At 46.5% G+C, this 144,179-nt stretch overlaps 1 protein-coding gene and 1 long non-coding RNA gene across 2 annotated transcripts; both read left to right on the top strand.

Moving 5' to 3' along the window:
• Positions 1–14,566: 14,566 nt before the first annotated feature.
• CDH20 (cadherin 20) lies at positions 14,567–70,625 on the top strand. Its single transcript, XM_061400352.1, has 11 exons — positions 14,567–14,812; positions 25,189–25,483; positions 26,228–26,347; positions 29,151–29,318; positions 32,643–32,830; positions 43,155–43,408; positions 51,303–51,439; positions 53,679–53,800; positions 58,793–58,910; positions 63,775–64,026; positions 69,035–70,625. Exons 1-11 carry the CDS (start codon positions 14,567–14,569, stop codon positions 69,538–69,540), a joined length of 2,406 nt encoding a protein of 801 aa, XP_061256336.1. The 3' UTR covers positions 69,541–70,625.
• A 1,360-nt stretch (positions 70,626–71,985) lies between these two features.
• Positions 71,986–73,716, top strand: LOC133237818 (uncharacterized). Its single transcript, XR_009733371.1, has 2 exons — positions 71,986–73,218; positions 73,299–73,716. It is a non-coding gene; the product is annotated as an uncharacterized LOC133237818 (long non-coding RNA).
• The last annotated feature ends 70,463 nt before the right edge of the window (positions 73,717–144,179 follow it).

Below are 144,179 nucleotides of genomic sequence, written 5' to 3' on the forward strand. Positions count from 1 at the left end.
CTGAAATCACAGCCACTCAGCTCACGCTTACGTGTGGGAGTAGGCTGGGATGGGGTGTGTGTGGAGCACAAGCGTCCACATGGATTAAGATTGATTGCAGGAGCTAAAGACTTTTCTCTTTGAGTCTTCTGAATCCAAAGTAGCTTTCACTCAAATAATATCAAAGGCATCTGATTAAACACATCTCCCAGCAGGATTTTATCGCGGGGCATGCTTTACTATGTACAGTATAATCAGACTCATATAATATGGCATCAGCCAGTGAATGTCTTGTTTTGAAACAACTTGTGGAAATAGATTTTATCCCTTTCTTTAATCCTAATTTGATGCTATTAACCAATTCCATTATTTAAATTGACTATTAAGATTGGAATCAGCTTGATTTATCAGAATGCGTTTCCATTAATAAGGCTTTCATGTTAGTCTCTTTCTGTAGCCTTCATTTACTTTTAGTACTTTGAAGAAAAACATTTGCAAAATCTTTTCCCTTAACATGGATGAAAGCGTGTGGATTGTTTCCTGTTAAACTATTCTTATCCTCACAGTGTAGGAACAAAAGCTTGTTGGGTTTATATGGGTTTCTTTTAAAGACTCTTTACTGTATAGAAAAGACGAAAGGGGTTACAGGAGAAAGAAAAAATAAATTAAATTTTGCAAAAGGATACATAAGAGCATTTTCCATTCCAAAGAAATCCAATCCCTTTACCAACATAGAAAAAGAATATACAGGGATTTTAACTGCTAATGCAGTTTCCACTAGAACATCTTTGTGACACCCCTCTATGGTATTTAAATATCCGAAAGAGGGAAAGTGTCAGCATAAAAGCACAGGAGGCATATGGTTTTTCCAGACAGAAGAGCTAACAATCCTATCTCACCACAAATGTTACCTGAGATCAATCGGCAGGTCATTTTTAAAAATTCCTTCCTTTGCTGATATTTTACAGCAAGTCAAAATAGAAATAGCTAGAATCGAGCATCATCCTCAATTGACTGCTCTCTAGAGAAGGACCACTGATTCTTTTCCTGTATGTGTGTGTGTGTGGTCAGTCACAGTCGTGTCTGACTCTCTGCGACCCCATGGACTGCAGCCGGCCAGACTATTCTCCAGGCAAGAATACTGGAGTGGGTGGCCATTTCCTCCTCCAGGGGATCTTCCCAACCTAGGGTTAGATCTCAAGTCTCCTACACTGGCACATGGGTTCTTGACCACTGTGCCACCAGGGTGCTTTTAAGTTCAACATTTCTCTTAGGCAAAAATGAGTTAAATGCTCTTAATATGATGTAAAGTCAGCATTTGAAAATACCACCAACGTAAATGATTTGTAAAGGACTTCCTGGCCCTTGGATTCCACCCCAGCTTCTGGCAGACCCAAAGTTCAGTCCGTGGGAAACTTCTTGCCTGCAGTCTTGTGCCCCATCTTCTCCCCACTGCCCCCAAAAAGGCAGGTTCCATAATCTCCAGAAATGCTGCCCCAGTTTATAAACTTCACTGCCAGGAGACCCATTTTTGTTTAAATCTCTTTGGCTACTAAGGCCATGTTCCCTGTTCCAGATTCCTAGGACATGTCCATCTTCAGTAATGAATTTTTAAAATGTGGATGTCACTATTGAGCTGAACCGTGGCTTTCCTCCTCCAGCCTTAGAGATTTCTTTCCTCGGACACTGCAGGTTTTATCTTTAAGGCCTTGATGACTCCTCTGTATCTGCTCCAAGCTCCCACCTCACTCCTCAGTCCTCTCAGAAACTGGCAAAGCTCTGGTGAGGATCGCAGTCCCACCTGGAGGCTCCTTGGAATCCTACCCTTAATCCTACCTGGAACATCGCCCTCCAGGTGCCAAGATGCTTTCTGAATGAGAATGTTACATTGCTGAATTGTTGTTCACATTTTATTAAATTGAGTTCTATTTCACGTATTATTTTATTCCTGTTTGATGCCAACACTGTGCTAATCCTGAAGATACAGAGGTGACAGTCACTAACTTCGAGAATTCGCAGGGCTGGGGGGCAGGCTGGTGGAATGGACAGAGTGGCATGAGGGCAGAGAAGGCAGGCCTAATGCTTAGTCAGTGCTCCCCAGGAGGGAGGCTGCCAAGCAAAGAAGGCACGCACGTCTGAGCAAAAGCATGAGGGTGTTGAAATGCAGAGTCTAGTTTATTTTGATGGACAAGAAGGCGAGGGGAGCAGGGGCAGGAGATGAATCTAGGATGGTAGGTAAGTGCCAGTCATGCAGGTCCTTTAAGTGCCTTGTCAAGGAGTTCAGATTGTATCAGCTAAGAAATGAGACGCTATTAGAGGCCTTTTAGCAGGTGAGTGCCCTGATAAGATCCCTTTGGCTGATTAGAGACTAGATTAGTGCAGGCCACCAGCTCTGAGGCTCTGCAGTGGTGAAGATGCGAAGTTCAGAGCATGAGAACTGAGACAGGAACAGCAGGCTGGAGAGGCAAGACGGGATTGGAGAAGGACTCGGAAAGCAGAAACGGCAGAATCTGACAGTCTAAGAAGCCAGATACGGGGGAAATGGGAGGAATCTGACTTCTGGATTTTACTTGGATAGCTAGAAGTGCCCATCATGCTCCAGGTTAGGAAAAAAAAAATAGAGCAAAAGACCCAACAGAGAAAAAAGTTAGGAGTCCGACTGGGAGGCAATGATATCCACCACTGCAATCTTGTTTGTGAATGAGCTCTCATTTCGAGCTGTTACTGGATTTTATCATGTTCATCGCCGCCCCGTTTATATTCCAACACCTCTCCAAAGAGCCACGTGTCGAGGGCTAAGCCTCAAGTGTCATCACCATCATTTTCACTGGCTTCTGCTTTGGTAAAATCTCAGTGCTCAGGGACCATGACTTCAGATATCCTTAAAATTATGAATGAATATTAAACACCTGGTGCAGAACCTGCTCCCGTAAGTGTCCTTGTCGTCGCACTAAAGCTCAGAGTGACCCACTGATGACAACTCTCCAGTCAGCACTGAACAGTCAGAGCCGCACCTTCTCCTCGGTGCTCCCGAGGAAGGCATGGTCAACGTCCCGTGCGTTCTGCTCACACGGAGCTCCCTCCTTTATGGGCACCCGTCTCCGCACAGCCTGTTCCATTCCTAAATGCAGACTAGGTCGTTTGGACAAGATGTGGCCTATGTAAGTTTTTTAAAGCAAAGAATAACCATCTCCCCACCCCTGCTGCATCAATCCCTTTTAAATACGAAAACCTTCCTCTGCTCTTTGAGATTACCAACGTTCCTCAGCGGCCCTGAACGGCTTGATTGACAATCCAGGTGTGGCAGACTGCATTTCCTAAAAATGGCCACAGTACCATCTCCCGTCACACAGGCTCATCTGGCGCTCTGCAGCTCCCCTGTTATGAGGTGGCACTGACTCCCCTCCCCTTGTGTGTGTGGACTTGCCAGTGGCTTGTAACCAACGGAAGTGGTGCTGAGAGGGTTCTGAGGCTGGGTCATACAAGGTGACGCGGCCTCTGCTGTGAGACAGGAGCAGCAGCGTCCACACAGGAGCCCTGGCCGTGCCCGCGGGCAGCGGCCCTCACGAGCCGCCACGCTGCGAGGAAGCCCGAGTTAGTCCCGCTGGAAACAGCAGATGAAGGACCAGGTGAAACCCCGAGGCCCCAGGAGCCCCCGTGGGCCAGTCCAGCCCCATGCGCTGCAGAGGCCTGAGAAACCCCACCAGAAGCCCCGGCCCACACACACCCAAACCCCTGCCCCCGGGGCCCACAAGAACTAATGAAATGTTGTCTCAGCCGCTGCGTTCTGAGGTGATTTGTTTCATAGCAACAGCTAGCCAGAAATCAGGAATTCACACCAAAATAACCCAAAACAAGGTCTAATGATGGAAGACCTGAGGATCCCACCCCTCTCCCTCATTCCAAGAGACGCATGCCTCTCGATCCAGGCCTGAGCCTCGCTGGTGCCCTTGATGCCGAAACTACACGGGATTCTGATGAGTCAGGAAGGACTGAGAAGGCCCTAGATTCAGAGCAGTTCTCACTCCTGAGAGTCATCAGGTCACTTCCTGAGGCTCCCACTCTGCTTGGAAGACCTAGTTTGAGGCCAGTTTGCTTTGTGCCATTTGGGAATTTCCTTTTTTATACATCACCTGTTAACACGGTAGAACTCCTCCAAAGAAGAATACAAACTTAAGTATCAACTCAACAATTCTAACAGAGGGCTAACAGGACTGGACTTCTGGGGAGCAGAGGCACTCTGTTTAGAGTCCAAATGAGGACCACCTTGCACTCTTGCTTGAAAGAGGGTGCCAGTTGCTGAGCTAGAGAACATGCGGGGACACTAGAGAGCCCAGAAAGATGGCAGCAGTCAGGCAGTCTCTGCCCCACGACGGTGTCACTATGACATAATGAGAAGCAGGTTGCTGCTGCAACCTACAGACCCAAGAACCGCTCTCATCATGTGATATGGCTGGGCATGGTCTGTTGTGGCGATCCAAGATACAAGTGGTATCAAAGTGGACAAGAGAATACTGAATCTTAGGCTTAAAGACAATGCTTTCTACAACTACCTTCTCAAAAGGTCATTGAGATCTATGGATAATGGACAACATCAGCTTAGGATCAGCCAGTTCTAATATAACGACTTTATCAGTTCATTTGAGATATTTCTAGAGTGTAGTTCTTGCTTTCTGATAAAACTGTGAAATGGCCAAATTTTGTTTCTCCAATTGAAGGTTGTATGGCAACATGTGTTAAGAAGTTGATAACAAATGGTGTTTTTCAGAACAGCTTTTAAACCAATTCTTGATCTTCTTTCAAAGGCAGAGTTACATAGCATCCCTTTGCATGGGTATATCATAATTCTTAAAATCATCTACTGTTGGAAATCTATTTTAGGCCATGTAACGTTTCAAATCCCAATCACCTTGTAAGGTTTCCAAGCATCTCAAAAAGAGATTCTTTAGATTACAAGTGATGCCTAAGTCTAGAGCGCTTCTGACAGGCAAAGTTTCGTTACATTCGGTATCCTGTTTCCTTGATTTTTGTTGCTGGGAGGGATTGAGGCAGGAGAAAAAGGGGACAACAGAGGATGAGATGGCTGGATGGCATCACCGACTCGATGGACATGGTTTTGGGTGAACTCCGGGAGTTGGTGATGGACAGGGAGGCCTGGCGTGTTGCAATTCACGGGGTCACAAAGAGTTGGACACGACTGAGCGACTGAACTGAACTGAACTGAACTATACTATTTACACACCACTTAATACTTTGCTGGTAAGAATAGATGGAGAAGGGAATGGCAACCCACTCCTGTGTTCTTGCCTGGGAAATCTCATGGACAGAGGAGCCTGGCGGGCCTCAGTCTATGGGGTTGCAAAGAATTGGACATGACTGAGCGACTACCATATTCACTCAAGAATAGATACTAAAATCAGTATGGAAAAATGTTAATTAACTCAAAATAAAAGTTTGAAGGCCTAGAATAACAATATCAAGCTGTTAAGTACTTTTTATAGCTTAAAAATACACTAGCACTAGCCACCCAGTTAATATTTATTAAGCACCTAGCATTTACCAAATGCTACACTAGGTATCAGGATACCTGGGTAAAAGATACTATCTTCAAGGAGCTCACAGAATGGGGGAAAGAGAGACAAGTAAACAGTTACAACACTGAACAACAAAAAGCCAAGACAGCAAACGCACAGGGTGCTTTGAAAAAAAGACGAAAAGGGAAACACATAGAAAGTAAAATAAATAAATAAAAACAGAATTTGATCTGTAGTATTAGGCACGATAATCTAGGCGTGATGATCCTTTAAAGACGATTACCATCCTCACGTCTGAGACTCAGAAAGGCTAAGGAGACACCCAGTGTATCACACATGGAAAAGCAGGGAGGGAAAAAGTCCCGCCGAGCTGTCCCCAGCCCCACCGCGCATCACTCCTTCAAAGAGAGGAAAGCACTTTGAAAGTACATAGTAGGAGACAGGCTTCTCTTTTCCTTTAACAGGATAGATAGTAAGTATCAATGGGATTTTTGCTTTGTTTTGTTTTCCAGGGGGGTTTCTTTTCCTTGAACAGATTATCCAGTTGTCTTTGCGTTCATTCTTTACACATTAGAACTATGAAAGATAAAACACTCGCAATCCCAACGTGAGAGTCAGTACTGTGTGAAAAGAACAATATGTGGGGACTGGTGGGTCAAAACCGTCCCCAGCGAAGGTGAAGCTCAAGGCGGCCGCAGGAAGTCACTGACCAGCAGGCCCGGCCCCAGGTCTCTAGCCTGGATTCAGTGTGCGCGTCCGGAGACGCTAAGGATTGCTCCAAGGGAGAGGAGGGAGTTCACATTCTTTATGCCCAAAGCTGCTTTGAAGTTTTGGACTAAAAAGAGAAGGAAGGTTCTTGCCTCTTTAAATAATCAGGCATTGAAGAATCAATTTTTTATCCTTAAGTCTAAAATCAAATTTATCACCTTGCCTCTAACTAGCACCTCCTCTCAACTTCCTGCCCTAACCCAAGCACGCACCTTCTTCATACCCTTTGAGAGTGGGGTCCGCTTGCAAGTGTTGGAGACCCTGTCTCCTCAGTACTGAAGAGGTCTCACCACCTGCTCCGCCCTGACCCCTGGTCGAGGGCTCCTCACCAGCTTTCCCTGGACTCTCACTGACCCCCGGCCCTCCCCACTCCCCTCTAGAAACACTGACACACGGAGATCGAACAAATATACATCTGCATGCTTAAAGACGTTTACCTGCTCACTATGGACAATTAAATATATTCCAAACACTCCAGTCGAGCAACATTCAAAGCTCCTAAGATACTGGGCTTTGCCTACATGTCCTGTCTTATCTCCCATTGCCCTCCTGAATAGACCTCATTCTCCAGGCAAATTAAATCCTTCCTCTCCCCCAGACACGCCCTTTGCATCCTGCACCCGTGCCTCTGCCCGCGCACTTTCATCCACGTCGACGCCTTCCTTCCTTCTGTCCTGCAAGGTCTGGTTCCGATGCTACCATAAGCGTCTCCTCCCTGCTAGAAATCATTTCTCCCCCTTCTGAGCAGTGTGCAGTGATGTGTCCTCAGTGGCTAAGTCGTATCTGACTCTCTGCGACCCCATGGACTGTAGCCCGCCAGGCTCCTCTGTCCACTGGATTTCCCAGGCAAGAACACTGGAATGGGTTGCCATTTCTTCCTCCAGGGGATCTTCCCCATCCAGGGATCAAACCTGCGTCTCCTGCATCTCCTGAATTGGCAGACAGATTCTTCACCACTGCACCACCTGAGAAGCCCCTCCAATCTGGTGTAGCATTTTGTTCCTACCCATCTTGGGGCTCTTATCACACAGACTGTGCTACAGTCAGTCGTGAGCTGCTGAAGAAGTTCACCCCATGACTCGCTATGTGGCATCTGGCAATGGCTGTGGTGGAAATATTCACACCATGGTTGACTTGGGTGTTGGGAAGAGACGTGCAAGTCAGCTTCCATGATCGTCGGGAGGAGCCAACCGGAGCACACCACTGTTCATCTGTTTCTTTGCAGAATGGGAAAAGAATACCTTTCCGTGGAATTCTTGCAAAGATTAAATAATGAAGAGAATGCACATTACTCAACACAACCTGCCGTGGAGTAAATAATCCATGCTAGTACTTCTGCTGAGACCGCTCCATAACTCCTACTGTGGCTCGGACCCTATCGTCACCACTGCTAGGAACGGTGTCAGGCCCGCACCGACTCCTGCTACTATTCCCACTGCTCAGAGTAATGGTAGTATCGGCCCCACTAAGGGCACCCCAGGTGGTGCTCGTGGTAAAGAACCCGCCTGCCAACAGGCAGGGGACAAAAGAGATGCGGGTTCCATCCTGGGTGGGGAAGATCCCCTGGAGGAGGAAGTGGCAACCCACTCCAGTCTTCTTGCCTGGAGAATCCCACAGACAGAGGAGCCTGGGGGCTATGGTCCGTGGGGTCTCAAAGAATCGGACATGACTGAAGCGACTTAACGCACACGCATGCACACACACACACGCACACACACACACACGCGCGGCTCCACCAAACTGCAAGCATCTTGAAGTAGGGAAGCGCCTACTATTTTTCAAGTGCAAGGCTTTTCCAAACACCAAGCTATGAGCTTCATACATACTTTCTCCCTTAATTCTGACAGTCACCCCATGAGAGTCTATAATTATCTCCAGTTTCTAGACGGCCAACTGAGACTGAAAAAGTTGAAGTCACTTGCTCAAGATCACACAGGCTTCCTGGGAGCTCAGCTGGCAAAGAATCTGCCTGCAATGCAGGAGACCCTGGTTCAATTCCTGGGTCAGAAAGATCTCCTGAAAAAGAGATAGGCTACCCGCCCCAGTATTCATGGGCTTGCTGATGGATCAGATGGTAAAGAATCCACCTGCAGTGTGGGAGACTTGGGTTCAATCCCTGGGTTGGGAAGATCCCCTGGAGGAGGGCATCCGGAGTGCCCCGCCCTGACGTGTGGAGTCTCAACCACTGGACAGCCAGAGAAGTCCCTACAAACCATTCTTTGATTAAACACATTTGATGCTCAAGTATTTATCAAATTAACAATTGTCTTAATTTTAGACAGCAGACTTACTATTTCCCCCAAACTCTTCCTCCTATGGATTAATCTTTATGGTCCAGGGAAGACTTATCAGAATTATCCTACTGCCTAAACTTCTCTACGAAATCAAAACTATAAAGAAAAACCTGAGTTGTGATTATCTGTATCTTCTTATCAAAGAAGAACTTTAGCCAAAGAATTACATTTAAAACACATGCTTTTTTTGAATGAACAGGCACAAATGCAATTATAAACGGCACATAAGACTAGAAATTAGTGAGCATGTGAGACGACCTTGAAAAAAATCAAGACTGATCATTCTTGTCTAACTGCAGTCAAAGCAAGTGCCCATGGACTGAACTGTAGTTTCATTAGCTTGATTAAAAGTGAAAACCAGAGGAAGGGTAAAGTAGGTCAAAAACTTCCTGAGTCCTTTAGGATTAAAACATTTACTGGACGCCAAGCATGTGTGAAAGCATCAGGAAGAATCCATGTGCCATTCTTGGAAGATGGGGAAAGTCAGGACACCTTCAACAGGAAAAGTCGATTACAGGAGAATGAAAACAAAAAACTGGGCCTGAACTCCAGCAAAAGGATTTTGAAAGCGAAATGCCTTTATTCATGACCCAAGCTAGGGAATTTATAGCCGGAGGGGCAACCTCTACACGGGATATACAAAAGAGGTTTTATTATGGGACTGATCAGGTTTTTCAAAGCCAGCTCTTAATTACATAATTCAAGCTTTCTACCGTTTTTTCCTTCTGTTCCTCTCACCCACATGGGGAGACACACACGCACACACTCAAACTCACACACCCCCTGTCTTACATAAAACCATACATTGTTCCTAAACGTTCAACTAAGCCACCCTGTACCTCCCCCTCCGCCACAGCAACCCCACAGTTCCATTTCTGAACATCTTAAAACAGCGCTCCCTCGTCCAAACTAATCCGGTTGTGGGAAGGAGAGGAGAGCAAAGAGAGTAAGTGGTGAGAAAGGGAAGACTTCTGGGGCTGATCACGCCTTGAGTGACAACTGTAAGAGCTCAGCCTTTAGGCTCAAGTTTTCCATAGGTTTTGAGGGACTTGGAGGAGCAGGAATTCAAAGGGAAATAAATAAGAGTGATGACTACCTTTTCTAAGAACTCTCTATGGAAATTAAGAATTCCGTTCGATTTTATAAAAAGGTAAAAGCATAATTCTTCAGTTCTAGACACACCATCAATTTATTAACAGCTTCTTTAAAGATGGGAGAGGAAATAGGACCACATTAAATCTACATACTGACTTTAAGATATATCCCATTTCAGACACGTTAACTGAGGAGTTGGGGCAGTGTCATTCATTAGGCAGGCAAGGGTGGAGTAGGGGACTGGAAGCGAGCACACAGCCCAGATCCAGAAACCCTCATACCTGGACCGCCTCTTCTGGTTCTGCTGTTCTGCTGAGACTCGGTCACCTCCACAGACGGGTAGATCTGGGGAGGCTGGTGAGTCGATGGCCACAGAAGAGGATCCGAGCCTCTTCTCACTTAATGACGGCCTAGTTGAAAAGCAAAACGGAACACCTGTAGGAAAAGAAAAAGGCTTCAGGTCAGGAAACTGTCATCTTCCAGCATGCAAACCTACACTATACACCACTTCCATTTCGTCAGTAGAACAGACATGCACACACAGATCCAGGGATGTTGAAAGCTCGTTTACAGAAGCACTGAAAATATTTTCTTTATGGGCTTACCCAGTGGGAGCCTTATTGTTTGTGAACTGTACATGTTCACAGACACCATCTTCATATGAATTTTTCACTCCAGTTTATACCCGGGACCACCTGTCCTCCACACTGAGGGGTTGACTCCTCAGTGAAACGTCCGTGTTTCTCAGAAGAGACTCTTGACTGGGAGGTGAGGTGACTGCGCGGAGATGCGTCTGGTTTCATGCTGACGCTCCTCGTGACGCACCACCATACTTCACTCTAATATCCAGGATCCTCGCAAAGTTCTGCCTTTCTTTTGAAGTACATTATTGAGGCTCTTATTATAAGTAAAAATGATGGCTTAAGAAGTTTAGCTGTCGGAAACCACAGCAACACAGCCTCCATTTACCGCTATAAAGCATGAAGTCAGAACAGAAGATTAAAACAACCCCACCCCCATCCTAGAGGAAGTCAGCAACAGAGGTGACTGACTCTCCTGCTTCCGTCGAGATGTCGCTTGAGCTTACTGAGTAGTATTTCCATTAACCACAAAAAGCTTGGGAAAACTGGAATAATGAAGAGAGAAATCAGAGGGAGACCATAAAAGCCCAGTTCATTTCAAGGAGAAAGCAGTAACCATTCCTTTCCCCTACATTTTAAATATCACAGCAAATTTAAGTAACGAAATAAACAATTCACTGAGAGCACACTTTTATGTACAACTTTAATTTCTTCCTACTGGGTTCATTACCAAGCTGTTTACTTTCTTCAGGCAGGATGGGAAGGGAAAAAAAAAAAAAACTTTCAAAAGACTCATTTAACACAGAAGTCAATTTCCACTAATGTTGTCTTCATGTAGCATACATGGTCTTTCAAAACAGACCTCTGTATACATATAGTAGTCTCTTCCTTTATAAGAACAACAGCAATTAGCCCACCATCAGACACATCATTGCTATTCTTACCCTGGAGGAAAAAAACATGAATATGAGAACCATCTTATTTATAATAATTGCAGACTGGTTAGTATTTCTGACAGAACCAATTTTCTCCTCACCTGCATAAACAACTCTAATTGTGAAAAGAATAACTCTTCTTTAACTATTGGATAACCCAGATTTTGCTTTCTGAGAAGTTAGGCAGGGAGTATTTTTCATGCATTCCATCCTAAGAAAGCAGGAAGAAAGTGCTTGCCAATCAGCTGTAGCCATCGAGTTATTTAACACAAAAAGAGTTCCCAGGCACTGCGGGCTTTGGAATTTCAGGTGTATCACAGGGGACACGAGTGGGACATGTGGACCACCAGCCCTTTCACGGGGTCACCAAGGGCTCCACAGGCCCCAAACATCCAGAAGCCACTTCTGTGCGTTGCTTGTGAAAGGGAAGAACACTAGGGCTTTGCACTGGTGTGTAGGAGGCCAAAGTGGGCAGGAAAGAGAGATGAAAGCAGAAGCAACTGAACAGCCCACAAAATATTCATCACAAAGATTCCACAGAACGCCTCCTTTTTTCCCTGAGCTCTTCAGATCATGCTTATAGGTAAAGATAGGAGGTTTTAATTGGCAAGAATGCATATCCAGCTTGTTAGAGATGGGAGAATAGAAGGGACAGTCTTAAAATTCCTCAAAATCTACTTAAAATTCCCTAAAATTCCTCTCGAAATTTCCTCGAAACTCATTCCATTCAGAACATTTAGCAGTGGGAGCAGGAGAGGGGACATTTGCATGGCCCACCCCCTCACCCCACACACACACACCTGCTCACTGAGAGCCCAAAGCTACATGATTAAAGTAGCTAGAGAAAGTCATCAAAGCCACTGAGAGTAATGCTTAGATAAAATGTACACGTATGAGAACAGGCGCTAAAGGAAATGCATTCATACACATTTTGAGCTCTATCTTTGGTAAGTGTGACCCCAAAAGAAAATTCTCTCTACAAAGTTTTCAAATAGTTCTTCAATGTTTCCTCATATCAAAAAGAAAAAAAAAGTTTGGCTATTACAGAATTGGTCTCGGCCAGAATTTATTCCCCAGTAATACTTATCACAGACTCAGAGATCTGTAAAATAATATATGTAATATATTATATATATTATATAGTATTTTATATATATTTATATGTAATATATATATATAGGGCCCTTTCAGATACATATATATTTTGGCCCCAAAAGTGCCCAAGAGATATGTTTCAGGCTCAGCTTCATCACCTCTACACATGACTCAGTAATGTTTCCTCGTGTGGCTGTTCAAATGTCAGTTGGCACCTTAGTCATTTACAGAACATACTCACCTACATTGTCCCAACAAATCCTCATGGGTATCCTGTGAAGTAGGTGGGAGAACTATTAATAGCATTCACTGCTTAATAGAGGAATAAAAATTCATAGACATCAACAAGTCAGAGGTAATGAAAGCAGAACCAGGGGTCAAACTGTCTGACCCTTAGTCTAGCGAACATGCGCGAAATTACAGATGGGTCTGTGTTTCACAAGGTACGCAGTATTCCCACTGTGGCTACCGATCCCAGGATTCATTCTAGCAATAGCCTTTTTTTTTTTTCGGTAACGCGCTTAGTGCATCTTCTAGCTCCCTGCAACAGCACAGCTAACTCTCACCAATCTTTCTCACTAATCCATTTCGGGGGTTAAGGTTCCTTCTCCCAGAAGGTCTCCCCTTAGACAAGGATCAGTGAGCTGGGTTTCCGTGGATCAGTCTAAAGAGAAAAGGAACAAGTAATACTTGGGGACCCCCTTTCCAGCACACCATTGTTCTTAATATTAACCAACATGTCACTCAAAAGAAGACATAGCTAGCTTGCCTTCACTTGACAATCAATCTGCCTTTAGAGCTAGAACCGATAAGAGGCACAGCCTCCCATTCTGTTATAGAAATTCAACAGTCTCCCCCACCGTATTCCTCTTTATCAGCTCTCGTTCAAATGACTTCTTCTACAGAATTGAAATGGCATATTGCATGGGATTATTACAGGATATCTTTTAAATTCTCTTGTTCATTTCAATAGCGAGTATTTGAAGGAAGCTAGCACGAGTTCTGACGGTGACAGGGGGAGTGGGAACTGAGTTAGCATCAGCGCGTGGATTTCACCGCTTGTAGAAAGGGAGCACTGCCTAGTTGCGTGGGTCTGAAATGGCCAAATAAACACATTTGTTCTAAGAAGATGACAGCAGTTCTCCACATTAACAGTGAAAATATTAAACCCACAGAAGACATTCTAACTATTCTGACAGAATGGCTTGAGTGCTAGGCCAGCTCATTAAATCCAGCCCAAGTAAAGGAAGAAAAGGTTGATGAGGTCATAGCTCAGGAGTGAGGTCACCAGCCAATCTGACCTCATAGCAACAAAAGAAGTTTGACTGATGAAAAGGAGTCCCCAGGGTAGAAGTCAACATCCCTTTGCCTAAATGAGTCTTTCAGCTCAGGGGAAAAATAATGTTGGCGAGAACTCTCTCCTGTGCCCAGGGAAGCATGTGACTGATAGCACTTTAAAGTCTACTGTGAAAGATACGATGATTAACTGACCTTTCGGATCCTAGAAAGGTTACATTAGCAGCCCCTATCAGTGCTTCAGAGCTGAAGCAGTGGAGTGTGAAACTCAAATTCCACCATGAGCTCAGAGAATGATTAAAGTCAGAAGTGATCCATGGCTGTTTATAAATGAAGTCTGACTCCTAATATTATCAATAACGTGGAGTAAGCAAAATATAATTGTGATGGCAAAAAAAGATGGTTAGATTTTGCTTTTGGTTTTCTAAGGAACCAAGAAAAGCAGCTGGGCTAATGAAAATATGAGTATTAGTTGTCAATTTTGGAAATGAATGCTATTTTTAAGCATGTAGGAGGTTATCTTATCATAAATATTTCAAAAAGCCAATCAATAATACAGCGTATCCCTCTAGTTACCAACGTGAAGAAATTTATTCACTAGTTTTATTTCTGCTGAAATCCATTTTTGAAGGTTTGGGATTGATTAAATCAAGATAAGTTGTCTTATTTTTATCAAAATATTATTTACTACTTAAACACTTCTAAAGCAGTAACATGTCATGACTTCTTCATTTGTTGACTAGAAAAGCCGAATATTTACTGACATTTCTTGAAAACTTGCTATAAGCCCACAGGAAAGAATCTGACGTCATCAAACTGTGTTTTCCTTCACTTGACAGGAAGTCGACTTCAAGCAGACTGACTTGAATCTGGATCTCACTGGGGAAGCATAAGTGTTCAATAAACTGCATTATTTTTTTATCTGGAAAATACTGAAGTGCAGTGGCTTTGTCATCCTGGACTTTACTTTCTGGAAACCTGGCCATCCCATGTGGACTTCTGGTAGAATGAGCAATGCAAAGAGCTGGCTGGGACTTGGCGTGTCCTTGTACTTCTGGGGACTGATGGACCTTACTACCCCTGTTCTCTCGGGCGCTCCGACACGGCCAGGCAGACTAGAAGCGTTCCTGTCAGACAAGCCACAGCCACACCCGCGGACAAAGAGGAGCTGGGTGTGGAACCAGTTTTTTGTTCTGGAGGAATACACTGGAACCGACCCTTTGTATGTCGGCAAGGTAAGAACTGCCAAAGAGACCGATAAGTTATCCAAATACCGGATACTGAAATTGAATAGGAATATGAACTATGAAAGCTCACATAGCCTGAGGCCTGAGAACAATTTTAAACTAGAGGTATGTTAATTGACAGCTAGTTGAGATCTAGTTTTTGCTTTGTCAGATACTGGTCAGAAAGGAAAGGCTTCTCTTTGTTCTTGCCTCTGTTCTGAGTAGGAAAGGCTAGGAATTGGGTTTTTGGAGGAAAAGACTTGGGTCCTGCAAGAACTGTTCAAGTCCTCACACAGGCAGCAGCAGCCTCAGGAATAACAGGATTAGGAAGAAGTAAACTGAGAAACGCAAAGGGAGGAGCTTAGGGTTTGTTTTTTTCAAAGCATTTCCACAGGTATTGCCTGAGGCCAAAATTCGATGAAAAAAAAAAAAAAAGAATAAAACATTCTTCATTTCAGAAGATCCTAGCTTGTGCTTTAGGATTGCTGGAGACAATCAATGAATATATTTATAGACTTCACACTCGAAATCCCTTGATTTATCTAGCATCATTTCATTTTTAATCGGGGCTTTCTCCTGTGTTTACTTTATTTGGATGTTAATCAGAGGCCATTTTGCAAAAGCAACTAAGTGAGAGAACAGGGGAAACAAGGAACTAATTAGAAAATAAATAATTCATTCAAATAACTTAAACACTTGCTTAGCACACAGGCTAAGAGTGCAGGTTCCAGAGTCAAACACATGTGGGTGCAAAACCCAGCTCGGCCAATTGCTTCCAGAGTGACTCTCGGCGGGTCACCAAGTCCTGTTAACCTGGTTCCTCAAATGTTGAAGAAGGATAATAAGAGAACTACAACTTCTCAAGAGTGGTCTACATAAGCTCTTTCCTCAACTTCTACCCACTTCTCAACCCAGGTGGGCTTCCCTGGTAGCTCAGTCGGTAAAGAATCTGCCTGCAGTGCAGGAGACCCGGGTTCGATCCCTGGGTCTGGAAGATCCCTTGGAGAAGGGAATGGCCACCCACTCCAGCATTCTTTCCTGGAGAACACTACGGACAGAGGAGCCTGGCGGGCTACAGTCCACGGGGTCACAAGGGTTGGACACAACTTTGTGGCTAAACCACTGAGGCTAGGTAGCTGCCCTCCGCCCTGTCTCTGCACAGATGCCATGTTTTCGGGGCTCCTCGGGACCTCCCCACCACGAGAGCTGAGATTCCAGTTTACAGAGCCGCCCCACGGGGGCCTTGGACGCCACTGCCCAGCCTCCTTCCTGACTCACCTTCTTCCCTCAGCTTCACGGCGTTCACAGCCCTGTTCTTCCTCCTCCCTTCTCAGCCCCTCGCCGGTCCTCCCTGCCCACCTGTGGCGTCTTCCCCATCACACCCATCCCCGGGGGGTGGTTTTAAACTCACCCCTATGGCTTTAAACCCCTAAAGCAGTGAATTCAAAGCCTCCGTCCCTGGCTCAGACCACTCGTCCGAGCTTCAGAAGGAAAACCCTCCTGCTCCGCATTTAGAACTCCTCGGCCTCCATCCACTGAAGCGTCCCCAATCTCCCTCCCGAACCCAGTCTGCCCTCGGTCGTCCCAGTGGCGGCACTGCCACCTCCCAGTTTCTAAGCCTGGGCCCTGCTGGTCAGGCGGCCCCTCCCCTCGGTCCCTGTGCCTGCAGATCGCGTTAGTCCGGAGCCAAACAAACCCTCCTCCGTCTCACCCCCGCGCCCACCGTCATCTCAACCTGCGCAAACACCTGTCCCCCCAGCAGCACCCTTACTTCTGTCCGCACTTCCTTCCAAGCCACTCTCCATACACGATCTTTTGAAATGTGAGTGAGACCGTAAAGAATCTGCCTGCGATTCAGGAGACCCAGATTCGATCCCCTGGTCGGGAAGATCCCCTGGAGGAAGGCATGGCACCCCACTCCAGGGTTCTGGCCTGGAGAATCCCATAGACAGAGGAGCCCGAGGGGCTACAGTCCACGGGGCCGCAGAGGCGGACACGGCCGACACAGACCGCATCACCCTGCTGCGGGCCGTCAAGGCCTTCCCGCTGCGCTCTGAGCCACCCAGGCCCGCCCTCCTCTCTCGAGGCCGCTCCTCCCACAGCCGCCCCGCCGGCCCCCGCCCCGTGTCTCGCCCCCCACGCCGGCCCCCACCACGTGACTCGCCCCCCCCAACCCCCGCGGCCCCGGCCACGTGGCACGACCCCCCCCCCACCGGCCCCGGCCACGTGGCACGACCCCCACGCCGGCCCCCACCACGTGACTCGCCCCCCCCAACCCCCGCGGCCCCGGCCACGTGGCACGACCCCCCCCACCGGCCCCGGCCACGTGGCACGACCCCCACGCTGGCCCCCGCCACGTGTCTCGCCCACCTCCGGCCCCCGCCACGAGTCTCGCCCCCCCCACCCCCTGCGGCCCCGGCCACGTGGCACGACCCCCCCCCGGCCCCGCCCGTGTCTCGCCCACCTCGGCCCCGCCACGAGTCTCGCCCCCACCCCTGCCCCGGCCGTGGCACGCACCGGCCCCCGCCACGTAGCACAACCCCTCCCCCCCTGCCGGCCCCCGCCACGTGGCACGTTGCCCTTGCCGCCCTCTCAGCCAGGGCTCTGACCGCCGCCCTCTCTCCGCCCGGACCTGGGGACGCGGCCTCCAGCAGCTCCCAGACTGGCCGGCTCTGCCTTCCTCCCCGCATCGTGAGACGCGCTCGTCCTGGCTGCCCTCGGGTCGGCTCCTCTTCATCTTCGAGGGTTCATTTCTCACCTCGCTTTGCCCTGACCGTCCTCTGAGGCACACCCCTGTTGGACTCTCTCGCTACCATTAGGCTTTCCCCATTCTAATCACAACCTACAATATCTAAGTTGTTCATTTGTCTATATCTGTATTGCTGGGGTCGTGTGTGTGTGTGCGTGCGCGCGTGCACACACTCAGTCGCATCCGACTCTTTGCGGCCTCATAGGCTGTACCTCGCCAGGCTCCTCTGTCCACGGGACTTTTCAGACAGGAATACTGGAGTGGGTTGCCATATGCTCCGCCAGGGGATCTTCCTGACCCAAGGATCGAACCTGTGTCTCTTGTGTCTTCTGCATTGACAGGCAGATTCTTTACCACTGGAGCCACCTGGGAAGCCTTAGACCAGACTATAAGCTCTGTGAGGACAAGGATACCGCTCGCATTTCCCCCACAAGACCTAACACAGTGCCTGTCACACAGACATGACTACCTCCTACAGTGATAAGGATTAAGTGACTGACTAACACAGGGAAAGTGCTTTAGCAGAGTGCCTGGTCCCGAGTGAGATCTTAGTGCTGGCTGCCCTGCGGTAGAAGTCGGATGAGGACTAGCGACAGTGGGAGCAGCAGCCGCATAGTGCGCTCCTTACGGGAACTGAGCAGCTCAGTAGCGCACACCTAATGTACCCGCAAACCCCTGAGCCTCAGAACCTGTGGGTTTTCTTTGACTTCCTCTCCTTCTCTTCCTTCATGCACCTGTCACCACATCCTGCCAGTATCTCCTTGCCACTTTCTCTGAGTCATTCATCCTCTCCAGATCTGTTCTCCCTGTGGTCCTCCGGGTCTTCATGATTAGATTAACTGAGCTGGCGCAGTAAGGGAGGATCTCCTGGACCCTCCCTCCGGGACTCCGGCCGTTTATCTCCTTGAAGCGCCCTTCCCATCACGTCACTCGTCTGATTAAGGAAGCACTGTGGCTCTGCAGTGCTCATCAGAGCTCTCAGCATACAGGGCAAGCACTGCCAGAAAATGAGCCCCCACACTGGGATAGCTCCAGTCTCACCCTGATCTCCGTCAGGCTGGGTCTCCTTACCGGCCCGACACAACACACCCCGTTAGTCCCTGCCCCAGAGGTGTGTGCGGGCCGCTGTCGTGCCCGGGACGCACCGTCCCCTCCTCTCCGCTCAGCCATGTTCAAGTTTCTCAGGGTCCCAGCTTAAAAGCATTTTCCATCATGAATACATCTTCCATTCAGAGTTCCAAAGATTTCTAGCAACTCGGTATTTGTAAAACATTTCTCCCAACTAGACACACATCAGTTCAGTTCAGTTCAGTCGCTCAGTCGTGTCTGACTCTGCGACCCCATGAATCACAGCACGCCAGGCCTCCCTGTCCATCGTCAACTCCCGGAGTTCACCCAGACTCACGTCCATCAAGTCAGTGATGCCATCCAGCCATCTCATCCTCTGTCGTCCCCTTCTCCTCCTGCCCCCAATCCCTCCCAGCATCAGAGTCTTTTCCAATGAGTCAACTCTTCACATGAGGTGGCCAAAGTACTGGAGTTTCAGCTTTAGCATCATTCCCTCCAAAGAAATCCCAGGGCTGATCTCCTTCAGAATGGACTGGTTGGATCTCCTTGCAGTCCAAGGGACTCTCAAGAGTCTTCTCCAACACCACAGTTCAAAAGCATCAATTCTTCGGTGCTCAGCTTTCTTCACAGTCCAACTCTCACACCCATACATGACCACAGGAAAAACCATAGCCTTGACTAGACGGACCTTTGTTGGCAAAGTAATGTCTCTGCTTTTGAATATGCTATCTAGGTTGGTCATAACTTTCCTTCCAAGGAGTACATAGCTCCTGCTAAAATAAGTTTTGGAAAACACCTTTGTATTCAGTAATTGCTTTGTGTGGTTGTACAATTTCGAGCCCTCCTTCCTTCTCCCAAGGACACAAACTGAGACCTGGTCCTGGCCTTGCCTACATTTCCCTGACACCACACACCTAGCACAGGAAATTCAGAAAGACTAGGGGGCCTGACGCTTTCCTGGGGTGCCACAGCACTGCATGTCAGTCTCATGCGCATAAGGCAGACGGTTCAGTCATCGTAACAGTGCTAGGAAATAAGTATTAAGTCACCTCTCCTGGATAATTTAAATAAGGGAAGGTTCGGAGAAGTTACGGTCCTTGCCCAAAGTTACACAGAAGGTTAATAGGAAATCTGACACCGAAGCCATGGGCTTTCTTTTTCTTTGGCCTGTATGTGGCCGTGACTTTAGACCTCGCCCTGAGAGACACACAGAAGAGTCCACGGTGTCAGTGAGACCAGAAATGTAACCAAGCCTGTTCCCTGAAGGTGGGAGCACTCAGCCGTGCAGCACGCTCCAGTGCTCATGATCAGTGCGACCCTGTGGGCCGGAGCCCTCCAGGCTCCTCTCCATGGGATTCTCCAGGCAAGAATACTGGAGTGGGTTGCCATGCCCTCCCTCCTCCAGGGGATCTTCCAGACCTGGGGATCAAACCCGTGTCTCTTCCATCAAGCTGCATTGGCAGGCAGGTTCTTTACCACTAGCACCGCCCAAGATTGGGGCTCACCCTGTCCTAACCCACCACCCCGGGACACAGGCCATCCCCCGCACCTCCACAGTCATCCTGACCAACCAGCTCTCAGTGCGAATCTGCGCCCTGGACTGGGTCTGCCGCCTGCGCAGGAAAGGAGGTGTGTGCTCACTCACCCAGGCGCTTTTCCCCTTACTTTCTCCTGAAAGAGAACCCAGCCCTCTCTCCCAGGGGCATTTCAGCTCGTCACCATGAGCTCTGGAAGACGTCTGTTTAGAGAGCCTGCCTGAGTATTTGCTTTTTTCAGAAAGGAGTACAGCAACAATTATCACCTGTAATTGGTATGGCCTTACAAAATCCACACTGGGCTTCCCAGGAACAAGGCAGTGTCGAGTCAAAGCGAGATTATATTGACATATGCAAAGAGGTGGATGCAGCGAGCTTGTGTTCGTGCATGAATCTGTGGTCCCAAGTCATACTGAGGTTAACAAGGGTGCGGAAGCTGTCTAACCACAAATTGTGAGCACTCACTGCTTTCCTGGAACCATACGCGGCACCATGAAAGACGGCGAAAAGGAGCAACATCACCCCCGTGTTGAGCTTCATGTACTTCCCATCACTCACTACTCCTCTGGCTCAAGATCTTAGAGACGAAAGCAAGGTTAGGCTAAGTAGGATATCCAGCTGTCTTATTCTGTCTAGGATAACAAAGCTGTTTTCCCAGGATGGGGGTAACTGTGTGGTGCCAACTCCATTCCCGAAGCTCCGCGCCTTCCTCCAGAGAGCTGGTACTCAGTCAGTGTGAGCTGAATTACATATGGATACATATAAAGCACATTTTTATTCCAATTTGCTGAGTGACTGAGAGAAAAGCTGTTAATATTTCTTCTTTGCAATTTTTGCAACCAAATGTACATTCTGTGACTGGAGAACCTAATGTTCAGTTCACTTCACTGTGCTGGCTACTAGGCTAGTGTCTCTCAGCTCTGTATTCTCCTTCCCATACTCTACAGGCCTGGGACTCTGCACATCACAGCTCCTCCGTTTCCAAGCAGCTCCCAGGTCCTGAGAGTGGAATGTTCTAGGGGGAGAACCAGAGGCGGGAGGAGAGGACCTGCTCCTTTTATCTGTGGGAGCTGCTTCTGGTTTCTGGAACCATTTCCACACCCCAGCCTCACACATCCACTGGAGGGCGCCCCCTTCTCAGAGGTCAGAGTCTCAGCTCCATGGGGGGGTGGGCGCTGGGTGCGGGGCACCTCTAAACTCCTGGAGCCCAGCCCAAGGGGATAACACTCCCTTCTCAGAGGTCAGAGTCTCAGCTCCATGGGGGGTGGGTGCTGGAGGGGGGCCACCTCTAAACTCCTGGAGCCCAGCCCAAGGGGATAACACTCCCTTCTCAGAGGTCAGAGTCTCAGCTCCATGCAGGGTTGGGGGGGGGGCGCTGGAGGGGGGGCCTCTAAACTCCTGGAGCCCAGCCCAAGGGGATAACACCCCTTTCTCAGAGGTTGGAGTCTCAGCTCCATGGGAGGTGGGCGCTGAGGCGGGGGGGGGCCACCTCTAAACTCCTGGAGCCCAGCCCAAGGGGATAACACCCCTTTCTCAGAGGTCGGAGTCTTAGCTCCATGGGGGGTGGGCACTGAGGCGGGGGAGCACCTCTAAACTCCTGGAGCCCAGCCCAAGGGGATAACACTCCCTTCTCAGAGGGCTCCAGCCCAGCCTCCTCCAAACGTCTAGATTCCAAGAGCCCCCAACTCCTGCCCTCTGCTCCCCCAGCCAGAGGGGCACAAGCTGTTTCCTCGAGTTACTGGTTATCATCTCCAATGATACCTCAACATTTTTCCTTTTCAATCCTTCATGTTAAATTCTCTCTTCTAGAATGACTGGTGTGGGTTTTGTTCCCTGACTAGATCCTGAACTGATATGATTTTCGTTGACCCTTGAGTCACGTGGGGACTAGGGGGACCAACCCCCCACACAGTGGGAAAACCCAGGCGTCACTCTAGAGCTGGCCTGTGGTGCATACCCACGGCTCCTCTGTGCTCACGGCTCTCTGAATCCGCGGTTCTGCTCCACAGACGCATGCGTAGGACTGTTTGCAGCATTTATAATTGAAAAGGAAAAATCCATATATATGTGCACCCTCAAAGTTCACATCCACGTAGTTCAAGGGTCAAATGTGTATTCCCTAGAAATGAGTTATACGTAAGCAGACCCAGGCACTTTTCATAGCTGGTACGCTTCCTGTTGGGCTTCCCGGGTGGCTCAGAGGTACAGAATCCTCCTGCCATTGGAGACACGGGTTCAATCCCTGTGTTGGGAAAATCCGCTGGAGAAGGAAATGACAACCCACACCAGTGTTCTTGCCTGGAGAATCCTATGGCCAGAGGAGTCTGGCGGGCTACAGTCCGTGGGGTCGAGAAGAGTCAGACAGGACTGAGCGGCTGAACAGCAACAGCAGGTCTTCCTGTTCCTAGGAGGTGGCCCTGCTTCTCTGTGAGGCTCTCCCCCCTTTCCTGTGCACAAAGATGCACAGACGCTGCCTGAGCGATGCTTGCCAGCTCCTTTAAGACAAAGACAACCTGCTTTCACTAAAAGCTTTAACTCCAACGCTACACCCTATACCACTCATTCACACAACCTTACCGAGCATCTGCTACACATGAGACTCACACTAAGATGAAAACCACACGGCTCCTGACTTCGAGGAACTCAGTCTAGAAAGTGCCTCAAATTCTTCTCTCAATACAGAGCAAAACTCAAGATCACAGATCCAGTTTCAGCCTGGACGCCATTGACGTCCGCCAGTCGAGTGACTCCCGAGGAGCCAGGACCATCTCTTGAGCAGCAAAGCTCTCTAGCCTCCTGTTACTTACTAAGCACTCTCCATAGGCAGAGCACTTGAACTTGGCCAATGATAATCACAATGACGCTTCACCTTCTTAAGTTTCACAGGACAAAACTTTTTAGATGACAGCTAGGATATCTCCAAACAACCCTGGATATTTTCTCTAACGTCAGCTTCAATTCTTTCTTTCTCCCCTGGATAATCTGCCATGCCCTACTTCACTCTAAGTGAAAGTCCTATTTTATATGCCTTAAAATCACACATATTTATATTTATATTTACATATGTACATACATATGTATGTAAACATGCAGAAATATATAAGGATATTTTTTTAATCCTTAGATCTTTGTCCTCCTCCTCCCAATTCCATTCCTCTGCCTGGGAACACAGTTCCAGATGGAATGGATTTTCATTTCTTTGTGGCCAGGTCCAAATAAAATGACTTTCCATTCTACACAATAAGAGCTAGGCACCTTGCTTGTCTTAAACGAAATAAATAGAAGATATAGAATGTGGAAAATAATAATGTATAAGGAATGAGGAAATGTTAGGACTTTATATTCTAAATAGAATTCTTTAAGTAGAAAAAAATCCACAGCTATTTTTCCAGTCAGTTTTGTTCTCTTATTTCCCTTCTCTGGATAAGACACAGCTGAATCCCTCTAGGCAGCAAAATTACTGCTTGTGTGCTTTGGCCGTGAGTCTGTCTGAGATCAGCTCAAAGCCGGCCACAGCCTCCCAGCCCATCCTTGTCTCAAGATGCTGTGAATACACTTTCTGGTGTTTTCTTGGTGTCCGTGCCACTTAACACTCAGACTCATGCTGTCCCAGCAGTGCTCCAGGCAGCTTTCCCCAGCTTTACCCTGGGCTGTGCGTAACAGAACGGCCAACAGGCTGCTTTTGTCGTCTCTGCTGCAATCCTGGAGGTTCGAAGGGAGTACGGGAGAGCTGGGCATGTTAACACCCTTCTCTCTCTGCATGTACATCATCGTCATAATTGGTCCCATTTATAGCTTTCCTATTATGGGAACTCTAGGCGCTTTACATACATTAATTTCTAATGATCCCAACAAACCTTCAAAGGAAGAATTAACACTGTTCTCTACATTTATAATACGAGGAACTTGAGAATTATAAACATTAAATCATTTGTCAAGGGCACTCAATTTATAACTGATACAGATAGTCTTCAGGCCACATATATTTGCCTCTCTGGCCTAAACTGGTCTATTTTATTAACTGAATCTCACGGACTTTATCACTGAACTGTGCAAGCCCAGCAACAAGAGTTAGTGGTGACTGACTGCGTGTAATTAATTTTTCGTTGCCCTCTTAGAGAAGGACTGTTATAAGATGGCACAAAACTCTAGGGTTCTTGCCACTTATACACATTGACTATCATTAGAGCTGCAAGAGTTTATTTCTAGGCTTAAAATGAGCGCTGTGCCCCTGGGCTCATTTTGAGAGTCGTCACAGAGTAATTTGGGAGGAAATATAGTTGGATGGGCAGATAAAAGCATGTGCCTACCACAACCTTCTACATACAGATTTGAGTGAGTCAATTACAAGGCCAGAAACGGGTCCCAACAAAATGATAGATACCCTGACACAGAGAATAACAACCAGCTGTAAAACTCCATTTTGATACCTGCAACAGAAGCAAGCAAAGTCCTACTGAGGGAAGCTGTGGAATTGAGAGGATTCCGAGGGCCCCCAGAAGTCATTCGGTATCTACGGCACAGTGGCCACAGACGGTTTTTATTCGCTGCTTCATCAGCTTCTCAGCCAACCTGGATGGTCCTAAAGTTTTTGAAATTCCAAAATAATTTACATCAACACTTTTACATTTTTAAATGTTTACACTCATCCCTTAAAAAAGACTAAATGGAAAAGCTGGATTCCTCCTCATTAGACTCGCTCCTGTTGTACATGGGACAACACAGCAGGGGACACAATACAATACAGTACGGGTCCGACACGTCCCAGAACGCCTATTGTCTGTACTTCTCAGGGAGAGAACTTTAAAAATAGTACTAATGATACTGAATGTGAAGTGGAGAAATTTTGCTTGTTCATCAACTTATATTTGCTCTTTGATACAGCCATGTTCAAAGCAGGTTAGTTCTTTGTATAAGGAAACATTTGAGTGGGAAACAGTCTTCCTGTTTGAAAGGAAATCATACACTTGTTCCATACTGAGAATCTGTTTATTTTCGACACCTGTTGAGAGGTCGGTGCTTTTCCCCCTCAGCTTCATTCAGACATGGACCGGGGAGATGGCTCCATCAAATACATCCTCTCGGGAGAAGGCGCAGGCGTCGTGTTTACCATCGACGACACCACCGGCGACATCCATGCCATTCAGAGGCTCGACCGAGAGGAGAGGGCCCAGTATACTCTCAGGGCTCAGGCCCTGGACAGGCGCACGGGCAGGCCGATGGAGCCGGAGTCCGAGTTCATCATCAAAATCCAAGACATCAACGACAACGAGCCCAAGTTCCTGGACGGGCCTTACGTCGCCACGGTGCCGGAAATGTCACCAGTGGGTAAGGCGGGCATGCACTGATCCTCACCAACAGCAGTCCCCCTCTAGAAGGCCCTCCCGCCTCAAGGTGGAGAAAGAGAGAAAGTGCAGAACAGCCCCCCAAACACAAAGCTGCACCGAGCCACTCAGACGTGAAATCAGCCACAGTGCAGACAGCAGCAACACTAAGCCTAGCGCTGTCACTCAGCTCTGGGTCTTCTGAATCGATTTTTATCCACGTATCTATCTGACCGCACCGGGTCTTGGTTGTGGCGCCTGGGATCTGGGATCTTCGACCTTTATTGCGCCACGGGAGATCTTTGGTTGCAGCATGTGGGATCTAGTTCCCCAACCAGAGACTGAACCTGGCTCCCCTGCACTGGGAGCGTGGAGTCTTAGCCCCTGGACCACCAGGGCAATCCCCAGTTCTGCTTCTTAAAAAGCAAAACAAAAGATAGGTGGTAGATGGGCAGGCAGATAATGTCTGATTCATAAGGGAGAAGCGTTTTGGTATTACCGAAAGAGGAATGCGGGGCCCAAAGCCTGCGCTGGCCTTACAAGTCATTAAGAATTTAAGACACAAATAACTCCCATCCCCACTAAAGAGGTACTTTTGTGCTAAGCAGTTGTAGAAGCTTGACCTAGAAACAGGCCCTCCCAAGGAAGCAGACATAACATTTGCAAATGCTTAAAACTGCCCGTTCAGGCCTGCATCCAGTCCTGAGCAACTCCGCTTGAACGGGTGTCCACCGCCTCTCTTCCTCAGGGACTTCCGTCATCCAGGTGACGGCCACCGACGCTGATGACCCGACCTACGGCAACAGCGCCCGGGTGGTGTACAGCATTCTGCAGGGCCAGCCGTATTTCTCTGTGGACTCCAAAACAGGTACGTGCTGGGGCAGTCGAGTCAGAGGTATTTGTTTTATTCTCTACTAATTTGTAACTGCGATTTAGGACAGACACAACTCTCCATTTCAAGAACTCTGCAGACAGTGCACTAGCTCGGAAGATGGTTATAAGCGTCGGGATGAAGAGAGCAAACTAGCGCTGCCCGCGGGGTCAGAGCAGCGCGGCGTACAGACGGTGTGCTGGTCTGCTGGGAGACGCCCGAAGAACTGCCTCTGCAAAAGGACCTCCTCACCAGCCTTCAAAGAAATAATAATATCAATAATGCTATGGCTGTACTCACTCCCCAGGAGTAAGGTCTTTCATAACTTCAAGAAGACCCAAGAGGACTGGCATAGTAACCTGGGCTCACTATAGAACCAGGATAATTGGTTTTGAAACTAGAAAGAGCCTTAGGCAAATCTTCCAGTCCATCGACACTCACTTAGTGGATAAGGAAGTCGTGACTGGAGACCTAACAAAGCACTCCTGGTTGTAGGTGTGTCCCCTGACCCGCGGTCCAGTGTTCCTCCCGCCAGTCCACCCCGTACTAAGCTGAGAGCAAGGCTGGAATGAAGGGAGCTCAGAGCACGGGGTGTGGGCCCCGAGAAAGGAGGTGCTCAGAGGGACGCTCCGACAGGGGGAACACCTAGGGAGCTGGGCAGGCACGGGCCACGTCTAGAAAAGAACAAGGCAACAGCCAACAAGTCAGTTTGCTTTGGGTGTTCTGTTTTGTTTTCAGTTTTACTCAGGAACTTTGACAACAGAATGTATAGTTTATCTATGAAGAATTCCCTTTAACCATTTTGAATTGGGCAGAGCAACTCAGATATCATTGCTATTAATATATAATAATATATTATTCCATATTGTTATCTTGCACTCGTGCCAGACTTTCTCCCTTTTAAAATACATTCATAGATCTCATCATATTTGAGCATCCCAACAATCTTGTAAACTTGTGAAATATATGGAAGCATTATTACTTCATTTTACATACAGGAAAATTAACATACGGACCTAAGAGTAATTAACAAAAAAAAATGGAGCAAAGAAACTTACAACCACAGAGACAAAGTCAAGGCCAAACACTCAAAGTCATCTCTTTACATGAAATAGAAAAAAACACATTTTATTAGCAACCTGATATAATTTTTTCCACAAGTCCTCGGGGAACCAGGCATTCAGAAAATTATGTCATAAAAGTAGAGAGTATAAATTAGTAGGAAGAAAGAAAAAAAGGTTCCAGGTAGGGATTTCTATAAAATAGTAATTTTAACCATTCTACAAATGGAGGGAGGGACCATGAGGGGGTGCCCACAGGGAGGAAAAATACAGGCAGGAAGAGGGTAATATGTCCTTTACATCGTTAAGAGGAAACTTACATTATTTTGACAGCTCCCAAGGGGCATCTATAGTGTTAAGGTCAAAAATACATAAAAAGATAGTTACTGCCATGCCCAGGGAGCATTTATAAAAAGAAAACACTGCATATTTCACTTTAGACTGTCGCTGCTGTAATGCGACATATACATTATAGGAGTAAAGCGAGGACAGGTTTGCGGTTCCCCATTTCTCCCCGTGGCATGCAAAAGGCCTACTGAGCCAAGGGTCATGTTTAAACGTGCAGTAAACAAGCCTTTAATCTTTGCCTAGAGAGCACAGAAGTCAGCTTTTCTAAGTGGAAGCGTTAAAAGGAGGATCAAACATGCCCACACATCCTTGGCAGGATCAAAACAACACATTTCACAGGATTCTGACTTAGACCCTTCTCCCTAAATGGAAGCACATTATCATACCCTGATGTTGCACATCGTCTGGGCAAGTTCATCTCGTATGGATGTTAACAATAAACATCTCAGAGCATCTTTTATGCTGTCTTAACTCACAGCACACAGGGAAGCACGGAGGTAGGAAGAACCTAATAAAACGGATTGAACATACGACGACAAAGAAGAGCAAATCTGAATTCCACCCCTGCTTCCAGGCCCTGGGGAGGCAGGAGCAAGCAGCCTAGGAATGGGAAGAAGAGTCCCTCACACTAGTAGGGCTCTAGCGACTGGAGAGAGAGCTAAAGCAGAAGGATCTAAAATCGCAGACTTGCTGACTGTGAGGCTTTGTTTCCCCACCTGAAGCCCAGTTTTGTTTGGTGAGACAGAGCAGCCCTGAAGTCGCTGCAGACCAACAGGTCCCAAGTCTGTTAGAGGGCCACTGCTGCCACCTGCTGGTCTTTCTCAGGAATGCGCTGTAGAAACCAGCCCGCCAAGCCCGACTCCACGGAGAGGGGTCTGAGTGAGCTCCCGGAGTTGGTGATGGACAGGGAGGCCTGGCGTGCTGTGGTCCACGGGGCCGTGAAGAATCGGACACGACAGAGCGACTGAACTGAACTGAAATGGCCCTTCCAGCTGTAACAATCTTTACTCATTCACCCCCTGTTTAAGCACAGCATTTTTTTTTTTTTTTAAGCTGGGGATTCCCTGATGGCTCAGTGGTAAAGAATCTGCCTGAAATGTAGGAGGCGCGGGTTCAATCTCTGGGTTGGGAAGATCCCTTAAGAGGGAAATGGCAGCCCACTCCAGTATTCTTGCCTGGGAAATCCCATGGACACAGGAAACTGGCGGGGTACAGACCATGGGGTCGCAGAAAGTTGAACACGACTGAGCTAAAAGGACATTCTGACCGCAAGTGTAATAAAACAGGTGCCTTGCGTCTCTGACAAGGCACAGGGAGAAGCCTAGAACCCAGTCTTTAAAATGGGACTGGTGGTTTTACTTTTAAAAACAAAGCTCGTTTCTATCCTGCAGGGGTAATTAGGACTGCGCTCATGAACATGGACCGAGAAGCCAAAGAGTACTATGAAGTGATCATCCAAGCCAAGGACATGGGTGGGCAGCTCGGAGGGCTGGCGGGGACCACGACAGTCAACATCACCCTCTCAGATGTCAACGATAACCCACCCCGCTTCCCCCAGAGTGAGTACCCAACCGGCAAGAGCGCAGCTCTCAAGTCAGAGGGACGCAGCGGTGACGGAGGCGAAAGAGAAAGGCCGGTCTGAGTCCCTCTTTGAGTTCAATTATTCCTGGGTTCCTTTCTGACACTTATCATGCAATTCTTACATCACCATTTCCCTCCTAGATCCAACTTCCCAGACCACTAAACCAGTGTTGCTCTATTTTTCACTATCACTTCCCTCCAGAGCCCTTTTAGACCCTTTTTTCCCTTGAGTGTCATGCCCTGACTGCTCCCCTCATACAATTAAATATTAAGCAAGAAGATTTTGTTGGGTAGGGATGAACCTTAGATTTGTAATATCTAAGTTTTTTTCACCTCTCTCCAACAAGAATCGATTTTTTGTGCCTGTTGAGAACGCATGCAGGGAGACTCAGCCAAAGCTTGAGGTGAACATAGCGACCCACCGGATCATTTAACCCCCCGATTCACAGCAGGCACTGAGTGCTTGCTTTGTAAGGGCCCTGGGCATCAGGGGCACAAGATTCCTGAAGCGAAGTCCCTGACCTTGTGAAGCTTAAAGTCCACTTGGGAGAACATAGACTTGGTATTCATCAAAGTTTAAGCAGGAAGCAGCCTCTGCTGTGCCACCTGGTTAGTGCAGAATGACGCCTTCACAATAAACCAAGATGAGTAAAAAACTTAATAAAAGGATGACAGTTCAACTAGGTATTGAAGAATTAACACAGTCAAACAGGAGAAAAAAGAAAACATTCCAGAAGGGGGAAGCTGTTCATTCACTTAAAAAATTTTTGTTTCAAGCAACATTCTAGATATGGGATATAAAGCCCTAGAAATAAAGCTGCAAATGTAATTTTATGTTCCAAGATCCCGAAAATGAAGACCTCCTCTCTTATTGATTCAAACGTTCCGTTTCTAATGGAGGTCACTGCAAAGGTTTTGAGCAAGTGAAGGTCATAAGGAAAGGCTAAGCTGGTAGCCACGCAGAGCACTGGTTGGCAAGAATGGAGACTAGAAGCAGGAGTCTGGTAGGAGGCTTTTAGCATGGGCCAGATTTGAACTGATAAGAACGTAAGGAAACAGAAGAAGTAGTGGAACAGGACGGGACAAATCAGAAAACTTGGATTTCTGTCTCTGATTTCTTGGCTAGGGGAAGGTGGAGTCAAAGATAACAATGATGTTGTAGGTCTGGGCGACAGGGAAAAAGATTGTTCTAATGGATGAAACAGAGGATCCCAGCGGGACAAGCGGCAAGCAGGCAGGGAGGAAGACAGATGCTGCCTCGAACGTGAAGCGGCAGCAGGACACTCAGGCGGGATTAAGGAGGGTGGAGTACAGAGCTACGGCTGTGGAAAGGAGACCAGGAATGGAGGTGTGAATTTGAGAAGCAGATTCTAAAAGGGAGCAACTGGAGAAGTGAGAGCGGCAGAGCCAATCCCAGGTGAAAGACTCAACCAGGGAACCCAGGATCAACAACCACTAAAGGAAAACAGAGCCAAACCAGACCATCTGCTGAAAAGCCACACTGTGGGTAAACCATTTATCTATGTAAAAACAGGAGTAAAATTCAGATATTTACATACAGCTGGTATCCATAAAGTCCCCATGAGATGAAACCGAAAGACAAGATCCCAGATGAGTGTTTTACAAGTGATATGAACAAGGAGGTTACTAAGTTGATTGGTCCTACAGTTCGGAAGACTAGAGCATCATGAAACAGTTTATGAAATGACATATGGATTGGCTTCTTCCGTGCTCTGCTGACCCGTCTTTACCATTTCATGAACGGCTCACACTGTGCACACTAGATTCTTGAACGTCCCTGAACTGTCCTCTGGCTTTGTAATCTGAGACCAGACAGTGTCTCCGAGAAGGCAGAAAGAGAAGAGCAGTTACTACACAGTTCACAGAGATTTGGACCTATTGCAGGGAAGTTAGATTGCTTTCCTTTCTTTTCACAAATATTTTCATAACTGATTAGGGGCTGTTGACACAATGACACACCTCCTATTTTATACTGAAGACGCTCCATCATCTTTAATTTAACCAAATATAATGGAATATCAAGACCTCAGGCTACTTATTTCTAATATAATGCATTATGTGTAGAAATTGTACGGACAAGATGTTTGTTTTGATACAGAACGCCTGACTTTCCTGGAGAAAATTGTTTTTCCCAAACATGTTCTGCAGTAGCAAAGTCTGCTCCATAAACAACTTTGGAAGAGAATGCAAAGAGATCATGAAATCCAAGCGCCTGCGGTTTAGCACAGACATTAGCCACTTCCTGGCTCACGTTGGCGAAGAATAGGCATCGTTTCTCCTCCCGCGCGAGGGAGGCCGCTGAGCGCTGGCTGGGTGCCGTCAGCCCCCAGGTCAATGTGAGAAGGCAGCGCTCACACCCCGACTTCCCAGGGTCACACCCCACAGCCCGCAATGCGCACGAGAACCAGAGGCGCCGTGTACCTACCGAGGTACCGAGAAGGTGGTTGTTTGCTTGAGTCTGTAGTCATCCACACCATGGCTGACAGGAGAGTGAGGAGCGTCAAAGGGCTGAGCCCCAGAGGAGCAAGTTAATGAAAATGCTCCTCTGCGGAGATGAACACGAACTGAACGAGTGGATTCAGGCTATCAGGTTGAAAAGAACATCACCGGCTCTGAGCTCCCCACACAGGTGAGAACTCTGGGGGTATCATCCTCCAGAAAAGAGAACTAGAAGCACCGAGATGTGTCCGTGAAGAAGCCGCCAGGGCACAGGCCCCAGTGCAAACACCCCGAGGGACGGCCAGCGCAGAAGCCGGCAGAGCGCGGCTCCGGGGCCGGGCCTCCCCTGCAGGGCGCTGGTCAGCACCGAACGTGGGCAGCTGGACACGGACGGGTGCTCGGCGTGCCGGCCGGGCCACAGAGGAAAACGCCTGCGTCTCAAACACAAACGGAATACACGCGCACTTTGTGACCACAACAGAATTAACACTGGGGGACCAGTGCATCAGGAGGGACTGAAAGGCTGGAAAACAGGGCACTCCCTACCACCCTGGAGGTGCATTCACTAAGGTGAGCAATATTTTCTTTTGTCCTGTCCTACTCCTGGGATCGTGATCGACATATCTTGGCCCCTCCTCATCCGACATCCAGTGCAGGCGATGACCAAGTAACGTCTGCTTAGCCCTTTGGATCTGTTTTTTCATTGGTAGAACTCAAGTTTTAACTTAGGATGATGAAAAAGATGTTTTGCACAGCCTGGCGGATGTGATGTGATACGGGGGAGGCGTTTTTTTTTGTGTAGTGACAGGTTATAAAAACTGCATGTTCTGACTTCTTCACAGAACATTACCAGATGAGTGTGTTGGAATCAGCTCCGGTTAGCTCGACTGTAGGGAGGGTGTTTGCCAAGGACCTGGATGAAGGAATCAACGCAGAGATGAAGTACACGATCGTGGATGGGGACGGGGCGGACGCATTCGACATCAACACGGATCCCAACTTCCAAGTGGGCATCATAACCGTGAAGAAGGTAACCGAGCTCCTTCTTCCAAGTCATTTCAGGGAAGGCTTTGAGCGTGTGTGCAATATTAGTAAGGACTGTTATATTATTAATAGCATTGCTTTAAATTCTCTGATAAACACTTTCCTATCATTAAGAAAAAAAAACCTCTTAGACTTTCCTGGCAGTCCAATGGTTAAGACTCCAACTTACAAGGCAAGGGCATGTGCCGGCTCAGTTGCTCAGTTGTGCCCAACTCTTTGCGACCCCCGCAGACTGTAACCCCCCAGGCTCCTCTGTCCATGGGATTAGCCCAGCAAGAACACTTGCCTGGGATGCCATTCCCTTCTCCAGGGGATCTTCCCAACTCAGGGATCGATCCACCTGCATCTCCTGTGTCTCCTGCATTGGCAGGCAGGTTCTTTACCACTAGCACCACCCAGGAAACCCCAGGGCAAGGTGTGCGGGTTCAATCCCTGTTCAGGGAACTCAGATCCTGTGTGCTGCACATCAAGGCCAAAAACACAGACAAAACAACAACAGAGAAAACCCCTTACTCCTTTGGTTCACATGTAAACACTGGCTATGTCATCATTTTACAGGAAGGGTACCCTTCAGTTCAGTTCAGTCGCTCAGTCACGTCCAGCTGTTTGCGACCCCATGGACTGTAGCACGTCAGGCCTCCCTGTCCTGGAGTTTACCCAAACTGATGTCCATTGAGTCAGTGATGCCATCCAACCATCTCATCCTCCATCATCCCCTTCTCCTCCTGCCCTCAATCTTTCCCAGCATCAGGGTCTTTTCAAATGAGTCAGTGTTTTATCAGGTGGCCAAAATATTGGGAGTTTCAGCTTCTGCATCAGTCCTTCCAGTGAATATTCAGGACTGATCTCCTTTAGGATAGACTGATTGGATGTCCTTGCAGTCCAAGGGACTCTCAAGAGTCTTCTCCAACACCACAGTTCAAAGGCATCAATTCTTCGGCACTCAGCTTTCTTTATAGTCCAACTCTCATATCCACACATGACTACTGGAAAAGCCATAGGTTTGACTAGCAGACCTTTGTTGGCAAAGTAATGTCTCTGCTTTTTAATATGCTGTCTAGGTTGGTCATAGCTTTTCTTCCCAGGAGCAAGCTTCTTTCATGGCTGCAGTCACCATCTGCAGTGATTTTGGAGCCCAAGAGCCCAAGACAAAATGTGGTCCATTGGAAAAGGGAATGGCAAACCACTTCAGTATTCTTGCCCTGAGAACCCCATGAACAGCATGAAAAAGCTCACTACTTAGCCACTTAAAAAAAAAAAAAAAAAAAAAACCTGTCATAGCTTAATTCTCTAATAATGTTAATGACTTAACCAATATCTGCATTCAAATAACCTCATTTTGACCACAGTAAACTATCAGATCAGATCAAGCAAACTATCCTATTATTATTAATCAATAAATAACAGGCAGGGGTTTTTTAATTGCTATGTAAAGACCCACGGATGCTTACTAGACTTGGAAAGGCTTTATCAAGCATAGCTGCTGAGTGATGTCACCACTTGAAACTCTCTGCTTCATAGTAAGTTAACACGTTTCCTAAATGTAAGCTATCAATTCTGTGGCATAAAGCACATACGTATATACTCAGCTGAAAGACAGAACCTAATAAAATTAAAGTTTTAACATCCTAATAAATATATCAGGATGTTAAAACTTTAATTCAAAAAACTATTGGTTTAATCTTTTCTTCTATTTCAAATACACTGTAAAACCCAAGATATCTTCAATTATTTCTTCAATAAACATTTGTTGAGTGCCTACATATGTGCCAGGCACTGCATTTAATGTAGAAAGTAAATAAAATGACCAAAAACCTCTGCCTTATTGAAATTTACATTCTAAAAGGGGAAGAAGACTATCAAAACAGCAAGTAAGTCAATAAACTAGTATATTGGAAAGTAGTAAGTGCTGGGCAGGAGGGCGTGAGATCAGACGAGTCCACATGACTTCAAATTTAATTTCATGCTTGGGATTGGCCTCATATAGAAGTGACATTTATACAAAGACTTAAAGTGGGCAGAGTCGGGACATCCCTGGTTGTCCAGTGGCTGAGATTCTGTGTTCCCAGAGATCCCTGGTCAGGGAACTAGATCCCACGCACTGCAACCAAAGATCCCGCAGGCCACAACCTGCACCAGGTGCAGCCGAATGACTAAATATAAAAAAAAAGAAAAAGTAGGCAGAGTGGCAGCACAGAATTGGGCAGATTGATGATGCACAATCCTAGGAGCCCCACAAATGACTCTCGGTGAGAGCCGTGAATGGCAGCCCTGTGGATGAGGGAACGCGTAGTTAAAGAGTTCCAGACAAAGGGCCAGCCAGAGCACTGACCCTGAGATGGCACTCGGCCTGCCTTGTTTCAACAACAGAAAGGGGCTTTCTAAGGTTCGAGAAGGACACTAGCAGGAGATGAGGTCAGAAAAGGAACAGGGGGCCAGGCTGTGTTAGGACCGTGTATGCAGATAGAAGGACGCTGACTAACGTGGAGAACTGGAGGATTTTAACAGGTGTGTGACATCACAGACTTCTACTATGAAATAATTACTGTGTAATCTGTGTTGGGAAAAGAACATAAGGGGCAAGAATGGAAATGGGGGACCAGCTGGGGTGCTATTGATAATCCAGTAAGAGAGGACGATGGCTTGGTCTAGGCTATTGGGAATGGAGGCTGTGAGAAGTGGTCGGAATCTGAATATATTTTGAAAGTAGGACTAACAGTCCTCTTTTTCTTTCACATCCTCATTCAATCTGTTAGGAAGAAAAAGAGGAGTCAGTTGAGCAACAAAGAGAATAGAGCTGGCGCTAAGTGAGATGGGGAAATATTTGGATTCCGTTCTGGGCATGTCCCATTTGCAATGTCCATTAGACACCTAAGTGGAGATATATAGTCGCTGTTGGTTTAGGAATCTGGAATTTGGAGAAGAGTTCTGAGTGAGAAATATAAATTTGAGAGTCAAAAAGCAAGTAAAAATAATAATAATAATAATATGCCAAGGGAGTGAGCATCACTAGAGAAGAGAGCAGTGAGGTCAGCCCTGTGGCACCCCAACATGGTGAGGTCAGGGAGGGCAAAGACAAGCAAGGAGACTGAGGAGGGGAGACCAGGCAAGCAGAGGAAAGTCAGGAGACTGCGGTGTCCTGGGAGGCAGGGAGACACTTTCCAAGAGAATAAAGTGACTGCCTGCGATAAATGCCATTAAAGGACATCGAAGTACACTGAAAACCATCACAGACTTTAGGACCATGGAGATCACTGATGACCCTGACAAAAGCAATGAAATCATAACAGACTGTGGCATGAGCTAATGCGTTTAATAATAACCTTATTCTATACTGTTCCATAGAGCTAATGCTGCTTTAGAAGGAACGAAGGGAAGAGTTCATGTTTGTCCTGTATTTATTGAAAGTGTAATCAAGTACAGCAAAAGAACAGACATATCCAGCATTCCTCCAACCAGAAATCTTTGTAACCAGCGCACAATGACCTCAAAACTGTGCAAAATGCTGACATTAATTTTGGGATCATCATATAAATTTGGATGTAATTTAAATGTTGCAGTTTATTTTACTCATATTCTTTGAGGATTAATAAAAATTATAAAAGGTCATTAGAAATAATAATACAAAGTCACTGTATGATAAGATTAAGAACGTCCCCCTACTATGTCAGTCAGTTCAGTCACTCAGTCGTGTCCGACTCTTCGTGACCCCATGGACTGCAGCCCGCCAGGCCTCCCTGTCCTTCACCATCTCCCAGAGTTTGCTCAAACTCCTGTTCATCGAGTCGGTGATGCCATCCAACCATCTCATCCTCTGTCGTCCCTTTCTCTTCCTGCCTTCGATCTTTCCCAGCATCAGAATCTTTTCAAATGAGTCAGTTCTTCATCGAGTGGCCAAAATATTGGAGTTTCAGCTTCAATATCAGTCCTTCCAATGAATATTCAGGACTGATTTCCTTTATGATGGACTGGTTGGATCTCCTTGCAGTCCAAGGGACTCTCAAGAGTCTTCTCCAACACCACAGTTCAAAAGCATCAATTCTTCGGCACTCAGCTTTCTTTATAGTCCAACTCTCACATCCATACAGGACTACTAGAAAAGCCATAGTTTTGACTAGATGGACCTTTGTTGGCAAAGTAATGTCTCTGCTTTTTAATATGCTGTCTAGGTTTATCATAGCTTTTCTTCCAAGGAGAAAGTGTCTAATTTCATGGCTTTAGCCACCATCTGACTGCAGTGATTTTGAAGCCCCCAAAAAATAGTCTCTCACTGTTTCCATTGTTTCCCCATCTATTTGCCATGAAGTGATGGGACTTGATGCCATGATCTTAGTTTTTGAATGTTGAGTTTTAAGCCAGCTTTCTCACTCTCCTCTTTCACTTTCATCAAGAGGCTCTTTGGTTCTTCTTCACTTTCTGCCATAAGGATAGTGTTATCTGTGTATCTGAGGTTATTGATATTTCTCCTGGCAATCTTGATTCCAGTTTGGGCTTCATCCAGCCCAGCATTTCGCATAGAAGTTAAATAAGCAGGGTGACAATATACAGCCTTGACGTACTCCTTTCCCAGTTTAGAAACAGTCTTTTGTTCCATGTTCAGTTCTAACTGTTGCTTCTTGACCTGCATACAGATTTCTCAGGAGGCAGGTCAGGTGGTCTGGTATTCCCATCTCTTGAAGAATTTTACACAGTTTGTTGTGATCTACATAGTCAAAGGCTTTGGCATAGTCAATAGATCAGAAGTAGATGTTTTTCTGGAACTCTCTCGCTTTTCAATGATTCAGTGGATGTTGACAGTGTGATCCCTGGTCCCCACTATGTGGCGTGCCTCAAGTTATAAATAATAATACATTGCTTACCATGACTGGTAACTATCAACAAGGTTAAAGTTCAAAGTTTTGGATAATTATTGTCTCTTTACGGCAAAAATTACCTTTAAAAAATTAAGCAATCAAAGAATTTTTGAGGTTTCAGTATATTTTAAATTTTATATCTTAAAATAATATTTAATTCAACTCTTTGCAATCCCATGGACTGTAGCCCACCAGGTTCCTCTGTCCATGGATTTCCAAGGCAAGAATATTGGAGTGGGTTGCAATTTCCTACTCCAGGGTATCTTCCTGACTGAGGGACAGAAGCCAGGGCTCCGGCACTGCAGGCACACTCTTCACCATCTTCTGCATCACAGGCACGGCCACCAGGGAAGCCCCCTTAGTAACAACACAATGCTATTAATTTATATCAAATTACTAGAATATATCTTAGACCTTACTGTAAGCCATTAATTTAAAAAAATATTCTATTACAATTTTATATATAATGAGATTGATCACAGTGGTATGGCTGTATCTGAAAGGAATCTCAAAATGTCTCTTCTCCAGCTCCCTTACCTGGAGAAAAGATTAAATTTCATAAGACAGAACACTGTCTTTCATTGTCATTGCTAAAACTAGATCCATGTTTAATCAAAATATTTATCAGTTTTGCCAAGGTCACTTGGATTTCTCTTCTGAACTTATGAGGTGTCAGAAAATGGAATTAAGAAAGAGGTCAATAAGTTGAGTAGATGGACAAGTCAAATATAATAAATACTTTGGAGGCTATTGACTAATCAGTCTATACTTTTGGAACAACAGTCACTCAGATGCTCAATCCACACCCATCTTCCTACTTTATCATTAATAACGCCATGTAAAATTGAAACAAAAGTTCTGCTTTTGATTTATTTCTCTCAGGCCTATTATTTGTCTAAAATAGCACATACTTTTTCAAAAAGAGAAATTAAGTTGAATTGATAGAATTGGATCTTCATAAAACCACACTGATTACTACTCAGTACCTTGGGTCTTTTTGGCTTTCAAGTAATCAATCAATTGACTTTCAGTCTCTTAATTTAAATGCTTCAAAGATAACTTGAAATATATAATTTTCAGGATATTCTTTATTCTGTGTATGAGCTTGATCTGTGTCTTCAGCGTGTCTGCCATCTTCCAGCATTCAATAAACAATTGTTTCCAGTCCACTCCCCTCTTAGGCCACAAAGCAGAAAACTTTTGTATTTTATCAAACCTAAGGTGCCATGAATTCTCATCTTTGTTTTAGATATCACATAAAAAAAAAAAAAAAACTCTGCTAGTTTTAATGGTGCAGTGCCTTCTTATTCCTCGGTCTGTAGTCACCGGAGAAGCTCTTGCAAACACAGACGTATTTGCTTCACTAATACCAGTGCTGTTGCTTCCATGTCATTTTTCCTACACAACAAATTTTGTTTCAATGTTGAATCATAATACAATCTTTTTAAAGACATTTTAGAAGGCAGCAAAATTCAACACATGTATTACCAACACGCACAGAACTCAAATGAAGTACAGCATTGATGACTTTGACCAGGTTTAGCCAGCCGAGACACTGACCACTACATCCCGCCTCCTACATCCTGCCTCCTACATCCTACAATCCTACAGGGTGCCATCAATTGCAGAAGCAACTCTATATCCAAAATGTCAAAATATGAATAAGTTTATATTGTTCAATCACTGAAATATACCAATAAAACATCTGTATATATCGCTACTCAACTAGTACACGTTAATACGTTGACAAACTTTTGCACTACACAATGTAACAACATTTGGGGCACTGGGGACAGAGAAGGCAATGGTACCCCACTCCAGTACTCTTGCCTGGAGAATCCCATGGATGGAGGAGCCTGGTGGGCTGCAGTCCATGGGGTCGCACAGAGTCGGACACGACTGATGCGACTTAGCAGCAGCAGCAGGCACTGGGGAATAAAAATCTGACTAAATCATAGTCTTTGCCCTAGTATCATGAAGGCAACTAACACAGAAAGAAAGTAAGACAAAGTGCTGTGGCAGAAGAGGGAATGATTAATTCCGCTGAGGGGACTGCATTACTATTTTCTGACATAATTTTCATTACTCAACTTTCAAGGATACAATGACTTCATTTTTATGTGCTCCGACTCTAGGAAATTTCCTGAATTTAACTAGGGGTGGTCTCAGACATTTCTACGCTTTTATTTATTATTTAAATATGTAAAAACAAGTACAAAAACTTTTCAGGAGAGAAATGTCAAACTCATATATCAATTATGGGCAATTTAAAGTTTAAGGTATTAAGGCAACATTTTCTTTAAATCTTAAGCAATAAAATTACTTAAGGGATACAATAACATTAAATAATATAAAAATGACTAAGTAACTTATTTGGGCTTCCCTTGTGGCATAGCTGGTAAAGAATCTGCCTGCAATGGGGGAGACCTGGGTTCAATCCTTAGGATGGGAAGATCCCCTGGAGAAGGGAAAAGCTACCCACTCTAGTATTCTGGCCTGGAGAATTCCATGGACTGTATAGTCCACGGGGTCACAAAGAGTTGGACAGGATTGAGCAACTTTCACTTCACTTCACTTCACTTCAAGTAAGCTATTTAAAAAGAAATTTTAACAATAATTAAAAACTCACTGTAGTCTTTCAACAGACAGTACTAGAAAAATTGGACATCTGTATCCAAAAAAAAATAAAAGAGAACCTTGATTCATACCTATAAAAATAAATGTAGGTGATCTACCTAAATATAAAAAACTAAAACTAAAAAATTTCCAGAAGAAAATATAGGAGAAAACTTTGTGACCCTGGTTAGGTGATTTCTTAGATATGACACCAAAACCCCAATCTACAAAATAAAAAGTGATAAATGAGATTTTATCAAAATTAAGAGTTTCTTCTCATCACTGATAAAAGAGTGAAAAAACAAATCACAGATTGAGAAAAAATATTTGCAAATCCCTGTCTGATAAAGGACTGTAATATAAAATACACAAAGAACTCTTCAGGAAGACATAAAGGTGCTCAGCATCATTAGGCATTAGGGGAATGCAAATCAAAACCACCGTGAGATACCACCGCACACCCACTAGGATGCTAACATCAGAAAAACTGACAAAACCAAATGGCAACAAGGACGTGGAGCAACTAGAACTCTGATACATTCCTGGCGGGAATGCAAAATGGTACAGCCACTTTGAAAATTGGTTTGGAAGTTTCTTATAAAGTTAGAAATATACTTGCCATATACTCCTACAATCCCACTCAAAGGTATTTACCCAAGTGAGGTGAAAACCTGTGCTTCCACAAAAACCTGTCTACAAATGTTTATAGTGGCTTCATGCATAGCTGTCAGAAATTGGGAACAACATCCTCCAGTGGATGATGGATAAATTGTGGTATATCCATATAACGGATCTTCCCAACCCAGGGATCAGACCCAGGTCTCTTATGTCTCCTACATTGGTAGGTGGGTTCTTTACCACTAGCTCCCCCTGGGAAACCCGTATAATGGAATACTACTTGACAATAAAAGGGACAAACTCCACATTCACAAAGACACGGATGCATCTCAAATGCATATGTTAAGTGAAAGAAACCAGACTCAAAAGACTACATACTGAATGACTGCATATATATGACAATCTTGTAATGGGGACACAAAATAGATCAGTAGGTGCCAGGGGTGGGATTTGACCACAAAGAAGCATTGGTCAGGAGGTAACAGGGTGATGGAACTGTTCTGTATCTTAATTATCATAGGAAACACATACATGTCTGTATACATTTCTCAAAACTTGCAAAACGTTACACTAAAAAATATGAATTTTAAGGTATATAAATTACACCTTAATTTTTATGAAATTCTTGCCAAATTAGAAAAATGACTTAAAATTACAGGAACAACATATTTTGCCTAGCTCAAACCTAACATAAACAATCAGTGTCCACTTTGGGTTACTTCTACATAGGGACACAATTCTGAAAGAATTCAATGTATTAATAAATTACCAGGAAATACAGATGTTTAGACTTAAAAGAGTAGCATAAATAAATTGGTAAATCTATTCCGTCAGATTTACTGAAACCTGAGTGGCAGACTTTCCTGTTTATGAAAACCCTGCCTTTTGACGAGGAGTTCTGGAGCCAAGGAGGCTGGTAGGAATGGCTCCTTGGTTCAGATGAGAATGGTGGACTCTAAGAAACAAAGAGTACAACCTATGGTGCTAAGTAAATATGGAGCAAGTGGTGAATCAACAAGAGCAACAAAATAAACAAACATCTTGGTTAGAATTTGAAAATAATAAATTTAGTTAAAGCAATTTCTCCTGTTTGTTTCTCAAAAGCAAACTAGTTGCTTAAATAGGCACTTGCCTCTTTCTAACATGAAATGTGCTGACATGCAGCATATTTTATGGAAAAAAAAAAAAGGCTAAGTCACCACTTAAGCTGACATGTGACTTTTAAGCTTTAAGAACTGCTTTCCTATCCTCTGCAATTATTGCATAGAAATGAGTTTCCCTGATTCTTAAAATTATTAACGATATTTTGAAGTGTTGCTTAAAACTTTTATACATTTTTGTCAGTTTAAAAGAAAACATAAATGGATTATTCTTAAAGAGATAGCATTCAAGTCTACTTTCTGCCTTGAAGTGCTGTATTTAACATAAAATATTCTGAAGGGAGACAGAGAGATTCAAAAAAGGAAGCGCCAAAAAGGTTATATGTCATGACATGGGATTTTATTAGACAAAGTTAAATTTTTGTGGATGAGCCCTGAATGAGGACTCTAAAAGTCCTACACAGCCTTTCCACCCTGACTCGGACAACCACATCAGCTCTGACCAGTCTTCTAGCTCTCTGAGTCTGTTTCTTTAAGTGTAAAATGAGGCACTGGATCAGGTTTTTAAGAGATTGTCTATGATAAACTAAACACACAAATATTGATCTGACACAACACACTAAGAACCTTCGTGAGGTGTTTACTGATAGTCCTTAGAAAAGATCACTATTGTCTCTGTACTTAAGATTTTTTTTTTTAAGGGAAAAAACAAAAAAGCCTAGGCCTCAGTTGCTTGGATATACTGAAACAGAACTCAAACTCACTTTTAATTATCATGACACCTTTTCAAATGAACAAGCCTTTTGAACGATGACCATGCAGATTACACAGTAGACAGGTCAAAGTCAGCCTTGCCCAGAGTGCAGTGGCTTTCTTCATCAGCAGGCTGGTTTGCTTTACTATCTCTGAAGCATCTACCATCCTCTTTGCTTTCTTTACCCAAATTGTTGAAACTGCAAGAACCATGGAACAAAAGAAAAATTTCACTTATTTTTCCTCTTGCCTCTTTCCCACCATTTTAATGCATATGGGAAACGACCCGCCAGCCATGAGTATCATCCATCCTTTAGAACCTTGACATATATGCTCCTAACTAAGCAGTCTTCCTGTCCTTACTTTTCAGCCCCTGAGTTTTGAAAGAAAGAAAAGCTACACCTTAAAAGTGGAGGGCGCCAACCCTCACCTCGAGATGCGGTTTCTGAACCTGGGCCCATTTCAAGACACGACCACGGTGCACATCAGTGTGGAGGACGTGGACGAGCCCCCTGTGTTCGACCCTGGCTCTTATTTTGTGGAGGTACCTGAAGATGTGGCGATTGGGACAACCATACAGACCATCTCTGCCAAGGACCCGGATGTGACCAACAACTCAATCAGGTTTTTCCACACATTTCACCTTTGCCTTATATCCGAGAATCTGCCCTTGAATCTAATTTTCTAGCACTTTTTCTTTTTGCTTCTTCCATCTCTGGAGACTTTTTCTCTAAATGCCTTTTTTTTTTTCTTTTCATATTATTTAGAAGTGAAGTATCATTATGACTGCAACTCCCTGTGAACTGGTTCAGCAACACACATACACACACCCCTCAGTGCTCAGTCGTGGCCTTACTGACATCTAGGGGTAGATGATTTTTGTTGAGTAGGGAGCCATATACAGTTCACAGTGCTTAGCGGCGTCTCCGGCCTCTACCTGCTGAGAAAAAGCTGTAACATCCCCTGAGTTGTAATGATCTATAAAGTCTGACTCTCGGCACATCCCATGGTCTGCAGCCCGCCAGGCTCCTCTGTCCATGGGATTCTCCAGGCAAGTATGCTGGAGTGGACTGCCATTCCCTTAGGCTCCAGGGAATCTTCCCAACTTCGGGATCAAAGCTACATCTCCTGTGTCTCCTGTACTGCATGTGGATTCTTTACCCACTGAGCCATCAGGGAGGCCCCCAAAAAAGACCCCAGATGTTGCCAAACAGACACATGGATATCAAAGCATTAAAAATTGTTGAATCTTAGTGGTGAATATAACAGCAATCACTGTACACTCAGTTTTCTGAACCTTTGACATTTTTTAAAAAATGGAAAAAATAACATACATAAACACATATTTCCATATACTATAGAAAGAACAGACATAGGAAACTCCCACTGTTGTCTACAGCTTTGATGCCTCGTAGACTGACTGTCTATGGTAAGCCTACAGATCAGCCTCTCTCAAGTATGTTTTGAACATCAAGATTCCAACCTAGGTGCTTCCCCCTCAAGAGCAGGCGGACAGCTGCTCTTATAGCCATGGCCACTTCCCATCAACCCTGGAACCAAAGAGCAAACAGCTGGTGGACAGGTTGACACTTCAACCTTCCAGAGCAACTGCCAAGCCTCTGAAGCTTGACACAAAAGATCAGGGTTCCAAGGCTGTTTGAGGCCATCTGTCACATTAATTGTCGAAAGCCACACAAATGGATCTCAGGCGTTGGCACAGAGTGCACAGTTTAAACACACCTCAGTTTGTCAGACGCCTTTCTGTCAGCTGCTACTTCCCTCACCAGGTGCCATTTTGAAGGAAAATAAAGACGGTTCTCTCCTGAGATTAACCTTAGTGGGGGAAATCTGCTTCCTCTAACCAAGTAGCAAACGTTTTACATTTTCAGGCATTAAAATGGGTAAAATTATCTTGTTTCAATTCTGATACTTGATTTTTAGTAGGCAACGAATCTTTATAAGTTATGACAATTTTATACAAGTGACAGTTCAATCTTAAGCTTTTTAAGTGTATAAGATGGGAAGAAAGTAGTTAAGTCATCAGTTCAGTTCAGTTCAGTCGCTCAGTCGTGTCCGGCTCTTTGCAACCCCATGAATCGCAGCACACCAGGCCTTCCTGTCCATCACCAACTCCCAGATTTCACTCAGACTCACGTCCATATAGTCAGTGATGCCATCCAGCCATCTCAACCTCTGTCGTCCCCTTCTCCTCCTGCCCCCAATCCCTCCCAGCATGAGTTTTCTCCAATGAGTCAACTCTTTGCATGAGGTGGCCAAAGTACTGGAGTTTCAGCTTCAGCATCATTCCCTCCAAAGAAATTGTTCCCCAAAAAACAACATAAGTAAATGAAACCAATTCTACTATAAATTTATATTTGTAAAACAAACATTACTTTTATATCAAAAGCCAAGAATACCTATCTATCTTCTGATTGATCTACTCATATCAGAGAACTGTGGGGAAAACTTTAGAGAATAAAACTTTATGGAGGGAAAATGTTTGAAATAAAACAACAACAGTTGAAAAACTCAGATCCTATTTCTGAAAGAGTCAATGAGAATATTCAGTGAATAATTCCACATCTTTTTTCTAGATTCTGACTCTATAGACTCCTGAGTGGTAAGCACTGGAAATTTGATTTTGTCAGGAGTCACTCTACTAAATGACAAGCAAGAGACAGAAAGCAGTCAGGAACGAAGGAAATTCACACACACACACACACACACACACACCCCTAGCATGAACATGCATTATCCAGGACTAAGGTCGTTATCTCAACACATATCTAGGAAGCAAAGAGAAATACCAGCAGGCCTAGATCCACTGCAGGCATGGAGCAAAGGGAGGTACACAGTATGAGGGAATCCCTTCTGGCTAACAGAAGATCCTGCTTCAGGTGATAAGCTGTTGAAAAGGCGGGACAGCTGGCATGGGGATAATCTGCAGTGGGCGCCCGTCTAGTCCAATAGAGCCTGGTAAGGAGGAATCCAGGAGTGAACAGGCGGGAGGCCCGGAGCAGGGACCAGGGGGCTTATTCTAGGGCAAGGCTCTAGGGCTTTATTTTTTTTGAGCCACACCATGTGGCCTGCAGGAGTCTTAGCTTCCTCGACCAGGGATCGAACCTGTGCTTCCTGTGTGGGAGTGTTAACACTGGATCACCAAGTAAGTCCTGACTTTAGGCCTTGAGAGAGAGACTGGCACGAGCGAGGCAACAGCCACAGGTCTGCTGAAGACTAACATCCCAGGACAGAGGTAAAACAGAATTCCACTTATCAGAACTGGAGATAATCATCTCTCTGCATTTTGGTTGGAAAGAAGGATCAGAATGCACACAGCCAGATAGTCTCTGGCTCTGTACTGTCCCACAGGAACAAAGTATGGTCCCTGGGCCCAAGCAGAACACTGGGGATCCTGGATTCTCAGAAAGAAGGCACCTGAAGTCAGATCTCTGGCTGTCACTTAATAAACCCATCTGCAAATTACTTTCCTGTTATCTTTCCTCAAATTGCTCATTTTCTCCTTTTTTCCTATAAAAGTTATTTTCTTTTAAAATACTTTGAATGTGTTATATGCTGCTTGGCTATCAAATTTATCTTCTGCATTTTAATTACCAAAAATGAGGTTCATATTCCTAAGAATAAAATACATATTAAATCATCCAAAAACTAACACATCACCCAGGTTAAAAATGCTATGGATAAAAAGGTCACTGACTTTTTAAAAAGATTATCAGGACTTTTTTAAAAATTTATTTTTAATTGAAGGATAATTGCTTTACAGAATTTTGTTGGTTTCTGCCAAACTTCAACATTAATCAGCCATAGGCATACATATGACATTATCAGGACTTTTATAATCTCATTTCTAGAAAGTTTATGGTGTGTTCAGGCATATAAGCTTGTTATCATTTACTAATAAAACCCAAAATCAAGTCTCCAGATTTAGTTATATATACGTGAAAGATATGTCTGGATCACCTGAATTTTTAATAAATGCTTGAGGAATCTCTAGCAAGCAGGAACCATTCAGCAACTGAAACAGGCTCTGCCGGTATGGAAACAGCCGGCCCTCTGTGCTTTCCTGGAGTGTGTATGTGGATTTTGGGATCCTGTCCATGAAACTCTACTTTCAAATCGCTCCTAAATCCAGAGAATGTCCTCAGCCAAGTAAACGAGCAGGGAGCTCGTTCGCCCAAGGCAGTGTTGTGTGGATATGACACGCCTGTTAGGCCCACAGCAGGTGAGAGTATTCTAGCTGGAGAAAGGAAAGCCACCTGCATAATTCACCAGTGTCTCCCGATTTCCTCATTTTCCATCTGTATCTACACCTTTAAATTTGTTCTCCTGGCTCCTGAAAATTGGCCCAGTGTCCCGCTCAGAGTAAAGAATGCTCTCACTGCCTCAGGCCCACTCGGCCTGCGCGGCCTCTCGGGGCAGCGCACCGAGGCTCAGTGCAGCATCGGCAGGCGGTCTGCCAGGCGTCCTGTCAGTTGGTTGGTTCCATCCCTCCGTCTCCCCCGCCTCTGTGACACCCGCTGTGGCATCCTCGCAGGCTCCCTCCCGCCTCGCTGGTCCGCCAGCCGCTGGGCGAGCTGCCATCAGGGCTCCGGCTCTGTGGGCTGAATGGCTGGCTTTTCTCATGTTGGGGGGGGCTGAAAGAAAAGACTGTCAGGAGCCAACCAATGCTTTTTTTTTTTCTAAGATAAATTCAAATCTTCAAAGAGCCAGGAGACTTTAAATCACTAATTACACCCAGAAAAAGAAAAAAAAAATGCTCCAATTAATTTTAAATGAACTTGGTAGGCATGTTTATTCTTTATTAAATAGTCAATTGTTGGCCATCATGGCTCCATCTATCTTCAAAAAGAGGGAAGGCTTTGTTTCTCTAAGCCATCCTCCAGCTTTCATACGCCTAGGTTTGATTCTCAGCCGTGCAACCCTGGACAAACGTCTTAATCTTTCCATGCTTCGGCTTCTCACTTGTGAAACAGGGATAATAATACCTACCTCACAAGGTTTTTGAGGAGATTACATGAGACAATATATGTAAGATGCTGAGAGCAGGGCCAGGCTACAGTAACAGGGTCAGAGGCAAAGAAAAGCATCACGTATTTAAATTTCCCAACACTTGGAGAGTTTCAACTGAAATGATTCCAACTTCTCCAGCCTTTAGTGGTCACCTTACCTTTTAATTCCCAGTTCTCTGAACAGTCATCCTGAGTCTCAGCAGGAAAAAATGCACACTTGAAACAAAATGCTTTACCAAATAATATACACAGTCATGTGCATGCTAAGTCACTTCAGTCGTGTCCAGCTATTTGCGACCCCGTGGACTACACCACGCCAGGCTCCTGTCCATGGGATTCTCCAGGCAAGAATACTGGAGTGGGTTGCCATGCCCTCCTCCAGGGATCTTCCCAACCCAGGGGTCAACTCATGTCTCTTACGTCTCCTGCACTGGCAGGCAGATTCTTCACGAGTGCCACCTGGGAAGCCCCATATATACAGGGATAAACTATATGTATGTATTTATATATACTGAAACAAACATTTTACCATCAATATTTACCCTTACTGTAAGTAACAGTGTGGCATACCTATATCCATTTTTCTTTCTGCTGCTGCTGCTGCTAAGTCGCTTGTGCAACCCCATGGACAGCAGCCCACCAGGCTCCCCCATCCCTGGGATTCTCCAGGCAAGAACACTGGAGTGGGCTGCCATTTCCTTCTCCAATGCATGAAAGTGAAAAGTGAAAGTGAAGTTGCTCAGTCGTGTCCGACTCCCAGCGACCCCATGGACTGCAGCCCACCAGGCTCCTCTGTCCATGGGATTTTCCAGGCAAGAGTACTGGAGTGGGGCGCCATTGCCTTCTTTGATTTTCTTTCTACAGTAATCATAACCCAACATATTGATTTCAGTTTGAAAAACAAGGCACTAAACAAATTGCTTACCGCCATCAAAAAGGTAGTATTTCCCAGTTTCAACAACTTTAAGATACAGATTGCAATTTTTGGCAACTTTTTTTGGGGGCTGTGCACTTGGCTTGTGATTGAACTCAGAGCCTGCAGTCCTTAACCAACCACTGGACTGCCAGGGAATTCTGCTGACAACTTTTTTAAAATTAATTTTTATTGGATTATAGTTGATCCACAATGTTATATTACTTTCTGCAGTACAGCAAACTGAATCAGTTATACATATACTCAGTCTCTTAGATTCTGTTCTCATATGGGCCATTGCGGAATACTGAGCAGAGTTCCCTGTGCTAAACGCAGGTCCTTATCAGTTACCTGTTTTATATGTAGCAATGTGCACATGTCAACCTCAGCCTCCCAATTTATCCCTCCCCACCTTCCCCCTTGGTAACCACAGTTTGTTTTCTACATTTGTGACTATCTCTGTTTTGTAAATAGGTTCATTTGCACCCGCTGGCAACTTCAAATGGAATTTTGAACGCAATATATTACAATAGCTTATATATATATTTGTGTGTTGTGTAGTGTTAAGCCGCTCAGTCGTGTCTGACTCTTTGTGGCCCCATGGACTACAGCCCACCAAGCTCCTCTGTCCATGGAATTCTCCAAGCAAGAATATTGGAGTGGGCTGCCATTCCCTTCTCCAGTGTTTATATATAATTTACAGTCTATAATATATGTAATGGTTTATATATAAACATGTATATTTCAGATCTTACTACTACCTGAAAATTACTAGCTGTGTGACTGTGAAAGTGACAAGTCCTCTCAGTCTTTGTTTTCTTTTCTCTTGGTTGGTATATTTACATATACATATGTTTATATTTATGTATAAATTTACATATACACATGTTTATATTTATATATAAATTTATATATACATGTATTTATATTTATATATAAATGTATATATACATGTATCCTAGAGATGCTGTAGAATTAAAAAGCAGCTATAAAATGCCTGGTATTCAACAGATGGCAGCAATCATAACTACTGCCCATTACCAAGGACTACATAAGATTCTCAAGAATGGTTCTCAATCATGGCTACACACCAAAATCCCTTAGAAGGCTTTTAAACATAGATGCCTAAGCTTCCCTCCACACCTAGTGAATCTCCCGAGATGGGCACCAGGTAAGACAACTTAGGTAAGAAAACACAAAGGGTCAGGTATCCAACTCAGATTCAACAGGAATTACGGGTCTTACCCAGTGTCAAGGTGAATAAGGACTCAAAGGATATAAACAACAGCAAAACATGAGCTAAGCACGCTTTCCTCAGGCTTCCCTGGTGTCTCAGTGGTAAACAACCTGCTTGCAAGGATAGAATCGGGTTCTATCCCTGGGTCAGGAAGATGCCCTGGAGGAGGAAACGGCAACCCACTCCAGTATTCTTGCCTGGGAAATCCCATGGACAGAGGAGCCTGGTGGGCTCTAGTCCATGGGGTCGCAAAACCTCGGACACGACTGTCACTAACACTTTCAATTTTTCTCTTCCCTTAGCGAGGTCTGGAACCATTAGGTGTAGGCACTTGCATATACCCTTCTATTTTCTGTACAAAGTGCGTGTTGGTCCACACGGAATATGGAAGGTGTGAGCAATGAATGAAGGGCATTGCCTGAAAGCTGCTTGAGTTATGTAACATCTGCTTTTTATACTCCATTAACTACACTACTCACATGACATTTTCAAGCAAGCTGTGCCCCATAAATTCCAGGCTATTTACAATAAACAACCTAGACAGACCCCGGTCCATCTTGCTAAAACATTCCCTAGATAAGGACACCCATCTAGCAAATAACATAACTGTGTCTGTCAACAAGTCACTAGTAGGTTTACAAAGGACCTGATTCAAAACTTTCCTTCTCAGTAGGTGATACCACTTACAGGAACCGGAACTGCACAGCTCGACCTTTCCCAGTTCCAATTCATCATTTCTGGGCTTATTTGAATCAAAGTCGTTTTGAACAAAGACGGGCAGGGGTTGATAGTCAGAGTGTCCCTAAAGTCTTAGAACAGTTTTAAGCTTTAGAAAAGCTGAGACTGATCTTTAGAAAGCGTACAACTGCCCTAAGGCTGTGACACTCCACTTTATTTCACTTTCTGAATGAGGAAACTGAAGCGGTAACAACTTTTGCTGCTGTGTTGTGTTTGGGGATCTGTTGTGTTGTGTTTGGGGATCTGTTGTGTTGTGTTTGGGGATCTGCTGTGTTGTGTTTGGGGATCTGTTGTGTTGTGTTTGGGGATCTGCTGTGTTGTGTTTGGGGATCTGTTGTGTTGTGTTTGGGGATCTGTTGTGTTGTGTTTGGGGATCTGCTGTGTTGTGTTTGGGGATCTGCTGTGTTGTGTTTGGATCTGTTTTTAGGGTGCAGGCAGTGGTTTTGGACATGATAAAACAGGAATGCAGTCTTCCAAGGGCCTATAATCCAGAACTAGTCCTGTTTCACATAGCATGCACTCAGCTCTCTCATGTAATATGCTATAAGTGTGAAAAAATATGCTTATCCAATAAGACAATGCATTTAATCCCCATTTCTACAGATATTCCATTGACAGAAGCAGTGATCCTGGAAGATTCTTCTATGTGGACATTACAACAGGTGCCCTAATGACTGCAAGACCTCTTGACCGCGAAGAGTTTTCTTGGCATAATATCACTGTCCTTGCTATGGAAATGAGTAAGTAAAACAATACACTGGTCTCCATATAGTGACAAAACATAAGCATTGTAGAAAGCGGAAGTTTCCAGAGCCTGCTGGAACAAAAATTGTATTCTTTATGGAAAAAAATGCAAATCCTGGTTTATGCAATTGAATGAATGTATTTAGTTCAAATACTTATTGAGGATCTCTATATACCTAGTCCTGTGCTAGGGATAAAAACAAAAGTACCATGCAAAAGCAGCACAAAAAACAGCATCCTTAAACTGAAGAGCTACTTCTGTGTGAAGAAAAGGGACAATTCTTGAGACATCTAAGAGGCTTTCAATCTTTAATAAGATTAGGAATGCAAATAGTATATTATTACTATATGAAAGGAGACATTTATAACATATCACGCTTATCATGCACACACACATACATACACATGCAATAAGAATTTGAAACATCTTACAACAGATTAACATAAACCCAAAATAAAGTTGAAGATTAATAAACTAAATTAACATTATAATCTCAATACAAATTATATACTACTACATTCCATTTTTTTCTTTCACAACACCCATGGATTTGGGTGGACTCCGGGAGTTGGTGATGGACAGGGAGGCCTGGCGTGCTGCGGTTCATGGGGTCGCAAAGAGTCGGACACGACTAAGCGACTAAACTGAAGTTATGAGAAATATTAAGGGAAATGGTAAATCCAAACATATTGGCAGAAGTATGTACAGTCATTCATGAGGGAAATTTGGTAAGAAATCTTTTGTATTCAGATTCTCCAATACATTCATCCTCTTTTTCTCAAGAATTCTACTCCTAATAATTATCTTATGGAAACAGTCATAATATTAACAAAGATTTATGTACCAAAATGTCCACTGCATTGTTATTTTAAGAGGGGAAATACCTAAATGTCTAATAACAGGAGTTTGACTAAATAAATTATGGTATAGTCATACAGTAAAATGAGAATATCCTGTTTACATTAATACCAATTAATGTACCAATTAATTTCAAAGTACATTTCAATGACTTTCAGGGAAAATCTTTCCCTAAAATATTAAAGTTCTAAATCAAACTTTTTTTTCTTAATTTCAGTGTGCGTGTGTGAGAGAGAGAGAGAATTTGGACACATGTAACATTATACATAATATATAATGGATATCTTTGGTGGTAGGACTATGGATCACATTTATTCTTATTTTTCTGAAATTTTTATCACTGCCTATATAAACAAGTACCAGCACAAGTTACAATGGAAAAATTTAAACATGTCAGCACTCTTGCTAAACAAGCAATATAAATATTTAGGGGAAAAACAATGTATAAATATTCTTGAGGGAAAAAAAATGAACCAAAAGAACAGGGCATTTCAATAAAATTATTTACTAAGCATACTTTTCTATGTCTTATAATTTCTATTTTGTCTTCCTGGAATGGTGGCCAAAACAGAAAAGGACAGGAGGGTCAGCAGTGGGGTTGGGAAATTACCTTTGTGCGGCAGTGTCAAGCAGAAGACAGACCAAAAGGGTATTTTCCCCCATGAACGACTGTGAGTAGCTTCAGTCTCAGCCAAAAATGTGGATTTGGTGTGTGTGTGATCCTGTAACATCTCCTGAGTCCAAAAGCAGAAATAAATGCACGGTGTTACCTGTAATCTCATGAATAACTTAAAATCTTCTGAAAGCGTAATTTAAAGAACTGATTACAGGTTTCCCCACCATCTGAAAGTACAGGGCTCCTATGAAACCTTCTGTAGCCCAAACGGTGTAAAGTGAAGAAGCAATTACATTAGGACACACCTTGCTAGCAGACGCACAGAAAAGGCACAGACGCTCACGCAATTCAAGGGCGTGGCAGCCTGGCGCTGAGGCGCCGGGCGCTGCTTCCCGGGGAAAGAGCTCGTTGCTGCCAGTCTCACCGCTGCAGCCTGCCCTCAACTCCAGAACCTGAAGTCTACGCCAAGCGAGAAGCTCAGAACCTCTTTTTAAGGTTCATTTGTGACGTCTGCCAACCCGGGAGTCTCACCCCGCCCCTCTCCTCCTGACGTCACACACCCGGCCCTGCCCACACTCATGTTGCAGCCACACTCTAAACAGGCAACCCCTGCAACCTGGAGCTGAGTTTCATGGTCTTTATGCATCCCTTCAAAGACCAGAATGAGGAGACAAATACCTGCTCCAACAAAGAGCTGCTTTCCTGCGTCTCTGAGCCCTCCTCACCTTTGGTTTTTGTCTGTGTTGTGTGCTTCCTGTAGACAATCCGTCCCAGGTTGGAAGTGTTCCTGTCACAATCAAAGTCTTAGATGTCAACGACAATGCTCCGGAGTTCCCCAGATTCTATGAAGCTTTTGTCTGTGAGAACGCCAAGGCAGGGCAGGTAAGCAGCCTGAGCACTGTGGTTAACCTCCCAACACGTGGAAACGAGTTACAGATAACCAGATTGCCCATCAAAGAAATTTAGACTCCAGAAGCTAACAGTTTGTAAAAGAGTCCCCGACTTCCGTTTATCATGTTGCAACCGCTTATTTGCTAAGAGAACTATTCGGAACCTCGGTTACATTTTATGATCGAAACAAGGCTGTGAAGCAAGGTAGTTACCCACCTTATAACTGAACCGCACAGAACCAATTGTAGTAACATGTGCCTTGGGTCCTGGAAACGAGGGACCGTGAGGATCAAGGGGAAAAAAAAAAAAAGAAGACTCTTTTCTCCACTTAGCACTAATCCTTGAAAACATCTGCAGTAAGGAAGGTTCATGTTTTGTATCTTCCTACCTCCCTTTCTTCTGACGGCAAGCATCCTCCTGAGGGGCCATCTGCCCTAGTCCTCCCTACTCGCCCCTCCCCCAGCTGAAACGCTCGTGTTCTCAGTACCCTCATGTCACATCGCGTTCTGAAAGGAAAGGCATCTTAAGGAACAAATGTCTACTTACTTGAAACAAAGCTTTAGCCCCATTATCTTCATATACATTTGCCTATTTTTTTTAAAGTCTGCTTAAAACCTAAGTGAATGTTTTTTACTAAATCCCAGTGGTGCAACTGAAAAACACCTGAACAGTGCCTGGAATGGCCGTGTGATTAACGCATGTGTTAGGCTGGTGCCCACAACATACCCAACCTGCCACACCTCAGATCACGTGCCCGCTCTCTTCTGTCCTACTTTTGTAAGACTCTGTCCTCTCTACCTTTGTCCCAGCAGACTCCCTAACAATCCTTCCTTACTTCCCCCGAGCTTATCTTGTGACCCTGAGGATTCTGGTCCAGGGCCTGGGTGCAGATGGCAAGTACTCGTGGTTTGGTAACGCAGGCTTTTGACTGTGAAGCAGCTTCTGCTTCCGTTGTTCTCTCCTGCAACATCTCGCTGCAGACTGTCCATACAACCAGAAACTACACGAGCTTCCTGAACTCAGCAAAGATTACCTCAACTCATCTTTACCACTCTTTCCACCCAAAGAAAAGTGACTCCCATGTCCCGGGTGGGGGAGTGGGGAAATGTGTCCTGTAGTCATTCTCATCTGTTACCGCATCCATTCATTCTGAAACCCAGTGCAGTGGTCTATAGCATGCCTACACTTTTTTCAACAAGTCTAGGATAAATCTACTTCCATATCTACTGCACTTCTAGTCTACAGAAACTTGAATTATGATGCAGCTAATAAAAGTTACAATTAACACTTTCCAGCATAAGGAATGACCCATGTTACTGTGTGTGTAAAGAAAGCAGGCACAGAGGCTACAGGCGCAGGCCTGAAGGCATACCAAGCTGTACCTGCATGTGAACAGAAACCGGGAGGCAGGAGAGAAAACAGCAACAGCCACCATCAGAAACACAACACAAAAACTTTTGTTTTATACAGGATTATTACTATGACAAACATACTTAATATTCAGTATGACAAGAAGCCATTTTTACTCTGTAACACAGAGAGTAACAGGAACACAGTGCATGGAACCCCCTCAGGCCCCCAGTGAAGCGTGTCCACCCTGCTGGGATGAATGGCAGGACAGCAGCACACGGCTGCCGCTCCCGCCTCTGCAGCACAGGACGCCTCTCCACGTCTGCGTCTCCGTGCCCATCTTCCACCGTCTCTCACGTGCCCGTCTTCCACCGTCTCTCACGTGCCCGTCTTCCACTGTCTCTCACGTGCCTGTCTTCCACCGTCTCTCACATGGCCTTTGAGGCACGTGAACTTTAACGTGCAACTTCAGGTTCAGGTTGAGAGCCACCGGTCTATCGCAGTCTGTCATACTCGTTATCTTTAGCCCAAGAGAGGTAAATCCAACCCTTTGACTTTGGCTCTGGGACGCGTTTTGAAGATTTTCAAAAGCACACAGCTCAGTTAGGTACGTCTGGCTTATGAAGACTCAGGCCTCCTTGTGTGAGATTTCTCGGACACTGTCGTCAGCTCTGCATCTGCCGAGTGGGACGTGTGCTTTCCTCGGTGAAGCAAGCCCAGAGGGAAACCTGAGGACGTCTGAGGTGCAGGCTGAGGGTGGCATGAGGCCTGCTGAGCAGACTCTGGAATGGCGAGTGAGGCCAGGGATGGACTCGGACCTGCCAGGAAAGGGGAGGCCTGGGAGAGCGGAGGCCTGGGAGAGGAGAGGCCCAGAAGAGGGGAGACCCAGGACAGCAGGCCCAAGAGAGGGGAGGCCATGGAGACAGGAGACCTGGGAAAGGGGAGGCCAGGCAGAGCAGGCCCAGGAGAGGGAAGGCCCAGGAGAGCAGGCCCAAGAGAGGGGAGGCCTGGGAGAGGGGAGGCCCCGACAGAGCAGGCCCAGGAGAGGGGAGGCCTGGGAGAGGGGAGGCCCCGACAGAGCAGGCCCAGGAGAGGGGAGGCCTGGGAGAGGGGAGGCCCCGACAGAGCAGGCCCAGGAGAGGGGAGGCCCGGCAGATCAGGTGCAGGAGAGGGGAGGCCAGGGACAGAGGAGACCCGGGAGAGGGGAGGCCCGGCAGAGCAGGACAAGGAGAGGGGAGGCCCAGGAGAGCAGGCCCAAGAGAGGGGAGGCCCGGGAGAGGGGAGGCCCGGCACAGCAGGACCGGGAGAGGGGAGGCCCGCGAGAGGGGAGGCCCGGCAGAGCAGGACCGGGAGAGGGGAGGCCCAGGAGAGCCGGCGCAGGAAAGGGGAGGCCCAGCAGAGCAAGCCCAGGAGAACAGGCCCAGGTGCTCTCTCACATTCCTGAGAACCCTGTAACCAACCAGTCAGATGCCCCAGGTCTCTACCATATGTATATACGACTTCACAGGTCAGATGCTCTGAAACGACTATTTGCCAAGTCACACATACTCACCTGTTTATAAAATTCATGAAGAAACGTGTCTGACAAGACAGAGGTTACAGGATCTGTCTGGGAGGGGATAGGGCACTGGGGTGACCCTTGAGTGGGAGCAGCAAGGACCTCGGGCTGGGCGGCCTGGGCCACAGTCCTCTTCAGGGCTCTCCTGATCCCTCTCCAGTACTCAATTCCATCCTCCCAACCTTTAGACTGACAGGCCCAGTGCCAGTTTGGGTTCAGCAGGGGGCATGAGCTGAGCTGGAGTTCTGGTCTAGGATGTTTAGTAATGAGTCAGGAATGCCCTTGGGACCAACTCCTGTGCAAGGCAAGAGCTTCTGCAGGGCTGGACAAGAGACGTCCGCAAGTGGTGCAGACCACAGACAGCCGTGATGACGCCACCGATGCCAAGAACTAGGGCTTTCCTGAGTCGAGATGGGATGGCCAGGCCTTTATACCATTCTATCAATCGCTGGACACGGACTGTTCTGGAAGGATGTGGAGACTGTGGGGAGGTGGGTCTCACCAACCGAGGCCATCCCCAGAGAGACTGACAGGTGAGGGCATCGAGTCCTCCCCTGAAGGGGGTCTGGGCAACACTGTTTACAGCGAGCCCCTTGCTGGAAGCTTCCCCTTGGGTTACTCACTCTTTGGGACGCTGTGAGGGTACATTTATAGATGAAGAGAGACTAAGCAAGCCCACCTCAGCCCCCCGCTGACCTCTCATGTTCCATCTTCTATATTGCTAACAGCCAGCTTCTGACAGCAGGAGTGCACGTCTGGAGCCAGGCCCGAGAGGGGTGGGCGGTCTGTGCTGCTGGCTGGTGGGAGCGCGAACACGCGGGGGGAGACCTCCCCTCAGCACCGCGTCTCCACCCCACCTGCGGCCCACGTCTCCTCTGTGTGCTCACTCTTCTTTCTTACCAACTTTTCCATCCTGTCATCAAGCCTGTCACAGCAACCCAGTACTTTGAAGAGCAGGTGGGAAAGGCACAATTTTGGCCAGAGAGCTCAAGAAGCCGCCTCCCCACCTCCTGTTCTCCTCGGCCCCAGGCTCTGCTTCCGGTTCCTGTCTGTTCTGTAACCCTACTCTGGGGGGCCTTGTGCTTTACACTCTAGCTCCCCTTCCTGCCAACAGTGACTGCTCTGTGACCCATTCTCTCACATTTGTTTTCCATTAACTTGAAATAATCAATGAAATGTCTGCTTACTGCCCACTAGGTACTGGTCATTTTTAAATAGAGGCCTCTCAAAGCTTTCCTGGTGGCTCAGATGGTAAAGAATCCACCTGCCAATGCAGGAGACCCAGGTTCAATCCCTGAGTTGGTAAGATCTCCTGAGAAGGGAACGGCTACCCACTCTAGCATTCTAGCCTGGAGAATTCCATGGACAGAGGAGCCTGGCAAGTTATACAGTCCATGAGGTTGCAAAGAATCAGACATGACTGAGCAACCAACACTTTCACTTTCACTCTCCAAGACAGCAATCTGACTGTGAACTAGGAACCCAAAGGTGAGGCTAAGAAGGTGAGGTGCGAGGACAGAACACCAGGAAACAAGCAGGACCCTGTGGCACCCCTGAGGCCTTTCATTCAGCCTTCTGCTCTGACTGCCTAAGACGGGCCAGAGGAGGAGTGAGAACAGTGTTATTCCGACATCTAACGTCCATTTAGGTGACATCTACCCTGGGCCCGTTGACACGTGACATCTACCCTGGGCCCGTTGACACGTGTGCGTGCTCAGTAGCTCAGTTGTGTCTGACTCTGCAACTCCACAGACTGTAGCCTGCTGGGCTCCTCCGTCCATGGGATTTCCCAGGCAGGAATACCGGAGTGGGTTGCTGTTTCTTTCTCCAGGGGATCTTCCTGACCCAGGGATCAAAACCTGCCTCTCCTGAGTCATCCCTGTTGGCAGGAGGATCATTTACCACTGAGCCACCTGGGAAGCCCCAACAATAAACCAAACTTGAGTCTGGGCTGTGAGATGGCACAGAGCCTATGAGGGGAGCTTCAGGATGTCCTCATTAGGTAACACAACCTGGGGTCTCATCTTCCCTGGAAGTTTTTGACTGACTCGCCTGGTTTCATGTCCCTCCCTCAGCTGATCCAGACCGTGAGCGCCGTGGACCAAGACGACCCACGCAATGGCCAGCACTTCTACTATAGCCTGGCTCCTGAGGCTACCAACAACCCCAATTTCACCGTAAGGGACAACCAAGGTAATCCGCTGGCTGCTGATGCGTCTCCACCACGTGGGGGGGACACCGTGGGTTGCTATACCATGCACACTGTCGGAGGTCACTGGCTCCTTAATGTTAATAGCATGGAAGGCATGAATGCTCATCTGTATGATCCATTTAAAGTTTTGTTTCAGAACATCAAAGACAAAAAACGTCCTCTGCTAATTCTGAAACTTTTACGCAGTTAGTTCACACATATTTGCGCTCTGGCTCTGGGCCAGGCACGATGGAGGCTCACAGGCTAAGGGCCTCCTTCATCCCCACAGAGCAGCCCTGTTTGTGCGCTCTTCACCCATGAGAAGGATTTGAGTGAGGAGACAGAAGCAGCCTAGACAGAAAAACCTGAGGGGGCGCTTCTGAGCAAGGATCAAAGGGGGAGACAGAGAAAAGCTCCCGGAACAAAAGGGAGACGGACACTGAGGGATGGAACAAAGGGCAGGTGCAGAAGCAGAGTGAGCAGCTCTGGCACCAAAACCCCTTGATTACTCTGGAGTGATTCAGAAAGAACAGTCAGGTGGGGTTCCCGACTGTGCAAAGTGCTTCCCACTACAGCTCTGCTGGACTAGCATTCTACACCCCTCTGCTCCAAAAAGCATTCAGATCAGCTACGGAGTTGACAGACCAAGCACACTCTTCACTGGGCACAGATGGGAAAAGGAGCGGCTTTTGTACTCTGGCCAGAGGATTTTCAGGGAAAGGTCAGAGCAAGTGAAAAAATAACTTAAATCTGTCGAGTGAAGCCCTTCTGTTGCTAGGACTGCTACCAACTAGTCTGACCTTGGGGAGGAAGGGCATCACTTCTCTGGGCTGCGTGGCTCATTTTTATTCCAATCTAAGTGAAGTGAAGTCGCTCAGTCGTGTCCAACTCTTTGCGACCCCATGGACTGTAGCCTATCAGGCTCCTCTGCCCATGGGATTTTCCAGGCAAGAGTGCTGGAGTGGATTGCCATTTCCTTCTCCAGGGGATCTTCCCGACCCAGGAATCGAACCTGGGTCTCCCACATTGCAGGCAGACGCTTTACCGTCTGCGCCACCAGGGAAGCCTTTAGATTCCAATCTAAAGTGCTGTCAATTCTAACAATCTAAACACAGGGTAACAAAAGACCATGATTTAGGCACACCTAGTCTTGGCCTCAACGGTCAAAGTATTAATTCCATCCCACACGACATTCTGCTATTAAAACCTGAGGATATCAAACCTGTTTTATTCTAAATGGAAAGCACTTCTCCAAGTCATCCTTTTAAACTTCTACATAAAAAAAATTATCCAAACACGGTGATAATTCTGAAAGCGACAGTGGTGTAAATCACAACAACAGAAAGGCTGTAATTAAATATCCGGATACTTCTGCTGGGTCGAATTGTGAATTATTCATTTATCTACGTCTTTTGTGTTTTTGCTGGGTCGAATTGTGAATTATTCATTTATCTACGTCTTTCGTGTTAGTTGCTCAGTTGTGTCTGACTCTCTGTGACCCCAGGAGCCCACCAGGCTCCTCTGTCATGGGATTTCCCAGGCAAGAATACTGGAGTGGGTTGCCAGCTCCTTCTCCAGAAGAATCTTCCTGACCCAGGGATCGAACCCGTCTCCTACAATGCAGCAGACTCTTTACCACCTGAGCCACTAGAGAAACTTATTTCCTTTGGAAACCCTTAAAAGGTCATTAGCCCCTTCAGAGTAGGATTTATAGTAGAAACCCTGGGCGGGAAAACAACACGTGATGCTGCTCCTTCATTTTTCTAAGTGTCGCTGCTCCCTCGCTGATATCTGTAAGATCAGCACACAGACAATAGACAGCAACTGCAAAATGCTGCACTTTTCTTCACTATGACTTTGGACACCAACTCATGGAGTCAATACCATAAAAAGATGGGCCACTGGAACATGGTGACTATAAAAACAAGGGAGTCATCTCTTGGAAGGTTTTCCAAAATGGAAATCTGCATTTTCAGCAGAGAGAATGAACTCTTAATCTCCTCATGACAATTTATCCCTCGAGTATCCTTTACTGAGGCTCATTACAAAATTGACAGATATCTGATATGGTGGATGTACTGTCAAGCCCTCCAACTCCCGTGCCTGAAACACTATTTTCACTTATGAACACAACACTACACTATCTCAAGTAAAGTCTTTCTTACTTTTTTAAATTCCCAAAGCATTGTGAAAAGGATTGAGTGGATACTTCATATTTTACTTACATTTTCCCATACTTTGCTTTATTTGCTCTTCACAATAATCCTATAAGGTCTTAAGGAAGTTACTAACATCTCTGATTGGCATGTCTCATTTGATAGATGAGGGAAGAAAGTAAACAGCCCAAGATCAGAGTGAGTAAACATTAAGATGAGGACTGGCAGTTGGGACCTCCTGTTTTAGACACACACACACACACACACACACACACAGAGTTTTGCGTTACTGTGGAAACAAATAATATTTCCAAATGGGTTATTCAAGTTCCAATTATAACATTCAACAAAAAATCTGCTTCTATATGCCAGTCCCTTTCTAGGACCAGTCTCAGCAATGTGATACTGATCTTTTTTTCTTTAATCTTAAATAATTCTGAGATCAACAAATATATGATGCATGGGAGGCATGATGTTAATACTGATAAGAAATTTGGCTCTTCTCCAGCTTTCTAAAAATAAAATTAAAACTGTGAAGCAAAATTAATAGTTCTTAGCTATTAAATTTACAAAACAGAGAAGATCAGGTAGATTGTGTGGCAGGTGGAAATACAAATATAATCTTCAGGCTGGCAACCAACTGCTATCTTTCTCCACTGAGAAGGAAATGAAAGAAAGGCGGCCTGTAAAAAGCAGATAGATATTTCAATTAGCTGAATAATTTTCAACACTGTTACAAAACTAAGTGGTTACATAACTCAATGGAAGGAGTATGTATTTGGAGTCAGAGACCAAAGTTCAAATCGCAGCTCTGTTAGTAAACCAGTGACTTGGACCCCATTACATGATCTCTCCAGCCCTTAACTCTCAGTGTGACAGAGTGAGATCACCATTATTTCCCCAAGTGGTGCTAAAGAGGAAACGAGCTGCTGCATGCGAAGTCTAAATACCGTGCATATAAGCACTCAAAGATCAACTACTCTCATGAAAACACGGCGGGAGGAAGAGGTGGAAAATTAAGGAAGAATGTGTTAGAATAGGCTGGCTAGGCTGTGGAAACAAAAGGCGCCAAAGTCTCAGTGGCTTAACTCAACTAAAGTTAACTTCTTGCTCACACAAGCCGACTGCGGGTCTGGCGATGCAGGACAGCTGTCCGTGTGCAGGCGGCCCAGGCTGCCTGGCTCTGCATCTAGCGTGCTCTCACACACTACACCGAGGCAAGAGACGGCCAGAATCACACCGGCTGGTACACACTGCTGCCCGGAAGGGACGCGGAACACCTTGCTCATTCCCATCATCAAAAGCGAATCATATACAAATATCCAAAGTCAAGAGCGTAGAAAAGTATATCCTTTATTATGTAAGAAATACTGATACTGATATTAGTAACATTTCCTTTGATTAGGCTCTCAGAATTTTTTGTGAAGTTCTAGACTCCTCCCTGTAAAATGTGAAATGCATCCAGAGAACCTTCCATATTGCTGACGTTGGCTTTGAGAGTCACTGCTTATATGTCCTTCCACATCTCAAACTTTTCCTCTGCTGAAAAAAGACACCAGCTTTGCAAAAACCCACTCAAGAAAACTTGAGAACACAGATTAAAAAATAAAAGATTCTAAAACATTACATTGCTGCTGCTGCTAAGTCGCTTCAGTCGTGTCTGACTCTGTGCGACCCCAGAGACGGCAGCCCATCAAGCTCCCCCATCCCTGGGATTCTCCAGGCAAGAACACTGGAGTGGGTTTCCATTTCCTTCTCCAATGCATGAAAGTGAAAAGTGAAAGTGAAGGCGCTCAGTCGTGTCCGACTCTTAGCGACCCCATAGACTGCAGCCTTCCAGGCTCCTCCGTCCATGGGATTTTCCAGGCAAGAGTACTGCAGTGGGGTGCCATTGCCTCCTCTGAAAACATTACATTAAGCAAATGTAAATATGCACACACATACCAGCTTTGTAAAAACATACCAAACAAGCTGGCTAATCCTCTTTAAAACTGGGGGGGGGAAACCAGTATTGAATTTTCACCAAATTCATATGAATTGCTTAAACTCAGACCACCAAGTAGTGGGAAATAACAGGGTGTGTCATATGATTAGGGGATTTCAAATAAGCTTCTGCTAAACAATCAAGTTCATCAGAAAGCACAGGAACTGGTGACTGCATTTCAAAGGCATAAAAGAAAATAGCCAAAGACAGGAATTCCAGCCGTAGTGGCAAAAAGCAGCAGTCTGCCAGAGCCACGCGGGCTCCTCCGCAGTCTCTTCCTGGAGGCACAAAGGCAGCAGCGGGGGCCCTGCAAAGCCGCTGAGTGAGAACAAACGGGGGCCACAAGTCACCGGTGACTGTTCACTTCTGTCGAGCTTTCCCAGGGACATCTCAGTTAGATCTGGAGCCTGACAGTTCGCCCTGGGCACTTTATGTCACAAAGGCGAAGACAAGCTCTCAAAAAGGGTTTCTCTCCTAGGCCTCAGGGTTTTGCCTAGAAGCAAGCAAAAATCTTGGTTTCTGAACCCAACTGCTGATCCTGACAAATGTGAGCGGCCGCAGCGGACCCCCTCCAGGGAATGCTGTCCCTTCTCCTGCCTTCCCCACAGAGTTCCTGACCCTTGCTTTCCCCAATCCCTGAAATTAACTCTCTCCGTGGTTCTTCCTTTCCACTCCCTTCCCTTTTTCCGTTTTCCCTTTCCAATCCGGAATCCTTGTCTGCTCCAGATAACACCGCCCGGATTCTGACCAGGAGGTCAGGCTTCCGGCAGCAGGAGCAGAGTGTCTTCTACCTGCCCATCCTGATCTCGGACGGCGGGCAGCCAGTGCTCAGCAGCACAGGCACGCTGACCATCCAGGTGTGCGGCTGTGACGACGAGGGCCACGTGCTGTCCTGCAGCCCCGAGGCCTACATGCTCCCGGTGAGCCTCAGCCGTGGCGCGCTCATCGCCATCCTGGCCTGCGTCTTCGTCCTCCTGGGTGAGTGAGCAGCTCCTCCCCATGCTGGGGGGACCTGCACGTGCTGCCCTAGACAGCATCCGATCAGCGTCCTAACTCAGCCAGCCAGGACTGGTTTTCCACACCGGGCTGATTGCAAGGGTGGAGGAGCAAGGCTGGGTAAAAGGAAAGAGAGGGAAGACTGTCCCTTCCTTCAAGGCCAGATCAAAGCACGCATTTTTATCACTTATTAGAGCCAGGCTGCCATTCTAGATGCTGGGATCAGTAAGGCAGAAATGTCCCAGCCTTCACAGAGCTTACTTCGAAACAAAGCAAGTCATTCTGACATCATAGAACCTACGTGGTAAGTTTTGGACAGGAAGTGATGATCACCTCTCCTAACACCCTCCTCTCAGATATGGAACAGCTATTACAAATCACAGACAGGCAGTGACAGGCCCAAGCCAAATCTCAGGGGCAGAGCCAGGACGGAAAGGCAGGCAGGCCCCACACTGCACATCCCTGCATCTGAGCAGTGCAACCCTTCTCCCGAACGTTCACCCCCAGCTCCCGGAGGCGGTGAGTGTTACAGAGAAGGAGGGAGGGACCTGGAGTCCTGAGAGCAGAGGAGACAGGGCTGGGTGTCATTTTAAGTGGGCAGGCAGGGAAGCCCTCAGTGGTAAAGAGAACCTTCGAGCAGAGAGCTGAATGAAGTGACAGACTGAACCACACGGACAGCTGGGCGGGTAAGCTGCTTGGGGGCCTCAGCACGTGACCCAGGTACGGGCCTCCTGCCAGGGCCGGTGCGCCTCTGCTGGTGAAGCAGAGAGACGTGATGACGGGCCAGTGGGCAGGCACAGCTGGGACGGGTCTTCCTCATCTAGAGTCTCACTGCCTGCAAGGCGGCCACCCAGCGCCCTTGTACCTAAGGCCACCCGTGCTGCCATTCTCAACATGCACACTCAAAAGCAGACAGTAAAACGCCTAAGCCAACTCCTGAAACCAAGAAAATATCTGCACTCAGCTCCCACCTCTTCTAATTCATAGCATACATATTGTGCTTAGAGAAAAGCAGCCCTAGTAAGCACTATTATTATTCAATTCGGAAGAAATCCTAGAATTCTATAAGGGAAAAGAGGAAAGCACTGGGGATTTAAATTAGAATTTAAGCCCTGATCTTAAGTTTACCTTCACACCCAGAGACTGAGTCAGACCAGAGAAAGGTCCGACTGTAAAACGGCAGCGCCTGACTGCATTTCTAGGAGGTCTGCTGAGCATGCTTCTCAAAAACATTTTAAAGTACAACACGTGGCTCACTTTTGTTGTCTCAGCTCAGTGCTACGGGAAGGGAGATAACAGTATAAAGAAGTTGCCTTTCTGAGTCCTTGAATCCCTGGATCAGAGAGAACTTAGGTTTCTGGTCCCTTTGTACATTGATAAATAAATCCCTCCTGCAATTCCCTGAGTGTCCAGAAGGTGGCACTGGGGGTCCTTGAGGGCATAACAGGATAACCTGCAAGAGGCCTTTGAAGAAACCTGCTCCTAGGAGAAATTTCCAGTTTGGCTGTCCTTACTTCTGTCTTTGGGAAATGTCTACATGATAAATTCACTCTATCCCACAAACAGTAGAAGGAACCACCGTTACAGAGAGACTGACTTAGAGACTGGCACAAAGAGGCGCCCAGGCCAGAAGTGGTATGCAAGGGGCGATTTATCCGGTGGCTCCCAAACCCACTATGGCTTGTCTTTTGAACTGTATGTAAAAGACAGACAGTTTTCAGTACCTAAACGGAGCAAGGCTGTCCTAAAATCCTCATACTCAGACACTTTTTTCTAAAACTGCACATTTCACATTAAATATAGTTCATAAAACTAAGACAATTACAGTTGATTTGTCAAAAAATACATTTTGTGGACAAGTATATAAGCATATTAATTTTGACTATATTTTTTTCATGTTTCAAATATGTATCTAGCTCCTAGAAAATCTCATAGGCCCTATCTCATAGGCACTGAGCCTATAGATCCTAAATAATAAACATCCCTAGAACCAATTCTCTTCTGTTAGGGAAGCCTTTCAGCTGAATAGGGTCATTTTCCCCAAAATTTGATTTTAGGGGGTTATATAATACTTATTCAGAGAAGGCGATGGCACCCCACTCCAGTACTCTTGCCTGGAGAATCCCATGGGTGGAGGAGCCTGGTGGGCTGCAGTCCATGGGGCCGCTAAGAGTCGGACATGACTGAGCGACTTCACTTTCACTTTTCACTCTCATGCATTGGAGAAGGACATGGCAACCCACTCCAGTGTTCTTGCCTGGAGAACCCCAGGGACGGGGAGCCTGGTGGGCTGCCGTCTATGGGGTTGCACAGAGTCGGACACGACTGAAGCGACTCAGCAGCAGCAGCAGCAGAATACTTATTACTTAAATCAGTGACAGTGTCAGTCACTAAGTCCCGTCCGACTTTCTGTGACCTCATGGCATGTAGCCAGCCAAGCTTCTCTGTCCAAGGGATTCTCCAGGCAAGAATTCTGGAGTGGGCTGCCATTCCCGACTCCAGGGGATCTTCCTGACCCAGGGATCGAACCAGGGTCTCCTGCATTACAGGTGCATTCTTTACCTTCTGAGCCACTTAAATCAGATTACCTAAAAAATAAGGCATGCAGCAATCTTTATTTTTTTAAGAGCTCTATAAAGTCCCTAATTCTCTACTGGAAATTTCTACTGGCAAAAATTCTGGCAATACCAGAATTCTTCCCAGCAGAAACTTCAGAGATTTTTCTAATTTTGCTTCCCAGCATTTCCTGAAATCCCACACCTATCACCCCAGTGTCACTGGTGTGAAGGCTTTCCCAGTGCACCAGGAAGAATGAACTGGTCCCGCTTCTGCGTTCTCTGCGAAACTCGTGTAGCTCTATGATCGTCCTTATCACTGCCTGACTGATATTAATCATTAACGTCTATCATCTCCTTAGATTGCCAGCCTATAAAAAAAGAAATCATGTCATATTCAACTTTGCTTCAGATAATTCCCCCAAATACTGCAGTTTAGTAACTGTTCACTGAATCCCACAAACACAGCAAGTTCACTTACAGTCCCATTTTGCCAACCTGCATCCATCCATCCAAACACACCCCAACCACCACAGCCCACTTCAAGCCACCACTTCCTTAAAGTCCTATGAGCCCATTTTTCCAAAATCCCACAGTTCTGTAGGCTGGGTTACAGCACAGAGATAACACACAAGAGCTTTTAACTGTTTCCTGTGCGTGCATTTTGTCACCCAAGCTACACAGGGAAACATCATGTATTAACCTTATTAATTGCAATTCACATTCCACATTCAGGTTTTAAAAACCATTACTGTGATTTCCTTTAGTCCATAATCTTAACGGGCATATGACTGTACTCCATTTCCCTCCCTTGGATAAACCGGGGTCTTATTGTGCAGTGTTGTCAAGCTGTCACTGTTCACCAGCTGTAACAAAGCACACCAGAAAAAAAAAATCAATAGCGGTTCTACAGCCAAAACCTCAAGACACTTCCTGGAAAACATTTTCAGTCACAGAGATAAACAGTTCAATGGGCTTATCTCTATCTCTCCTTTAAACCCCACTGAACACATACTCCGGGGAAAAAAAAAAAAAACATTTGTTGGGATAAAATTTTATCCACACCTGCAAGGGCACATCTAACAGTGTGGTGCTTCTTTGATAACATGATGAATTATATAAAATGTCACTGCTCACTCCCTCTCTTCCATGAACATCCTTAGATCCGGAAAGTCACAACCATCTCTCTAAAGAAGGCTTTCCTGAGGAATCCAATTTAACTGGACAATGCCAGTCATTTATGCACTCTTATTTTTTGGACAAAAACATGAAAAGACAAAGACTTTGGCTCATACTTAGCATATGTATCTATATGCATTTGCATCACTACACGATCGCAGCTGACCCCTGAACAATGGTGGGGTGGCGTGAGGGGTGCAGCCCTGCCCTGCAGCGGTGTATAGTTTAACAGCTGGCCCACAGTATCCACCTTTCAGCATCTGCGGCAAACAAGCCCAAGCACTGTACCGTGTACCTACCGGGCAAAAAAGAATCCACAATGAAGTGGACTCCAGTAGTCCAAATCCATGTTGCTCGAGGGTCAACAGTATATTTAGAGTAGAATCCTATAGAGACGCCAATGTAAAAAAGGCAGGATTTCACCTACAGAGTAAGGTTTTCACATTGCAATAAGAGAAATACTTACGCGTCCTTACCTAGTCAGAAGACATCACCTAATCCTTAAGCATACACTCCATGGCAGGCCACTGGGCTTTGTGCCTGGTTAGAGACGTTACACTTTGGTGGCGGGGTGTAGACACCCACACGCATTTCACTGCGATAAAGTAAGGCAGAGACCAGGGGGTGCTGGTGGTAAAGAACCCACCTGCCAATGCAGGAGACTTAGGTTCAATCCCTGGGTGGGGAAGATCCCCTGGAGAAGGGAATGGCACACCACTCCAGTATCCTTGGCCTGGAGAATCCCATGGACAAAGGGGCCTGAGGGGCTACAGTCCATGGGGTCGCAAGAGTCGCACAGGACTGAGAGCTACTATCACTTTCACGTCTACTTGAACCACCTGGAATTTCATATCAGTAAGGTTCAGCAAGGGCTCCGCTCAGGCGGCAGGCAGAGTGAGACCAGGGTGCCCGTGAGGTGACGCCCAAACCCCGCCTCGCCCCCGCACGAGCCTCCCCAACCCCCACCCGGAGCCTACCCGCCTACACACCACCCCCCGAGCCTCCCACCCCGCCAAGCTTCCCCAACCCTCCCACCCCCCACGAGCCTCCCCACCCCACCCAGAGCCTCCCCACCTCGCCCCGAGCCTCCCACCCACCACGAGCCTCCCCAACCCCCCCAGCCTCCCCACTCCCCCCCCACGCCCCGAGCGTCCCCACACACCACCCCCCAACCTCCCCAACCCCCTAGCCCCCAGCCTCCCCCCACCCAGGGCTCGCCCGGCCCTCCCGCCCACACGGCCCCTCTGTGCCCGCAGTGCTGGTGCTGCTCATCCTGTCCCTGCGGAGGCACCGGAAGCAGCCCTACATCCTCGACGACGAGGAGAACATTCACGAGAACATCGTGCGCTACGACGACGAGGGCGGCGGCGAGGAGGACACCGAGGCCTTCGACATCGCGGCCATGTGGAACCCCCGCGAGGCGCAGGCGGCCGGCGCGCCCAAGACGCGGCAGGACATGCTGCCCGAGATCGAGAGCCTGTCGCGCTACGTGCCCCAGACGTGCGCCGTCAGCAGCACCGTGCACAGCTACGTGCTGGCCAAGCTCTACGAGGCCGACATGGACCTGTGGGCCCCGCCCTTCGACTCCCTGCAGACCTACATGTTCGAGGGCGACGGCTCGGTCGCCGGCTCGCTCAGCTCCCTGCAGTCGGCCACGTCGGACTCGGAGCAGAGCTTCGACTTCCTCTCGGACTGGGGGCCCCGCTTCCGGAAGCTGGCGGAGCTCTACGGGGCGTCGGAGGGGCCCGCGCCCCTGTGGTGACGGAAGCCGGGAGGCGGGCGCGCGGCCAAAACCGGCCGTTCTGGGCGGCGGCTTCGCGGAAGAGGCACCCCGTCCACGGGAGCGATGGCGTGCGGACGAGCGCGGCCGGGGGCTCGCGGAGCTCTCTCTGCATCAGCTTTACTCGGTGAGATTAAGCTACATCCTCAAAAGGAAACACAGGAAGAGGGGGGCAGAACCGCCAACGACCTTTATTTTATTTTATTTTTAAAGTTTTGTGATCCTGTATCCCAAGGTGTGGAGTCTGAGGTTACGTATGGCGGGCTTGGCTTGTCTCCGCCACTCACGAAGGCTTTTGTCTTCGTTGCCACCTCAGAGAGGCTGAGTCTTTCAGTGCAGAGGTGGCCGTTGAAAACTGTTCTAATCTCCTGTTTGGGGGCTTTTTTTTTAAGTTTTGTTCTATTCTCTCCATGTATGGATTTGGCGGGCACATCACACTGCACAAACCAACCCACACAAAAGAACACTGAAAGTGATTCCTCGGTGAGATGAACCTCACTTGTTCTGGGCTGGATGGAATCTCTTTCCGTCCTTTTAAGACCAGGTTAAGGCCTAATTGGCATTGCATGGGGGGGATGGGGGGTGGGAGAAGGAAGAGGCATTGACTTTAAGCTCAAGTTGAATGGCTGAACCAAGAGCTGTTGGCGTCACAGCCAATCCACCTCCATCGAGTGAGAGCGCTCTTGTTCCCTCAGCTCTTTAACTGTGCCCCTGCAAAACTGTTGGGAAGGAAACCAGAAAAGCTGCCTCTTTTGCACTGTAGATGTCTCTTCCACGTGCCAAATGTGACGATTAGATGCTACGAAATGAAAGCCAAATAAAAAGAAGTATCTGATAAAAGCATGGGTTAGCGGGCTTTCCTAATCTGTGTGAGGTCAATCCAAGGGATGTTTACATACTGTAGATAACCTACTTGAACACAAATCAGTATTATAGAGAGTAAATGGATGTAAGAAAATTACATGTATAAGTTTTGTATATTTGTTAATAATTTTGGTAATAAATATGATGTACTGTATCTCAGTACCTTTAGCACTTCTTTTAATAAAAGTTAAATAGAAGGGAAAGTCTGTTGCACATTTAATTGCTGAGCAGATAAGAGATGGTTTTGTGATCCTGACCTAGTCTGAGGTTCTTGCAGCTGGAGCTGATTCATAAGGCAAAGGCCAAAGCACCGAAGTATGAGGCTGTGTGTTGTTTTGGTCATTGATCAAATGAATGTATGCTTTAAACTGTGACCCTGTTAAGATTTTCAAGAATTGTCATTTCCCCATCTCTTAAAAGACCAAAGGATGGTTTGATAACAGCAACAACACAGTACTGAGTTTAGCCCATATTTTTTCATCTCCTGAGAGGGTGTTGCAGGTAGCCACCAGACATGCTATTTTCATCTGTTTTGTTGGCAAATCAAATAGCTACCAAAAATACATAACAAATATGTGCATCTTGTCGATACTGGATGGGCTCAAAGAAGGCTGCAGCCATATTTATATATGTTTCCTAACAAGGGGTACATAGTAAGTGCTTAATGGGTACATGATGAAAGGGATCTCTTTCTTTGACATCCTGTCATTCAAGGATATTTCACACAATTATCCTCACCACTAGGAACAAATTGTGAATGAAAATAGTTTTCTGAGTGTCTTAGGTCTACATTCTCAACTTTTGACGTGTGTCAGGGCCATTTGGAACATAATCACTTGTTACACTGTAGCTTGTTGGGTCTTTGCCCACAGAGTTTCTCATTCAGTAGATCTGGGGAAATCTGCGTTTTTTAAGCTATCTGTTTGTGGCCACATGGCATGCAGGATCTTAGTTCCCCTACCAGGGATTGAACCGGTGTCCCCTGCAATAGAAGCACTGAGTCTTAACCACTGGACCGCCAGGGAAGTCCCACGATTTGCATTTGTCATAAGCTCCTCAAGTCACACTGGTGCTGCTGGTCCAGGCAGGGACCCCACTTTGAGAGCATCTGGGGTATGGTTTCTCTTTCTCAAATATATGATGAAGATTGGCTTGTCAGTCCACTTGTACTGGGGCCCACACCATCAGTAGAGTCATGTTGTCCAGGCTGTGCTTCGTTCTTTGCTATGTGGTGCACTGAGACAGTGTTAGCATCACCAACTCAGTAGACGTGAGTCTGAGCAAACTCTGGGGGCTGGTGGCGGACAGAGGATCCTGAGATGCTACAGTCCACAGGGCCACAAAGAGTTGGACCTGCCTCAGCGCCTGCACACCACCACTAAGGCAAATTCTCATGCCAGCGTTCAGCATATTGGCCCTTTCCTGCATGAAAGGCAGGTCTTATACATCCTGTCTGAGGGTAAAGTGTGATGTAAAAATAAATAAACTTAGCAAAGAAAAAGCAAGAGCTTGAGTCCAAACGAGGCTTTGCAACATACCAGTTACGTGAATATGGGCAAATTAACCCCTATAACATTCTTTTCTATTGCTAGCCCTGAGGGTAATTTTTTGACCATCTCACAAGTGTTTTAAAAACTGAGAACAGCTGTCTGACCACAGGGGGTTATCATGCCTCACATCCTGCAAATGTGGTCCACCATGATACTGGGCATGAAGTGGTTCAGCAGAAGCTCCTGGAGCTTCTGGTTCCTGGGAGGATGTTTAATGGTGTGATATAGGAAGTGTCTCAGAGAAGGCAATGGCACCCCACTCCAGTACTCTTGCCTGGAAAATCCCATGGATGGAGGAGCCTGGTAGGCTGCGGTCCATGGGGTCGCTAAGAGTCGGACACGACTGAGCGACTTCACTTTCACTTTTCACTTTCCTGCATTGGAGAAGGAAATGGCAACCCACTCCAGTGTTCTTGCCTGGAGAACCCCAGGGACAGGGGAGCCTGGTGGGCTGCCGTCTATGGGGTCACACAGAGTTGGACACGACTGAAGTGACTTAGCAGCAGCAGTGTCTTCTTCGGTGGAGTACCCAGAGGTGTTTTCCCCGTTTTAACTGAGTTATTTGTCCCCATGTTGTTGACTTGAGATTTCTTTTTATTTCCTGGATATGAGTCCTTTATCAGATACACACTTTGCAAAGATTTTTCTCCCAGTCTGTGACCTGTCTTTTTATTCCCTTAATAATGCCTTCTGAAGGGTAGGAGTTTTTTTTTTTTTTCTTTTCCCCATGAAATCCAATTCATCAATTCATTCTCTTACAGATTGTGCTTTTGGTATCATTTCTAAAAAAATCTTTTGTCTTCCCAAGGTCACAGATATTTTCTCTAATTTTTTTAATGGAAATTTTGTGATTTTAGGTTTTATACTAGGTCTATAATTCATCTGGTTTTTATCTTTGTAGATCCTAGATATGAATTGACACTCTATTTTTTTCTTTTTCGGCATGTGGATATCCAGTTGTTCTACTACTATTTATTGAAAAGGCTATCCATTTTTTACTACATCATCTTTTTGTTTGTTTATCTGGCTGTGTCGGGGCTTAGCTGCAGCGTTCAGGGTCTTTGTTGCACCACGGGAGATCTTCACTGTGACTGGAGGGCTCAGGAGTTGCACTGCGTGGGCTTAGCTGCTCCAGGGCATGTGGGATCGCAGTTCTCCAACCACGTATCACATCTGTGTCCTCTGCATTGCAAGGCAGAGTCTCACCGCTGGAGCACCAGGGAAGCCCCACTGCATCGTCTTTGTTGTGAGTTGAATTGTGTCTGCCACAGAGATGTTCAGGTCCTAACCCCCAGTCCCTGTGAACGTGGCCTATTTTGGAAATAGAGTCTTTGTTTACAGATATCAAGTGGAGATGAGGTCACAGTGGATTAGGGTGAATCCTCGTCCAAGGGTCGGTGTCTTTATAAGAAGAGAGAAATCTGGACGCGGAAACAGCACAGAGAGGAAAACAGCACATCATCTGCCCTGTGATGGTAGAGACAGACAATGTAAGAGATGCATCTACAAGCCACAGAGTGTTAAGCATCGCCAGCGACCAACAAAAGTTAGGAGAGAGGCACGGGACAAATCTCCCTCCAGAGGGAACCAAGCCAGCCCACACCCTCATTTCAGACTTGTAGCCTCCAGAGCCATGGAAGAATACATTTCTGTTGTTTTAAACCACCCAATTTGTGATCATTTGTTTTGGCTGCCCTAGGAAACCAATACAGACCTTATATAAATACATTTTTAAATCACCTTATTATTCTTATGTTACTTATTTTTCGGCCGTGGTGCAGCATACGGCATCTTAGTTCCTTGACCAGGAGTGGAACTCATGCCCCCTGCCTTGGAGGCACAGTCTTAACCGCTGGACCCCTTTACATGTCCCTGTCACTTTGGCTGGAAACACATCCACACACAGGTAATGTATTAATTAATGAATTAGTGTGCTCATTTTGTGGGATTTGTTTTTCATATCCACTCAGCCTTTGCACATGGCTCGAGCATGTGGAGCAGGCTCTGGAGATGCCCCGCTGTCTGGCAGGTCACAGGCGGCAGCAGGCGCCCCCGCCGACTTGGCGGCCTTCGGGCAGTGCTCAGGGTTCCAGGCATGGGGGGAGGAACCACCAGATGGTTGAGAAGAGCCTCCTCCATTCAGGTGACCCCATGCATGTGGGCAGTGCAGAGAGATTACAGACAAAGGGGAGAGGCTGGGGCTGCTGACAACAGCACTTAGTGCCCATTGGCCCTCGGGCAGCGTGGGCCAAAAGCCAGCGTCCAAAGAGGTGCCCCACATGCGGCTGCAACGTGGAGCACACGGACCATGCCAGCGAAGCCCCCTTGGCGTGGCTGCAGGTGAAGAGCTGCACTGCACAGTGAGAGAATTAACCTTCAAAGAGCAGGCTGCGTGGTGCCCTTCTGTCTCCTGTGCTTGACACCCCCCTGCTGCCCCAGGAAACGGACACAGTCCTCTGAGGCTCCCCGCCAGGCCCATATGCGGTGACATTCCTCATCCCAAGCGCCAGTCTTCACTAGCCTCCTGGGGGGCAGTGTCTGTCTGGCCCAGGGCCTACCTCCAGGACTGGCCTCATCAGCCTCAAATTTTTACATATGCCCATGACTTTGGGACTTCAGCTATTGGACTATATGATGGTTGGTGTGAGATGAGATTCTTAAGTGCAGGGCATTACCTGAGGGCGAATATTAATTACACCCAAGACGCAGGGCCTCGTCAGCACGCTCCCAGGGACGCCAGTGCTTCTGGGCCAAAGCAAAGTGGGGGGAAGGAAACGGCCAATTATCGAGCACCTACTGTGTGCAGGCACAGTGCCTGGTGCTTTCTTGCAAATTATCACATTGAAATCGTAAGCAAAGCAGAGATCTAAAGCCGGAAAAGGACACAGAGCCGTGTGTAAAACTTTTGCCCCACAGGTCGATGCCATTGGCCCCCTCGGGAGCTGTGACACGTGAGGAGCTCTGCACACCACGTGTCCTTCACCGTTGACTGTTCATATCCCGTCTACCTGAAGCCCTGGAGAACTGAAGGCTGGCCTTCAGGTGGGCAGTAAAACCAGCTGAGGACAGCTGACGAGCCACCTGAGAAACGGAGTCGTCCTGCTTTTACATTCAGTCCTACGTTCTTTCCTGGAAGTCTGAGTGCTGTTAAGTCAGTGAGTTGTGTCTGACTCTTGCGACCCTATGGACTGTAGCCTGCCAGGCTGCTCTGTCCATGGGGTTTCCCAGGCAAGAATACTGGAGTGGGTTTCCATTTCCTCCTCCAGGGGATCTTTCCAACCTAGAGATCGAACCCAAGTCTCCCGCTTGGCAGGCGGATTCCTTACCACTGAGCCACCTGGGAAGCACCAATAGTACGTATATTTCACTATGATATGAAGATTTTTGTAAATGAATGTCCCTGGCTAGGACTTCATTATCAGAGATCTTGCACAGCTCAGTTAACTCCTCTCAAAGGAGCAGGAGGCTGTTTCCAGAGGACACGGACCCTGCCATGCTTACAGTGTGTCCCTTCCCTACAAAGCGGGCACAGATTCTCTGTAAACTCCAAGCCACTTACCCCACCCACACTCCCACCCGGATCTAAGCATATGCCCTGACACCTCAGGCCCGATGGGCAAACATTATTTATGGGACTTGGCAGAGACGTCTTGATCAGGGTTTTTAGTCACCGCCTCTGTGACGGCACCCACTGTGCCAGTGAGCAGGTGAAGTGAATAATAATACATCCAACTTGGGAGGTCAGCTCCCGCTCCTGTTTCTCATTATTCCATATGTGATCAGCCAGAGCCTCTCCGAAGCTTAGCTCCCCACTGTGAAGGTGGGCTGCTCATGACTCAGACCAGTCCTTTTGTCGCAGGGATAGGAGAGCAAGAGTGGAAATTGCTCCAGTGCAATCTTTTTATTTTGAGTAAAAAAGGCACCATTTTTTGATTCATTGAAATGGAAGGCTAGAGCCTGTTTTTCCTCTTTTCCATTTCAATGCCATCCTCACTGTTTGAGTTCATCGGTAAACCCTGAGGCTCCATTAAAATATAACTTGATTAGGGATCAAGCTTTAGCATCATCCTAATTGATTTGTTTCCCTCCCAACCAAACCCCTTCCTCTGAAGGAAAGGGAAATGGTGGAACCCTCCTGTTTTACCTCAAAGAAAAAAAGCAAAAAGACATCAGAAGCTGCAGAAATAGGAATTTATAGCATAGACAGAAGTCTCTTCTATAGGGTCTCTCTAGCCAAAGTTAGAACTAGACTCAAAAATGCCAACATGGGAGAAATGTGATCATCTAAATGACGTTCATGTTAATTGTGTTACTTGGCCACCCTTGGCCAAGTTTTCTAATAAAGCCTAGATAGATAAACTAGATAAATAGCAAGCTTATGTAAACAGATGATTTTTATAAACTCTATTAACTAGCACACTTGGGAGTCTAAATTATTGAATACTGATCGTAAGACTGTTCAAAGGATGACCACACATCCTTTATCTTTCTGTTCTAAGTCTGTCTATAAACAGCATTATCCTATAATATATAGGTCATATATATAGATTATATTATAGAATAATAAATACATTTATAGAAAATTATAGAATAATCAATTACAAATAGTCATGTTCTGACAATTTGCTCAGCATTGTATTCAGTGGTTTGGCCAAAGTTCCACCCTGCAGAGAAGTCTCCCTCTCCCAAACTGAGAAGGACAGTAATACCAGTGGGTAGTAACTGAGGCTGAAGAAATCCACACCTCAGTGTGGTCGACACTGGGGCAGATGACAAATATTCCAATTACCCTCCATCCAGGTACCCGGGCCTGAACTTCTCCCCCAGGTTCCGGTTCTTTCTGGCCAGGTGACTGCACTGAGCTAAGGAAACATGAACGGGAGTCCGACAGCCCAGGTTTTGGTGGTTCCCCAGTCTCCTGCTGCAGTTACCTCTAAACTCTGTCCTGCAATGGCGCCTCTGTCTTCCTCGGTCTGAGTGACCGTATTAAGTCATGTCCTCCCACTGGCCCGTAGCTGAGATGAAGTGAGGGCTGTCACAGGACAGACACCGAATTTCACAGCGTCGAGTCGCTGAGATTTTGGAGTTACTTATTGTTTAGTCGCTCAGTCGTGTCGGACTCTCTGTGATCCCAGGGACTGTAGGCCACCAGGCTCCTCTGTCCGTGGGATCTCCCAGGCAAGAACACTGGAGTGGGTTGCCATTCCTCCACCAGGGGGCCTTCCTGACCCATGGATGGAACCTGTGACTGCTGCATTGCAGGCAGACTCTTTACCACTGAGTCTCCACGGAAGCCCTATAATTTTGCCCACAGTAATACAAGAATGACAAAAACTGCTAGCTTCCCATAGGAACAGGAGCTAACCCACTGGTATGACTGACCTTCATGATGACTCCTGACGCTTCATCCAAAATTCATGCGCCCCAGTTGTTTTTTTCCCATGAGTAAGAATGGATCTCATTGACCAGTTCATCTTTTTCCATTTCTCCTCAAAATTAACAGCACACATTTTTGAGATTAAAGACTAAAATAGCACTGTGCCCAGAGATGGACACACACACAGGGAGCGTAGACGTGTGCCCGTGGAGGCAGAGATTAGAGTCATGCGGCTGCAGGCCCGGGCATGCCAAGGGATGTAGGCAACCCCTGGGAGCTGGGAGAGGAACAGGAGCGGGTACAGCCTCCAGACCCCAAGAATGAGCCTCCTGCCGACGCCGTGATTTGGGACTTCTGGCCTCCAGAGCTACAAAAGATGGAGAGCCTGATGTTTTCCACCACCCAGCTTTTGGTACTTTGTGATGGCAACATTAGGAAATGAATACAGTGACTTTTAGCTATCCTTTCTACCACTCCTCAACCTGCCTGGCATTTTTATGATGAGTCTTTACACAATGGCCTGCGCGTTCCTGCATTTTTAGGCCTCGTTTTCCAAGCCTCTTTTGAGTGGAATAGAATAGGTACAGGGCCTAAACTCTGCTTTAGCCAAATAAACCCCAGCAGGATCCGAAGCCACGTCTTGTTCATTTCTCCCTCTCTCTTCCTTTTGTTATATTCATTCATTTATTTATTTTTCAGATTCCACATGTAAGTGAAAACATACGGTATTTGTCCTCTGATTTACTTCACCTAAGCGTAATACCCTCCAGGCCAATTCAGGTTTTTTCAAATGGCCAAATTTCATTATTCATTTTTATGGCTGAGTAAATTCCATTGTGTGTCTATATACACATCTGCGTGTGTGTGTGTATGTATCAGTTCAGTTTAGTCGCTCAGTCGTGTTCGACTCTGCAACCCCAAGGAATGCAGTATGCCAGGCCTCCCTGTCCATCACCAACTCCTGGAATTTACTCAAACTCATGTCCATCGAGCCGGTGATGCCATGCAACCATTTCATCCTCTGCCATCCCCTTCTCCCACCTTCAATCTTTCCCAGCATCAGGGTCTTTTCAAATGAGTCATTTCTTCCCATCAGTTGGCCAAAGTATTGGAGTTTCAGCTTCAGCATCAGTCCTTTCAATGAATATTCAAGACTGATTTCCTTTAGGATGGACTGGTTGGATCTCTTTGCAGTCCAAGGGACTCTCAAGAGTCTCCTCCAACACCACAGTTCAAAAGCATCAATTCTTTGGTGCTCAGCTTTCTTTATTATCCAACTCTCACATCCATACATTACGACCAGAAAAACCATAGCTTTGACTGGAAGGACCTTTGTTAGCAAAGTAATGTCTCTGCTTTTTAATAAGCTGTCTAGGTTGGTCATAACTTTTCTTCCAAGAAGCAAGCATCTGTTAATTTCATGGCTGCAGTCACCATCTGCAGTGATTTTGGAGCCCAAAATAATAAAGTCTGTCACTGTTTCCACTCTTTCCCCATCTTATTTGCCATGAAGTGATGGGACCAGATGCCATGATCTTAGTTTTCTGAATGTTGAGTTTTAAGCCAACTTTTTCACTCTCTTCTTTCACTTTCATCAAGAGGCTCTTTGGAGCTCTCTAAAGCTTCATCAAGAAGTTCTTCTCTTTCTCCTGTAAGTGTGGTGTCATCTGCATATCTGAGGTTATTGATATTTCTCCTGGCAATCTTGATTCCAGCTTGTGCTTCATCCAGCCCAGCATTTCCCATAATGTACTCTACATATAAGTCAAATAAGCAGAGTGACAATATACAGCCTTGACGTACTCATTTCCCAATTTGGAACCAGTCTGTTGTTCTCTGTCTGGTTCTACCTGTTGCTTCCTGACCTGCATACAGATTTCTCAAGAGGCAGGTCAGGTGGTCTGGTATCCCCATCTCTTTCAGAATTTTCCACAGTTGGTTGTGATCCACACAGTCAAAGGCTTTGGCATAGTCAACAAAGCAGAAATAGATATTTTTCTGGAACTCTCTCGTTTTTTCGATGATCCAGTGGATGTTGGCAATTTGTTCTCTGATTCCTCTGCCTTTTCTAAATCCAACTTGAACATCTGGAAGTTCACGGTTCACATACTGTTGAAGCCTGATTTGGAAAATTTTAAGCCTTACTTTGCTAGCGTGTGAGATGAGTGCAATTGTGTGGTAGTTTGAGCATTCTTTGGTATTGTCTTTCTTTGGGATTGGAATGAAAACTGACCTTTTCCAGTCCTGTGGCCACTGCTGAGTTTTCCAAATTTGCTGGCATATTGAGTCCAGCACTTTCACAGCATTATCTCTTAGGATTTGAAAGAGCTCTACTGGAATTCCATCAAATCCACTAGCTGTGTTCATAGTGATGCTTCCTAAGGCCCACTTGACTTCATATTCCAGGATGTCTGGCTCTAGGTCAGTGATCACACCATCATGATTATCTGGGTCATGAAGATCTTTTTTGTATAGTTATTCTGTGTATTCTTGCCACCTCTTCTTAATATCTTCTGCTTCTGTTAGGTCCCTACCATTTCTGTCCTTTACTGTGCCCATCTTTGCAAGAAAATTTACCTTGGTATCTCTAATTTTCTTGAAGAGACCTCTAGTCTTTCCCATTCTATTGTTTTCCTCCATTTCTTTGCATTGATCACTGAGGAAGGCTTTCTTATCTCTTCTTGCTATTCTTTGGAACTCTGCATTTAAATGGGTGTATCTTTCTTTTTCGCCTTTGCCTTTTACTTCTCTTCTTTTCATAGCTGTCTGTAAAGCCTCCTCAGATAACCATTTTGGCTTTTTGCATATCTTCTTCTTGGGGATGGCCTTGATCACTGCCTCCGTAATGTCATGAACCTCCATCCGTAGTTCTTCAGGCACTCTATCAGTCTAACATATATACGTATTGCACACCTTCTCTATCCATCACCTGTTGATAGACACTTCGGTCGCCTCCAAGTGCGTCCATACGTCAGCACCAACGATGTCACGGTCCCTTGATGCCACTGCCATCAACGATGACATCTGAGCAACCACAGCACAGTCAGTGAGTGACTACACCCAGACTTGGGTATTTGAAGTAACTAACCATCAGCAATCAATGAGGACAAAACAAGAAACCTAAGACTTAAGAGGCAGAATTAAAAGTTAATCTGCACGCGTGAGACTCCATGTGCGCACGGCCGCGTCAGTGACCGTGGACACATGCCACGTCCCTTGACAGGATTTCTGTTTATTCATTCGTTTTTCATGAGTTGGCTCCCAGGTAAGGTGTCTGCTGGCTTTCACACATATTGATGCTTTTGAACTGTGGTGTTAGAGAAGACTCTTGAGTGTCCCTTGGACTGCAAGGAGATCCAACCAGTCCATCCTAAAGGAGATCAGTCCTAGGTGTTCATTGGAAGGACCAATGTTGAAGCTGAAACTCCAGTACTTTGGCCACCTGATGCGAACAGCTGACTCATTGGAAAAGACCCTGATGCTGGGAAAGATTGAGGGCAGGAGGAGAAGGGGACGACAGAGGACGAGATGGTTGGATGACATCACCGACTCGATGGACATGGGTTTGGGTGGACTCTGGGAGTTGGTGATGGACAGGGAGGCCTGGTGTGCTGCGATTCATGGGGTTGCAAAGTCGGACACAACTGAGCAACTGAACTGAACTAACACATACTCAATTTTCTTTCCAGGCATACAACACAGCCAATTTACTCATTTTGGCTGGGAAAGAATCCTATTTACCTAAGAATGAGCACGTTTCAATCTTAGGACTAAGTTTCACTGTATTAAGATGCAACCAAAACACAGATTTCTGTCTCACACACAGAGAAAACCAGTTGAAGGTCTTCTCCCAAAAGGCCTGAGAGTTTCACCAGTCAGCTTTATCATTTGAAATCAAACCCCTTACAGGCAAACAAATTAATCTTCCAGCATTCATCTTCCCAGTTTGCAGTGTTTGGAGGATGTTTTAATTAGCTCAGCTGCTTTATCCCTTCAAGTGTCTGAAAGTATCTGTTAGCTTCCTACAGGTTTCAGTAATGGCCCCTTCCCTAGAGATGGCTGGGAAGTGTGTGTGTGTGTGTGTGCGCGCGTGCATTCAGTGAGTCCAACTATTTGTGACCCCATGGACTCTACTGGAGTGGGTTGCCATTCCCTTCTCCAAGGAAGTCTGTATTTGGTTTCAAAGTTCTGTGGCTTTCTGAGACTAGCATTCCGTCTATTATTTCCAACACTAACCACTGAATGCTGAAAGCTTTAGCTAATTCTGCATACCACAATCCACAGTAAACCTGAAACCAGTGAAATCAACTGAAAAGTACCCTGTGGTCATTCCTGTCCCTGAAACAGGTTACAAAGGTAGAGAGTTGATGGTCCACACTGGGTTCCAGAAATGGTCTCTAAACTTCTCAGCATTTCCCCTACAGGTCCCTTCTAAAAATGCAAATATCCTGAAGGATTATGAAGATTTGTTTCCCATAGCAGCATTGATCAAGGCACAGAAGTGATGGAAATTTTTGTACAGCCAGGAAGAAAGGGCTCTGATGGTGCCTGGGTCATGTAAGCTCAGAATATGGAGCAGGGAGAATCCAAGGAGAGCAGCGGCAAGACCCCTCGATCTCTGATCAGACACAACATTGTGGTCCCCACTGCAGAAACAATAAGACAACCAAGCCCTTAGAAGTGAGAGCAGTACCCCACTGAACAGCAAGAGAGCCCTAGATGTTTGAGAAGCTTCATGAGGAGAGGACAGAGCAAACAGGGCAGCGGGGTCAGTTCTGCCTGGAACTGTCTCCGCTCTGTGACGCATGGGCCACCTGTGAAGGTGACACTGCGTCTCCCCCAGTTGTGACCCTGAAGACCGAGGACGTGAAATAGAGGGGTCCACACGAGGGAGGGGAGGTCTGGCCCAGAGGCGTCTAGTCGAGCACAATCAGCGTAGGGGGTGTGGGGGGCTCTGAATACCTGTCTGAGAAAGAGCTGAGGCAGGGACAAAGCCCACCTCCTCACTCTGGAAGCTGGCTCTCGCCCTGATTTTACTCCCACATTCAGGATAGAGCACTTGGTAGGGAGCTAGGGGAGAGAACGGTCAGAAGGGAGTCAAGGCAGGGTAGAAAGCGGGCAAAACCAAAGATTATCATGTAAAACCCAGCGTTCCAAAGCCTCCACGGTAACATTTCAGAGAGCCACGAATAGCACTGGGTCTGGCCTGCATCATGGTGGACGCAGCCACGTGTCCACGAGGAGTCCCTCAGTGTAATAGCAGGCCGCTTAATACGTTGGCCTAAGGGAAGATTTCTTTTTCTCACAAGCAAGAACTCCCGCGTTGCCTCAGGGACCCAGTGGTGCCAAGGCCAGCATCGCTACAATTCTCAGGTGGCGAGATGGCAGCAGTGGCTCCGACGAGCAAATCTGGCTCTCCTTCAAGGGCGGGGCGCGGAGGCCAGGCTAGGACAGGTTCCCTTCCAGACCTTCCTCTTAGCACGGAGGAAAACTCTTTCCTGGGAGGGCCCCGGGGACTTCTTCCAGTCTTCCTTCCCTCAGACTACATGCCTTCCCTTAGACAAAGCACCGTGTCCAGATTCCCTACAGTTCATAGAGGTCCATCTGATGCGTAGGCTCCTTCCTATGGGCATGGCAGACGGGGCAGTGCCTTAAGGGCTTAAGTTCTGTTGCTGATGAGGTCCGAGGGCAGACCAAGAGCGGCTGGATCAGAGCAGAGCTGAGCCCTCAAGAGCAGCAGAAGCAGGAGACTGCCGGGCCAACCCGCAGAGAGAAAAGCATCCAGCCCGCATAAGCAGGCTTCCTAAATTTAGAAGCAAGAGTCAGCCTTCCCAGAGGCTCCTTTGAAACTGTTAAGAAATTATCAGTAGACTCTGTGCCTCTGCTAAGCGTTTCATCCCAGGAGCTCAGGGCACCTCCCTGCACGGTCTGATTAATCTCCACACCAACCGAGGTGGTTGGCATCTATTGTCATCATCATTTTCAGGATGAAGGAGCTGAGATGTAGATACAGGTTAATGACTTGCCCGATGTCATATGCTCAGTGGGTCACCAGCCAGCTGCAGATGGGACGGAAATTGATGGGGAAAGGTAGCTACGCCAGATCACTGAGGACCTCGGGCAAGAACGGGCTCATTTACCTATCCAGATAGCGGGAGCCCTGAAAGGGGGCTGATGGAAGAGTGGGCTCTGGACAAAGGGGCAGGAGGAGCGAATCTGAGCGGGGACGCACGGTCCAGGAACCTGGGGCAAGTCGCCCGCACTTCGGGAACATTCTTCTTATTTAAAAGTAAGGAGCTAGCCCATCTAATTCATTCAGCTATTTCAAAGACAAAAGGAATGTCTCACATGAAACCACGCGAGCAGGTGTGAAACCATCGTGTCAAGTCTCTAAGCCCACCGAGGGAGCTGGTAGAACCAGCATTTAAAATCAGCCTGTGCTCCTGGCTCGCCGTGACATCCCAGCTGGCAGTCAGACGACGATCCAGGGCTCTTCCCAGATGACGACGAAAGGCCTTTCTGCCTTTTCAACGTGCTGCGAGCCTGCTTTCTGCACATCCTGCCGCGAACGTGCCGTGCCCCACGCAGGTACACCCGGGGCGTGACCTGTGTCCTCTAGGAAATCCAGACTGGCGGAGGAGGCGAACAAGCGAACCACTTACTCCCTGAGACGCAAATGAAATAAGACTGAGAACAGACAAGGAGGGGTGGTCTCCAGAGAAGGTTTGAGCCAGCCAGTGGGCTGGGAGAATGCAGAGTGGGCAGACGGGCCAGTGGACAAAAGCTGAAACAGGAAAGACCCTTAGCTTTTACGTTCCCGCCTCAGCGCCCATCATCGTCCCTCTGAGAAACAGCGAGTCAAGGCGGGCGGGCAGCAGAGGCGGAAGCTTGGGTTCACCCCGTTTACATCTGCAGGAAAGGGAATTTGGAGAGAGAACGCTTTCCTGGGCGCGCCTCTCTGCGCGCAGTCTTGCTTTCGGCCACCGGGGGGCGCTTCCCGCCTCCGCTGGTCCCTTGGCCGCGGCCCCGCCGCCCGCCTCCCAGCGGCAGCCCCGAAGCCCTGCGCAGCAGCGGGGCCCGGAAGGCGGGGTCGCAGCACGCCCGGCCTCCAGCATTTTATCTCTTGGAAATCGAGATGTCGGAAAACAGTGTCTCCCATCCACAGCGTATGCTAACAGGGCAATAATCCCTAGAAAATTCTCAGGAAATGTTTTCGGAAGATTGTCTATGAAAGAACAGGGGATCAGTTTCATCCGGAGGTGGAATCAGTGTCTCTGGTGCTAAATGGGAAATCTCTCCCATTTCCAGGCTTATAACGGGGTGATAGGGCGGTCCAGCGGTCAGGGCTCCGGGCTTTCGCTGCAGCGGGCCAGGGTCCACTCCCTGGTGGAGCACTGCCGTAGCAGAACCTTGTCCCTTCCCAGGGAGACATCCCGTGCGTGCTGAGCTGGCCCAATAAAGGAGAGGAAAGGGGCTTCCGGGCCTGATACACGACCAGAGCGGGGGAACATTCGCTTTTCATTTATTTTTGTTCTGAGGACTAATTGTTAAAATACCTGAAGGAAGGAAACCATTGGGGCTGGCTCTGCACAGCAAGAATTCCTAAACTGCAGCACTTGGCTGCTCCCCAAACTCCCTTGGTTCCCTCCACACCCTCGAGTAAACATACCCGCCCACCACCACCCTGTAGTATTTGTCTCCAGAGAATTAGCCAGAAAGTTCTAAAATAAGGCCGCATGAAATACTGACGGCCAGCCAGGAGCCTTTCACGCAAACCTCCCCAGCAGAGTTTTGGAAGACTGGTGCTTTGTTGTTGGTTTTGTTGCCATTTGTTTTCACCCCCTAAATCTACTAACTCACTCCATCATTTCCTGTTAAGCCCCTGGATTGGAATGACTCTTTGGCTAGAAGCAAAGTCCTAAACTTTTGCTGAACAAGAGCTATCACAGCATGTAAAAACAGGAATTACCAGCATGCTAAAATTATCTCAGAAAGGAAGAGATGTCTCTGAGTATTAAAAAAGATTTTTTAAAACAATCTAATAACTATACAGTAACACCCAAAATATATCTTGGATAATCTGAGAGACACCTGAGCTAAAATCCCATAACTTGCTACAGAACGCTTGTCTAGCCACATGCCCCAAAGTACTGTATACAGTCACAGGTGCTGTCGATGGAGTGGATCACCATCGCGACCGTCATCACCAACATCATTACCTACAGATGAGGGCTTTATCAGCCGGAGGCTGGCTTGGACGGAACACAGAGGTAAAGGTTTCCGATCCGAATTGTTTTTCCTTTATTTCGCTGAGCCTGGGTCCTGATACTTGGCACACTTGCTAGGTCATGGCTTTCATTAACGTTACTGTAGACATGAAGGAAAACCTCTTCATTCCCCACCACACCGCAGAACACTACAGGAGAAATCTGAATCTGAGTGTGTGTAAGTGGGACAGCATTTTCATCTGCAATATTGGGCAGTGTCCGTCTATTTGGGCGGATATATTTACCGACGGTGTGGATGAAAAACAATGATTCGTGTACTTTCTGTATTTGGCCACACCTCTGCTGTAAGGCTTGGTGTCTGAAATCATACCAACATCACTCACTCCAAGGAGATTTGAAGCTGAAAACACTGAGGAGAACAAGATTGGAGAATAGGATTATGTAATAGCTAATTTTATGTATCAATTTTGCTAAGCTATGGTATCCCAGAGTTTGGTCAAACACTAGTCTGGATGCTGCTGTGAAGGTATTTTGTAAACATAATTAAAATTACAACCCATTGACTTTGAGTAAAGGGAATTACCCTCAATAATGTGAGTGAGCCTCGTCCAGTCCGTTGATGGTCTAAAGAACAAATACTGGGGTTTATTGTTGAAAGAATTCCGTCTCAAGACAAAAGTTACCAACCTCTGCCTGTGTTTACAGCATGCTGGTCGGCCCTAGGGATTTCAGTCTTGCCAGGCTTCTCAGTGGAGCCAAATTCTTCAACTTGTATGTGTGTGGTATACATGTTTATACACACTTTTGCTTTTGTTTCTCTGCAGAACACTAATATTCAGATTTCAAGTGAGTTTTATTATTATTTTTGAGTGCTATCTATAAATTAAAGCAATGAAGAGACACTCATAATGCCAATTTACATTACATTATACACAACTTGCTTCCCTGGAGGCTTGGTCGGTAAAGAATCTGCCTGCAATGCAGGAGGCCCTGGTTGAATCCCTGGGTTGAGAAGATCCCCTGGAGAAGGAAATGGCAACCCACTCCAGTGTGCTTGCCTGGAAAATCCCACGGCATCCCGCCCGGAGCTTGGCGGGCTACAGTCCATTGGGTCACAAGAGTCGGACACGACTGAGCGACTAAACCAGCACCACCACCATGCACAACTTGGACTCCTGATTCTGTCTGGGCGCCCAGCTCCCCTAAAAGCCCACACACCTCACTGGAAGCTGATCTGACTTTAAAAAAAATAAGGATAGTAACATGGGGTGGTCCTGACTGGTCTGAGGGTGAGCGGTCCCCTTGCCAATGTGTGTTCAGGTGGGGTCATGTGACTTAGTAAGGGTCAGTGAGATATGAGAAGAGATTTGTTGTGGGCCTTCAGTAAGGATTGTTCTCATTCTTCTGAGAAGCTTTGCAGGAGGAGCCTTGTGTCTGCTGTTGGAGGAGAATGACTAGCCCTGGGTGGGCACCGGCAGTGACCCTTTGTGGGAAATAACCTGAGTCCCTGATGGAGTCTTGAATCAGCCAGCCCTAGAGCCAACACTGACTCTGCGCTTCCTTTCAAGTGAAGCAATACATTTTCTTGGAGAAGAAAATGGCAACCCTCTCCAGTGTCCTTGCCTGAGAACTCCATGGACAGAGGAGTCTGGAGGGCCCATGGGATCGCAAGGAGTCAGACACAACTGAGCGAACACAGCACATTTTCTATTATGAAGCCAGTTTGAGCCTTCTCAAGGCTTCTTGTTAGTTGCAGCCAAAGGACCAAATTTTCTTACCCTTAATTTTTACCTATAAACTGGGAGAGTAGAACTAGATAATCTAAGACCTCCTTGATCACTCAGGATTTGTGAATTGCACATTGGGGCACTAGCACTGACTGTATCAAATACTGTCTGGAGAATCTGAGTGTTACTGCGGGTTTCTAAATAGCTCTTCATTTTCAGAAATACGTATGTTGCCAGATACTTCTTCAGGGACTTCCCTGGCAGTTCAGTGGTTAAGACTCCTTGCTTACGCAACAGGGGGCATGAGTTCGATCCCTGGCTGGGGAACTAAGATCCCACATGCCAGCCAGATGTGGCCAAAAATAAATACATAATTTTTAAAGAAAAAAAAAAAAAGAAAGAAATACTTCATTTTAGAAACAGCAAAATGACATGACTTTTAAATTCTTAAAATATAGTTTGACAATTTTTTTTCCAACAGCCTTAACCCTAGTCGACTACAGCAATAACAACTTTTACTAACTTTTTTAATATATAAAAACTCTAACAAATGAACAGTAACTAGAAAAAAGCCTAGTAAAGAAAGAAGGAGAGGATAAGAGTAAACAGTTCTCAGCCAAAGTGCAAAGAATCTTAAACTGATGAAGAGATATCCAACCTCCCCTATATAGAAACGCAAATTAAAATGGCAGTGAGATTTTTCATTTCACCTAAAAAAGTGGCAAGTTATAAAAAGTTTAACAACACACTACTGGAGAAGCCATAATAAAATTAGAGCATTTATACCAATATTGTGAATTATCATTGAACATCAGCAATTACAGGTAAGGGGGCAACAAAACGACTTTCAAAAAAGGCAATTTGGCATTATCTGTCAAAATCACAAATCCTTATACTCTTTGACATAACCATTTCCCTTCTAGAACTTTATCCTGCATTTATATTTGCCCATATATAAAATGATATTATTTGTAACTGCAATAGTTAGAGACAACTTAAATACATATGACTAGAGAGAAGGCAATGGCACCCCACTCCAGTACTCTTGCCTGGAAAATCCCATGGACGGAGGAGCCTGGTGGGCTGCAGTCCAGGGGGTCGCTAGGAGTTGGACACGACTGGAGCGACTTAGCAGCACCAGCACCAGCAGCAGAGAAAAGATTAAACTATCGTAGAGGCAGAATAACTTCCAGAATATACAACAGAATAACTTCAAGCTGTTAAAGAAATGAGGTATGCAATAAAAGTATGCAGCAAAATCTCTAAATTTTATTGTAAATAAAAAGAGCAAGATGAAGAACAATGAGAATGATATGCTGCCATTTATATATATTTTAGTTTATTTCTATATATTTTTTGCCATGCTGCACAACTTATGGGATCTTAGTTTTCTGACCAGGAATCAAACCCATGCTTCCTGCAATGGAAGCATGAATTGTTAGCCACTGGCCCACCAGAGCACTCCCTGTACTTTTTGATGAGAATTAGCTAAACGTGTTTTGGTGTAGGAATGAACTAGGGGACTGCATGAGAAACTTGGCATCGTGGTTGTATCTAGGGACTGCAGCGTGGGAATTAGAGCATGAGAGTGAAAGAGAAGTTGGTTCTACCCTGGATATCTTTTTTATGGTTTAACCTATGAATGTATATCAGTTATTTTTAAATTAATGAAGTTGGGGGGGAAGTAAAGTTATTATAAATACATTTCCTGATTTGCTATTATGACAGTCATTCTGAAGCTAAATTACACCGCTTATGTTTTGGATAAATGATAATTAATGATCCGATATGAAACAATGATTTGGTACATTTGTTCTCATTTCCCTTTCTGTCTAAATAAGAGCAGTAAGGGGGAAAAAGGATCTTGAATTATGGAGAGGAAATCAATCTTATCTATGTTATTTTTAACACTGTGTTGCTAGGCCTTTACTTTCCATGCATTCCACCCCTAAATCACCTCACCTAGATTTCTCCCAGGCCTGTGTCCTAGTGTTCAATCATGTCCACTCATTCGACACATATTTACTAATATTGGTGTGCCAGTCACGGGGGCCTCAGATGAGAATCAGACAGACAACTGCCATCCTTAGGAACTCAGTCTTTTCACTATCGTCATCCTTCCAGACAGGCAGAAGTGCCGTGGTGTAATCATAAAACTGAGAGCTGCAGATCCTAAAATGTGGGGAACCCACGGCAAGTAAAACCACCAACTGGGAAAGAAGACAGTGAGGATTCTATCAGGACACTATCAGTCGATAGAAAACCATTCCAGAATGAACGTTTCCACTGTGGGCTTTCAATGCCCCAGTAAATGCTTATTTTAGGAAGAAGAATAAGAAGGAAGGGAGGACGGGAATGACAAAGAGAACGGGGCCTAGTTGACAAAATAATTCAGGAGACATAACCTCCAAACCTGGGATTAATACCTTCATTAATTCATCCACTTTCTATAAATGTTTAATGAGAGCCTACCCTGTGACCTAAGACTCAGAGGGGAACCCAAAGCACTCCCACCTTGGGAGCTAACATGCAAGAGAGAGAGAGAGAGAAGAAATCACTAAACATGGGACTCCCCTGGTGGTCCAGTGGTTAAGACTCTGCCTTCCAATGCAGGGGGTGGGGTGGATCCCCGGTCAGGGAACCCGCCTTGGTGGGTGGGTGGTGAGGGACGCTCTTTGTGAGGAGATGCTCTTTGAGTGGAGAATTGAAGGAAGTCAGGAGCCGTGCAGGGGCCCGGGAGAAGCATTTTCTAGGCAGAGAGAGGAAGGCGCCCTGGCACAGAAATGCACTAAGGAAGTGGGAGACTCAAGAGGCAAGACGAGGGAAGGTCCTCACGGAGTTTAGAAAAGCACAGCTGAGGAACAATGTCGGTGTTTCTTCCAGAAAGCACACCCAGCGGTTACGTAACTCCGCACAGGCAGCCCGGCACCCGTAGAGACACACAATCTCATTTAGAGAGGGGGGTATGAATCTGCTCGCGTGGGCAAGGATGGCCTGACGGAAAAATCCTGCCCTTCACACTCACAGACCCTTGGCTTCCTTCTCAAAGAAGCGGGACACCAGACTCTATATCTTGAGGTGAGCTTCAAAGTGCAGAGTGCCTTAGAGAATGCTCAGATTTGAATTCATACCAAGTCAAAATAACGTTCTCTCATACTTCTGTGAGCAGTATGGGCTTTCTGAATTCAGGGGAAGACAGGGCCTTGGAAAAATTAAACACATACAACAGGAAAGCTGGAAGCCCTCAAATCAGGCTTCAGCTGCTGTGCTCTTTTCTCTCAGACAATCACTGAACAGAAATATTCTTTCTCCCTAAAGAGAGGAAAAAAAAATGTATTTCTGTTAAGCTTTCATAGCTTGTTAGAAATATCCCTTAGGGACACACAACTCCCTTTGGAGTCTAATTAAATATTCACCCAGTGGTGTTCCGACCTGAATTTAGCTACCTGGGAAATATCTGGGAAGAGAATGCCATCTGCAGACAGTCGCACTAAGGAACGCCACATAATGAATTAATAAATGTATTCTGTTTTATACAATTCCGAGTTGGGTCGATTTTGCAGATATGATAGAGCCAAAGCCCCAAATCTGAAACAACCTAAGAAATAGATGGAAGGGTCCCTGAATTCAAAGCATCACTATGAACCCCTTGGTTAGACTTTGTTGTGCTGAAACCTTCCCAGAGCTAATAACTCAGGGGTTTCATTTCCTGGTTATAAACCACAGAAGGAAGCCTCCGTTTATGCCACAAGAGGTGCAGATAAGCAGGCACTCTGCGCCAGGCGTCGGACAAGGAAGAGGAGGACCTGCCTCCTCCCAGCTGAGGCCACACACATCCAGCTGCAGAGCGCGGCCAAGGCTGATTCATGCTCGCATGGAAGGTCCTCTACTGGCTTGGTTTTATTTTCACAAAGAAACTGTCAGTTAGGGGTTACTGGTCGATTCTGAACTCTGAAGCATCAGAGCTGACCTCTGTGTTCTCCATCTGGAGTGGCCCTCAGTGACTTCAATTTCAAGCTGGAACCACCTCTTCTCTTAGCACAAGGAGTACCAGGCCTCCTGGGAGGAAAAACATGGACACCTCTCCCCTTTCTTGTGAAGATTTGAACTGGTGTTTTGCTTTCAGAGTTCTCCAGATGAGATCAGATGCCAGACAGGAAGAAAAAGGTTCAGGAAGAGAAACTCTGCAAAAGAACGAAAGAAGACAGCTCTGGATATGTGGACGGGATCCAAATATCCAGGCCGAGATGTTTATATCAGGAGGCAGGATCTGAATGTGTCTGGTTGGTACCGATAGCCATGCTGACCCACCTGATGTTCCTGTAAAGTCATGACTTAGTACCCACTCGGAGAAGGCAACGGCACCCCACTCCAGTACTCTTGCCTGGAAAATCCCATGGACGGAGGAGCCTGGTAGGCTGCAGTCCATGGGGTCGCTAAGAGTCGGACACAACTGAGCGACTTCACTTTCACTTTTCACTTTCCTGCATTGGAGAAGGAAATGGCAACCCACTCCAGTGTTCTTGCCTGGAGAATCCTAGGGACGGGGGAGCCTGGTGGGCTTCCGTCTATGGGGTCGCACAGAGTCGGACACGAGTGAAGTGACTTAGCAGTAGCAGTAGTACCCACTGAGTGAGCAGCAAATGGAGAGAACAGGAATCCCAAAGGAGCTCTCCACTAGGAACCATGGGCCCTCAGGCCCCCGACAGGGCAGAACATGGGATGCTCCCACGAAAGGTGCCCAGAGTCACCCCTGCAAGAATGGCAGCCATGTGTAAACAGTGGCATTCAGCCTCGTTCCCCTGCCGCGCTCCTAATGCAGACGCTTGCCACTCCCGGTGCCCGGCTTCGCTCACTGACACTCCTCACACTAGGATAGCTCAGACCACAGCAGTTAGCTCAGAGTGACCTCAGGGTTGTTGGAAGGAGGGCAGGTAGCAAGCGGACTTCACCGAATGATTGAAGCCTGGGTTTCAGACAACAGGCCGGAACCCTGCCGAGCTCCAGGCCAAGGTGTCATGGACTCCAAGCCCCGGAGGGCGTTTTTCTCAGCTGCCAGCATCTTCCTGTCACCCAGAGACTCAGTCCCAGGCTCGGAGGGTCAGCCTGGCAGAGCCGAAGGCCTGGTCCTCAAGCTGACTGTCCAGGGACAGAGGGAGTGTTCCCCAAGCTCAGGGTCTTGGAAAGACAAGGACCTTGCTTCCTCTCCTCGCGCCCCATCTCCCATCCCGCAACATACAACGTGAGAGGAGAGCCCAGGGGTGAGAAGTGGGTGTGGGTTGGGGCAGCCGAAAAATGACAGCTGGGTGGCAGCCGACGTTGGCCGTCGGAGAGGCAACAAAGAACAAGAAACAGACCGGGCCGCCAGCGCCTCTCACAACCTATGCGACTCAGGCAGTCTGTCTTGAAATTTGTAAGGACGCTGCAAAGAAAAGAACAATTCCAACTGTAAGAACACCCCTGCGGACTTCCCTGGTGGCCCAGGGGTTAAGAGTCCTCCTGCCAGTGCGGGAGACACAGCTTCCATCCCTGGTTCAAGACGTTCCCACGCGCTGCAGGCCAGCTGAGCCTGTTAGCTGCAACGACTGCCCACTTGCCCAGAGCCCGCGCTCCGCAGCAAGGGAAGTCAGCGCGGCGGGAAGCCCACACACTTCACGAAAACCCAGCGCAGCCCAAAGTAGAGTGACCCTGAGATTAGTCCCTTCTTGGTTAACTGTAAGGAGGTATTTCTATAGAAAAAACAAGCAAAGACAAACAAGAATGACATTCCTACCTGCCCTAGACAGGATTATTGAAAGATTCTGAGAAATAAGCTATCCAAAGTACACCTCAAAATTCTAAGGCAAACACATTTGATGATAATTATATATTTAGTGGGGCTTCCCCACTGGGCTTATCAGGTGGCACGAGTGGTAAAAAGCCTGCTTGCCAATGCAGGAGATGCAAGAGACTCGGGTTCCAGCCCGTTGGGAGGATCCCTTGAAGAAGGGCATGGCAAACACTCCAGGCTTCTTGCCTGCAGAATCCCATGGATGGAGGAGCCTGGCGGGCCACAGTCCATAGAGTTGCAAAGAGTTGGACACAACCAAAGCGACAGAGCATGCAAGCACTCATATATTTCTTACGGCTAGGAATTAGAAATGAGTCCAATTTATGATATAGTGAAGCTATATTTTTAATATAACATAGGTATATTCTATAATACATTAGTGCCTATTTAACAACCAGTATTCACAGTGCATTTATGTCTATTTTATGACTTCAAACATAGTTTTACTATTTATATGATTATAAAGGTTTATAGATGTTGTGGTTTTACATGTATTACATATTCTTGGTCTGGTCCATAATTCTTTGAAAAGAGAATGTAACCTCCAAAGCATTTAAGATTGACCTTGCCTTTTGCAATAATCTGCTTTATAGCATAGTTTCCAGGGACACAGCAAAAACTAAGGCCTGACCATTTGCTGTATTTTGTATAAAATTTGATTTATTACTACAGTAAAATAGTTACGCTTTTTGGCTGGGTTTTCCTTGAACCTGTAACTTTACAAAATCACACACATCTATAAATGCTTTTCAGAGTTTTTTCATTTTCCAAAATAATATCTTCCATTAGTGTCTGGAGACTATGATGAACATTTCTACTGCCAGCAGAAAGGAAGAGGCTGAAGAAGGCTCACAGAGAGAAAAGGCAGATGGAGAGCATGCCTGAGGCTCCGCTGCTCACCTGGGTTGTTAGCGTGCACCAAGGCGGGTGGAGGATTTGGTGACTGGTCTTTTCCCAACACTGCTCACCCACTGGACCGCCCCTGATCCCTGCCTCCGGAGTGTTCTCTACAAGCCCGATGCTCTGCTCGGTCCATGCTGTGCCTTTGGCGTGAGTTGGTTGATAAATGCGAGTTGAGGATAGAACTTATTGTGAAATATACATCAGATTCATTGATGAAAAACATGACTTGCATTTGCCTGATTGCAACAATCTAAAAATCTACATCCTGGTGTTATGGACTGAATAATGTCCACCCAAAATTCATATGTTGAAGACCTAAGCCCCTCAGAAGTAGACTGTGTTTGGAGACAGGATGCTGGTTTGGGCGGGATGGGTTTGGCTTCGCTGGGTCTTCACTGCTGCCTGGGGGCCTTCTCGAGCTGCAGTCAGCAGGGGCTGATCTCTAGCTGTGCTGCACGGGCTGCTGGCTGCGGTGGCTTCTCTTGTGGCGGAGCACAGGCTCTAGGTTTTGCTTAGTTGCCCCCTGACATCTGGGATCTTAGTTCCTGGACCAGGCATCAAACCTGTGTCCCTTGCATCAGCAGGCAGATTCTTAACCACTGGGCCACCAGGAAAGTTCCGAGAGAGTGTTTAAAGGAAAACAGTCTTGAGACGTGACTTTGCCTACAAAGGTCCATCTAGTCAAAGCTATGGTCTTCCAGTAGTCATGTATGGATGTGAGAGTTGGACTATAAAGAAAGCTGATCACCAAAAAATTGATGCTTTCGAACTGTAGTGTTGGAGAAGACTCTTGAGAGTCCCTTGGACTGCAAGGAGATCAAACCAGTCAGTCCTAAAGGAAATCCTTTAGGATTTTAGTCCTGAATATTCATTGGAAAGACTGATGCTGAAGCTCCAAAACTTTGGCCACCTGATGTGAAGAACTGATTCCTTGGAAAAGACCCTGATGCTGGGAAAGATTGAAGGCGGGAAGAGAAGGGGACAACAGAGGATGAGATGATTGGATGGTATTACTGACTCTATGCCATGAATTTGAGTAAGCTCCGGGAGTTGGTGATGGACAGGGAGGCCTGGCGTGCTGCAGTCCATGGGGTCGCAAAAGTTGGACACAACTGAGTGACTGAACTGAACTGAGTCTTGTAGGACTGAACACTTAATCTGTGTGATCTGATGCTATCTCTAAGTCCACAATGTCAGAAGTGAGTCAAGTCATAGGACGCCCAACTAGTATCAGAGCATTGCTTCATGGATGTGAGGAATTGTACACATACATTGGAATTGGGTGTCGTAAGCCCAACACCAGCTCAATCAGAGCCCCAGCCAATCTTATGGGGACCTCTGGAGCTAATTATCTCATGAGAGTTATTCTAACTTGGGCCAAGGTAGCCAGGCCTTATAATTCCTCATGAATCAGGCTGGTCATTGGCTGTTGGCCACCCAGATAAAAGGCATGATCTTGGGTTTTCTTAGATGTGTAACAAATTACCACAAACTTGTCAGCTTAAAACACCACAAATTTATCACCCCACAGTTTCCATAAATCAGGAGTCCAGGAACAGCCCGACTGGATCCTCTGCTTAGGGTCTCACCAAGCTGATATCAAGGGGCTTCCCAGGTGGTACTAGTGGTAAAGAATCTACCTGCCAACACTGTAGACACAGGTTCAGTCCCTGGGTTGGGAAGATCCCCTGGAGTAGGCAATGGGAACCCACTCCTGTATTCTTGCCTGGAAAATTCCATGGACAGAGAAGCCAGGAAGGCTATGGCCCATGGGGTAGCAAAAGAGTCGCAACTTAGCAGCTGAGCACAGCAAGCTGATACCAGGGTTTTGGGCAAGGCTGCAGTTCTCATCGGGGCTTGGGGTCTTCCAGGCTCAGTGGAGTTAGTGGCAGCGGTCTCCCCTTCCAGGTGCGTGCGTGCGATCTCTGGCTACTTGCTGGCTGTCAGCCGAGGACTGAGTTCTGCTCCTGGAGGCCCTCCCGCTTCCTTGCCGTGTGGCCCCTCGTTCAGTTCACAGTGTGGATTTGTTTGTTTTCCTCCCCACCAACCAGGGCGTGTCTCTACGACTTCCCCCGTGACTCCCTATTCCCCTCCAGACAGCTGCAGCAGCCGTCACCATCTACACTACAGTGGACCCCGATAGGATAATCAAGGGAGAGACAGCCCATCATATCTGCAGGTTCTACCCTCCCCAGGGAAGCAGCCTTCTTGAGGGGCATCTTGGAGTTCTGCCCACTGCCTGGGGCACGATGGCTCTCGGCCGCATGAGGGTCTCTGGAGGGGCTGACAGCTGAAGTCTGGCTACACAGTGCTGAGAGCATAGTTAATGCCACTGACTTGTACTTTTTAAAATGGCTAAAATGACAAGTTATTCTTTTGTTTTACCACAACTTTTCATAAAAATATACGGTTGTGTGGAAGAGTATAGGAAAAGAGGTTTCTTGATGATCTCTATTTTTAAACATCAAAAATTTAATTAAAGATCAGCTTGGGGGCATCCCTGGCAATCCAGGGGTTAAGACTCTGAGATTCCACTTCAGGGAGCACAGGTTTGATTCCTGGTGGGGAAACTAAGATCCCACGAGCCGCCAGTCAGGAAAAAAAAAAAAAAATCAACTTGGTCCCTGTCTATAGCCCAAAGTTTTTATTTTCTACACTTAAAGGGGAAGAATTGAGCAAAAGCATCAGAAATTCATTGGTCATGAGAATATACAGGCCAGTTCTGGTGAAATATTGCCCTCTAGTCAGTGGATTAGCCATTTGTGGTAAAAGAAAAACTCAGTGTGCTTCAACTCTGACTTCCTTTTAAATATTCTATTAAGCAGTAGTCCATTAAATTAGATTTAACTGAAGTTGAATTTGAGTGATAGACTCAGGTCTCAGTCTTTCCAAAGGCCACTCAGTTTTGTGTCATTGATCAAAAACAACAACCCTCACCTTTTGGCAACCTTGTGGCAAAATGATTTATTTCCTTGGTAAAACCAAGCACTATTATTGATCTCAGGAAACATCACTTCAGCCATTCCCGTGTAGTGGAGGTTCCTAACTTATTAAATCAGCCGTTCATTGGCTGTCACAGCACAAGCTGAAACCACACACACAAATCACACGGCTAAACTTGAAAAGCCAAACTTCTTTTTATTGCACTGTGGAAACTAGAAATGAGATTTCATTCTGCCGAGGTTATCACATGGAAATAAAAAAAAATGCAAAACATCCCTCCTTTTAAAAATAATAAATGGCATAAATCATCTCGACAGCTGACCATTACACTGTAACATTCCAGTGAGTTTTGCATTAATAGGAAGCTGAATTAGATTAATAACTATGCATTCTACTAAACATGTCAAGGAAATTAATTTAGCTCTTCACATGTCTGACCAAAATGCTTTGGAAATATTAACTACCCGATTCTTATCACCAAAAACATTTCCTTTACACCTATTTGCACATGGGCTTTACTAAGCACTTTTAAGCAACTCAAATTGATGGATTATATAATCTAAAACTGCAGTTTTTCTATTAATAAGACAACCTGGAACTTGTTTATTTAAGTACCAGCAGCACTTTTTTTAAGTTGGATTATTTCTGGTTGTAAAATGTGGGGAGGTCTTATTTCATACAAAAGCTACATCTCACAAGACCTTGTATAATTCAAACTTGCATAATTCAAGGATGATTTTCTCAAGGGAATAAGTATAAAACAAGACAGATGCATTCTCAGAGCACATTTACAAGTTGTAACATATTTTTGCTTGAAAGCCGCTTTTCCTGTTCCCGGTGTTACATCTAATATTTCACAGAGGCTGTCTCCCATATTAACTGCACCGTGTTTCACTGTGGCTCTTTGCCCTTATTCTTGATGTCTTATCACTATAACTTCCTTTCAAAAGCTATTGATTTGGGGGCGCATTTTTCAGAATGAGCAGTTACATCGTTATTTTATGAATACTTGAACGACATTGTTATAGGTCATAAAAATAGTTTACATAATAATAGTGAATGCAAAAATAATAGCATAATAGAAGAAAAAAAAAGAATCACTTGCAGGAATTGCATTGCATGTAGACAACAGCAGGCCTTAGAGGCTCCTGCAAAACCAGGGTAATGTTTCTGTTTACCAGCTAAAGTGGCAAACCACGTTATACAACTGTAAACAGGTTTACAATATTCCTCCTTCGGAAATTTACTTTTCTCTTCGTTTTTTTTTGTTTTTTTTTTTTGGCTTTATTGGGTGTTAGTTGCCGCACACAGGCTTTGTTGCTCTGCAGTGTGTGGAATCTTAGTTGGCCGACCAGGGATCGAACCTGTGTACCCTGCATTGCAAGGCAGATTCACTGAACCATCAGGAAAGTCCCAAGGAAGTACATTTTAAATCGCCAGTGTGTATACAGTCAAGATTCATTGAATTATACCCTTTAAACAGAAGCAATTTTACTACACAAATTATATCTAAAATTAATTAGGGAAAAAACTCAATGATTAAAGCTATAGTTGCTTATTATAGTGCCCGTGGTTGAGGAACGTTAGTCGCTTTAGGCTGCACTCGTCTAATGTCAGCTAGGTTCACTCACTACCTGTCTGCAAGTTACCTGTCTACAGGTAAGCTGGGGATCTGCTCTTGTCTGGCTTGGCTGAGACCTCTTGGCTGGGAAGCTCTGCTCTAAGTCACTCATCCTCCTCTTGGGACCAGAGGACTAACCTGGCCTAGTACTTCTCATGACAGGGCAAAGCACGAGACAAAAGTGGAAATGCACGCCCACTCTTGAACGGTAGGCTTGGAGCTTACACACAATGAATTCGGCTTCATTCATCTGGCAAAGCAAGTGACATGGCTAAGCCCAGACTCAACAGGGGTAGAGGGAAGAGTAGACCTTGCCTCTTAAGCGACAGAAAATGTAAGGTCACGTGGCAAAGGGTGTGGATATTAATGCAATCAACCCCAGGATCCATATGGAGATATCAGATGGGTATTTGGAAATACTCAGTTCAGTTTAGTTCAGTCTCTCAGTCGTGTCTGACTCTTTGCAACCGCATGGACTGTAGCATGCCAGGCCTCCCTGTCCATCACCAGCTCCCAGAGTTTACTCAGACTAATGTCCATTGAGTCAGTGATGCCATCCAACCATCTCATCCTCTGTCGTCACCTTCTCCCGCCTTCAATCTTTCCCAGCATCAGAGTCTTTTCCAAGGAAAAGACTGACTTTTCACATCAGCTGGTCAAAGTATTGGAGTTTCAGCTTCAGCATCAGTCTTTCCAATGAATATTCAGGACTGCTTTCCTTTAAGATGGACTGGTTGGATCTCCTTGCCGTCCAAGGGAAGTCCAGGAGTCTTCTCAAACACCACAGTTCAAAAGCATCAATTTTCAGTGCTCGGCTTTCTTTATAGTCCAACTTTCATATCCATACATGACTATTGAAAAAACCATAGCTTTGACTGGAAGGACCTTTGTTAGCAAAGTAATGTCTCTGCTTTTTAACAAGCTGTCTAGGTTGGTCATAACTTTTTTTCCAAGGAGCAACCATCTTTTAATTTCATGGCTGCAGTCACCATCTGCAGTGATTTTGGAGCCCAAGAAAATAAAGTCTCTCACTGTTTCCATTGTTTCCCCATCTATTTGCCATGAAATGATGGGAGCAGATGCCATGATTTTAGTTTTCTGAATGTTGAGTTTTAAGCCAGCTTTTTCATTCTCCTCTCTCACTTTCATCAAGAGGCTCTTTAGTTCCTCTCGCTTTCTGCCATAAGGGTGATGCCATCTGCATATCTGAGGTTATTGATATTTCTCCAAGCAATCTTGATTCCAGCTTGTGCTTCATCCAGCCCAGCATTTCGCTTGATGTACTCTGCATATAAGTTAAACAAGCAGGATGACAGTATACAGCCTTGACTTATTCCTTTCCCAATTTTGAACCAGTCTGTTGTTCCATGTCCGGTTCTAACTGTTGCTTCTAGACCTGCATACAGATTTCTCAGAAAGTAGGTCAGGTGGTCTGGTATTCCCATCTCTTGAAGAATTTTCTACAGTTTGCTGTGATCCACACAGTCAAAGGCTTTGGTATAGTCAATGAAGCAGAAGTAGATGTTTTTCTGGAACTCTCTTGCTTTTTCAATGATCCAGTGGATGTTGGCAATTTGAACTCTGGTTCTTCTGCCTTTTCTAAATCCAGCTTGAACATCTGGAAATTCACAGTTCACATACTGTTGAAGCCTGGCTTGGAGAATTTTGAGCCTTACTTTGCTAGCGTATGAGATGAGTGCAATTGTGTGGTAGTTTGAGCATTCTTTGGCATTGCCTTTCTTTGGGATTAGAATGAAAACTGACCTTTTCCAGTCCTGTGGCCACCGCTGAGATTTCCAAATTTGCTGGCATATTGAGTGCAGCACTTTCACGGCATCATCTTTTAGGATTTGAAATAGTTCATCTGGAATTCCATCACCTCCACTAGCTTTGTTCATAGTGATTCTTCCAAAGGCCCACTTGACTTCACATCCCAGGATGTCTGGAAATGTTGGGGGATTTTCCTGGCGGTCCAGCGATTAAGAATCTGCCTAGCAGTGCAGGGGACCTGGGTTCGATCCCTGGTCCGGGAGGATCCCACATGCTGTGGGGCAACTAAGCCTGACCACCACAGCTGCCACAGCCCGCGTGCACGAGAGCCCAGGGGCTCCAGCGCGAGGAGCCTCCCCAGTGAGACACCCGGGCACCACAGCTAGGGAGCAGCACCCACGGCCGGAACTAGAGAAAGCTGCGTGTAGCAACAAAGACCCATTGCGGTCATAAATAATACATTTTAACAAAATATTGTGTTGGCCAAAAAGTTTTCAGTATTTTCCATAAGATGGCTCTGACAGCACTCAGCTATCTTTAATTTCATTCAAAACAATTTTGCTACATTTTATTATGACAGCTGTCACCGTGTGCACTTAAAAAAAGCTTATTAAAATGTTGAATTTTTGTGTAGCCATTTTTATATTGAAGATGGTAGGAAAAGAGCAACATTTTTGGCTTATTATGTTTTATTATTTCAAGAAAGGTGAAAACATAACTGAAACTTTTTGGCCAACCCAATACATGTCAGAATTCAAAGGTCTGGGCTGAATATATAAAATTGAGAGTGTTTGGAATAGGAAAGTGTTTGATGTTATATGACTAGATAAATAACCTGGAAATGAATGTTGATAAAGATGAGCAGAGAGTCAAGATTTTGGAGAGATGAAGAAAGCCAGCAGAGGTTACTGAGGTAGGTAAAGAGAGACTAGTGTTCCAGAAGACAAGCCCAGAGCGTGTTTTAATAGGAAGGAATGATGTGTGTCAGTCACTGCTCCGTGAGATAAAGAAAACATCTTTTACCTGCTGCCAGGTAGGTAAAGAGTCATGTCACAGTTGGGTATATCATTGCTAAGCTAGGGTGCAGTTTGCCTGCTAAGTCGCTTCAGTCGTGTCCGACTCTGTGCAACCCCATAGACGGCAGCCCACCAGGCTCCCCTGTCCCTGGGATTCAACACTGGAGTGGGTTGCCATTTCCTTCTCCAAGGGTGCACTTAGCATCTAACAAAAAGTGTCCTGCCACACCCACTCCACCTGCAGACCTGTAAACAAACCAGTAAGGTCAGCTAAGCCCAGCCTGGGCTGCCAGGTGGCTCAGGGGTAAAGAATCTGCCTGCCAATGCAGGAGACACAGGTTTGATTGCTGGGTCAGGAAGATCTCCCGGAGAAGGAAATGGTAACCCACTCCAGTGTTCTTGCCTGGCAAATCCCATAGACAGAGGAGCCTGGTGGGCTACAGTCCGTGGAGTCAAAAAAGAGTCAGACACGACTTAGCAACTACACAACAAAGCCCAGACTAAGCCAGATCTTTTGCTGCACATGCTCACTGATCGTTGCCAGGATGATTTCCAACATTCCAGCAAGCTCTGCAGCCTGACTGTTTATGGGACAAACATTTATTGGGGGGCTCGTTTTGTCACACACTGCTCCAAGCAATCAGGCTACAACAGAAAGTAAGATAAGTAGGGTTCCAGCTGTCACAGAGCTCACATTTCAGTGGAGGAAATAAACAAGAAACATAGATGGGTAAACGTATGAATTTGCAAGTAATTTCAGATAGTGGTGAGTGCTTTGATGATGGTAAAGCAGAATGATGACTAAAGGGTGACTGAGGAAATTACTTTTAATCCTATGGTCAGGTAAGGTTTCTCTGGGGAGGTGATGGTTGGCAGAAACCTGAGTTATTCAGATTAGACAACTTCTCAATGAGTTTCACCGTAACTCTTTGGCCTTCCACTACACCTGAGCGGCTGCACAGGAAGGAGAACTCCAGCATCATCTTCTGTTCTCCGTCTTGCCTCCCCCATGACTCCTGAGCACCGAGAATGAAAGAGGAGAACGAGGATGCCGGGGGAGGCATATGTGTGCTCAGTGGTGTTGGACTCTGCGACCCCACGGACTGTAGCTCACCGGGTTCCTCTGTCCTTGGGATTCTCCAGGCAGGAGTGTTCAGCAGGTTGCCATTTCCTCTTCCAGAAAATCGAACTCCACGTCTCTTGCATCTCCTGCATTGGCAGGTGGGTTCTTTATCACTGCGCCACTGGGAGGCCCCTAGAGGAGGAATATCAGATGTCTGCTGAACCATGTGACCACAAACCCAGTCTCCTCTGGCCAAAGAAGATTCTCTTTCTGTGTGTTTGTTGGCTGTGCTGGGTCTTTGTTGCTGCACATGGGCTTTCTCCAGCTGCAGAGTGGGGTCTTTGCTGCTGCGCATGGGCTTTCTCCAGCTGCAGAGCGGGGTCTTTGCTGCTGCACATGGGCTTTCTCCAGCTGCAGAGCGGGGTGTTTTGCTGCTGCGCATGGGCTTTCTCCAGCTGCGGAGCGGGGTCTTTGCTGCTGCGCATGGGCTTTCTCCAGCTGCAGAGTGGGGTCTTTGCTGTGGCACATGGGCTTTCTCCAGCTGCAGAGCGGGGTTTTTGCTGCTGTGCATGGGCTTTCTCCAGCTGCAGAGCTGGGTCTTTGCTGCTGCGCATGGGCTTTCTCCAGCTGCAGAGCTGGGTCTTTGCTGTGGCACATGGGCTTTCTCCAGCTGCAGAGTGGGGTCTTTGCTGCTGCGCATGGCTTTCTCCCACTGCAGAGCGGGGCCACTCTCCAGCTGCGACACACAGGCTTGGCAGTTGGGACGCCTGGGCTCAGTACTTGTGGCCTACAGGCTTAGCCACTGTGTGGCACGTAAAGCCTTCCCAAACCAGGGATCAAACCTGCGTCCCCTGCATTGGCAGGTGGATTCTTTACACTGGACCACCAGGGAAGTCCAAAGAGGGTTCTGTTTAAGGAGCTGGGCCCAATCAAAACCTTTCAAAAAGCAGAAAGGTCTCGTTTGATTCAGCTACTGTATTTTCTTTGTGGCAGGAAGAGAAGAAGGCATTACGTCTGCAAAAGAGAAAGTTACGATTGACCTGAAGTCCCCTTGACTGCCATATATCTCCAGCATTCTGCTATCAGAGAAGTAGAAGGTGCTGGATGATACATGTGTCACGTCTCCCTGAGACCCATCAGCAAACTCAGATGGTAGGAATCATTATCGGAATGAAGACACTGGCTCAGAGGGACTAAAGAACTTACCCAAGGTCATCCAGTTAATAGGAAAGAAAAAAAAAAACAACAGAAGATAAACCAAGGGCTGGCTGCTTCTAAAGCCCATGTTCTTTCAACTAAATGACCCTGCCCGGCTGCCAAACCAGACATCAGAAAATATAAACCCTTAAAAGACACAGGGCAGAACCAATCCATTTGTTAAATTCTTCTAACAGGAAAAAAAGGGAGACAGTGAGATCAATAACGCCATGTTGCAATTTTAGTGATGGGCAGTGAGAACAGCCCACAACAGTCTCTAGAAAAGGAGAGGAATTTGTATTCCCTGGGGCTGGAAAGTTGCTGGACATTAAGAGCAAGAAAATTGTTAGGAAGCTGACAAGAGGTAGAGGGAATGTCCTTGGTTTCTCCCCTGCAAAAACCTCACTGTAGGGAAAGTGGGAGAGAACACAGGGTTGGAAATCGAAGCTGATTTGGCACAGAAACACACACACACAGACACAGACACAGACACACACACACACACACACACACACACACACACACGGTGGAGGGAAATATGAGAACGTTTGACAGAAAACAATACGAAGTGACAGAACTCCAGAGTGAAAAGGAGAATAAGCACGGCTCTTGCTGAAGAGCAGGGTGGTTAATTAACAAGGGGGATAAAAATGGCCTGCAGATAGGATTTACCATCCTTCCCACTTTTCCCATGGCTTTATTTGTGCCCATCTGTCAGCTCAGTCTTTTCCAAGTGTCTGCTGCCACATACGCGAGCCATTAATTTATTGAAAATACTACTGAAATTAGATGGCTTCTGGCCTTCCCAGTGTTTCATTTTTAACTTTTTAAAAAATTGTGTTTATCTGTTTGCCTGTTTTGTGTTTTCACTTGGCAAGTGGAGGTTTTACCCAGGCTCAGAAGCATGACCTTCCCAATTCATCACAAGAAGAAACACAGGAAACTTCCCCGTGTTCAGAAGCACACCCATCGAAATGTGCAAGACACATTTGCCCGACGTCCCTGCGCACACACTCCCTTCCCCTGGGGTGAGAAGTCTAAACCTGCACGTTCTGGCCAAAAAAAAGCAAGGACAATATTGCATTGATTTGCTTTAGCAAAAAACATACATAAATGAGTAGTTCTTATTAGGAGCACATCCAGTTTATGTCTAAGGAAAAAAATCCATCGGACTGAGAAACAGGTAGTGGTACATTTAGATTATACTCATTTTTATTTCAAAAACAGGGACAAAAGCCTTCCTGTTGACTGTGTCACGGGCTGATATTGAAGCCACACCCCAGTTGAAGCCATTATCCAAGGGAGGTAATTGTGACATTTTTAATGTTATATAATCAAATTTTTTAATCAGCGTTGAAGTGTGTATTACAGGAGTTGTGATTCTTCACACCAGCTCTGCAAGGGTCTTGACTTGATTCCTTCAGCTTCCTGAGGCTGCCCCAGAGGGCAGACAGGCCCCCAGATCTCCAGTGAGTCAGAGCGGCCTGGCTCCAGGATGGGTTTCTGAGCGCTTCCCTTCAAAGCATGCCACCCAGGCTGGCTGGCTGCAAATGTGAACTGCCTGTTATTTCTCCTTGATTTCCCAGGAAGTCTGGATGCGAGAGCCGCAGGCCTCCAAGGGGTGCCGCGCCCTGCCTTGTCACATGCGCCTCTCACGCTGAGCGAGTTTTTCACTGGAGAATCACAGCTGTTTCCACCCCCGGTTCACTGGCTGGCTGGCTGCTGTGCGTGATGGGAGGGGAGAGATGGAAGAACCAAGCCGCTTCTGGAGGTTTTGTAGGGAAGGGAAAAAAAAAATTTTTTTTTCTCTCTACCCATCTTAGGTTCTCTGGTTGGCGCCAAATTGATAAAATTGGAAATTTTATCCAATTCCAACGAATTGGAAATTCCCTGGTGGTTCAGTGGTTAGGACTTTACACTTTCACTGCTGAGGGCGTGGGTTCAATCCCTACTCTGGGAACTAAGATCCCACAAGCCATGCAGTGCAGCCAAATAACAATAATAATAGTAAAATAAAAGACTAATTAACAAGAGGTGAAAATACACACACATACATTTAATGATGTGTATGTGAATGCAAGTTCGTGTACCCAACACACAGTGAGGCCAAGCAAACCGAAACATTGGAATTAGAGCCGAGAAAGGTTTACTGCGAGGTCAGGCAAGGAGACAGGCGAGATCAAGCCCTGAAGAGCCTCCAGCTCCCCCGAAGGATTCTGGCAAAGCGTTTTTAAAAGCCAGGTGTGGGCAGGAGAGTCACAGCACACTTCCTGACTGTGATCAGATCGTGCACAGCTCTCTGACTAGCTAATGATGAGGTAGCTGGGTGGCGTCACAGGGGTTAACTTTATCAGTCCTTAGGTTCCAGGAGTCCTGGGACTATATGTTCAGGCTCATCAAGTAGCTGTTGTTCAGCCCCTAAGTGGTGTCCACCCCTTAGAGACCTCACAGATTGCAGCACGCCAGGCTCCCCTGTCCTTCACTGTCTCCTGGAGTCTGCTCAAACCCATGTCCATTGAGTCAGTGATGCCCTCCAACCATCTCATCCTCTGTCAGCCCCTTCTCCTGCCCTCAATCTTCCCCAGCATCAGGGTCTTTTCCAGTGAGTCAGCTCTTTGTATCAGGTGGCCAAAGTACTGGAGCTTCAGCTTCAGCGTCAGCCCTTCCAATGAATAGTCAGGGTTGATTTCCTTTAGGATGGACTGGTTGGATCTCCTTGCTGTCCAAGAGACTCTCAAGAGTCTTCTCCAACACCACAGTTCAAAAGCAAGAAGTAGTTAACATCTTCTGTTTGATGGGAGAGAGGGGGGCTTTCACATCCACAAAACAACTCAGGAAATGTGCATCAAATACTATTATCCAGGTACTTCAGAGAGGAGCTAGAGCAGAGGTTGTGGGGGAAGGCCTGTCCCCACCTCCCTAAACCCCCTGGGATCCTGCTTGGTTACAAGCATACGTTTCCATGGGATTTCACAAAGAGGACAGCCAGATGATTAAAGTGTATACACTACTCTAGGCAAAACAAAGGAAAAGGGATTTGGGCCTTCTGGGTGGTGTGGGCCTGTTATGGGAAGATGACAAGGAAAAGTAGAGTAAACGAAAGGTGTTTATTTAATAGGACGTGTTACACAGGCCTATGTAGGTACCTTCTCCATTGGAGAGATGTTCACAAATGTGAATTTCTTTCACAAAAGGATAATTTATAACTGGGATCGAATCTGGCGCTGCAGGCAGATTCTTTGCTATCTGAGCCATCGGGGAAGTGGTCTGGGGATTGGTTAACTGAACATAGATCCTGGTGCAGGCTGGGGAGATAGTTTTACAAATGGAAATTTTCTTTATAAATGTACATTTCCTTTGTAAACAGATAACTAACATATGCCTGTTTTTAGAGCTTTCCTTGCATCCACTGGTTCTTAACAGCCTTTAACTCAAAATAGTCCATATGTCAAAGAGAGCTATTTGGGGTGCTATACTCCTGAGGGAAGAAAAAATGTTTTAAAGACTGGAGGACTGAAGTATGTACTTCAGTTACAAAAGTTAAAAGAAAAAAAAAATGAAGTGGCAGAAAGTACTGCAAGGGAGAAAAAACAATTTCCCCTCTATCCTTTTAGGTTCTTGGCTGAGATGGCAATAAACAAGAAAAGATTAACAGAAGACAAACAAACATGCCTGAATACCAGGAAAAGCGAGTGTGTCCCTGAAATGGCCCAGGCCAGAAACTTAAATAGCATCCTTAGCAGATGACAGAGAAAGATGTCGAGAGGTGCAGAAAGGCTTGTTAATGGGAGGTGACCAGGAAGAGCATGGTAACAAGTAACAAGGTCATGGCTATTATGCAGATCAAAGTCTTTGCTTTCTCCTTTGATGAGCTGCTAGGGATTAAGTCATCCTTCTCTTCTTGATGTAGAAAGACACCCTTACAAATGGAGATTCCCTAATAAATGTAAATGTTGTTGTTGTTTAGTTGTTAAGTCCTGTCTGACATTTTTGCAACCCATGGACTGTGCCCAACAGGCTCCTCTGTCCATTGGGCTCTCCAGGCAAGACTCCTGGAGTGGGTTGCCATTTCCTTCTCCAGGGGATATTCTCAACTAAGGGAATGAGCCCCAGTGTCCTGCGTTGGCAGGTAGATTATTTACTACTGAGCCACCAGGAAAGCCCAGACAAATGTGAATTTCTTTCACAAAAGGATAATTTATAACTGGGATCGAATCTGGCGCTGCAGGCAGATTCTTTGCTATCTGAGCCATCGGGGAAGTGGTCTGGGGATTGGTTAACTGAACATACTGGGCATCTGGTCCAGCGAAACATTTACAGGGACACGAAAGCTGCCTACGTTTCCATCTGTTGGTGTGGCACCCCAGGCAGGGGCAGCTTCACCATGGGCATAGAAATGTATCCCAGAGGTAGAAGGGAAAAAGAAATTGCCCTCCCCGTGGTGTTGGAGAAGACTCTTGAGAGTCCCTTGGACTTCAAGGAGATCCAACCAGTCCATTCTAAAAGAGATCAGTCCTGGGTGTTCTTTGGAAGGACTGATGCTAAAGCTGAAACTCCAATACTTTGGCCGCCTCATGCGAAGAGTTGACTCATTGGAAAAGACTCTGATGCTGGGAGGGATTGGGGGCAGGAGGAGAAGGGGACGACAGAGGATGAGATGGCTGGATGGCATCACTGACTCGATGGACGTGAGTTTGGGTGAACTCCGGGAGTTGGTGATGCACAGAGAGGCGTGGCGTGCTGCGATTCATGGGGTCGTGAAGAGTCGGACACGACTGAGCTGAACTGAACTGAACTGATCGACCTAAAGAAAATAAAAAGTAGTTTCTAAGCTGTGATGTTTCTCCAGGCTCAGGTTTTTCACTGTCTTTATGGAGAAAATCCCCCAGACAGCCTCAGCACATCAAAAGCCCGCAGTTCATGACAGTTACTGCCTGACTCCTGCCCTGAAGAGGCTTTAGGAATTGACCAGAGGCCACCAGAGACTGCGGTCTGCAGGGAAGCCTGGAATCAGCCACAGGTCTGAATTTCAATTTCTGGTGGACTTAGCTAGACGAAGAATTTTGATTTAAGACAGGAAAGGCATTCATTCAACAGGGAGACCAGAAGGGCTTTGTCAATCTCTGGCACCAAGCCTTTTTTTCTAGTGGAATCCAGGTCTCAACCTGGCTGGACGTCAGGATGCCCTCGGGAGCCTCCCTGGTGGCTCAGTGGCAAAGAAGAACCCGTCCGCCAGTGCAGGGGACTCGGGTCTGACCCCTGTGTCAGGTGTTCCAGCCAAACGCTCCGGGAATCAAACCCACTCAGAAGGACAGCGTGGGTGGTGGAGGGCAGTTTATTGCACCCGCGGGTCCGAGGCAGAGTCTCCTCTTTAGCCAGGACCCCTGACCGACTTTTGTGAAAACCTTATATACCTCAAGTGTACTGCTCAAGCCCACATCCCCAGATTCCTTAAACCTAGCCTGAAAAGTGTTAAAGGGCGATACAGTCAGGTTACAGCCATGATTCATAATCGGAAGGGTCAGCTGGTTATACATTGTAGCCTACACCAATGGGGGCCATAAAGATTACAGAGGTGACTGACTACATAGGGGTTATTGCATTCTTTTTGGCAACGGGAGATCTTGGTATGGGATCTGGTGCTTATCAGTCTGGGAGGCCAGTTCGGCTGTAGGAATGTTACCAGGTTACATGGCTGCCAGGCACATAGTCCAAAGCTCACTGAAAGTGCGAGATGGAGTTTTCTTCTTTTTTAAGATGGAGCCAGCTCGGCCTGTTCCTTTCCTCCCTCGAGGAAGATTCCCCTGGAGGAAATGGCACCCCACTCCAGTATTCTTGCCTGGAGAATTCCATGGACAGAGGAGGCTGGCGGGCTCCAGTCCACAGGGTCACAGAGAGTCAGACCCGACTGAGCACACACACATGTATGTGGGGAGCTTTCATAGTCTGTCAACAACCCACCCAACGAACTAAAACTAATTTGAATATGTTGGGGAAGAGCCCCGGCATGACAATCTTTCTGGACTCCCTGGGTGATCCTAACACAGAGCCAGCCATAGGAGAGCCCTGTGACATCTAGATCGGGTGTCCCCAAACTCCAGGATCTAATGCCTGATAGTCTGAGGCGGGACCAATGTCATAATAATAGAAATAGAGAGCAAATTCAACGTAATGCGCTAGAATCATCCTGAAACCAACCCCCGCCCTCCCCGGCCTCCCCTGTCTGTGGAAAAATGGCTTTCCGGAGCCAGTCCTGGTGCAAAAAGGGTGGGGACGGCTGAGCTAGCTGGCCCCGGGAGGAGGATGGGGCCCCGCATCCGAGCCTGAAGCACTCTCCCTCCCGCGGGCTGTTACAGAGTGCAGACAGGAGGCAGGGAGCTCCCCGTCTGTGGGTGCACTGAAAGCCGGAGGATTCCTGCAACGAGGGTGAGGTGAAGAAGCACCCTCCTCAGTGAAACGGAAGTAGGCAGCTGCCTCCCAGCCTCCCTGTCAGGATATTTCCTTGGAAAGATAAGAGCTCCAGTAACAGGCCTGACCTTCTGATTTTACAGTGCAAGGTCATGGGCCCTCTGACCCTTGAACATGCAAACACGTCCCTCTGAAACGAGCTCAGCAGTCTCTCCTGAGGAGGACCAGAGACCAACACAAGGCCCATTCACGTGTCTCTGGAGGACGTTAGAGAAGCGTTGCTTGTACTTTCTTCTCCTCTACTGCATCAACGTGCGTGAAATTCCGTGCAGACCCAGCCAGCTCTCACAGATTGCCTGCCTGCGTGTGATCTGAGATGCACACTCGGGAATAAATCATGTTCTCTCTCTTCTATACTGGTATAGAGGGATGTTTTGGTTGGCAGGATTTTGCTATTTCCCAAAGCTCAGGACAGGAGAAGCAGGTAAAGGAGGGGAGAGTCAGGTTACCATGGAAGCAAAGGATGAGTGAGGGTCATAGTCCATGGCTTAGGCCAAGTCCAAAAGCGCAGAAAGAAAGCTGAGCGCCGAGGAACTGACGCTCTGAACTGTGGTGTCGGAGAAGACTCTTGAGAGCCCCTTGGACTGCAAGGAGATCCAACCAGTCCATTCTGAAGGAGATCAGCCTTGAATATTCATTGGAAGGACTAATGCTGAAGCTGAAGCTCCAATACTTTGGCCACTTGACTCGAGGAGCTGACTCATTTGAAAAGACCCTGATGCTGGGAAAGATTGAAGGCAGGAGGAGAAGGGGGCGACAGAGGATTAGATGGTTGGATGGCATCACTGACTCAATGGACACGAGTTTGAGTAAGCTCTGAGAGTTGGTGATGGACAGGGAGGCCTGGCGTGCTGTGGTCCATGGGTCGCAAAGAGTCAGACATGACTGAGCAACTGAACTGCACTGAACTGAAAGCACAGACTTAGGAGGAAAGGGCCAGGGACCAGGGCCAGCTGTGCTCTCCCGTCCTTCGCGTTCGTCTCTCCCCTGAGCCTTCCTGTTCTCTGATGCTTGGCACACTGCTGCCTCTATCCTGCCCCTGGTCTCTGGAGACAGGTGGCTCCCTGAGCAAGGTGTTAACACGAGTCGCTGTGCAGGAGGCACAGTGAGGCCATACAAACTGAAGCGTCGGAGCGTGGAGCAGAGAAGGTTTATCGCAAGACATGAAAGGCCGTGAGGCGGCTCATGCGCCGCAGAGCTTCGAGCTCCTGGAAGGGCTTCAGCAAAGCATTTTTAAAGGGCAGGTTGGGGCAGGGAGGGCTTCCCAGGTAGCTCAGTGATAAAGAATCTGCCTGCCAATGCAAGATCCCCAGGGTTCAATCCCTGGGCTGGGAAGATCCCCTGGAGGAGGGCATGGCAACCCACTTCAGTATTCTTGCTGGGATAATCCCATGGACAGAGGAGCCTGGTGGGCTATAGTCCACAGGATCGCAAAGAGCCAGGCACCACTAACACGCATACAGCACCTGGGGCAGGGAGGTCACAGGGCACGTGATGGGCTGGTGCACAGTTCTCTGATTGGCTGAGGTCACAGGGCACGTGATCAGCTGGTGCACAGTTCTCTGATTGGCTGATGGCAAGGCTGCAGGTGTTGTCACGGGGTTAACATTATCCACCCTTGGGCTCCAGGAGTCCTGGGGCTATGTGCTCAGGGTCCTCAAGTAGTCAACGTCCTCCATTTGGTGGGGGTTTTTCACATCTGCGAAATAACTCAGGAAATGAGCATCAAATACTCTTATCTAGGTACTTCGGGGTCGCTAAGAGTCGGATGCAACTGAGCGACTTCACTTTCACTTTTCACTTCCATGCACTGGAGAAGGAAATGGCAACCCACTCCAGTGTTCTTGCCTGGAGAATCCCAGGAATGGGGGAACCTGGTGGGCTGCAGTTTATGGGGTCGCACAGAGTCGGACACGACTGAAGCGACTTAGCAGCAGCAGCAGGTACTTCAGAGAGGAGCTGGAGCAGAGGACGTGGGGAAGGCCTGTCCCGGGAAGACCCTACAGAATCCTGCCGGTACCAAAGGGCCCGGCAACTCCCCTGCTCTCTTAGGGCTCTCGAGAGAAGCTGCAGTGTTTGCTGAGGCCCAGCTCAAGAGGTGAACACGGAAGAGTCGAGAGTGAGAAATGGGGCAGGAGCTGGCCCCTGGGGGCCAGATGAACAAGCAGACTGCAGGCAGGAAGGAGAAGGAGCGTGAGACACGAGGAAGCCGCAGCAGGACTTGGCGACTGGGGCGGCGGGGAGCAGAAAGGCTCCAAACAAGGCTCTGAGGTTTCTGGTGGATAACTAGCCCAGGAGGACCCCTGAGCCTGGGACAGATGAGGAAGTCAAGGGAATGAGAAGCGTGCCAGGGCTGGGTGGATCGCATCAGAAATAAGTTTCGTTTCAGTTCAGTGGAGTGAGGAGAGCAGAGCAGGGGCAGGAGGGCGGAGCCGCTGCCTTCGGGACGCCTGTGAGCCCAGAGCGATGCCGACGGCAAATCAGGGGCTGCTGGGAACCCTTCTGGCGCATCAGTGACTCCTCGGCAGGTTCACCTCTTCGATTAATGTCGGAAGTGCTATGCTTTGTGAAGTTCATGGAGAGGAGTGCCAGGACCTCTCCTAAGAGAACTGTGAATTTTCAGATTTTTGGAAAGGAGTCTCCCAAATTTCCAAGTTAAAAAAAAAGCAGCAGCATCAGCAGAAACCAGAGGAGCCCTAGTGGTCCCGGTGGGACTTGGTGCTGTCACTGCTGAGGCCTGGGCGCAGTCCCTGGTTGGAGAATTGAGATCCCACAAGCAGCTCGGCATGATGAACAATAATAATAAAAATTAATAAGGAAAATGTCATTAACATTTTTTTTTTAAGAAAAAGAAGCAGAAAACAGAACTGCCAGCTTTCTTCCTTTTTGGTCTCTATTTGTAACTTCCTGCTTTATAGGTTTGTGTAGAGGACTCAAGACTTAATATCTGAGATATTAAGATATTGTAATATCTTAGTGCTGACCCATATTAGCACTGATTAAATGTTAGCTATTACCATTATTAGAATCACTTTCTCTGATCATCCTGCAGTAGTTTAGTAATGACCTTCTCCTCTTTAAAAGAACCTTCGGGATTGTTAGAAAATCAAAAAGGCTATGAGACTGACACCCTGCTTACTGCACTAAGGAGGCAGCCAGAAAATGAAAAAAAAAAAAAGCACAGAGGTCTAATTGGGCTTTGCTGTTCTTGGGAATCACTTCCTGCTTCAAGTACAAATTTTTACATATGCATCTGCATTAAATTAGATTTTTTCCCCTTCTTCCCTCATCTACTCAAAAACAAATGAAATACATCTGTTGCCCTGCCAGAAATACCTAGGTTGACCTTCGACATTCAATTCGTCCAAGCAACCTGCCTTCTCCACAGGTAGATTTGAAGGACAGATTCCAGGAACAGAGATAAATATGATGGAGATCTGTATTCACCCAAAATGTCTAGAGGGAAAGTTTAAGAAAGAATGTCCTCCTCTTGGAACTTCCCTGGTGGTACAGCGGATAAGACTTCGAGCTCCCAGTGCACGGGCCCGGGTCCGACCCCCGGTCAGGGAGCCAGATCCCACATGCTGAACTAAGAGTCCCCGTGCCACAACTGTAGATATCAAATGCTGCAATTAAGATTGAAGATCCCAAGTGCCAGCACAGCCAAATACATAAATAAATACTAAAGAAAAGTAAAAGAATGCCCCTTTCTTGCCACGTCCAAGATCAAGAGTCACTGGAAGAAGTGAAACCCCAGTGTCCGGCCTCACGCCTTGGTCCTGACCACACACCTGATCACTCTTGCCCATCTCTGCAGCCCGCCCTCCCTTCCTCCTTGCCCTCATCATCTCAGGATCTTTCTTCCCTCCAACACTCCTTTCCGCAGGAACCCTATCCTTCCCACCTGTGCCTCCACAGCAAGCTTCTCTCAACTTTGCCCCTTTTCCTCCAAGTGGAAGGAGCCTTGGAGAAAAGAAACCCAACTAGATAGAGCTGCCAACTTGGGTCTCGTTTTTGAAAACTACATGCATTTGTACACAGAACCTCAAAGCAGGGATAGAGCCACTAAGAATGATCCTCAGTGTAAATTGCAGCATCTTCTAGGCCTCAAACCAAAGAAATACATGAACTTGTCTTTTTATCCCTGCATTGTTCCTCGCCTGGGTGTCTAACAGCCAACAAATGTCTACTGTGGAATTTTAATGTACACAGACCCCTTCGTGTTATTAAAGGACCTCAAGTTTACACGCAAAAGCAAGAATTCAGCAGCCAGCAGTTTTGCAGCCTTATTTAGTGCCAGTGTCTAAGCCTCCTTTCCCTCTGAGGTTCACAGAAAGACCAGCACTCCATCCTGGAAATGTAATGTCAGCTCACAATCTATCAAGCACCCAGTGCTGTGCTTCTGGAACACGCCAATGGGAGCAATTACTTGTGTTTCTAAGAAACCAGATTTGTCTTAGAAATCTTCACATCTATTTTCTCACCTAAACATAATGGAAATAAATCTTGAGTGGAGAAGCAACCATTAGCTTCCAGTCTGCATCATCCACTTCATATTGCTACATACTTACTCAAGCATGACCGTCACAAGGGCTGTTTCCAGTTTTATAGGAAGCAGTGTTATTTGTTAGCCATAACTTTAATGGGGAAAAATTAATTCTTATAGGAGTCACAGAAAAAAATCCATCAGTGATCTGGCCAGCTCATTACTTCAAGACAGAGCTTTATATAAAACTTACTCCACAGCTTGCCAATGTAAAGTGCTGATAGTATTTGGTGCCCACAAAGATATTAGAAGACCACCTGGTTGAATTAGTGCTTCCCTGCCCTAGAGCCTAAGTCTCGTTTCTGAGTATATTAGTTATTTATCAGTAATGGAGTAAGCTGAGCAAGCTTTCCTTAAGTCTAATTTAAATAAAGCAAAAGACAAATGAACTATGTCTTTGGATTTCATGCGATGTTCAATAAATAACCACATGCAAACCTTTGGGAATACAGTTAAAAATAAGGATGAATATGCATTCCCCCAAAAGATGCATGGTTGTCCTTGACAATCATCTCGAAAGATTAAGAGCACATAGCAAATCTCAAGACTCACCTGTCTGTAATAATTCAACTTGGTAAACCTTTATCAATCATTTACCTTGTACAAGTGACTGGGCTTGTCATCCCACCAGGCATAAAGATGAATAAGACATGGCACTTGCACTGGAAGAACTTATTCATTCCTTATCCACTGAGGTCTTGACACCTTCTTAGTATCCAGCTTTATTTTTTGTTCCCAGCAAGACTTGCATTAGACAGAATCAAAGCAAGTCCTGTCCCATGTGGCATGAGTTTAATTTACAGTCAAAACACCAATGCTAAAATAAAGGAGGAGAAAAACAAACGTGTTTTTTTTTCCCCCTGGAAAATCCATTTGTGTTGACTGGAATCTCTTTTTTCAGAATAGTTTCAGCTCAAAAAAATTCTTAGATGAATCCTCCAATGTTTGTTCTCACTACAATTTTGCTTCTGTTGCTCTAAGATCCACAGGGAAAATCCTACACTTTTCTTTAGTGTAGCTCCCTTCTCTTTAGCAGAACACGAAACCAGTGAGAAAGGCTGTTGAAGAAGAAACTTCAAGTCTGTGTAATTTGGAGCGTTCCTCTTTAAGCCAAAATTTTGATCACAGATGAGATGCTGAATGGGTAATGCCCAGAGGCAATCAGTTTTTTTTTTTTTTAACTTTTTATTGTCTTTTGGGGCATAGCCGATTAACAATATTATGATAATTTCAGGTGGACAGCAAAAAGACTCAGCCACACGTATACATGTATCCATTCTCCCCAGACTCCCCTCCCGTCCAGGCTGCCTGCCACATGACACTGAGAAGAGTTTCATGTGTGACACAGTAGGTCCTTGTTGGTGATCCATTTTAAATACAGCAGTGTGCACGTGTCCACCCCAAACTCCCTGATTATCTATCCCTTCCCCCAAACCTTCCTCCTACCCCGGCAACCATAATTTCCTTCTCTAAGTCTGTGACAGAGACAACCAATTCCAATAAGCTCTAAGGAGATGTTGTGTTTGAACTCACCTCAGTGGTGTGAGATAAAGACAACGCTGCCCCTGGCGGGGAGCTGGGTCCAGCTGGCATCCCTGCAGTCCAGACTCAGGCCACAGCACTTTTCTCAAATGAGGGCACATTAGGCTGACCAGTTGCCCGGGCAAAGGACTTTAGGTTATCAAAGACATGATGTCAAAATGAGGACAACGATGAGAAATAGTCCCGTCACGAGAGAAGCTCCTCCCCTCCATAGGTTAGTCATTATACCTGGTGCTAACGTGAGTGCTGTGCTGAGCTCAGTCGCTCAGTCCTGTCTGACTCTGCGACCCCATCGATTCTGCAGGCAAGAACACTGGCGTATGTGCATGTATGGTAAATTATTTAATGGCCACCAATGCTTTCCAGCCCAACGTGCTCACCACTTTGCAATGTAGCATTGCCAATCCTCCTATCCAGCAGGCGGAATTATTTCAGATTATTTATTTATTTATTTCTTGCTGTGCTGTGCAGACGGAACCCATGCCCCCTGCAGTGGAAGCACAGAGTCTTAACCTCTGGACTGGCAGAGAGGTTTCTTTTTTGATTATTTCCTGATCAACTAAATGTGATGGAGCTGATAACATATGAATTCTGGAGTGTAGGCTCTAGGAGACCCTTTTGGAGCTGCCATATTTTAAAAAGAGAAAGAAAGACTTTTCTATTTACTCTTAAACTGCCGAAAAGAAAGGGTCCAATTTTATTGATATGTGTGGAGTATTTCCTCCATGCCCAACCCCAGTCCATGGCACTGTGCAGAGTCCATCATAACACAGGAGGAATTCGATTAATGAAGACTAAATTGAATGAAGGGCTTCCCAGGCGGTGCTAGTGGTAAAGAACCTGCTTGCCAATGCAAGAGACGTAAGTGACTTAGGTTTGATCGCTGGGTCAGGAAAATGCCCTGGAGGAGAAAATGGCAACCCACTTTAGTATTCTTGCCTGAAGAGTCCCACAGGCAGAGGAGCCTGGAGGGCTACAGTCCATGGGGTCGCAAAGAGCTGGACATGACTGAAGCGACTTAGCTTGCATGCGCGCGCAGAGTGAAGCACTACCAGGAAAACAGGTCCCACTTGAGACCAGATCAGATCAGGTCCCACTTGAGACAGCCTAAATAAAAATACTCCCCCAAGAGAGCACTGTAAGGTTTAATCCTTTCACTGAGGCTCTGAAATTCAGTTCTCTGGGATGGAGCCTACTAAATGCGTCTCCTTTCAATTTCAGACAGAGGACCAGACCACTCTGCCTCAGTTCCAGGCCTGGCCCTGTGCCCACGGTGGTCAGAGACTCACGTGTCTCCTGCCAAGGCGGAGCTTCTGCTCTTTCCTTTCTGTTGCTCTTTTGTTTTGGGAATTTAACTTGACTGGGGAAGTCAAACTTCACAGATACAAACTATGAGGGCTTGGAAGGGCTCAGGGAGCGCTGACCTTGTGGCCTGCTGTTTTCCCCAAGTTTACATTGTAGTCTGGCCAGCATGGCTTGAAACATCCTCAGTCTTACAGAGAGGAGGGACCCTCCCCTAAATGCCCTTCCTTTCAATCTTCAACCATTTCTTCTGCTGCTTTCTTCACTGGGTATCGTCTTCACCCCAGCTCTCCCCTTCTGCTGGACAGGGTAGTAAAAAAACACAGGATTTGAAGGTGGTTTCTAGCCAAGCCCCCTCGGGTTCTGTACGTACAGGCAACTGGTTGCCAAATCTGATCCTTCCACCTCACTCTCTTCACAGGGCTTGGAAAGGGGCAGAGTCATCCACAGTCACAGAGAAAGCATGATAGACACCATCCTCCCATTATCAAGTCCAAGCTCGCTCTGCTCGCTATACGACAGGCCAATTAACCCAGAGCCAAGGGGTTGAGGCAAAGAATACAACTTTATTTGGAAAGCCAGCCAACCAAGAAAATGGCAGCTGAATGTCTCAGAACAGCCATCTTATGGGGTCTGGATGCCACTTTTTTCTATAGAACAGAGAGGGAGAGGAGGTAAGAAAGTACAAGGCCATTTATCTTTTGTAATGGGGGGGATGTGTTAATTTCCTCTGTTCTGCAGCCATTCACAGGTGGCCAGGCTCAGATGATCCCCCTGTGAACTGAACACAGGCACGTCAGTCTAACAGGCGAGGGCTCCCCGCGGCAGGCCGCTGTGTGTCACTACAGTAACACAGGCCAAGGTGGAGTCAGGTCCAGCGTGGAGTCAGAAGTGGCTCTTCCATGTAGCGCTCTTTTTTTTTTCCTTTTGTCTCTGTCTGGGTATCCCGGCGGTAGAGTGAACTCAGAGAAGTAAAAATATCACACGGGTCAGGAATTCAGGGGGTCCCACAAAGTGTGGGTGCCCTGCTTAGGAGCTGACATTGACGAGAAGAATAGGACTCGATGGAAAAACAGGACTGGGCGCATAAAACAGGCCCAGCAGCCCCCCAACCTTTTAACGCACAACTCCAGTGGGCGCCATTCCCATTGACCCCCAGAGTTAAGCAAGGGGGACAGAGCGTGCTTCCGTGGAGAACTGCACAGTGTCTAGGTTCTAGAGGACTCCTCTCTGGGGGACACAATGTCATGAGGACTGTGTATGACTGATGGCAATGCAAAATAATCCTTGGTGACAGACATGCAAATTCTGTCCTATCCCCAGAGGTTTCACGGCAGATGATGAGGTGGTTGGATGGCGTCATCAGCTCAATGGACATGAGTCTGAGCCAACTCAGGGAGAAGGGGAAGGACAGGGAAGCCTGGCGTGCTGCAGTTCATGGGGTCACAGGGAGTCAGACACGAGTAAGTGACTGAACAGCCGCAACAGCAGGGGTGTCATGGGCTTCCTTCTCCTGAAGTCAGGGATTGGCTGGGGTGCTTTCACTTACAGATTTCAACACTCCTGCATTCATAGCATGGTACTGTCTCTACTTTTCCAATGAACTGGTTTCAGCACCTCTCCAATTTGAATTAAATAAAACTTTTAGCACATGTTCAGTTTGAAAAGCAGTGTACCAGTTGTTATTTTTACCTCTTGTTTTTTGAAAATGATTCTTTAAAAGTCCAGAGTGAGAACCTACTTGGGTTCTTCCCTGTGATACAGCCACAAACATCCAAAACTCGGTAGAAAGGAGGTTACAGCTGAGAACCCAGTGTTCACACCTGCTCAGAGCCCATTAGCATAGCAATGGATGCTTCACTCAGGAGGTCCAGGCTGGTTTCCTATCTTTCTCAGGACTCCCCAAGGTGAAACCCTATTACCCCAGGGATGGTGTTTTAATTCACTTCTAAGTGACTGGACCACAAGCTGGGTTTGCATCTTCAACCCACTGGATTCATTTGCAAGTAAATAAAATTTAACTCTCTTTTTCTAACAACCCTTAAGGTCAGTAACCACAAGGAGCTACTATGAAATTTTCATAACTAAAGGGCAAGATTTGGTTTTGAATGCTAAGTAAGGCTCTTCAAAGATAAAAATCAAAACCCAGGCAGCTTCCCATAATAAACAGTCCCCCAGCTCTTCATCTTCCCGGCCTGTTCACCCTCTTTGGGAGGCACAGTATTCTTTGTATAGTCATCAAAATTATGTAGTATCCAAACACTCCACTGTTGGAGCTACCTGGGGGTTCCTGCGTCTCTTATTTTGCTGAAACTCAGCGACTCAGAGAAGATACAAATGGTAAGTGAAGAAGCAGACTCTAAAATTAGTGGTTCCAAATTCATTGTTTTTTCCTATTACATCCTGACAGCAGGACAGTGCTCTCCAAAGGAAAGTGTCAAAAGCAATTATTCAAATTGCTTCAAATTATTGTCTTTTATTTTTAATGAAAAATTATTTTATTTAGTTTATTTTTAAACATTTTATATGTTTTACAGTATAATCCAGTAGGACTATATGTATAGGGTTTCTAAATGAATGAACCAATAAATGTCAGAGGTGTAACTCAAAAAAATTATGATGAGGACAACCAATCAAAATAATTTAGAGGCTTTTCTTCAGTATCAGTGTTGAACTTTAACCCTGTGTTTCTTACCACCATTTTGTATTCCCAGAAAACACGGGGGACAACTAAGATAAGATGACGGTGAAAGAGGAGAGTGAAAAAGCTGGCTTAAAGCTCAACATTCACAACACTGAGATCATGGGGTCTGGTCCCACCACTTCATGGAAAATAATGGGAAACAATGGAAACAGTGACAGACTTTATTTTCTTGGGCTCCAAAATCACTGCAGATGGTGACTGCAGCCATGAAATTAAAAGATATTTTCTCTTTAGACGAAAAGCTATGACAAACCTAGACAGTGTATTAAAAAAGCAGAGACATTACTTTGCCAACAAAGGTCTGTATAGTCAAAGCTAAGGTTTTTCTAATAGTCATATATGGATGTGAGAGTTGGACCATAAAGAAGGCTGAGTGCCAAAGAATTGATGCCTTCAAATTGTGATGGAGAAGACTCTTGAGAGTCCCTTTTACAACAAGGAGATTAAACCAGTCAACTCTAAAGGATATCAACTGTGAACATTTATTGGAAGGACAGATACTAAAGCTGAAGCTTCAATACTTTGGCTACCTGATGCAAAGAACTGACTCATTAGGAAAGACCCTGATGCTGGGAAAGATTGAAGGTGGGAGGAGAAGGGGACGACAGAGGATGAGATGGTTGGTGGCATCACCGACTCGATGCACATGAGTTTGAGTAAGCTCCAGGAGTTGGTGATGGACAGGGAGGCCTGGCATGCCGCAGTGCAAGGGGTCACAAAGAGTCAGTCACAACTGAATGACTGAACAACAAACTAGGGTAAGATCCACCTCTGCTATTCTCAGGAACAAGTAGAAAGAATTTGGAAAATTAGAACAAGCAAATGTTGGTTCTGAGATGATCAGACCTGGTTGACTCTTTGAATTGTGTTGTTTCTTGTTGTTGTTGATGGAACTGTTTCTCCCTAAATTTACACATTAAAGCCCTAATCCGTCAATGGACTGTATTAGGAGATATGGAGGTAACTAAGATAATAGAAGGTTGAAGAGGTGGGGCCGTAGTCCTATAGGACTGGAGTCTCCATAAGAAGAAGAGACTCCGGAGATCTCTCTTCTTTCCCCCACCACAGGTGCAAACACAGAGGAAAGGCCGTGTGAGCAGGTAGCCATCTGCAAGACAGGAAGAGAAGTCTCACGGGAAACTAACCCTGAGGGCACCTTTATCTTAGACTTGTAGCCTCCAGAACTAGGAAATGCTAAATTTCTACTGTTTCAGTGGCCCAGTCTACAGAAGTTTGTTATAGAAGCCCAAACGCACTAAGACTGCCCCATGCTTCATACATATGCATGAATTAAGAGAGAGGTCAAGGAAGACACGATGAAGTGGGATCTGAAGTATGGATGTGGAGGGGAGATGGCTGGAGACAGTGACAGACGCTGGCTTGGCTGGAAAGTCCACCACTGAAGCTCCAGTATCGTCATGGTCTGCTTCCCAGTTCACAGCCAGTGTCTCCCCCCTGGGTCCCCACCTGGTGAGAGGCCCAGGGACTTTCTGGAGCTTCTTTAATAAGGGCACTAATGCCATACGTGATGACTCCATCCTCATGACTTAATCACCTCCCACAGGCCCCCACCTCCTAGAGCCAACATGTTTGAAGGTCAGAATATTAACAAACACATTTTGAGAAGATGCAAAGCCTTTCCATTGGCTTCATGGTTCCAGATAGAATACTTGCAGACTGAGGAAAGGGTGTCCATGAAGACCCAGAGACGTGTGCTTGGGCAAACGACTATATTGCCCTGGGTTTGGGCAAGAACCGGGCTTCTGGGTGATGAGAACTGTGAGGAGCCAGAGGTAGAGGATAAAGGGGGTAATTCCCAGACACGACCTGCTCACCTCCAGATCTAGTCCGCCTCCCCCAGGAACCTCATTTTCGAGGATGGTGTGGAGTTCATTTTAGCAGCCCTCAGTGTATTCATCTGGGCCTCCTTTCTTAAGGTTTGTAACATCCCTTCCTTTGGATTAAATTTTTCTTTATTCCATAAAGAATTTTTCTATCACCAGTATAAAATACCAGGCTGGAGGCAAGGGCCCATACAGGCTGAGGACATGTAGCTCTAGAAAGATGGTGACAAAAGCGACTAAAATCTTAAATGAGAGCCAAGTGCCTCACCCAGGACCCCTCTTAGAGGGAGTGAAAGTCGCTCAGTCGTGTCCGACTCTTTGCAACCCCATGGACTATACAGTCCATGGAATTCTCCAGGCCAGAATACCGGAGTGGGGAGCCTTTCCCTCCTCCAGGGGATCTTCCCAACCCAGGGATCGAACCCAGGTCTCCTGTATTGCAGGCGGATTCTTTACCAGCTGAGCCAACTGAAACCCTCTGGGGGGTAATCACACCCAAGTCACAAGACCATGCAGTGCCTCGATCTTCTCTCTTTTTTCAGTACTTACCTTGTTATTCACTGGGCTGTGTCGGGTCTCGGTTGTGGGTGCAGGACCTTGTCGCACCAGCGGCTCTCTTGCTGCCTCGCACAGACTCTGCTGTGCTGTTCGGGCTCAGTCAGTGCAGCACGTGGGCTCCGAGGCCCTCAGCTCCAGTACTGTCAGCACTTGGGCTTCGCTGCTCCACAGCACATGGGATCTTTGTTGTCTGACCAGGGATCGAACCCATGTCCCCTCCACTGCAAGGCAGATTCTTCACCCCGGAACTGCCAGGGAGGCCCCGCCTCAGTCGTCTTCTGCTTTGTCGTTGGACATGGGAGCTTTGGTCGGTGGGCTCTAGCATCCTCCTGCCGATGGATGTTCAACAGCTAGTTGCGATTTTGGTGCTCTCACAGGAGAAGGCGAGTGTATGTCCTCTCACCTCCCCAGTCTTCTTATCCTTAAGAAGAGCACATTAGCTCTTGGACTGGAAGGGATTTTATAAGGCTTGGGTTAATGTTTTCATGTGTTTTTCAGGGGCCTGGCTTTTCATAGCCATTGTTAACTGACAGAAAATATTACCTTGAAGGACCTACGCGTTTTACATTGAATTTTGAGCTTCCAAAGTGAAAGTCGGTGAACCGATGTTGAAATACTGCCCAAGATACGCTCAAGAATTTCCACTCCCAGTCTGCAAGAGACGTGGAGTACAGAACCTCCAGCTGGTTTATTCTGTCTCCCTTCACCCCCCCTCCTTGGAGACAGGTTGCCAAATAGCCTTTGCAGAAGCCAGGTTGCCACGTGATGCTGCTGCTGCGATGGCCATGACCTTAATTGCTATTGCCTATTATTCAAAAACACTAATTGAGTCATGGTCCCTCTGCAAATGTGACTTAACTTGCTGTTTTACTGCTTGCTGAGGAACTGCAAATAAAAAATAATGGCAGTTGTAATTAACTCAGAACCAGCTGGATAACCTGTCCCTCCATCCGTGACGGGTAAAAGTTCAATTAAAAAGTAAAGTTATTAACAGAGTAAGGTTTGGTCACACATCTGTCATATACAGTGTGACAGGACACAAAAATTGCCCCGTGCCACAGAGAGGGACTCACTAGGGCCCTGTGGTAACTTTATTTTCTGGCGTTCAGAGATAAATAGCTCCATATATAAAGCAATTAAATTACTCCATATAGAGAGTCATATGACAAGTCACCTGTTTAAAATGTCTAAATAGAATTGTTTATCTTAGAGTCATAAAAGGTCTCAGGGCAGTAAACTACAAAGCTACAAGGAAAGAAGAGTCAGGAAGCAAGGCCAAGAAGCATGTAAGAGACGTAGAGAAACGTACGCAAATACCCACAAGGTTCGCTACTAGAAGCCTTCAATAAGGTATTTGACGAGGGACTTCCCTGGTTGCCCAGTGCTTAAGAAGCCACCCTGCAATGCAGGGGACGGGGGTTCGCCTTCTGGTCTGAGAACTAAGCCCCACATGCTGCGGGGCCACTAGGCCTGGCAGCCGCAAAGAAAGACCACACGTGAGGTGACGGAGACCCTTAGGGCCGCAGCTAAGAGCCCACGCAGCCAGACACATAGGCGTTTGAGAAAATAAGCTCTGTATTTTCAAAAAAGATATTTGACAACATGAAATACTGCTCGTGTCTACTAGTTAGCTATGATCCAAGAGCAGAACAATAACAAGTATTGACAAGGACATAGAAATTAGAAAACCTCAAATTGACCACAGGACTGGAAAAGGTCAGTTTTCATTCCAATCCCAAAGAAAGGCAATGCCAAAGAATGCTCAAACTACCGCACAATTGCACTCATCTCACACACTAGCAAAGTAATGCTCAAAATTCTCCAAGCCAGGCTTCAACAGTACATGAACCATGAACTTCCAGATGTTCAAGCTGGTTTTAGAAGAGGTAGAGGAACCGGAGATCAAATTGCCAACATCTGATGGATCATTGAAAAAGCAAGAGAGTTTCAGAAAAACATCTATTTCTATTCTTTTGACTATGCCAAAACCTGTGACTGTGTGGATCACAACAAACTTGAAAATTCTTTAGGAGATGGGAATACCAGACCACCTGACCTGCCTCATGAAACATCTTTATGCATCTTTAAACCATGAACTTCCAGATGTTCAAGCTGATTTTAGAAGAGGTAGAGGAACCAGAGATCAAATTGCCAACATCTGATGGATCATTGAAAAAGCAAGAGAGTTTCAGAAAAACATCTATTTCTATTCTTTTGACTATGCCAAAACCTGTGACTGTGTGGATCACAACAAACTTGAAAATTCTTTAGGAGATGGGAATACCAGACCACCTGACCTGCCTCATGAAACATCTTTATGCAGGTCAAGAAGCAACAGTTTGAACTGGACATGGAACAACAGACTGGTTCCAAATAGGAAAAGGAGTACGTCAAGGCTGTATATTTCACTCTGCTTATTTAACTTCTATGCAGAGTACATCATGAGAAATGCTGGGCTGGATGAAGCACAAGCTGGAATCAAGATTGCTGAGAGAAATATCAATAACCCCAGATACACAGATGACACCACCCTGATGGCAGAAAGCAAAGGAGAACTAAAGAGCCTCTTGATGAAAGTGAAAGAGGAGAGTGAAAAAGATGGCTTAAAACTCAACATTCAGAAAACTAAGATCATGGCATCTGGTCCCATCACTTCATGGCAAATAGATGGAGAAACAATGGAAATAGTGAGAGACTTTATTTTCTTGGGCTCCAAAATCACTGCAGATGGTGACTGCAGCCGTGAAATTAAAAGACACTTGCTCCTCGGAAGAAAAGTTATGACCAACCTAGACAGCATATTAAAATGCAGAGACATTACTTTGCCAACAAAGGTCTGTTTAGTCAAAGCTATGGTTTTTCCAATAGTCATGCATGAATGTTAGAACTGGACCATAAAGAAAGCTGAGTGCTGAAGAATTGATGGTTTTGAACTGTGGCATTGGAGAAGACTCTTGAGAGTCCCTTGGACTACAATGAGATCCAACCAGTCAATCCTAAAGGAAATCAGTCCTGAATATTCATTGGAAGGACTGATGCTGAAGCAGAAACTCTAATACCTTGGCCACCTGATGTGAAGAACTGACTCGTTTGAAAAGACCCTGATGCTGGGAAAGATTGAAGCAGGAGAAGGGGACGACAGAGGATGAGATGGTTGGATGGCATCACTGACTCAATGGATATTAGTCTGAGTAAATTCTGGGAGCTGATGATGGACAGAGAGGCCTGGTGTGCTGCAGTCCATGGGATCAAAAAGAGTTGGACATGACTGAGCAACAGAACTGAACTGAACTGAACTGCTAGTAGAAAAGTAAAATTAAATAGCCATTTGGAAAAACAGTCTGGTGGTTCCTGAGAAGTTAAACATACAGTATCCAAATTATATAGTGTTTCCACTTCTAGGTATTACTCAACAGAATTAAACCAGGTCCACGTAAAAGCTTGTACATGAATGTTCACAGCAGCATTGTTCATAATAGCCAAAAAGGGAAAACTCCCTGAAAGCCCACTGATTGACAGATGGGATAAACACAAGGTCGTAGATTCGTGCGATGGAATATTATACAGCTACAGAAAGGAGCGACGCTCTGACACGTGCTATGACGTGTATGAATCTTGTAAACGCTATGCAAAGTGCAAGGAACCAGACCCAAAAGGTCACACGTATGATTCCATTTAGATGAAAAGATGAAAAGAAACCAAAGTGTAGAGACAGAAAGTAGATTAGTGGGCTTCAGGGCCTGGGAAATGGGGATGTAGAGAGAAAAAACCTTTTCCATTGGCTAAGCCCACAAATAATAATTATAAAAGATGGGTTAACAAAGGAAAAAGTTAAATATGTATGTATATACAGGAGTTTCACAAAGAAATGAGACTCAAGGAGACAACCAGATGATTGCGCTTGTATACTATGTCAGGCAAAATAAAAGATAAATTTATTTTTAGCCAGCTAAGACTCATTTGAAAAGACCCTGATGCTGGGAAAAATTGAGGGCAGGAGGAGAAGGGGACGACAGAGGATGAGATGGCTGGATGGCATCACCGACTCAATGTTCATGGGTTTGGGTGGACTCCACAGTTGGTGATGGTCAGGGAAGCCTGACGTGCTGGGGTTCATGGGGTCGCAAAGAGTCGGACACGACTGAGAGACTGAACTGAACTGAAGAGTGGGCAGTAGAGAGCCTTTCCTACTAGTTCTCAGTTGTCTTTAGCTGAAAATAATCTTTATGCCGAACATCACTGTCACAAATCGGCCGGTTCTTCTGTCAATCAAACGGCCCCTTATCATACTGACTGTCTTTAGTGTAGACGGCTACTGTCTTCAGGGAGTGTGGATGCTTGAAAAGCAAGCAACTGAGACAATAAAGACAAAGCACAGAGTAGAAACTGAAGAGCCAATATGGGATTGGCTCTTGATGCTGAAGGGCTTCAGAACAAGCCCTCCTCCAAATATGTCACTTTTGCATGAGGATCATTTTTTAATTTTAATTTATTTTTTAAAAAGTTTTAGTTGAGTTTATTTCAACATATGCTTCCGTTTTGTGTTGGGTGTTTTTTTTTTTTTTGGTTTTTTGGGCAGAAGGCAAGTGGGATCTTAGCTTCCCAACCAGGGATTGAAATTGCACCCCTACATTGGAGCAGTCTAAACCACAGACCACGAGGGCAGTCTCAGCAGTCCTCATTTAAGCATTTAACACTCAAGTTGGATAAGGCAGACACAGTCCTGTCCTGTGTGTGTACGTCAGAGCTAAGACGAAGACCTGCAGTGACTCATTGTCCAATAACACGATCAAGATGTCCTCTCTCAGGGAAGTCCTCGGTTAGCAGTGCATGGCTTCCGCATGCCAGCCAGGCTACCCCGTTAGAAACGCTGCTCCCGCCGGCATGCTCCTTGGCCGGCACTGTCCGGTCAGTGGCCTTCCAGCTCCACCCACAGCTCTCCCTGCACCCCAGGTCTTCAGGCCCCAGCCGTGAGGACGACTGCGGGACTGAGTTCTTGCACCCACGATACACACGGGGGCAGTGTTGGCACTCGGGCTTCCCGTGATGGGGCTTTAAAACTGAGCCCAGAAAAGAGACGGAAATGAAAATAATGGAAGGCAAGGAAGGAGGCAGGTAAGAAAAGAAGAAGGAGGGAAAGAAGGAAAAGAAGTGTGGCATGAGAAGGACTCAACACAAATTGTAATGTTTTGGCTCAGATTCTGGATGGGGTGTCCCTGGGGGCTCAGCGATAAAGAATCTGCCTGCCAATAAAGGAGACTCGGGTTCGATCCCTGGGTCAGGAAGATCCCCTGGAGGAGAAAATGGCAACCCACTCCAGTATTCTTGCCTGAGAAATCCCATGGACAGAGGAGCCTGGGGGTCGCAGAGAGTCAGATATAACTGAGTGACTGAGCAAGCACGCATACCAGGTTCTGAACATGAGGCAAAGCCTGGGATGAATCCACCCAAGTGCATACCAGGGAAGAAGGTCTGATGTGGGAGAAAGAGCGGGAGACCCCCTAAGGCTGGAGCCCACCTAGGAGGGTGAGCTGAGTGCCCCCCGCCGCGGGAAGGCTCTTCACGCTCAGGCACGCAGGGCCCAGAGCGGCTCTGACAGCACCCCGTGCTGCCTTTTCGCTGGGCCCAGGACGTGGCTTGCGTTCCTTTCTCGCCGGAAGCAGTCTCAGCCACTACAGCCTGACAGGTTTCCTCTTTTCTGAGCCAACTGCAGAGTGAGCCTCGTGTCCCAGCTACCACACCCAACCCAGCCCACAGCAAGCCCACAGTCCATTTTCTTTCTAAAACATTTATTACCAGGAAACAGATAAGAGGTAACAAAAATAAGCAGAGAGAGAATTACCAAGATAAAGGCGGTCCTGCACAGCCCCTGCAGCCAACTTCTAGTTATTCTCCTTTCACACGGAGATTGAATGAAAGGCTCTGCTTTTCCCAGGCGAGAGCTCAGGGGACTACAGGTGAGGGTTTCCCAGGATGGACGGAGTCCGGAGACGGGAGAACGCCAGCACTAAAGCTGGGAAGAGGTGGCAGTTCAGTCACCAAATCATGCCCAACTCTTGCGACCCCCGTGGACTGCAGCCCGCCAGGCTCCTCTGTCCATGGGATCCTCCAGGCAGGAACACTGGAGCGGGTTGCCATTCCTTCTCCAGGGGATCTTTCCGATCAAAGGATGGGGACTGTGTCTCCTGCATTGGCAGGTGGGTTCTTTACCGCTGAGCCACCACGGAAGCCAGAAAACTGGGAGAGTCCTGGACAGATCAGAGGAGTTGGTGCTCAAAAGTGTCCTCTCTTGGCCTCCAGGTGGAGCTTCCTGATTCAAACCCGTGGGAAGCCCTCCATCAGGCCTGAACATCAGGTGGCAGGTAGGGTTCCTCCGGGTGCCATTAGTCTCAAGCACATGGCTTACATTTCTCAAGACTGTTACTGAGCAGTCATTCTGATTCCGACTCCTAGGACCCCGCACATCATGTTTTCTCCTGTTCAGCTTCCCAGGATCTTTCTGGGAGCTTCCCTGGGCATATTTTAGGGACTGCTTGGCTTCCCTGGTGGCTTAGCTGGTGAAGAAACTGCCTGCAATGCAGGAGACCTGGGTTTGATTCCTGGGTTGAGAAGATCCTCTGTAGAAGGGAAGAGCTACCCACTCCAGTATCCTGGCCTGGAGAATTTAATGGACTGCATAATCCACGGGGTGTATTATGGGCTTCCCTTGTGGCTCAGCTGGTTAAGAATCCACCTGTGATGCGGGAGACCTGGGTTCAATCCCTGGGTTGGGAAGATCCCCTGGAGAAGGGAAGGGCTACCAATCCAGTATTCTGGCCTGGAGAATCCCATGGACTGTATAACCCATAAGGTCGCAAAGAGTCAGACACAACTGAGCAACTTTTACTTTCACGTTACCATTTCAAATCCAGGAAATCCTCCCATCTCTGACCCCCTCAACAACATTTTGCAAACTGCTATTTCCTGGAAGACTAATTTACAAACTACCTCAAAGTGAAACCTGTTCCATTTCTGTGGGACTTCCAACATTGCAACATGCTGTAAGGTGGGAAATTTTCCTTCTCTCCTTCTAGATTCTTTGGCTGGTCTAGTAATTCAGTTGACACATGACAGATTAACCAGAGAAAAACAAAAATTTTATTTTGTACATAAGTGCACGTGTGCTAAATCAATTCAGTCGTGTCCGACTCTTGGCAACCCTGTGGACCGTACCCCACGAGGCTCCTCTGTCCATGGCATTTCCAAGCCAAGAACACTGGAGTGGGTTGCCGTTTCCTTCTCCAGATTTTCCTGACCCGGAGATAGAACCTGTATCTCTTGCATCTCCTGCACCGGCAGCAAGTTCTTTACCATGAGCACCAGCTGGGAAGCCCCATTTTGTACATAAGTATCCCCGTAACATTAGGAGACCCAAAGGCAGCCAGGCAACGGAGGCTCATGTGCCATCCTGAGCTACAGGAGGGGCAGGCCTGGAGCTTCTGGGAGGAAGATAACTTCCAGGGCCATCAGAAGAACAGGTTTTTATAATAGACACTTGGCCTGCCATACCGATAGGTCAGTCAAATAAAAAGTTATTTCTGGGTCAAGTGCCCTCTCTACACTGTTTTAGATTGGTGTGTGTGTGTGTGTGTGTGCACATGTGCACACATGCACACAAATGCTCACAGAGTTATCAGCTTTTCTTGAGTCAACTGGCCACCTTGATGGACTTCAGCTCGAAATAATCCACAAGCCAGTTCAGTCACTCAGGCGTGTCCAACTCTCTGTGACCCCATGGACTGCAGCACTCCAGGCCTCCCTGTCCATCACCAACTCCCAGAGTTCACTCAAACTCATGTCCGTGGAGTCGGTGATGCCATCCAACCATCTTATCCTCTGTTGTCCCCTTCTCCTCCTGCCTTCAATCTTTCCCAGCATCAGGGGCTTTTCCAATGAGTCAGTTCTTCACATCAGGTGGCCAAAGTATTGGAGTTTCAGCTTCAGCATCAGTCCTTCCAATGAATATTCGGGACTGATTTCCTTTAGGATGGACTGGTTGGATCTCCTTGCAGTCCAAGGGACTCTTGAGTCTTCTCCAACACCAGACTTCAAAAGCATCAGTTCTTTGGTGCTCAGCTTTCTTTATAGTCCAACTCTCGCATCCATACATGACCACTGGAAAAACCATAGCTTTGACTAGATGGACCTTTGTTGGCAAAGTAATGTCTCAACTTTTTAATATGCTGTCTAGGTTGGTCATAACTTCTCTTCCAAGGAGCAAGCGTCTTTTGATTTCAAGGCTGCAGTCACCATCAGCAGTGATTTTGGAGCCCAAGAAAATCATCTGTCACAGTTTCCATTGTTTCTCCATCTATTTGCCATGAAGTGATGGAACTGGATGCCATGATCTTAGTTTTCTGAATGTTGAGTTTTAAGCCAACTTTTCACTCTCCTCTTTCACTTTCATCAAGAGGCTCTTCAGTTCTTTGCTTTCTGCCATAAGTGTGGTGTCATCTGCATATCTGAGGTTATTGATATCTCTCTCAGCAATCTTGATTCCAGCTTGTACTTCATCCAGCCCAGCATTTCTCATGATGTACTCTGCATAGAAGTTAAATAAGCAGGGTGACAACATACAGCCTTGACGTACTCCTTTTCCTATTTGGAACCAGTCTGTTGTTCCATGTCCAGTTCTAACTGTTGCTTCTTGACCTGCATACAGATTTCTCAGGAGGCAGTTCAACCTTCTCTGAGTTTTTTAAAAAACTGATGACACCCCTTAATAAATCCCTTCTTCTGTACCAGCTGGTCTCAGCTGGCATTGGAAATGCTGAAATGCCAAAGAACACAACTGAAGCTGCCTCAGTGGCAGCTTTCGGAGAAAAATTAACTTCCTTTAATTTCCTCCCTGGGTTTTAGACCAACCGAGGTCACTGTTTAAGAATAGCTTGTCTCCTTTTTCGCCTGCAAAGGAGGGTGGTGCCCGCCCATGGCTCAGGAGACAGACTGGCAGCTGGGCCAGGGGTTCCGCTGGCCTGGGGGCAGGAATGGAGTCCAGAGGGCACAGGAACTCACATGTAGAGTGGGCAACAGCCAGGTCCTATTGCATGGCCCAGAGAACTGTAGTCAGTCTCTGTGATAAACCATAATGGAAAAGCCTGTGCGCATATGTATAACTGAGCCACTTTGCTATTCAGCAGAAAGTAACCCAGCACTGTAAGCGAGCTGTATGTGTGTGCTAAGGTGCTCCAGTTGTGTCTGACTCTGTGCGACCTCATGTAGCCCGTAGCCCGCCTGACTCCTCTGTCCATGGGATTCACGGGGCAAAAGTACTGGAGTGGGTTGCCCTTTCCTTCTCCAGGGGATCTTCCTGACCCAGGGATCGAACCTGTGTCTCCTGCACTACTGGCAGATTCTTTACTCTCTGAGCCAGGATTCCCAGGTGTGTGTGTGTATATATATATATAAACTATCCTTCAATTAAAAAAGAAAGAGAGGAAAAGAAAATGAGGGCACAGAGAGTGTGTGTTGGAGAATGGGACAGCCAGAAGGCACACTGGAGAGAAGGAATTCCTGCCCTGACCCAAAGAGGAGGCAGAGGCCTAAGCCCACAGAGCAGCCGGCTGAGCAGAGAAGAAAGCAAGGGGCTGCTTGCTCCTGTGGACCCTAGTTTCGACCATCCAGAGGACCCGCGCCTTCTCTGCCCCAAGCCTGGATTTCCTCATTGCAGGGAAGGAGGCCGGAAGGCTCGGGAGGACAGCCCAGCTTCCAGACGATTGATCACCAGCTCTGCCGGGTGAGGCCAGGGGGACCAGAAAGGACTGTGAGCTGAAAATGGGTCTTCCCTGATTCCCGCTGTCTTTCCTTTTTATTTTGGACTTAATGTCTACAGATTTGAGTAGTTATTCTCTTCAGTTCATAGCACATTATCATCTTTGTCCTTTCAATGACTTTTGTTTCTTTATTCTCTTTATCTCCAAATCCCATTCATTTCCCCTCATAGGCAACCATTCTCAACTGTTTAATCTGTATCTGTTTATTTATATGTGTCTAGAAAAGTGGTATTATTGTGTGGTATGTATGGATACATGGACGGATAGATAGATCTCTATTTGTGATATATATGAGATTTTTTATTTTGAAGAGATTAAAGACACAAGAAGTTCATTTTTTTTTAAAGGTACACAGGCACATAAAAAATGTTCATGTTCGTTACTCACTAGAGAAATGTAAATCAAAATCACAGCGAGGCGCAGCTTCATTTGCATTAGGATGATTATTGTTAAAAAAACAGAAAACCAGAAAGTAGCAACTGTTGGTAAGGATATAGACCAACTGGAGACGACCACATTGCTGGTAGGGACATAAAATTGTGCAGCCACACCAGAGGACAGCTCCGTGGTTCAGCGAAAAGTTACACATAGAACTGTGTGGAATCGAACAGCTTCACTCCTAGGGCTGAACCCAGAAGATCTGAAAGCAGGAGGGTGCAGGACTTGTACATACGAACGAATGTTCATAGCAGCGTGCGTGCAACGGCCAAGAGGCAGAGACAGTCCCGGTGCAAATCAGTAGATGGACGTGGATTTTTTAAAGTGTGTCACATGCCCTTGTGCGTGTGTGCTCAGTCAGTCGTGTCCGACTCTTTGCAGACCTATGGACTGTAGCCCGCCAGGCTCCTCTGTCCACGGCATTTTCCCAGCAAGAGTACTGGAGTGGGTGCCATTTCCTTCAGGGGTTCTTCCCAGCCCAGGGATCTGACCCCATGCCTCCTGCATTGGCAGGCGGGTTCTTTAACACTGTGCCACCTGGGAAGCCCACTGTATGCCCACAGTGAAATACTATTGGGCCAGAAACAGGAAAGGAAATTTGACCCACACCACAGCAGACGAGCCTTGAAGAAATCATATGAAGTGTCAGTCGCTCAGTCAGGTCTGACCCCTGTGACCCCGTGGACTGCAGCCCACCAGGCTCCTCTGTCCGTGGCATTTTCCAGGCAAGAATACTGGGGTGGGTAGCCATATCCTTCTCCAGGGGATCTTCCCAAGCCAGGGGCTGGACGTGCATCTCCTGTGTCTTCTGCATCGCAGACAGATTGCTTACCCACTGGGCCATCAGGGAAGTAAGCCAAACACAAAAGGATAAAGAACGTGTGGCTCTGTCTCTGTGGTGGGCCTTCCCTGGTGGCTCAGATGGTAAAGAATCTGTCTGCCATCTAGGAGACTCAGGTTTGATTCCTGGGTCAGGAAGATCTAGAGAAGGGAATAGCTACCTACTCCACTACTTTTGCCTGGAGAATCCCATGGACAGAGGAGCCTGGAGGGCTACAATCCATGGAGTTGCAAAGAGTTGGATACGACTGAGCAGCTAACACTACTTATATGACTTACGTAAAATAGTCAAATCCACAGAGACAGAAAGTAGAATAGCGGTTAGCAGGCAGTAGAGGGAGTGGGTAAGAAGGAGTGGTTCTTCCATGGGCGCAGAGTTTCAGTCTGGGGTGGATGGTGGTGATAGTTGCACAACAGTGTGAATGATCTTGATGCCACTGAACTGGACACTTAGAAGTGGTTAAAACGGTACATTTTGTCACACACACAAAAAGACGTGTAAAATCTTCCCTGCCACCGAAAATAAGAGTATAGTAAATCCCTCTGCTCTGTTCCCATGATGCCACTGTGTGGGAAAGTCTCCGGGATATATTCCTAGAAGACAAATAGCTGGGATGTTTTTCATTTAACCAAGTTCTGCCAGGTTGCTCTCCAGCAGAGCAGCTCGCATCTCCACTCCCTCCCACCAGCAGAGCACAAGTGTTTCTCTGTCCTCACTTTCCAGCCAACGCTTGGCATTACCAGCTTTCTAATTTTTGCAAGTCTAATACAAGAAGAGCGCTATTTTGATTGGCATTTCTCTAATTGCAAGTGGTTTCACCCATCTCTCCATAAACTGATTAGTTTTGTTTTTTAATTTTATCCTCTCTGTAATGGGTTAAACATGTCCCACAAAGACATATTGAGGTCCTAATCCCCAGTGCCTCAGGATGTGACCTTATTTGGAAATAGGGCTTTTGCAGATGCAATCAAGTTAAAATGAGGTCATTGGAATGAGTTTGAATCTAATATGACTGGTGCCCTTTCTGAGAAGAGGAAATTTACACACGGAAACAGATGTGCACACAGTCAGGCCGGTGGAGAGAGACAGAGGGACCACGTGACGACTGGGGTGGCACTGCCACAACCCGAGGGGCATGTGGCTCTACAAGAGGCCAGCGGATTCCAGAAAGCATCCTTCTTCTCTAGGCCTCTGAGAGAGAGCCCGTCCCTGCAAGAGGAGGGTGAAGAAGCTGGCTCAAAACTCAACATTCAGAAAACTAAGATCATGGCATCCAGTCCCATCACTTCATGGCAAACAGAAGGGGAAAAAGTAGAAACAGTGACAGCCTTTATTTTGGGGGCTCCAAAATCACTGCAGATGGTGACTGCAGCCATGGAATTAAAAGACACTTTCTCCTTGGAAGGAAAGTTAAGACAAACCTAAACATCGTATTAAAAAGCAGAGACATCACTTTTCCGACAAAGGTCCGTATAGCCAAAGCTATGATTTTTTCCAATAGTCATGTATGGATGTGAGCGTTGGACCATAGAGAAGGCTGAGTGCCAAAGAATTGATGCTTTTGAACTGTGGTGTTGGAGAAGACTCTTGAGAGTTCCTTGGACAGCAAGGAGATCTAACCAGTCGATCTGAAAGGAAATCAACCCTGAATACTCATTGGAAGGACTGATGCTGAAGCTGAAGTTCCAAAACTTTGGCCACAATGTGAAGAGCTGACTCATTGGAAAAGAGAAGGCAGGAGAAGGGGATGACAGAGGATGAGATTGTTGGATGGCATCACTGACCCAGTGGACATGAGTTTGAGCAAACTCCAGGAGATGGTGAAGGACAAGGAAGCCTGGCGTACTGCAGTCCATGGGGTCACAAAGAGTCGGACATGACTGAGTGACTGAACAATTTATTTTAAAACATTTTATTTTGTACTGGAGTATAGTCAATTACCAATGTTGTGATAGCTTCAGGTGAACAGCAAAGGGACTCAGCCATACATGTACATGTAACCATTCTCCCCCAAACTCCCCTCCCATCCAGACTGCTACGTAACATTGAGCAGAGTTCCCTGTGCTATATACTAGGTTCTTGTGGGTTATCCATTTTAATTATGGCAGTGTGTATATTCAATCCCAAACTCCCTAGCTATCCCTTCCTCCCAGACACCTTGATTTTAGACTTCTAGCTTCCTGCTCTTTGAGAGAATAACTTTCTGTTATTCTAGGCCACCAGTTTGGAGTGTTCTGTTATGGCGACTGTAGGAAACTAACACTCTCTGAACTGCCCGTCTATATTATTTGCCTGTTTTTCAGTGCGGATCCTGCATCTTCCTGTAAAGCCCAGAAGTTCCTTGTTGGCTCCAGATTCACCTTCATTTCTCGCTGTTCTTTCTCACTCCTGCTTGACCCCCTGGGGCCCCTTTGAAAGCAGAACTTCAGGTGGAAGGGAAGGGCGACTCAGACAGAGATGAGAAGGCAAGAGGGAGAGGGAGTATTTTTAGGCAGAAGAGCCTTTGTGCTTCCCCTAAAGTGGGAAGGAGGTTAGATTGGAGGAGCCACCTGAAGACATGGAGGGATTTCTGTTTCTCTAACTGCCTGAACCCTTTATCCCCAAAGCCTTTGGTGCCCACCTATGGCTAAGGTCAGCGAGTGAGTCTCAGGTAGACCCCCAGGCTGTTTTGGGACCAGGCTTACAGGTGCCTGGGGCCACCAGCACCCACCTTCAGCAAAGCCAGCAGCTTGCCTCGCACCCAGGCCGGTGAGACCTGGTGCAGAAATCACGCACTGACATGTTAGCCTCCGGCGACGGCCCTCTGATGTGGTTTCTCTGAGCCCTGCAGAGCATCCAAGGAGGATGCCCATGACACATTTAAAAGTTCTCTGCTTTAGAAAGACACTTGGCGGTCGGGAAAGCCAGTTGACGGGCGTGGGAAGGCTGAGCCGCTGGAGGAAGGTGGCTTGCTCAGGTGCAGGCAGCGCCTGGCGGCAGAGCTGGGTCTGAGAGTGCTTCAGACCAGGGTGAGGCTTGGAAATCGAGCCAGTTTCATCCGTCATTACTTTTTACTTCCTTGGACAGTGGCGTCTCTTGCTCTCTCACAGTATCTTTCCTGAGAGGCCTCTTCGGCTCCCCCACGAGTCCCCAGACACATCCATCTGGAATTTCAGCCGAAGCTTGAGGGTACTGTCTAGAAACGGCCTGCCCTCGGTGCGGGGACTAGACGTGGAGTCCTGCACCAGGAAGCCCGACGTCGCCTTGCACACGCAAAGCCAGAGGCTCCGCCTGTTTGCCCTTTGTACAACAGGACTTTAAGACAACTTTTTGTCAAGTTTTCATGTGAAAACAATCAAATGACATGACTGAGAAGACTCACAGAGCTATTGCACGCCTGGAGAACTCTATCGTAAATGTTCGGTAAGCAAACCTCCTTTTAAAGGATGTCATTTAACAATTTGACAAATATGCATGGCCTGTTCATTCAAGGCCTACCATGGCTATATGTTTTTAGATAAAATTTTTACATCTGAACCAAACTGAATCATCCCTATATATGAGAAGTCTAAGGTTCTGTGTCTGAGTTTATCTTCTTGGGGTGGGGAGGGTGCCTTCACAAACGAGACGTGAAATTCAGAAGCCATTAGGGAAAATGTGCATATATGCATATAGAATGATAATTTTTTAAAAGGCGTCTGCCTGGCAATGACAAAAATGAAGCAAAAAACAAAAGAAACAAAAGGTAGACTGGGCTTGTTATAATGTGTAAGATAGTAGATCAGGGGCCATACTACTTAAAGACTTTGCACAAACTTAAGAAAATATCAAAGAAAACACAGGGAGAAAAGATGAGGGGGTAGGTACAGGGAATTCAGGAGAAAATACAAATGGTAAAAGAATATGGGAGGAGATATTCTATCCACTAAAGAAAGAAAAGTCTAAACTGTAACACCTTTTTTTTTTTTCATGCTGTTAAACAAAAGCTTAAGTGGGGGCAGGGGCATAGAATCTGTACATACTGTTAGTAGACAGATACTACTGACAAAAACACTGACTCAGAATTTTTTTGGAAGGCATTTTTCATGGGTCCTCTTAGTATATGCATACCCAGTAACCCAATAAATCCAGTCTAGAAACTTATTCTACGATAAAGCTTGCATATGTATACCATTAAGTATACAAGAAGAACAATCAATTAAGTTATGGTCCATCTATTTAACAACACCATGTACTCATTCAAAAGAATGGACAGTTGTTATGAATACTAATCTGAAAAATGCCTGTGACATATTGTTAAGGGAGAGAATCAAGTTGTAGAATAAGATATACATATGTAGTCATTCTATTTATGTAAAAATTACAAAGATAGACAAATAGACAAACAGGTGGTAGTTTAGTGGAAGAGAATGACACACACCCGCAGATTAAGTGGTGAGATTATCAGCTCTCCTGTACTTTTCTAAGGTATGCGTGTGTGCGTTCAGTTGCTTCGTCATGTCCGACTCTGCGACCCCATGAACTGTAGCCTGCTGGGCTCCTCTATCCATGGGCTTTTCCAGGCAAGAATACTGGAAAGGGCTGTCATTTCCTCCTCTAGGGGATATTTCAGACCCAGGGATCGAATCTGCATCTCCTTCATTGGCAGGCGGATTCTTTACCAATGCGCCACCTGGGAAGCCCCGTTTTATGGTACAGAACTTTGCATAAAATAACTTGTCTTTTGATCATCACATTAAGTCACAGATCATGGGGCGAGCTCTTCAAAGTCATGATCTTGGACCTTCCCCGCTGTATTCCCCAGATCTAGCTCAGTGGCAGACATCACAGGAAGTCCAGTGGCCATTTGTTGACTTTATAGGGCTTCGCCTTCTCCCACCACAGGCAGCTGCAGAGGTTACCGTGGCTTTATCCTGATTCAAGGTCAGCTTGAGTCTACTCTCAAAGCCAATTACAAGGGAGTTTGGTGAAAGCAAAAACCTAAGGACACAGGAACTGCCACCCAAGTCTGGTCCGGCTTATCTTCACTGGTGCTGCAGCCAGTGGCCACCCGCCCATCCCAATCTGAAGGCTTTTAAATCAGTTGACACGGAAAAGCTCAGTCTGCAAGGAAAGACACAGTGGGATGGAGGGCTATCAGGTCAGGTGACTAGAGGGCAACAGAGGAGTCGGAGAAGCGAGGGAGGAACGGAGGGAAGGCAGGCAAAGGGAGTCCAGTGACACCACGAAATTCACAGACGGCATCAAGACAAAAAGCACCAGATTGGTGTTTATATACAGAACAATTCTCAGAAAGGCCAGATGACCTGAGTTTGTCTTTTAACTGCTCCTAACTCTAGTCTTCAAGCCCCTCTTTGAAGATGACCACAAATAGAAGAATCTTTCCTAAGCAAGAGAGTCAAACATTAATAAAATCAACTCCTTGAAATAAATCTCCAAACTGGATTTGCAAGCTTTGGCTCCCAAGAATGCACCAGTCTCTGAGCTGGCCCTTCACAAGGGTGTCGGACATCCCAATGACTTGTCTTTCTCTTTGGTCTGGTGTCATATTATCAAATCTAATATTTGTCAGGGTCTTACTAAATGCTGTGATTCTAAGCTCTACATGTTTATTGACTTTTTTTGTCTTCCCAACAGCCCTTTAAAGTACAAATAAAGTAGAAACCCCACTTCGAAGTTGACATATCTGTGTTGCTAAGTCATTTGTCCAAGGTCACTAGGTTAGTATATATGGGATCCTTACATTTTAATGTGGATCTGAATCACCCAGACATCTTATTAAGATGAGTCAGAAGGCCGGGGTGAGGCCTGAACTTCTGCATTTCTAATAAGCTCCAAGGAATGCCAATGCTGCTGTTCCCACAAGCCACATTTTGAGTAGCAGGACTCTAGAACTCAGGTCAAGCTGGTTACACTTTCAGAGCCAAGCTACGATACCAGCTGTGGGCTCCAAGGGTGTAGATTAACCTCTCTTTAAAAGTAGAGGTGGCGGAGGATGGTCTCTGGATACTGTAAAACTCTACAGCTTAAAACTATTGCAAAATCCTGGTAGGAAAAAAGTTACCTCTGCCTTCCTAGGCCACCCTCAGGGCCCAGGCCCCACGTCCTATGTCTTATACTCTACTGTAGAGAAAGAACAACTCACAATGGACAAGTCTTTCCATAGGAAATGACGTCAAAACACATTACCCGAGAATACGCCCTTTTGGCATTCGGATTATTTTGAGCTAAAGGCAACTGAGAACCAGCATATGCAGGAAAAGCTCTTTACCTTCCGCAGTTGCCTAAAAATAAGGTATAAATTTCCCCTTTTGAAAAGGAAGTTCACATTTATCATGTAAATTTCCATTTGGAAAGACGTCTGTACCAGGAAGAGAGCTACTCAGGAAACAACTCTTACATGCATAACAAGAAGATCCCTTTTCACCCTGAATTTCCTCTCCCCCTACGTTGCTCCCCAGCCCAGAAGCCCCAAACCCCTTCTCCTTTGTTTAGCTTAACGTGGTTTATAACCCCTAATCATCCGACCACCTCCTTGAGCCCCATTTTCTCTATGAAGCTTCATGCAAGGTACAGAATTAAAATTGCTTTTCTCTAATCTTGTTTCAGTTTGATTCCCAGGCCCTAGACATGGAACCTAGGAGGGTGGAGAAAAATGGCTTTTTCTTCCCATTATGTCTAAGCTGAGACATCATGGGCACCTCGGAGCCCACCTAGTGAAAGCAGATGGGGAAGAGAGGCAGGTGGAAGAGAGAGCACGAGAGAAGACGCAGTGGGCTCGGGTTTGATCCCTGGTTGGGGGACTGAGACCCCACATGAAGCCCAGCACTCACAATGTGGCTCAAAGACCCAGCTTTTTTAACATGACCAGTGAGCAAAGGTTGATGCAAAGCCTCTGAAGAGTTTTAAACAGAAAATGGATAAATGGATTGGGATTTTAGTTTAAGGCGCTATAGTGTGTAGGGCACCAAGAGGGGAGGAATGTGTGTGTGCGTATATGTGCTAGTCTCCCAGTCGGGTCCGACTCTTTGCGACTCCATAGACTGTGGCCCGCTAGGCTCCTCCGTCCATGGGATTCTCCAGGCGAGAACACTGGATTGGGTTGCCATGTCCTCCAGGGATCTTCCCACCCCAGGGACTGAACCTAGGTCTCCTGCACTGAAGGAGATTATTTACCGTCTGAGCCGCAGGGAAGCCCTGGGTTGGGGTCGGGGTGGGGGGCGGGGGAGAGGACCCAAGGTTGGAGATAAGTGTCAACTAGAGGCAGTTCCAGTGATCACCGTGAAAAATGACCGCGAGGGTCGCAGAGGAAGAGACACACCCGAGAGATATTTGGAAAGAGGACAGAGGGAAGAAAGTGAAGGATAAGAAGGAGGCGAGTGAGAAGAAGCCGATGTTAGAAGATACATTTTTTTTTAAAAAAAAGGTAAAATCACGACTCATAAGGACATAAAATGAACACAAGCCTAAGATTTTATTCCACTCATAAAGAAGGAGCCAGATGTTATAACTGGTTCAGGGAGAAGCTGAAAAGCAGACACATTTACGGAGGAGGGACTCGGGAGTGAGCATGCAGAGGGAGGCAGAGGGGAGGGGCCCTGTGCATCCACGAGACAGGACAGGCTGGGCTCAGCCAGGACTCAGAGCTCACGCTGCGCTCTCGGCATCTAGCCATTCCCTTCTCCAGGGGATCTTCTCAACCTGGGATCCAACCTTGGTCTCCTGCATAGCAGGCAGATTCTTTTACCATCTGAGCCACCAGGGAAGTCCTGTTCAAAGGAAGAGAGGGATTTCAGCTAGAAAAGCCAACCATCTAAGGCCAGTGGCCCTGACTTGGGCAAGGTGGCCCTGTTTTGGTTTCAAGGAAAAGTACCTCCAAGGCTCAGTGGCTCCAGTCTGGGGGAGCCATTTGACATTGCTTGAACACCATTTCACCAAACGTTACGTGTATCTTGAGACAATGTATTCCAAATAGATCTTGCCTGGAAGGAACTTCCAGTGTGGCTATTTTAATCTGGAATCCAGTTTTCATCACAAAAACAGCTCACCCCCGTGAGCACTTTGCCATCACAACAACACTCTTTCTTAAGACTCCCTAAAACAGGAACTGGTTTCCAAACCCACAAGTGGAAAATGGGCAAAGGATTGTCTTCAATTTGTCAATTTATAGGAAAGGACACATAAAAATTATTTTTAAAAATTGAAAAAAAAAATTGAGTTGGTTTTATGTCTTCTTTGTATAATGTTTTCAATACACAGAAGCCATAAAACCAAGTTCAGCTGAGGCTCGGGGCTGCCCGGGACATTTCGGATCATTTTGGTTAGTGGATACAGGGAATAGTTTTAATAGTCTGTATTGGATTTCTGGGTTTTTACTAAGCAAAGCAATATGGGATACTGCTGCTGCTGCTAAGTCGCTTCAGTCATGTCTGACTCTGTGCGACCCCGTAGACGGCAGCCCACCAGGCTCCCCCATCCCTGGGATCCTCCAGGCAAGAACACTGGAGTGGGTTGCCATTTCCTTCTCCAATGTGTGAAAGTGAAAAGTGAAAGTGAAGTCACTCAGTCATGTCCGATTCTTAGCGACCCCATGGCCTGCAGCCCACCAGGCTCCTCCATCCATGGGATTTTCCAGCAAGAGGACTGGAGTGGGTGCCATTGCCTTCTCCAATATGGGGTACTAGTACTAATTAAAAACAACCAGAAAATAGGCAGATGAGATAAGAGTAGATATGGTGCAGATTCTAGAAGGAATCCTGCTATTTCCCAGCCTCTGAAACTCTCTCTTTCTCCCAGCAAAGTGGCCTGTGACCCTTACCTCCAGGTCCAGCTCCACCTCCAGTCTGGGAAGCCCTTAAACAGAGACATTTGGGTCCTTTTAAGTGGCCTTGACAGGTTCTGTGCTGCGGCCACAGAGACCCGAAATTTGGAGGGACGGGAATTCCAGGTCCTCAAAGCAGACCCGCCCGCCGTGCCCTGAGCCTCAGCCGGAGGGGAGGGTCTGCGCCCGCGCACCGTCCCTGTGGGCAGCCCGCCTGGCTGCACTTGGAGGCCCGCTCCGCCGCGCTCCCGCCTGCTGTCGAATGTCCAGCTCGCGGGGGTCAGGCCACACATTCCCCCGAGGCCCGCGCTCAGGACTTGACGCACACTCTCCTTCAGACGCGCTGCCCGCTCCCCCGCCCCCGGACCCCGCAAAAACCTCAGCCCGGGTCCAGGAGGCACTCCCTCCAAACAGCCAGGCTGCCACAAGGACCGTATCAGCGCTGGCTGGCCCGCTTCCCTGCCCGCGTCCACCAGGCCACGGCCACCTCCACGCGGAAAATCCAGTTACTGCTGGGTTGCAGCGCTATCTAAATTTACATCAGAACTGAAATCTGTCCTTCTTTAAAGCAGATTCACGTGGTAGGGGAGCATCACGGGACACTGAGGGCCTCTGGTTCAAGTTCGCTGATTCCCTGCTGACAAATTGAAGTTTTCATCTCCAGATACCGTCCTACGAGGCCCACCACCCTCTCGGGCTTCCATCCGAAATCCCTGCTCATCTGCAGCAGCAAAAATGTTACTGAGGTATACCACGGTCTGGGTTGTATAGAAGATGTATGGTTTAGCTTGTTAAATATAATTTTATATATATTCACCCTTCTTCTCCACAACATTAAAAATCACTATGTCCCTTGCACAGATGTGTATGTATGTGAATATGTGTGTGGGTGTTAGTCGCTCAGGTGTTAGTCGCTCAACTCTGCCACCTCACGACTGCAGCCCTCCAGGCTCCTCTGTCCATGGGATTTCCCAGGCAAGAATACTGGAGAGGATTGCCATTTTCTACTCCAGGGGATCTTCCTGACCCAGGGATCGAATGGGCATCTCCTGTGGCTTTTGCATTAGCAGGCAGGCTCTTTACTGCTTGAGCCACCTGGGAAGCCCGTCATTTATCCCTGGAAGCATGTCCTGAGGGCTCACAATGTGCCAGGACTGTGCTAAGGGCTGTGTGCGCCCTCGTTCAGTCTTCCTAACAGTTCTCTGATTAGCCCTAAGTATTGCATGAAAAATCTGAAGCTCAGAGAGAGAAAGTAATTTGCCTAGATTCACAATTAGAGTGGGGCAGAGCAGGATTTGAACCCAAGTTTAGATGATCCTGGATGTTCTAAATCTCAGCATTATCTTTGCATCCCAGTCCCCGACATGGCGCTGGGCACATAGAGGGCCTTCAATCCGTATTTTTAATTTTTAAAAAAATAAAAAAAAAATTTTATTGGAGTATAGTTGGTTTATAATGTGTTATTTTCTACTGTACAGCAAAGTGAAACAGCTATATATATACAGAAACCAACACATTGTAAAGCAATTATCCTCCAATTAAAAAAAAATAAAATGAAAAAAGGAGGGGATATATGTATTCAATACAGGTTTGTTGAGTAAATGAACACTTAACCTCTTTTTACTTACATTAAGATAGATTAATTAAGATAATCAATTATCGTAGATTAAGTACCTA

This window comes from Bos javanicus, chromosome 24, assembly GCF_032452875.1.
Source record: "Bos javanicus breed banteng chromosome 24, ARS-OSU_banteng_1.0, whole genome shotgun sequence".
NCBI lineage: Eukaryota > Metazoa > Chordata > Mammalia > Artiodactyla > Bovidae > Bos > Bos javanicus.

Coding starts and splice junctions, on each gene's coding strand:
- CDH20 (XM_061400352.1), top strand. CDS start 14,567: ATGTGGACTTCTGGTAGAATGAGCAATGCAAAGAGCTGGCTGGGACTT. Junction 26,348..29,150: donor CTCTGTGGACTCCAAAACAG/GTACGTGCTGGG, acceptor TCTATCCTGCAG/GGGTAATTAGGACTGCGCTC. Junction 53,801..58,792: donor AGAACGCCAAGGCAGGGCAG/GTAAGCAGCCTG, acceptor TCCCTCCCTCAG/CTGATCCAGACCGTGAGCGC.